A 121896-nucleotide genomic window follows, 5' to 3' on the forward strand; every position below is an offset into this window, starting at 1 on the left:
CATATATACAGAGAAAATTCTAATTTGAAAAGATACAGACACCCCAATGTTCATAGCAGCACTGTTTATAATAATCAAGCCACAGAAACACCCTAACTGTCCATCCAGGTGAATAGGTAAAGCTGACGTGGTATATATATCAATATATATCCATGGATAATGGAGCACTACTTGGTCATAAGAAAGAATAAAACAATGCCATTTGCCAGCAACGTGGATGGAACTAGAGAAGATTATAATACTCAGTGAAGTAAGTCAGATGAAGAGAAATATCATAAGATATCACTTACATGTGGAATCTAAAATACGGCACAAACGAACATATCTATGAAGCAGAAACAGACTCACAGACATAGAGAACAGACTTGTGGTTGCCAAAGAGAGAAGCATTGGGAGAGGGATGGCTTGGGATTCAGGTGTTAGCAAGCACAAACCAATACATATAGGATGGATAAACAACAAAGTCGTATTGCATAACAGGCAACTATATCTAATCGCCTGTAATGAACCATAATGGAAAAGAATATGAAAAAGGATAAATACATGTATATACACACATATATAACCTAATCACTGCTGTACACCAGAAACTAATGCAACATTGTAAATCAACTATAATTCAATGAAATGCATTTTTTTGAAAAAGTCAGCCTCTGGTTATTCCACCTGTGAACATCCGCCTGTGACTCTGTATCCCCTGTGACTCTTAAATGAGCTCCTAGAGTAGTTTGCTGGAACACAGGAAATCCCCAATAACATCAGTTGGTGATGTTGTTATCACTATGGTTGTGAATGTGCTAGAACCACATAATTCTAAACTTGCAGTCGTGTTACTGTTGATGGTTCCCCCCACCTCCCCAACACCTCCACAATTTATTTTCTACCTTGACAAAAGCCCAGACTGTGTTTCATCTCACAGCCACACGGTGTCACCAGCACTTCACAAAAGTTCATCTGAAGTGGCTGGTTGCTAATTTCAGAAGAATTACAATCACGTATCTGCTGATACACAGTTGCTCAGTCGCTCAGACAGGTCCGATTCTGCAACTCCATGGATTGCAGCATGCCAGACTTCCCTGTCCTTCACCTTCTCCAAGAGCTTGCTGAAACTCATGTCCGTTGAGTCGGCGATACCACCCAACCATCTCATCCTCTGTCAACCCTTTCTCCTGCCTTCAGTCTTTCCCAGCATCAGGGTCTTTCCTAACGAGTCAGATCTTCACATCAGGTGACCAAAGTATTAGAGTTTCAGCTTCATCATCAGTCCTTCCAATGATTATTCAGGATCGATTTCCTTTAGGATGGACTGGTTTCTCAAAAGTCTTCTCCAACACCACAGTTCAAAAGCATCAATTCTTAGGTGCTCAGCTTTCTTTATCGTTCAACTCTCACATCTGTACATGACTACTGGAAAAGTCATAACTTTGACTATATGGACCTTTGTTGGCAAAGTAATGTCTCTACTTTTTAATATTCTGTCTAGATTTAGCATAGCTTTTCTTCCAAGAAGCAAGCGTCTTTTAATTTCATGGCTGCAGTCACCATCTGCAGTGATTTTGAAGCCCAAGAAAAAGTCTGTCAGTGTTTCCATTGTTTCCCCATCTATTTGCTATGAAGTGATGGGACTGGATGCCATGGTCTTAGTTTTCTGAATGTTGAGTTTTAAGCCAACTTTTTCACTCTTCTCTTTCACGTCCATCAAAAGGCTCTTTAGTTCTTCTTCGCTTTCTGCCATAAGGGTGATGTCATCAGCATATCTGAAATTATTGGTGTTTCTCCCAGCAATCTTGATTCCAGCTTGTGCTTCATCCAGCCTGGCATTTCACATGATGTACTCTGCCTATATGATTATACATAGAGTCAACCCTAATCAGATGGATCTTTCTATGCATTGCAGAAATATTTCCTGTTAGTGTTTGTTTCTGTGGAGATTTATTTAGCCCTGAATTTTATGCAGAGCCTCCATATTTCTTGCTAATGATGCTAGGAAGATATAAGCACACAAGGAGCAGATTGAACATAATAATGGTAATTTATCGAGTGCCTGTCAGGTTCAAGCATGGCTCTGGGAAAGACAAAGTCCCTGCCCTCCTGGAGCTTAGAGAGCAAGCTGAGCCAATGATGAAGATGACGCTAGAGGAAGGAAGAAGCCACCATTCAGATCACCTTGTGTAGTTCAGGATCTTGTAAGTGTGGCCAGCTCCAATCTGGGTCTGAACCAATGGCGCCTCCAAACACGCAGTCCGCGTCATGATGCTGGGTCAAGCTGCTAGGAGGAGCTAAGTTTTCTAAGGTTTATGTGGCTGGTTTCAGGTGTGAGGTAAAATTTTTGCAAAGGAGATGATGTGTTTGTATGCGTGTTTTGCTTGGCCATCCATGCATCTATCCAGTCAAGTAGAGATGAATTAAAATCCCAACTCTACCTTTTCTTTGCTCTATGATCTTAGCTAAGTCACTTATCCTCTCTAAGCCTCCAGTGCTCTTCTTTAAGTGGAGGAGAGCAAAGTTTTCTTTACAGACAGACATGAGAATTACCTGAGATAACATACATAAAGCACTTAGGACTGGGCCAGACAGATCATGCAACATGGTAATTGGTAGTTATTAGTTTCACTATTATAATAATTAAGTTAGCACAAACTACTAGGTGCCTAGCATAGCTAGATACCATGCTTGGCTCTGCACAGAACAGAGAAATCAATTTAGTATAATCTTTGCACTGAACGAGTTTCTAATCCAGTGGAGGAGCAAATTATAGACCAAACAATAATCACACAAGACTGACTGGAATCATGTCCTAGGAGAGGAACCACAAGGCATAAGTTGCTATGCGTGTAGGAAAGGAGAATTAGCCTAGACCTTTGGATCTGAACACAAGTAGGGGAAGGGGGGGCAAAGATCAGGCCTACGGTGAAGGCCCAAGATGGTGCAGAGGGAGCCAATCCCATCACCCAGGGTTGCTTTTACTAGGAAAAGCAGAACACAGCTGGCAGCCAAGTAGGAGCACCCAGGCAATATCCTTGAGAAAGCTTCCTTCTTATCCAAGGCTTGCAGTAGCTGACAAACTAAGTCATATAGGTGCCCCCTTGAGGTCTCATGGATTCCTCAAGAATTCCTCATGGAGAGAGGAAACATGGATCTGCTCAGAGAAGTTTCCAAAGTGCCAGAGAAAGACTAAGCCCCTCTCTAAGCTCTCTCTAGAGCCTCCCGCATTCCATGATCGCCTGAGGACACATTCAGCCACCCCCATCTGTAACACTGTCTTTACGGCTAGGCCAGGCCTCATAAATCAAGCTCTAGCAAAGTTACATTCCTTCTGGGAGCATGGATGAAATTTTCAAGAAGGAGATGGCTTCGATCTCCGAAGAGGCTCTAGAAAGGGAGAAGAGAGAAGTTAAGACAGAGGCGGAGGCTGGAATGCATAGACTATGTGCAGTGTACATCTAGTAAATGATCAAACTCTGGTGGAACAGATGACACCAGTATTATTGACAAAAAGTCCTATTTCAAAGTGCTCCAAAGACTGCTTATATTGTACTGGGTTTTAGGCTAAGGTCTGTCATGCATTATCTCATCACATTTTCAACACTAGATTCTGTTATCTTTGTTTTTCTTTAAGCAAGGCTGAGTGAGATAAGTGACTCTAAGACTACAGTTGTTGCTCAATTGCTAAGTCCTATCTAACTCTTTTATAACTCCATGGACTGTAGCCCACAGGTTCCTTTATCCATGGGATTTTTCAGGCAAAAACAGTGCAGTGGGTTGCCATTTCCTTCTCCAGGGGAGCTTCTTGACCCAGGGTTTGAACCAGCATCTTCTGCATTGGCAGGTAGATTCTTTACCACTGAGCCACCTGGGAAGCAAGGCTACAGAAATAAAGCCTATTAAATCAGAATTTAATCCTGACCCTAAGTTTAAGCTTGTCACTATGCAATGATAGCTTCCAATGATGTTGTTGTTCAGTCACTAGGTCGTATCTGACTTTGCAATCCCATGGACTGCAGAACACAAGGCTTCTCTGTCCTTCACTATCTCCCAGAGCTTGCTCAAACTCATGTCCATTGAGATGGTGATGCTATCTAACTATCTTATCCTCTGTCACCCCCTTCTCCACCAGACTTCAATCTTTCCCAGCATCAGGGTCTTTTCCAATGAGTGGGCTCTTTGGATCAGGTGGTCAAAGTATTGGAGCTTCAGCTTCAGCAACAGTCCTTCCAATGAATATTCAGGGTTGATTTCCTTTAGGATTGACTGCTTTGATCTCCTTGCTGTCCAAGGGACTCCCAAAAGTCTTCTCCAGCACCACAATTCAAAAGCATCAATTCTTTAGTGCTCAGCCTTCTGTTTGATCCAACTCTCACATCCATACATGACCACTGGAAAAACCATAGCTTCAACTATACAGACCTTTTTGACAAAGTGATGTCTTGGCTTTTTAATATGCTGTCTAGGTTGGTCATAACTTTCCTTCCAAGGAGCAAGTGTCTTTTAATTTCATGACTGCAGTCACCATCCACAGTGATTCTGGAATCCAAGGAAATAAAATCTGTCACTTCTTCCATTTTTTCCCCTTCTATCTGCCATGAGGTGATGGGACCAGATGCCATGATCTTCGTTTTGGGGATGAAAAGCCAACCTTTTCATTCTCCTCTTTCACCCTTATCAATAGGCTCTTTAGTTCCTCGTCACTTACTGCGATTAGAGTGGTATGACCTGCATACGTGAGGTTGTTGATATTTCTCCTGGCAGTCTTGATTCCTGTTTATGATTCATCCAGCCCAGCATTTTGCATGATGTGCTCTGCATGGAAGTTAAATAAACACGGTGACAATACAACTTTGTCAAACTCCTCTCCCAGTTTTGAACCAGTCAGTTGTTCCATGTAAGGTTCTAACTGTTGCTACCTGACCCACATACAGGTTTCTCAGGAGACAGGTAAGGGGGTCTGGTATTCCCATCTCTTTGAGAATTCTCCAAAGTTTGTTGTGAGCCACACAGTCAAAGATTTTCATGTAGTCAATGAAGCAGATGTTTTTCTGGAATTCCCTTGCTTTCTCTATGATCCAGCAGATGTTGGCAATTTGATCTCTGGTTCCTCTGCCTTTTTTAAACCCAGCTTAAGCTCAACATTCAGAAAACAAAGATCATGGCATCTGGTCCCATCACTTCATGGGAAATAGATGGAAAAACAGTGGAAACAGTGTCAGACTTTATTTTTTTGGGCTCCAAAATCACTGCGGATGCTGACTGCAGCCATGAAATTAAAAGACGCTTACTCCTTAGAAGGAAAGTTATGACCAACCTAGATAGTATATTAAAAAGCAGAGACATTACTTTGCCAACAAATGTCCATCTAGTCAAGGCTATGGTTTTTCCCGTGGTCAAGTATGGATGTGAGAGTTGGACTGTGAAGAAAGCTGATCGCCGAAGAATTGATGCTTTTGAACTGTGGTGTTGGAGAAGACTCTTGAGAGTCCCTTGTACCGCAAGGAGATCCAACCAGTCCATTCTAAGGGAGATCAATCCTGGGTGTTCATTGGAGGGACTGATGCTGAAGCTGAAACTGCAATACTTTGGCCACCTCATGCGACGAGCTGACTCACTGGAAAAGACACTGATGCTGGGGAAGGTTGGGGGAGGGAGAAGAAGGGGACGACCGAGAATGAGATGGCTGGATGGCATCACCGACTCTGTGGACATGAGTTTGAGTGAGCTCCGGGAGTTGGTGATGGACAGGGAGGCCTGGCGTGCTGTGATTCATGGGGTCGCGGAGAGTCGGACACGACTGAGCGACTGAACTGAACTGAACTGAGCTGTACATCTGGAAGTTCTGCAAGTTCTCAGTTCACTCACTGCTGAAGTCTAGCATGAAGGATTTTGAGCATAACCTTACTAGCATGTGAAATGAGTGCAATTGTCCCATAGTTTGAACATTCTTTGGCACTCCCCTTTGGAATTGGAATGAAAACTGACCTCTTCCAGTCCTCTGGCCGCTGCTGAGCTTTCCAAATTTGCTGACACATTGAGAATTCCACTTTAACAGCATCGTCTTTTAGGATTTTAAATAATTCAGTTGGAATTCCATTATATGTACTAGTTTTGTTTGTAGTAATGCTTCCTAAGCCCACTTGACTTCACACTCCAGGATGTCTGGCTCTAAGTGAGTGACCACACCATTGTGGTCATCCTGGTCATTAAGACCATTTTTGTATAGTTCTATGTTTCTTCCCACTTCTTCTTGCTTCTGAATACCAGACAACCTGACCTGCCTCCTGAGAAACCTACATGCAGGTCAAGAAGCAACAGTTAGAACTGAACATGGAACAACAGACTGGTTCAAAATTGGGAAAGGAGTACGTCAAGTCTGTATATTGTCACCGTTTATTTAACTTTTATGCAGAGCACATTATGCAAAATGCCAGGCTGGATGTATCACAAACTTGAATCAAGATTGTTGGGAAAAATATTGATAACCTCAGATATGCAGAAGACACCATCTTTATGGCAGAAAGTGAAGAGGAACTAAGAAGTCTCTTGATGAAGGTGAAAGAGAAGAGTGAAAAAGCTGGCTTAAAACTCAACATTTAAAAAACGAAGATCATGGAATCTGGTCCCATCACTTCTTGGCAAATAGATGGAGAGACAATGGAAACAGTGACAGACTTTATGTTTTGGGGCTCCAAAATCACTGCAGATGGTGACTGCAGCCATGAAATTAAAAGACGCTTACTCCTTGGAAGAAAAGCTATGACCAACCTAGACAGTATTAAAAGACAGAGACGTTATTTTGCCAACAAAGGTCTGTCTAGTCAAAGCTGTGGTTTTTCCAGTAGTCATGTACAGATGTGAGAGATGGACCATAAAAAAGGCTGAGTGCCAAAGAATTGATGCTTTTGAACTGTGGTGCTGGAGAAAACTTTTGAGAGTCCCTTGGACAGCAAGGAGATCAAACCAGTCAATCTTAAAGGAAATCAACCGTGAATATTCATTGGAAGGACTGATGCTGAAGCTGAAGCTCTAGTACTTTGGCCACCTGATGCAAAGAGCCAACTCATTAGAAAAGACCCTGATGCTGAGAAAGATAGAAGGCAGGAGGAGAAGGGGATGACAGACGATGAGATGGTTGGATGGCATCACCAACTCAATTGGACATGAATTTGAGCAAGCTCCAGGAGATAGTGAAGGACATGGGAGCCTGGCATGCTGCAGTCCATGGGGTTGCAAAGAGTCAGACATGACTGAGAGGTTGAACAACAACAACAAGAAGATAGGGCCTTGAATACCTAACGAAGAATATTGCATTTAGGGAAGGTCAAGTTCTGGAGTGAGAACACTTTGGAAATATCCAGGGTTGTAGTGGAATCTCTTTAAGCCTGAGCAGAGAGGTATATGCAGACCCAAGTCAACACTCAACCCAACCTGGGAAGCAGAAGAACTCTGATTTGAGATAAGGTAGTGTCTGCTGGGAGTGTTACTCCAGATCCAGGGCAAAGGGAACATCTTCCAGGTATAGTGCCATTCCTTAGGAACAGTCTAGGCTTCTGTTATCTTTAGAAGCCAAAGACCACTCAACTTGTTTCCATGGGTATACATATTGGTGCCCAGTAAAAATGAGCTACCCAGGAGACTGATGAAGAGAAGAGAGTGGAACCGATGAGAATTTAATGTGTTGAAGGGCCTCTCCTCCTGCCCTGACTCTGCTTGGGACCACCACTGACTTGGGCTCCTCCTTTCCCCAATGAAGGAGGAGGGGAAACTCACTAGAGCTGATAGAGAGGCAGGTTGCTCGAATAAGAAAAGCATCCCGCTGTGAGTCAGGTCACCCCGAATGTGGATGATGACCTTAGGCAAATTTTTGGGCCATTTGTAAAATAGAAGGAAGAACCCAGTGATCCTGAAGAACCTTTGCTTTTCTTTATTGTTATTGTTGCTTTGTGGTTTAAAAAAATGGGCAACATAAAGTTTACTGACTTCATAATTTTCAAGTACATGTTTCAGTAGTATAAAGTATATTTACACTGTTGTACAACTGATCTCCAGATCTGTTAACTCCATTAAACCACCAAGCCACTTTGTCTTTCTGTGAATTAGACAACTCTAGATACATCACATAAGTGGAATCATACAAAATTTGTCTTGTGGCTGGCTTACTTCATTTAGTATGATGTCCTCAGGGTTCATTCATGTTGTAGCATGTGACAAGATTTCCTGCCTTTTAAGGCTGAAGAATATTCCATTGCATATATATGCCACATTTTGTTTATCCAGTCACCAGCTGATAGATATTTGGTTGCATCCACCTCTTGGCTATTGTAAATAATGCTGTTATGAACATAGGTATGCAAATATCTTTTCAAGATGATGTGGAAAGCTTATGTTCTCTGTATACAGGTGCTGAATCAAACCTTGGAGACAGTTTTGAGTGAAGTAGAAAAGGATAACTTTATTACTTTGCCAGACAAAGGGGGACACAGTGGGATTCTGCCTCAAAAAACTATGTGTCCCAACTTGGAGAGGATAGTAAGAAGTTTTATGATTTAAAGAGGGTGTGATCAATTTGTAGACATTCTTCTGATGGGTTGGTGGTGAGGTATGTAGGAGTCAGCATCATCAACCTTCAGGTTCCAACTGGTCTGGAGTTAGGGTTAGGGTTAAAGTATGCTTGTGGGGCAGCATGCCATCATTGATCTTAACTTCTCCTACCTGGAGGGGGCTTCTGTATTTACAAAATAGTTCAAACATATTATCGAGGGTATCCCTTGATGGGCTTCCCTGGTGGCTCAGACAGTAAAGAATCCTCCTGCAATCCAGAAGACCTGGGTTTCATCCCTGAGTTGGGAAGATACCCTGGAGGAGGGCATGGCAACCCACTCCGGTATTCTTGCCTGGAGAATCCCCGTGGACAGAGGAGCCTGGGGGGCCACAGTCCATGGGGTTGCAAAGCGTTGGACTGAGTGACTAAGCACAGCACATTTCTTGATATAGAACCAGGACCTGGCCTTAAGACGGTACTATTGTTTCTCTTGCTTGAATCTGCCTGTTGGACCTCAGGGAAGGTCATGGAGGCTGAATGAAGGCTATTTCTTGTAATCAAAGAAATGGGGGAACATAGAAAGTCTTTGTGCCCAGGAACCACACAGGACCCTGCTTCGTATCAAAGATGCGGCTTGACTCTTGGGTTTAATATACAATCAGTTTGGTTGCATGTTTTATTAGTACTTTCTTTAAACGAACAAATAAATAAGCATGGAGCCTTTTGAGGAGAGAACTTACTGAAATTAACATTTCAGAGACTGCTGGGTGACATTAATTTGGGAAGTTTGGACACTCAAAGCTAAGATTTTGGTATTCAATAGAGTCCCAAAGCTGCACCCTCAGAAGGTACAGAACAGCCTTAAATTGTACTGAATAGCCTTAAATTGTACCCCTAGAACAGTTCTAAATTCGGGCCTTGCAGAGAAAGTCCTGGAATCATTATGAACTTTAGTCACAATATTATCTAGGAAACCCTTTCAGCAAAGATGAGTATCTATTAACATAAATCATTTGCTAGATGAAGCTATGCATTTACTTGTTGGAAAATATGGGAGACTACATTCCAGGTGTTCAGAAAAAAACATTCTTCAAATTCAGTCATGTATACTTACACCCCCAGGGAAAAACATTTAGGAGCCACACAGCATCCTTTGGAAGAAAGGTTTGCTTTTTCTCTCCTGAGTAGCATGGTTGAAAGGTCTGGCCAGTGATCAAGCTGGCAGGCATGTTACTAAATATTGGAACTTCTGACTTCAGCACAATGACTCAGTGGGGTGGTGGGTGTTTGTTAGATGATTAACATTTCAGTATAGGTGTGCCTGCTGGTTGGTGTGCAGAAATAACTTAAATCACTAATCACAGAATCCGCTTTGGAGAAAACTGTAATGAAACCTGGCTGATCCATTGAAACTTTCTTCTCTGGGTTCGTTTCCACAATGAGAATGCCTATCTCAGGATAGTAGGGGGAGAGCCAGGCCATTCTTCTTAATAACAGTTGCCAAGTCCTTGTCTGGGAGTGTGGCTGGGATGAGCACAGTCTCTACCCTCGAGGTTCTATTCCAGTGGGGGAGGTAGAGAGAGGTAGGCAGTGTGGGAACAGAAATAAGAACAATCCTCAGGAGCCCAGAAGAGAGGAGTTAACTCAGAGTGCGAGGAAAGCACTGCGCAGATCACCACTGACCTGGGTGTTGAAGAACAAGCAGGAGTTTCACAGGCAGAAAAGCATAAGGAAGGGCAGTTTAGACTGGGCGAAACGGCGCACATGTAAAGATATCTTGATGTTCGAAATGCATACGAATGGCAGCATGGCTGAATACCAGAGGGTTGAGGCTGAGACTTGAGAAGCCTTCTTGATGAAGTGTGAGAACCCCGGAAGAGTGCCGCTGGACCCCTGTTGGATGGATCCAGTCCTATTCCTGGTCTTCCTGGCTGCCCACAGTGTCTGACCAGGGAGAAGGCACAGCTTACACTGTGCAGCTGTGTGCCCAGAACCTAAGATGGAGAAGGCACTGATTCATGGGTGGCACAAGCATTGCTTTAATGGCCATTTGCAGGGAGGAAGCATTCAATCAGCAAAGAGGAGACCTTGCCTGTTTAGAGGGGAGCCTTCCTGTGGTGAGGCTGAGGAGCGTGTGAGGAATATTCACCTCTTGGCTCTTTCCTGCAGCAGCCCTGGCCATCCTAGTCACTGACCTGATGCTCATTAACATTCCTGGGAGGCAGAAACAGCATGCACTGGCTCCAGCCAGGTCCCTGGGTGTCTTGGCAGCGTGCCAATGAGGGGAAGCTGGTGTTACTTTGAGATATCAGCAAGAGAACATAAGGCAAAGTGACTGCAGGCGGGGAGGAAGCCTTCATCTTCTCGCAGAAGGATTGGCTGGTGGCAGCCTGCTATTATCCAAAACTGATTATCTGCGGTTTGGGAGACAATGCTTTTTATCATCTCACCAGGATTCTTCTTTCTGGGACAGAGGCTATACTGAAGGAGACACTAAGAAAAGAGACAACAATTAGACAGCGATAAGCCAACCTAGACTCTTTCTGGGATGCTCTTCCTTCTAAATGCTTTTAGGAAGAAATTGAGTCTCCCCAGAGAAACTCTAATGAATATGGAGCAGCCTGTCTTGCTACACAGGATTCTTTTTGCCTGGGAGTTCTGAGTGTCTTCTCTAGCCTCCAGAAAGTGTAGATGATTTTTTAAAATAATAATTAATAACTCAATGAGACAAAGGCAGAGCTAGGAAGAACTATAGAAAGCTCCTAGAGCAGAAGGATGCCCAAAATGTGGAATATGAGGAAACTTTTTTTTTTAAGCAGTGTAGCTATTTTCCTTTTAATTATATTGCTTTAAAAATACCAACATGAGCCTACATGTTGAAAAGTAAATCTTTCTCCTTCCCAGAATGGAACCATTGTTATGAGTTTGTGGGGTTTCCTTCTAGAACTTGTGCTATGCACATACAGCATCAGAGTGTATCAAAGCAGACCTACGTGTAGCCTGATGAAGAGTTAGAGAGACAGGACCAGACTGGGATTCAGATAGGGACAAACACACAGCTGACGTCCGCTGCTCCTTCCTGTTCATCAGTAACAGGGAATGAGAAGAGCTTAACTCTTGGGAGCAGAGTGAGGAATAGAAGTTTTCCATTTCTAGTCAGTTAAGCAGAGTCGCATCTGGAGAAACGTGCCAATACTTGGGAGGCAGGAGAGGCCAGAGAAGCCAGATCCAGATTTCTAAGACTAATGGAAGAGATGGAATTGGGGTTACCCAACACGACGGAGGGCCTGAGCCCTCTCTGCCCCCGGATTGCTGCAGGATCTTTGTAGAGACTGGACTGTGTGCCCTAAAGTGGTGGCTTCAAGGGTCTAATGGCAAGTGTGCTGTCAGTGGAGAAAACTATAGGGGTTGATTGAAAATACCAAACTTGGTGAGGATGTGGAGCAGCTGGAACTCTTACACACTGCTGGTGGGAATGAAAATCATACAAGCAGTTTAGAAAACATTTTGAGACTGACTTATAAAGTTAAACATACACTGACCATATGACCACTCCTAGACATTGATCCAAGAGAAATGATAACAGATGTCCAGACGTTGCAGACAAATGTTCCCAGCAGCTTTATTCATACCTGACAAAAAGCCAGAAACAACCCAAATATATCCATCAACTGGTGAATGGAAAAACAAAGTCTGGAATACATATACAATGGAATACTTCTTAGCAACAAGAAGGAATGAAGTACTGGTGTGTGTGTGTTAGTTGCTCAGTCATGTCCAACTCTTTGTGGCCCATAGACTGTAGTCTGGCAGGCTTCTCTGTCCATGGAATTCTCCAGGCAAGAATACTGGTGTGGATTGCCTTTCCCTTCTTCAGGGGATCTTTCCAACCCAGGGTTCAAACCCAGGTCTCCCGCATCGAGGGCAGATTCTTTACCATCTGAGCCACCAGGGAAGCCACAAAGTACTGGTGTACACAGCAACAAAAGCTCAAAAGCATTATCCTAAGAGAAAGAAGCCAAATAAAATAATATGTATTATATGATTCCATTTATATAAGATTCTACAAAAAACAAAACTATAGTGATAGAAAGCAGGTCAGTGACCTCCTGAGGCTAGCAGTCTGGGGAAGGGATTGCCCACAAAGGGCCATGAAAGAACTACTGATCGTGGGTAACAGAAGTGTTCCACAGATGATTATGCGGGTGGTTGTAGACGACTGTATATGCGGGTTTCAACAGTTAAAACGGGTGAATTTTATCTCAATTCTTTAATAAAAAATTGTACTTTACTAAAGCTGATAAAACTTTTTAAAGAAAATGTTTGCGGTTTTATTGTATCACGAGGCATTGAAACATCTGAACAAATCAGTATGTGAGCAGTGAGGCAGCTGCTTTCGCCTTCATTTCTTTGGGTTACTAGAACTTGTCAGTAGATTAGAAAAAAAAGACAATCTTTTGTATTACTTAAGTCTTTCCAAGACATGTGCTGGTACAGCACAAATCTCTCCTGTCAGATGAAACTTATTATTTTTTTTAATTCAAGCAAAAATAAGGAAGGAAATTGATAACTGGATTGAGAAATGGGATCTAACTAGAGGAAAAGCAGAGTTCTTTTAGAATATCATCAGGAACTGAAGTGAAGTGAAAGTCACTCAGTTGTGTCTGACTCTTTGTGATCCCACAGACTGGGGTCAACTTTATATACATATATCTTAAAATTTAGTTGAAATGGACAAATGATTCAGAAAAATATAACTTAATAAAGTGAATCAATAGAAAAGTTCTTAGCTGGTTTTACTATGCTAGCATAACCCAGATGCCCCTGAAACTATCAAGGACAGTGAGGAGTTTGAGGGAGCAAGACTTCTTTTTGTTAAATATATAATTTTTGTTAAAAAAGTTTTTTTATATTGGAGTATAGCTGATTAACAATGTTGTGATAGTTTAAGGTGGACAGTAAGGGACTCAGCCAAACATATATATGTGTCCATTTGAGGGAGAAAGACTTTTGACACCAACTTCAAGTTCAGGGTTCTTGAACCCACATTTAGGTTTGATAATTCACTTGGGGAACCTGTAGAACTCACTGAATGCTGTTATGCTCACAGTTATACTTTATTATAGGGAAAAGATATAGATTAAAATTAGCCAAGGGAAGAAGTACATAGGGCCAAGTCTAAGAAAGTGCCAAACTCAGAGCTTCTGGTCATCCTCTAACTGTGGAGTCATGAAAAGTGTTACTTTTCCAGCAGTGATGTGTGACAATATTCAGAGTACTGGTGACCAGGGAAGCTCACCTGGACCTTCAGTTCAGTTCAGTTCAGTTCAGTCGCTCAGTCGTGTCCGACTCTTTGCTACCCCATGAATCACAGCATGCCGCCAGGCCTCCCTGTCCATCACCAACTCCTGGAGTTCACTCAAACTCATGTCCATCGAGTCGGTGATGCCATCAGCCATCTCATTCTCTGTCATCCCCGTCTCCTCCCACCCCCTTGCTGCTGCTACTGCTACTAAGTCACTTCAGTCATGTCCGACTCTGTGTGACCCCATAGACGGAAGCCCACCAGGCTCCCCCGTCCCCGGGATTCTCCAGGCAAGAACACTGGAGTGGGTTGCCATTTCCTTCTCCAATGTGTGAAAGTGAAAAGTGAAAGTGAAGTCGCTCAGTCGTGTCCGACCCTTAGTGACCCCACGGACTGCAGCCCACCAGGCTCCTCCATCCATGGGATTTTCCAGGCAAGAGTACTGGAGTGGCTTGCCATTGCCTTCTCCGCCCACCCACTTAGTGTCCAGCAAAAAAAAAAAAAAGTGAGAAAGAAATTAATAGCAGGATGGAAAACTGGTATATAATTATAGATAAAGCAAAGGTTTTAGAAAACACTGTATTCACCTGAATAGCTTTATGGTGTATTTTGATACTTAGGGGGCGGGAGGAGAAGGGGACGACCGAGAATGAGAAGGCTGGATGGCATCACCGACTCTGTGGACATGAGTTTGAGTGAACTCCGGGAGTTGGTGATGAACAGGGAGACCTGGCGTGCTGTGATTCATGGGGTCGCGGAGAGTTGGACACAACTGAGCGACTGAACTGAACTGAACTGAACTGAAGATAAATTTTGTCTCAAACTGAACTGACTGAAAGAATCTGACTACAATGCAGGAGACCCTTGCTCGATCCCTGGGTTGGGGAGATTTCCTGGAGAAGGTAAAGGTTACCCACTCCAGTATTCCGGCCTGGAGAATTCCATGGACTGTATAGTCCATGAGGTTGCAAAGAGTCGGACATGACTGAGTGACTTTCACTTCACTTCAGACATTTATGTTTCCTTATAAAACTTGGATGTTATATTAGTTAAGCTGCATTGAGTTACAAGTGCACACTGTTTATACTCCATACCTTGAGTTTAATTGCTGTATAAAAATCTTCTAAGAGATTACATCGTGACCTGGCACTAAAGTGAAAAAGTCATTGTGAACACAGAAATTCATGGACATAGCAAGTGAAACATAAATTTATATTAGTAAAGGAAATTTTGTTATCAAAGGAATGACTTCATTTTTCTGTTTTACTGCAAAGCAACAATCAAAATAAAAGAGGTTTATAGAGCCAAGAAATAAAATTATCCCTCAATCACCCCTCACACACATATGAGGTCTATTATATTTCACAAGATCCATGCCAAAGGATTATAAAGCAAAGGAAAATTCCCCAAATATCTTGATATAGATAAAAGAAATTCCAAAGCAATAAGAGATTGCTATCACAATTCATGTGTTTTGAAGGACTGTCATTAAGATGTAAAACATCTATTTATCAAAACTTCCTGTTGATTTTGAGCAGAAGACAATAGTGGAACTGTTTTTAAGAAATGCTGCATCATCGGAATTTCTAACAGCCCAAGGATAATCAGTTTACTTCAGTCACTCAGTTGTGTCCAACTCTTTGCCACCCCATGACCACAGCACGCCAGGCCTCCCTGTCCATCACCAACTCCCAGAGTCCACCCAAACCCATGTCCATTGAGTCGGTGATGCCATCATACCACCTCATCCTCTGTCACCCCCTTCTCCTCCTGCCCCCAATCCTTCCCAGCATCAGGGTCTTTTCCAATGAGTCAGTTCTTCCCATCAGGTGGACAAAGTATTGGAGTTTCAGCTTCAACATCAGTCCTTCCAATGAACACCCAGGACTGATCTCCTTTAGGATGGACTGGTTGGAACTCCTTGCAGTCCAAGGGACTCTCAAGAGTCTTCTCCAACACCACAGTTCAAAAGCATCAATTCTTTGGCGCTCAGCTTTCTTTATAGTCTAACTCCCAGATCCATACATGACCACTGGAAAAACCATAGCTTTGACTAGGCGGACCTTTGCTGACAAAGTAATGACTTTGCTTTTAAATATGCTGTCTAGATTGGTCATAACTTTCCTTCCAAGGAGTAAGCATCTTTTAATTTCATGGCTGCAATCACCATCTGCAGTGATTTTGAGCCCCCCAAAATAAAGTCTGACGCTGTTTCCACTGTTTCCCCATCTATTTCCCATGAAGTGATGGGACCGAATGCCATGATCTTAGTTTTCTGAATGTTGAGCTTTAAGCCAACTTTTTCACTTTCCTCTTTCACTTTCATCAAGAGGCTCTTTAGTTCTTCTTCACTTTCTGCCATAAGGGTGGTGTCATCTGCCTATCTAATGTTATTGATATTTCTCCCAGCAATCCTGATTCTAGCTTATGCTTCCTCTAGCCCATGATGTACTCTGCATATAAGTTAAATAAGCAGGTTGACAATATACAGCCTTGACGTACTCCTTTTCCTATATGGAACCAGTCTGTTTTTCTATGTCCAGTTCTAACTGTTGCTTCCTTACCTGCATACAGGTTTCTCAAGAGGCAGGTCAGGTGGTCTGGTATGCCCATCTCTTTCAGAATTTTCCACAGTTTATTGTGATCCACACAGTCAAAGGCTTTGGATAGTCAATAAAGCAGAAGTAGATGTTTTATGGAGCTCTCTTGGTTTTTCCATGATCCAGCAGATGTTGGCAATTTGATCTCTGGTTCCTCTGCCTTTTCTAAAACCTGCTTGAACATCTGGAAGTTCACGGTTCATGTATTGCTGAAGCCTGGCTTGAAGAATTTTGAGCTTGACTTTACTAGTGTGTGAGATGAGTGCAATTGCCCGGTAGTTTGAGCATTCTTTGGCATTGCCTTTCTTTGGGATTGGAATGAAGACTGACCTTTTCCAGTCAGTCTTGTGGCCACTGCTGAGTTTTCCAAATTTGCCTGCATATTGAGTGCAGCACTTTCACAGCATCATCTTTCAAGATTTGAAATAGCTCAACTGGAATTCCATCACCTCCACTAGCTTTGTTCGTAGTGATGCTTTCTAAGGTCCACTTGACTTAACATTCCAGGACGTCTGGCTCTAGGTGAGCGATCACACCATCATGATTATCTAGGTTGTGAAGTTCTTTTTTGTATAGTTCTTCTGTGTATTCTTGCCACCTCTACTTAATATCCTCTGCTTCTATTAGGTCCATACCATTTCTGTCCTTTATTGAGCCCATCTTTGCATGAAATGTTCCCGTGGTATCTCTAATTTTCTTGAAGAGATCTCTTGTTTTTCCCATTCTGTTGTTTCCCTCTATTTCTTTGCATTGATCGCTGAGGAAGGCTTTCTTATCTCTCTTTGCTATTCTTCGGAACTCTGCATTCAAATGGATATATCTTTCCTTTTCTCCTTAGCTTTTCACTTCTCTTCTTTCACAGCTATTTATTTGTAAGGCCTCCTCAGACAGTCACTTCGCTTTTTTGCATTTCTTTTTCTTGGGGATGGTCTTGATTCCTGTCTCCTGTACAATGTCATGAACCTCCGTCCATAGTTCATCAGGCACTCTGTCTATCAGATCTAGTCCCTTACATCTATTTCTCACTTCCACTGTATAGTCATATGGATTTGATTTAGGTCATACCTGAATGGTTTATGGTTTTTCCCACTTTCTTCAATTTAAGTCTGAATTTGGCAATAACGAGTTCATGATCTGAGCCACAGTCAACTCCCAGTCTTGTTTTTCCTAACTGTATAGAGCTTCTCCATCTTTGTCTGCAAAGAATATGATCTGATTTCGGTGTTGACCATCGGATGATGTCCATGTGTAGAGTCTTCTCTTGTGTTGTTGGAAGATGGTGTTTGCTATGACCAGTGTGTTCTCTTGGGAGAACTCTATTAGCCTTTGCCCTGCTTCATTCTGTACTTCAAGGCCAAATTTACCTGTTACTCCAGGTAACATCCTACTTCTTGACATCCTACTTTTGCATTCCAGTCCCCTATAATGAAAAGGACATCTTTTTTGGGTGTTAGTTCTAAAAGGTCTTGTAGGTCTTCATAGAACTGTTCAACTTCAGCTTCTTTAGCATTACTGGTTGGGGCATAGGCTTGGATTACCGTGATATTGAATGGTTTGCCTTGGAAACAAACAGAGATCATTCTGTTGTTTTTGAGATTGCATCCAAGTACTGCATTTTGGACTCTTTTGTTGACTATGAAGGCTACTCCATTTCTTCTAAGGAATTCCTGTCCACAGTAGTAGATATAATGGTCATCTGAGTTAAATTCACCCATTCCAGTCCATCTTAGTTTGCTGATTCCTAGAATGTTGTTGTTCACTCTTGCCATCTCCTGTTTGACCATTTCCAATTTGCCTTGATTCATTGACCTAACATTGCAGGTTCCTATGCAATATTGCTCTTTATAGCATCAAAACTTGCTTCTATCACCAGTCCCATCCACAACTGGGTGTTGTTTTTTGCTTTAACTCCATCCTTTCATTCTTTCTGGAGTTATTTCTCCACTGATCTCCAGTAGCATATTGGGCACCTACCGACCTGAGGAGTTCATCTTTCAGTGTCCTATCTTTTTGCCTTTTCATACTGTTCATAGGGTTCTCAAGGCAAGAATACTGAAGTGGTTTGCCGTTCCCTTCTCTGTGACAAATGCAGACATCAATGATTCTGAGTCTAAAAATGTAGAAGAGTTAAACTTTTCATGTGAAGATGTTTTCAGTTCAGTTCAGTTCAGTTCAGTCGCTCAGTCGTGTCCGACTTTCCGCGACCCCATGAATCACAGTACGCCAGGCCTCCCTGTCCGTCACCAACTCCCGGAGTTCACTCAAACTCATGTCCACAGAGTCGGTGATGCCATCCAGCCATCTCATTCTCTGTCGTCCCCTTCTCCTCCCGCCCCCAACCTTTCCCAGCGTCAGAGTCTTTTCCAGTGAGTCAACTCGTCGCATGAGGTGGCCAAAGTATTGCAGTTTCATCTTTAGCATCAGTCCTTCCAATGAACACCCAGGATTGATCTCCTTTAGAATGGACTGGTTGGATCTCCTTGCAGTCCAAGGGACTCTCAAGAGTCTTCTCCAACACCACTGTGGTGTTGGAGATGTTTTAGGAATATGTTAACTCATTAATTTCACTTCTATTTATCCTTTAAAGTGTACATGCAGTGATGTATGAGATAGGCACTAATCCAGACTTAGACCAATCAGAGCACAGAAATACCCTGTCTACCGTGACTGGCCAATCAGAGTGAGGCTCTCAATTTTGTTCCCTTCTTAGTCTAACTGGCCCCTCTCCATGCTGGGTCTTGGAAAGCATCCTTTGACCATAAGAGGAAACAGACTTAACATGAACCGACACATGGCTAACAGAGCAAAGAAGCAAGCAAAAGGACCTGGATACTTGATGACTATACTGAACCACAGGAGCACCTCAGGGCAGCATGAGTTCAGTTTCTGTTACTTGCTTTAGAACAAGCTTTAGAACTAAAGCTTTCTAATTGAAAAAATGTGGATGGAGCAAATATAATTAGTGAGAACACTCAAGGCAGCCCTGCTTCGTCAACCTAGGGACAGAATGATCGAGCATACTATCCACCTCTGGGTTAGTCATTGATCCATCTGGTGAACCTGGTATTGTGTACTGAGGGCTCCAGCGAGGTTTCACTGTGAGGCACACTGTGGAGGAAAAGCATCTTTATAATACTTTTTAAAAAATAAGAAAGAATGGAATTTGGAGATATTGGCAAGTAGAAAGATAGCTGGAGCTGATCCACACACATCTGTTTCTGTGGTTCATACATGTTTCCATATCTTGATTTGACTTTTATGCATCCACAGAACAAGAACCTGACCTGAGAAGATGAAATCAAGCACCCATTTTTACTTTACTTTCATGTTGATGCTAACTGCTCCTAGAACTGTCCCCAGTGAGCCAGACACTCAGCAGGACCACCAACTTAAAGAATCATGTTATGCTGTTGGCCTGGGTTACTGTTGAGTGAACAGATGAAGGTAGGTCGGTCTACAGACGGCTGTGACACTGAAAGAATCACAGATTTTTACTTACAAATCTCTGCCTCCTGTTAGGCCTGCCCCAGGGGATTTGTGAAGGACGGAACAGTTTCCCTGCCCCTATCAAGAGGGTAACACAGCTAAGTTGTCACAAAGCTCCTAGTAAACCTTCAGTTCTATTTCCCTAAATTCAAAATCTAGGTTATTTCATGGTCTTTGGGACACCAGAACTACTTTTCTCTTTAAATCTTGGTAGATTGGTATTGCTGTTTTTGTTTTTAATCCTTGAGTTTTATGAGTTTTCCTGTGCCTGCTTGCCCATAACTTATTCTTTTGGTGTGATGACCACTTTTTAATGAGTTCAGCCTGTGCCTTCTTGGACCATTTCGGAGTGTGAGGAGTGTGTTAATTAGCTATCAGATCTAGCTTGGCTTTTGAAATCCAGAGCTTTAGAATGCTACAAAACTGTAAATATAATCCTGGCTTTTTGCATTTGGTAATTATCCAGAGCTGTAGCCTCAAGGAGCCTTCCACCTCAGGATTCTGCTACCCACAACCCCTGGATGGTTCTGTCATTAATGGTCAGTCTCCAGGGAACCATACCCAAGGGAAATGGTTTCCTGTTTTGTTCTAAGTGGCTCCTCTTCCCTGCAACCTTTCTCCCTGTTGACCAAATATCCTATTTCAGGATGGCCAGAATAAGCCTTTTCCCCCTCCCCTTCATGGGGTAAGAAGCTATTTATTAACAGGAGTGAGAAAGCCCCTCTGGGGGTAAACTGTCTTCTTATGACTACACTTACATTGTACCAAATTATATAAAGTATTTTCAGGCCTTCAAATACCTATTCCTGCAAGAAATCTGCAAGATCACTCAAACTGATCGCTCTCACCTCCAACCTAGAAACACCCTCTCTTTTACAACACTTCCCATCTATACCTTCCTGCTGGCCTTGGGCCAAGCTGTGGGTTCCTAAAGATGAAGAAAAGGAATTCACCATCTGCTGAAGGACAGGTCTCTTAAAGCAAGGATCTCCATCCTCCAGGATCTGATGATCTGAGGTGGGACTAATATAATAATAATAGAAATAAGTGAAGTTGCTCAGTCCTGTCCGACTCTTTGCAACCTCATGGACTATAGCCTGCCAGGCTCCTCTGTCTATGGGATTTTCCAGACAAGAATACTGGAGTGGGTTGCTATTTCCTTCAATAATAGAAATAAAGTGCACAATAAAAGTAATGTGCTTGAATCATCCTGAAGCCACCACCACCCCATCCCCACATCTGTGGAAAAACTGTCTTCCATGAAACTGGTCCCTGGTGCCAAAATGGTTGGGGACCGTAGACTTAAATGGCCCACAAATTTACAAGATACTTAGAGTCTGAACTGGGAAGGTTGGGAAGGTGAACCAGGCCTCTGGACTTTGCACACCAGTAGGCAGTGCCAGGTGAACTCGGGGGGCAAAATGCAGTGGGTGTGTCAGCCCTGCTATGCTGTTTCATTGCACGCTACCTTGTGACTGATCAGTTGTCCTAATGATATTTTAAGTGTTGTCCTGTGAATCAGTTTTTCCTATCTCTGAAAAGGTGTTCTCTCAATCGCAGACTTTTATAAAATAGTGTGGACATTTAACACATAACAAGTAAAGGAATATGTGGAAGAACCATTTGTGTCAGACTAGACCCTGACTTCCGGAGAAGGCGATGGCAACCCACTCCAGTACTCTTGCCTGGAAAATGCCATGAACGGAGGAGCCTGGTAGGCTGCAATCCATGGGGTTGCTAAGAGTAAGACATGACTGAGCGACTTCCCTTTCACTTTTCACTTTCGTGCACTGGCGAAGGAAATGGCAACCCGCTCCAGTGTTCTTGCCTGGAGAATCCCAGGGATAAGGGAGCCTGGTGGGCTTCTGTCTATGGGGTCGCACAGAGTCGGACACGACTGAAGTGATTTAGCAGCAGCAGCAGCAGCCCCTGACTTCAGAATCTGTGAAGTCTGGCAACATCCCAGGAGCCAGTGCTCCAGGCCACCACTCACCACCCTCCACCCAACAGACAGCCCTCTGAGGGTGAGTGAGGTTGTGGGATGGGGGTCAGAGGCTGGCAATTGTGAATTTGTTCGTAAAGCTTGAAGGGACGCTCACCACAATGCACCCGACCTGAAGCTTCTCTCTCCCTATGCAAAACAAAATCCCCCTAAAGACAGAAAAGCCTTGAAAAATTAACTGCTCAAAAACGGTGAGGACTGAAACTCCAATACTTTGGCCACCTGATGCAAAGAACTGACTCATTGGAAAAGACCCTGATGCTGGGAAAGATTGAAGGCAGGAGGAGAAGGAGATGACAGAGGATGAGATGGTTGGATAGCATCACAGACTGTGTGAACATAAGTTTGAGTAAACTCCGGGAGCTGGCGATGGACAGGGAAGCCTGGCGTGCTGCAGCCCATGGGGTCGCAAAAAGTCGGCCACGACTGAGGGACTGAACTGACTTGAAAGGGGCTGTCCTCGGGCTACAGGACATCCAGATCCAAATAGGTCAGTCGAGAGCCTCCTTTTGCTCCAGAAGGCGCTCCTGACAAATGAGTCAGGAGTCTAGGGTCACCGCTAGCGAAGGACTGAGCCAAGCTGGAGCTGTAGGAACGAGGGGCCGTGGGAGAGCGGGTCTCGAGAACCTCAGAGCGTTGGACGCGCGCTCGGAGCGCGACACAGCGCCCCGGCGCGGCAGGCTCCGAGCCGCGGTGGGCGGGGCGGGCCACGTGGGCGTGGCAGGCTCCCAGCCGCGGTGGGCGGGGCGCGCGCGGCGGCGCAGGCGCGAACCTGCGCAGGCGCGGGGCCCCCCGGGACCCCTCGGGCCCGGGAGGGTTCAGTCGGTCAGCCCACCCGGCAGCGTTTGCTAGAGGAGGCGCGAGGCTGGGGAGCGGGAGTCGTACGTGCGGCGCGCTGGGGGTCTGCGAGACTCGTGAAGTCCGCGAAGGCAAGTGAGGAAACTGAGGTAGGCCGGGGCGAGCCAGGTTAGCTGGATGCGGGACTCGTTAGGTCCGCCCGGCGATCAGTTTCGGGGCCCGCGGGAAGCTGCTTCCAAGCCGGCCGGGTGCGGCCGCACCTGCCGAGCCCGAGGCGGCGCCCGCTCCCGCGGAGGACGACGCCCCTCCCACCCCAGTGCCCCGCGCTCCGCGAAAAAAGCCCAGCGTTTGCGGTCAGAAACCCAGGTTTCGGACCGGCGCTGATCCGTTCGGCCTAAAATCACCCTTTTCCCCGCCCCCAGGCTTTGAGAGAGGCTGAAGGCAGCGGCCTGCCTAGATGATTGCGACAAAGAACTGAGAGACGGACTCTGTCCTGGCGCGTCTGTCCTGGGGCCGAGCCAGGATGGGCCTGGGGTTATTTCCCAAGGGGTGGCCGCGCGGACCAGCTGGCAGTGTGCAGGTGGAGGCCGAGAACCTGGTCATGTGGGGCTCTGTGTTTTATGGGGCGGCGATTTCTCGCTTTTTTTATTATCTCAGAGGCACCTGTTTTGCCTCCCTCCCACAAAGGCAACTTTGAAAAGAGCCCAACCGAACGGATTTTAAAGCACTGTGCTGAAGACTGGGAATGAAAAATCAAGGCACTGATGATGCGACAGTCGCACCTCGAAGTTGTTGCAGGGATCAGAGCTCAAGCAGTTGGAGAAGGTGGTTAAGGCCCCGCCTGGCCAGGGTCGTGGGGAGACAGCACCCCCAGAGAGGCCAGCAGCCAGCTTGGGGTTCATATCCAGCTGACTCTGGGCTTCTTTTCCTTTACACTCGAGGCAGTTGCCACAACCCAGCTCCCTACCCCTCCATTTAGTTTCTGTTTTATTTTAATGTATTTTCCTTTGAACTTGATAGATGATTAAAAACGGAAAATAATTACTTAGGATTTATTTAGCTAAGCCTTGTCTGGGAGCCAGCTTGGGAAGTCTCGGATGCTCCTGTTTCGGCTCAGTCAGGCAGATGAGAAACCCTGTCTCCTTGGAAGGTATCCAGCCATTAGGAACCCTCCATCTCATGTACAAACAACATTTTAGGGGCAATCACTGACTAAACTAGAAATGAGTAAGAATTACACCTCACATTTTGTCACTCTTTGTAAGGTAGCTTACAAAGCACCACTCATACATTTAATCCTTCACTTCTACATCTCTGCAGGTTACCTTTTGTAATTTGGGAATCGTTCCTGTTTTACTAATACAGAGTCTTGTCTAGGTTCTTAACAGTTTGCAGCAATTTGAATTAGGTTTGAGTTATTCTTGGTGTGAACCTTCCTATATTGCCCTTCTTTATAAAGGCATGCCATTTATTTGAGATCTTAGTGTTTCTGAGGTGAACGAAGACATTTCTTTATCTGCTTCTGTCACTTAAAGAGTGCTTGGAAAGTCTGGTGAGGACTGGAATTCTAGGGCTTGAAGCCCCAGGATCTGTTAGTATCCCAGAAATAAGGCAGCTATCCTGCCAGCTGGGTACTTGCCTTCTTGTGAAATGTTGAGCAGAGACACTCCAAATGTCCCTCTGCTGAGGCGTGTGTGGCAAGAACTGTCTGAAGGGAACCAGCCTCACCCCTGAGCTCAGTAGGCTCTGGCCCAGGGAGATTACAGCTGGGCAGGGCCCTTTGCCTTTTCTGGTGCTGGCAGGCTATAGAAGGGCAGCCTGGAGTACGCATTGTAGAGTGGGCAGAGGGGCCAGAGAAAAGCCAGGGTTCCCTCCAGACCCAGAACTTATGCCCAGGAGGCAGGCCTACAGTGACACAGCTGGAGCAGCTGTTCAGTGTTTGGTGTCTGTTCTGCTTCACATCTCCTGCCCTTATAGGAGAATGAGTGAATCTGAGCCCTGCAAAGAAGAGAATAGTGCTGCCTTGCAATTCATTCCTCATTGCTCTTCTCATATTTTCTTCCTGAAAGTACCCTTATTTTAAAGAAGCACTGAGGTTCAGAGGGACGAGGTGAACTCTCAGAATTAAAGAGTAAGAAGTAGGATTTTTGTCCTGAAGCCGAGTGTCTTTCATGGTATTGCTCTTGCCTTCCCATCCACACTCATATAACTGAGCCCAGACTGGAGGCTATGCAAGCAGAGGGCAGAATGGCCAGGGGTTTTGCAGGACAGGGGATGGGAGGAGCCTCAGGATAATGATGAGGGAAAGATGTCTCCCAGTCCTCACATTCCTCACAGTGGCAAGTTTCCCAGTAGCTGAGATGTCCTCTTGTTCTGCATTCAGCATCGGATCAGAACTTTTTGAATCTGGCATCTGGGAGACAGTCATCCCAAGGAGCAGAGCAGGAAGTTGGAGACTGAGGCAAGTAGGTGAGAGCTCCTTTCACCTGGCTAGTTCCCTGGCTTGATGACAAGGGTGGGTGGGAGTGCATCCCCTATTGCTCCTGGGGCCTTAGGTGCCATGACACCAGGCTGCTAATTGTCATTTTCAAGGCTATGTTTTTATCATCCAGAATTGAGAGGACCTTGTGCCTGTGGGGAGGAGAGGTACAGAATGGCTTCTCAGCCAAGAATGGGCAGTGTGACCCTCAAGAAAACATTTGACTTTGAATTATAAACTGCTTGCAAAGCACTGGACTTGGGAGAGATTAGTGCTGTCTCTAGCCGCATGATTTCCCAGGCTCTGTTCAGGAGCAGTTTTACTTTCAGCCTTCTTCAGACCAGTGAGCCGACTTGAGGATCTGTGGGCCCCTTTCCTGAGCCCCACACTGTTCCAGCCTCTGCAGGTGTGTCCAATGCAAGCTAAATAGCCATGAACTTGGAGTTGGGAGCCCTGAGACCCAGCACAGTCACTAACCAGTGTGCCCCAGAAGTGACCTGGGACTAGCTGGTTCCATCTCTGGGCCTTAATTTCTTCTTTTACTTAGTGAAAGAGGGGCTGAACTAGAACTCTGAAGGAACGTGCATTAGCGAGAGCAAAGAAAAGAAGATGAAGCATACTTTCCAGCCTCCTAGTTTCTTCTGTCTTCCTGAGAACCCCTTTCTTCCTCCTGCCCTGTCTCTGCCTCAAGCCAGCTCATTCTGAGTAGGGAAGATTCCCTGGGTGGGGCTTGGCTGGGCAGGTGTACCTTTAATGTTTGGAATATGATGCTGTCTCTACTTGTTTCGGGCATGAATTAACCCACCCAGTGCTGATACCTTGTTTTAGTAAGACTTTTATCAGTTCCTGCCCAGAGGCAGCTCCTTGAACAGGCAGAATGAGGCCTGGATGAGACTACACACCCAGCAGGAGAGCAGTAGTGGCATGTGTCCCTATAACTTTCTGGATGTCAGAACCCTGGAGGTGCAGTCATGCAGTACTTCAGAGTCTTCGGATGTCAGAACTGAGATAACCTCATAAATTTTCTAGTTCCCTCCTCTGTATGGATGAGGAGACCCAGGCCCAGAGCATGTTCAGAGCATGCGTCAGATCACCCTACCAATGAGCAGAGGAGCTAGGAACCAACCTAAGGTCACCTAAGCCCCAGGCTCAAGTATTTTCTTTAAGGTCAAACGAGCTACAGAGTAGTTCCAACTCTGCCTCACTATGGAGTTCAAAGGGTAAAATTGAGATCATTGCATCCAGACATTTAATGCCTAGTAATTGACAGGATTTATGCTAAATGCTGACTTTGCAGGAATCGATAAAGATGGCAGCTCCTACCCTTAGACTGATCCACCATATTGTGTAGATAGACATATAAATAACTAAATCTGTTATGTCCACTATGTCCATCTGCTTGTGCAACGTGCAAAAGTTATGTGTGTATTTGCACGCATGTATGCAGTCTAATCAGAGGTGAGGGAGCAGTCAGTTGTCAAGACTTTCAGGAAAGGCTCTGGAGAGAAAGTGTTAACATGTGGGTGGGGAGGGCATTCTGGATAACGGAAACAACACGAACTGCAGTGCGGAGGCCTAACAAGACATGTTACAGTCCTTGCACATTGAGTGACCAAGGAGGGTGCTGAAATGGCTGGGAGTGAGGCAAGAATGTGGCCTGAAGCTGAACTGTGAAGGGCCCTGGTGGTGGGTTGCAGAGTTTGTTTACAGTGATGATCTGAAAGCAAGGGAAGATGTGTCAGGCTGGGGAGTGAAACAGTTGATCTGCCTACTGCACGGAGAATAAGCTGAAGAGGCATGGAGCCAGCTAACCTCAGATCTGTAGTTACTAAGGCTGGGTGCAAAGTAAGAGGGGCTTCACCCTGGACAGCAGCAGTGAAGCTGAGAAGAGGATGGTGGTGAACCCAGTGCACAGGATGGACAGAACTTCCTGACTGACGTTGTGTGGGTGACGAGGGAGAATGAAGAGGAAGATGCAGTTCTCAGTTTCTGGCTTGCACAGCTGGCTCCATGCCTGTATCATTCACTGAGCTAGGGAAAAGGAACTCTGGGAGAGAAACTGACTTTAGTGGATGTCAGCTTTTGGTCACAGAGATAAACTATAGAACTCTCAAGTGGAAACTTCGAGTCCAGAGCAGCACTTGAAACATGGAAGTCAATCCCACGGTGGTGGGTGAAGCTCTGGCCATAGGTGAGGTCACTGAGACACGGAGTGTGGGTTTCGAGGTGTCTCGAAGTGGCAGGAAAAGCAGGGAGGCCAGAGGTAAGTGAAGAAGAGACAGTAGGTGAGTGGCCTCAGTGGTGTGGGGTGGAGGATGGGGCAAGGGAGCTGTCTGTCTGACTTGTACTGCTCACCGCACAACAGGCCAGTAAATCGAGAGACAAGGTTTCAGGGGAAAGAATAGCGATTTTATTCAGAAAGCCACTAGGCCAAGAAGACAGTGGACTGGTGTCCCAAAGAATCATGGTACCTGAGTTAGAATTCAGGCTTCTTTTATATGGAAAGGGGAGGGGACATGGCTGATTGTTGCAAATTTCTTGATGCAGGTATTCTTTGTTCTTGCAGCTGTCACAGTAAGTCTGGTCACAGTGTTCCTATAAACCATCAACAGGATAATTGTTATTTTCTGTTCTGCAACTTTTTAAAGATCAAAGCCTTGAGAACATGCTCTCATGTATATTTCAGGCTAGGCAATATTCTTTCACAAAGGTGCAGTAAGTACCAGCTGACTAAGCGCAGAGTCAGAGTACAAGGGTTAGAGCTAAAGGAATAGATCCAGCATGGAGTCAGGCTTGTTTGTCTGTTACACAGGCAGCCATGGAGAAAGGGGCATCTCCTTTTATTTCAGTTCCTGTGACCCCAGGGCTGCGCTAAGGACTTTGCTTCATTAGCCTGCTCCAGAAAGCAGAGAGGGAGTCTGCTGGCACTTGATAAATGTTATAATCTGCATGACTGCAAATGACTCAACATTTGCTCAGCGTTTTGAAGGACTAGGGGGTCTTGGCAGCTGTCCATATTGATGTTTTCTGGAGATTGACTATTGGCAGCTGAAGGTGCCCCAGGGTTTCTGTGTGGCCTGGTCCTGCCTATGGAGTGAGTGAGCTTAGGGCCATAGGCAGGACTCCAGAGCCCCGCCTCCAGCCTTCCCCTGCCGCCTGCTCCCTGCCTACTCCTAGTGGGTCAGCAGAAGCTGGGGTGTGCACATATCGGATGGTGGATGGTGAGTGCCTGGTTCCCAGGTTTGAAAGGTTGGGTATACGGGACCATATGTGGTCAAGGGGAGGTTCCTTGTGAAGCTCTGGGCATCAGGGAAGAAATACTCTGAACTTGAGACGGGAGAGGGAGTGGAGGTAGGGTTATGATCAGGAACCTAGAATGCACAGGCTCCAAAGTGAGCTGTTCCTGACAGAATCTTGCGATGTCACTGGGTGCTTTAGAAGCTTTACCATTCACCTTGTCCAACCCCCTCATTTTGGAGTTGAGGAAAAGGAGACTGAGGGAGGGATCAAGCCAGCAGGGCCTCAGGAGCCTGGCTGTGTCTCCTGCCCCCACGCTCATCCCAGCCCAGCGCTGCCACTCTGAGCTGCCCCAGCTGTTGTTTGTGGTCTTATCAGGCTTCACCTTCTTCTGTGGGAGAGCCCAGATCAGATAAGTCCCACAGTGGGGAACCGAATACTGTGGTGGTGTCAGGTGGGGGCCGGCTCTTCTGTAAACAGCCTCGCTATTATCTTTCAGAGAAGCACTGACCCTTTCCTTAATAGAAGGGGGATAGAGAGGGGAGGAAAGAGAAGAGATCTCTGTCACATGGTGAATTTCCTTTCAACATGTGGTTTGACTGTATGTGATGAATGAAAAAATAAGTTGATCTCTTAAAATTCTAAGACAAAAGACACCAGGCCCCTTGACCTCCAGAAACCCCACCAGTGAACAGTTTGAGAGGCCTGGGTAGTACAAAGATTTGGGGTCTTAGTGGTCTGGATCCAGGAGACAGTACTGCTGCCTGCTAGTTCTGTGACTGGAAGAAGGTACTGAACTTCTCTAAACTTGAGTGTTGTGAGCTGCATAACGGGAGACCATGTACATCATAAGACTGTGGAGAGAGTGAAATGAAGGCAGTCATTTTGGATGGTACTAAGTACGTGCTGCTTTACCGGCCACCCTCTCTCCCCAGTTAGTAGCATAGAGGTTCATGTGATTAGGCTTTGTTCCATGCAGATATTAAGCTTCCCTCTACCTCCAGGCTTTTTTTTGTGAGTGGAAGTAGCGTGATTCAGGTTTCATGGCACATGCTCCAAGGCCTGTTGGGTTGGGAATTGTTTTGCAACTTAGGGGGGCTTGGCTGGGAGGTGGATCTACACACTCTAGGTAGAAGTCAATTTTCACTACCTTCCTCTGGCAGAAGGGCCAGCTGCTAGAGGCCCACTGGGAGTGTATGTTCCTGGAGAGGCCCGCCTCTCCCCTCTGGTGCTGATAACACTCTCACATCTTAGTGCTTTGGGGCCTGACGCTGAGGGCGGAGCTCCCCAAAGGGGTCACTCTGTGCTCACACCTTCTGGATCACAGCTAGAGGTGCGGATGGGGTGCTGAACAAAGCTCCTGGGAGTTTTGAAGCCCATATCTTGTGTTCCAGCTCATGAACTTGAGGTGGAGAGTCAGAGGCCTGTAAGACATTCACACCCAGCCAGTCTGCTGTTTCCCAGGCTTATTGAGCCCCAGCCTGGCCTCGCTCTTCCATCCTGCTCTCGCTCTTCCATCCTGCTCTCGCTCTTCCATCCTGCTCTCTGAGTCTCTCCAAAGCCACTTCCTTCCAGGTGCTTCTGTGGCTGCCCAGAGCAGACAGAAGCATTTTCATCCCTGCACTGCCCTAGCCCAGTGTTGATACCTTGCCTGAGGTGTTGGCTCTCACCTTTCCACTGTTACTGGAGTACTCGGCCTGTAGCTCCTAGAGGACTGTTTATCATTTAGTTAAAACTCCCAAATTGCCACTTATTAAACAGATCAGTGCTGAATAAATGTTTGGAAATAAATGTTGAGTCTGTTTGAGCCTGATTCCCTTGTACTCAGGAGCAAATAGGCTTAGTGATGATTGATGGGCAGTAGAGAGATGGAGCCTGTTTGTCTCCAGGAACAGCAGTGGTGGTAGAAGGATGCAGAGCTGACTGTGAGGGTCCCCGGACTTCCTAAAATGCAATGATGTGTCCCAGGAATTGAAGCGAGTCCTTTGGAAGGGTAGGTGTAAGCTGGCCTTTGTGAGCTGTCGCCGAAATGGTATCAAATCTGTGATCAGAGACCGTACCATGTGGATCTGAATCATACACACTTACCAGGACGCTAGGGAGGCTTTGGAAATGCGTCAAGGTACAGAAATTGTACCATGCTCTGGAGAATCTACTGTTTATAGCAGGCAGGTGAGTGCTGTGGTTTTCCTCCTAATTGTTCTATGAACCATAATCCAGTAATGTATAACTTTGCCACGTAAAAAAAAAATTGGAAGTCGGCCTGTGGAATGTTCTTTCCTGCTTGGCCCAAGTGATTTGGTCGTCCATAAATCACCATTTCCATCACTCAATCTTGGCAAATTCATTTCAGCACACGTTTATGAAAAACCCACTGTGGACCACAAACAGGCCCTGTGCTGGCCACTGGGAATTCAGAGATAAATTGAGGAACAGAGTCAAAAGAGAGATGACTTGAAAACAGGTCCAAAAGAGTGTGTTGAATACATCAGAAGGACCATGGTGCAATGTGGACGCAGGCTGGGGAGAATAATCCCCTCTAGAGGGAAAGCGGGGATAAGCGGAGCAACCAGGAAGACCTCTGGAAGAGGTGTTTGAGTCTTAAAAGAACAGAATGAATGAGGCAGGACATTCTGGGCAGAGGCGTGGAGACATGTCCTGGCTTTTGACTCTCATTGTCACTGTGGCTGCCCTCCCACAGTGAGCGAGGGAACAGAAGCTGGCCCCAGCTCTCAAAGGCCAGCCTCCTTCATAGCTGCACTTTGTTCTGTGTCTTACGTCCAGCCAAGCACAAACCTGAATTCTTTGTTCTAAGACAATGCGTCTCACACTCCAGTGTGCCTGTGAATTGCCTGCCATATCTGATGAAGATGCAGGTTATGATTCCTTAGTTCTGAGGTAAGACTGGAAATTCTGCAGTTCTCCCTGATGCCAGTGCTACCAGCCCACGAGAGCACATTTTGAGGTTATACGATATGCTTCTCTCCCAGCTCACTCAGTCCCTCCCCCAGCACACACACAAATACACACTTACAGCCTCCCCTTCTTTTTCCTCTTCCCTCTGGTACAGGTGCCAGATTCCTCTTTCTTAAGGCTATTTTCATTGGTTATTCCCAGTTCACACCCCACACCCACTGCCTGGAAGTCCCCTTTTATGTCTGAACTCAAGTCTGAACTTCGCAGGCTGGCCTAAACACTAGTCTGGCCTACCCTTTTCTGCCCAAAGCCATCACCACCAAGTTATTATCAACCTCACCTCTTGGCAGTGGATCCCTCCCAGCCCCCTCCTTTGGCTGTGACACTTGAATTTCTGGGCCTTTGCTTAAACCTTTGGAGAAATCCTCTCCTGAGTAGTCTTGCAACGGGGAGTCAAGTCTTTGGTTAGGTGGGATGAGATCAGGTGGGCCACAGTGACACAGACACATAGATACACACCTCAGGACGGTACCCAGTGATCCTAGCAAACAGAGTCATGCTGGTACTTAGGGAGGAAGGCTCCAGATAAGTCAGATCCTAGGATGGCTAGTGCGCCAAATGGAAAGACATACTGTAAGTGGCTGTCAGGAAAAGAAGGCTGGATAGGGTGTCTGCCACTCTTACAGAGGTGGGTTGCTTCGAGGAGCTTGCACCCAGAAGCACAAGGCTTCCCAAATAGAGGAAGTCCTAGTGCAGGCCCTGAGCATGAGGTGGGGATGAGGCTAGATTCTATAGGACCTGCCTGCGCCTCTATTTCAACCGCCGAGCCCCCTGCCTGTTGCCCAGCCCTCTGAGACAGACCCCCAGCACCATGCTCTTTTCTTCCATGATGGCCTACTCTCTCAGACTCTGACCCTTTTCCTTCAGCAGTCATCTGTGTAGTTCTGTTCACAGGGGAAATGTCAGATTAATAGTAGCCATCTCTATTAAACTATATAGTAAGAGGTAGATATTTAGAGGACATTTGCTTTGTTGTCAACTATGGTTTTATGTAATGCTCCTTTTTTGTTATTTGCTTGTTTTCACTTTGAGCCTGTTTTATTTGTATAATGAGCAGAAAATAAAGGTCTTCTCAATTGGGAGAAATGTACTCAGTTGCCTGTCTGCCTCGAGTGAGGCCCTGCTGGGCACTGTTGGGGACTGGATCAAGTAGGAGGACTGGTCTCTCTGTGTCTGAGGGGTTCACAGCAAGGAGGAAGTATAGGGTAACAGCAAGGGGATTGGCATTCTAAGTAATCTAATTACACGAGAAGCTGCTCCCTCCCCAGGGAGGTGGATGCTGACTCCTGGACTGAAGGCATTGACAGGCATTGATGAGGAGGGAGGGAAGTGCTGGGGGATGCAGCCTGGAGGAACACCGTCAGACCAGGAGGTGACAGCTTTGGGCATGGGAGAGGGAGCAGCAAGACAGGCTATCACTTTCTTGTCTGGCTCCTATCCTGGAAGTGAGCTCCCTGGGGCAGGACCCTCCATATGTCCGTCATAATCGCCAGGCTCCCATGGTGGCAGATCCTTGATAGCAGCCCTTGTCCAGTCCCATCTCGGATGCTGCAGCTCCCCCTCCTTTGGCCTCTGGCACCCTGATTAGCTGTCCAGCCGGAACCCTGTCCCAGAGATCAGATTACAGCTGTCCTGTGGGAGCAGTAACATCTTCTTCCTTCCTCTCAACCCCCAGAAATGTCTTTCCTCCAGGATCCCAGTTTCTTCAGCATGGGAATGTGGTCCATTGGTGCGGGGGCCATAGGAGCCGCTGCCTTGGCACTGTTCCTGGCCAACACGGACATTTTCCTGGCCAAGCCCCAGAAAGCAGCACTGGAGTATCTGGAGGACATAGAGCTGAAAACACTGGAGAAGGGTGAGTGGCGACCCCACCGGCGTCAGTACTTTTCCAGGGCACTGGGATGCAGGCCTACTTATCTTTTTTCTCTCTAAAGTAGTTCCTTCTTTTTATTTTCACTGAGAAGGCAGTGTAACATTAGGAAAAATTTAATAACACTTTTAAAATTACTGATAATTTAAATTTTAAATTATCTTTACCCTAACACAATAATCTTTTTAATGTTTGCACATTCTTTTCCAGGTGTACACGTTGTAATATGTAGTTGTGATCTTAGTGTACATGATTTCTTTTACAATTTAGCTTTTCCTTATGAAAAGCATTGTTCACTTTCTTATGTTGTCTCTCTAAATGTAATGATAATTGTTCCGTAATATTTAGTAACATTGCACCACGGTCAACTCAGCCAAACCTTCCAGAGTGTGTTCTGAGGAATTCAAGGCACCTGGGGCTTCCCAGGTGGTGCTAGTGGTAAAGAATCCGCCTGCTAATACAGGAGACATGAGACATGGGTTTGATCCCTGGGTTGGGAAGATCCCCTGGAGGAAGGCATGACTGCCCACTCCAGCATTCTTGCCTGGAGAATCCCATGGAGCCTGGTGGGTTACAGTCCATAGGGTTGCAAAGAGTCAGACATGACTGAAGTGACTTAGCATGCTCACAGGCATGGATCTTCAAAAACAGGAGTTCCTGAGTCCAATAAGTTTGAGAAATATCGTGTGTCCAATTCCATGTTCCTGATGCGAGCACAGGGCTTTGCTTACTAAAATGAGGTGTCTGGATTGTCACTGGTACAGACGTGGGCAGCCTCGCCTGTGGTGAAGCCACAGTACCCGGGGAAGCACAGTCACATTTTTAGACTAGACCCGCCTGTCTCCGACTTCCTGGGGAGCCCACTGGAGTCTCTGCTGGATGGCCGAGAGCCACATGTGATGACTCCGCTGCTTTCCTGTACCCTGGGCCTTGGAACTGAAGCTCAGGGGGTTTCAGTCATGCCCATACGTGTGGGTTCAGTGGGCATGAGAGTTAGGAGCAAGTCGGGGCTCACTGACTGGGTGGTCTCCAGGGAGACCATCAATTCTGTTCAGTAAGTGAGGAAGCTTGTGAAGGGAAGGCCGGAACTGTGATGGGAGATTTATGATGTAGGTTCCCTTGGTAAGGGACTAAGAAGCCGTGCAGACGGAGAGCTCTGTTTCACTATGTTCAACCCAGAATTTCCCCATATGATTTTATTTCAGTCCTCTCCCACCTTTATTTTCCTATGTAACATTTCACAGGCACATGGATTCCTGACTGAAATAATAAGGGATAGTGCTTACACAGCCCTCACTGACTCTATTACGAGATGCTGCAGTGAGCTCTTTTATATCCATGTTTTAATGCTCCCTGTGGCCCAAAGTGGAGCTGCTATTTACAGTGGATCTGAATGTACAGACCGGGAAAGGAAGGTTCCAGGAGGAGACATAGCCGGCCTGGGCTCACGCCTGGATGCAACTCAGTTTGACCAGAGCCGGGCTTGAGCTACACCGCTCTGCTACCCAAACCATCTCCTTGTTGGGCATTTCCTACCCGCTCCTGTGGATAACGCCGGAGTTAACATATTGAGGTTAAAAAAAAATCAGTTTATTTAATTTCTTTAAATACTTCCTTCAGAGTTGGGATTTTCTTGGCCAAGTGCAAGATCTTGTTCAAGTTTTGGCCATGTATTAGTCCTAAAGCACTGTTACAAGGTCCACTGAGGCCAGCAAAGGAATGCACTACTTTTCCAGAAATATTCCAGTTTGGGATATTCAAGTTCACAACTAGATTTTTATGGGGGAGGGGGCTTCTGGTTAGGGAGTAGGACTCCTACACTACATTCATTTTCCTCCGAAAGATGAATATTGCCTGTCTGTGTTTCTTGTTTGATTTTTTTCCTCAACGCGTGAAGTACTTTTCCAGGTCCTCTGTTAGGCCTGGTGCTGTTTATGAGATGCTCAGAGGTTGGGGGCTGGTGAAAGGAAATAATACTGAATTCTCTTTTCTTCTCCTCAGATGCAGTAACTTTTAAAGCGAAGGCGCTCTGGGAGAAGAATGGAGCTGTGATTATGGCTGTGCGGAGGCCAGGCTGCTTCCTCTGTCGGGAGGTGAGTGCATTTGAAGACCTGTTCGTAGGAAGGGATCCTAGCAAGTGGGGACCGGGGCATTTCCAGCGAGGACCAACACTGGCGCAGGCTGTTTTTTATTCCAGGGTTTTTTTTTGTCTAATCCTCTGTTTCTCTTCATGCAAGAGCTCGCCTTATCCTAGGGTTAGCACCATATTTGACTCTCCTCTGGTAATCCCAAGGCCGGTCAGTCTTGTACTCTGTTCTGTACCAGCTCCAATTCCCATGTTCCTGATGTTCAGCACGGGGCTTTGCTGACTGAAATGAGGTGTCTGGACTGTTACTGGTACAGATGTGGGCAGTCTCACCTATTGTGCAGGCTTGGCACTTGGGGAAGCATGGCCACACTTTTAGACTAGACCCACCTGTCTCCTTCTTGGGGAGCCGCTGGCATTCCTGTTGGATGGCTGAGGGCTGGAGGTGGTGACTCCACTGCCTCCCTCAGCCTTGGATCCAAAACTCGGGGATTTCAGCCTTGTTGATCATGTGAGTACAGTGGGCATGAGAATCTGTTCTCGTGCATTTGGTGCATTTATCTTTCCTACACTCTGGGCCTGTAGGAGACGGTGTTGGCTGGCCACCGAGTCCCAGGAATTCGTGCCCCTGACCTTTCCATTTTTCTGCAGGAGGCTGCAGATTTATCCTCCCTGAAGCCCAAGTTGGACGAGCTGGGCGTCCCCCTCTATGCAGTGGTAAAGGAGCACGTCAAGAATGAAGTTAAGGACTTCCAGCCTTATTTCAAAGGAGAAATCTTCCTGGATGAAAAGGTATGTGTAGTGTGAGCCAGTCAGACACAGACTGCTGGGGATGGTGCTTGTGCATGAAGAGTTTGGTGGCTCCAAGCCTGTCTGGCCAGGAGCCGAAGTTGGCCTCCCTTTCAGCTGCCCCCAGCCCTCTGAGCAGAGCATAAGTGAAAAAAAAAAACTTAAAAACTGTCTTTCAGATTTACTTGAGCCCTTCCTGACTTGTGACCTGGGAATGTGAGCCTTGAAAATAGCTAAAAGCTCCATTGGTCCCCCACCCTGTAGGGGAGTGCCCAGCACCAACCCCTGTCCCGTAATTAACTGTTTCCTTATTCTTTCCCCTACACTCCCCTCTGCAGAGTGTAGGACTGTTATCACTTGGTCGGGCCCAAGAAGCCTGTACGTCTGTAGCAAGAGATTAGAGTCAGAGTTGCAAGCTGCAGGGTTCTGTTTGGTCCCGGGCAGTTTAGAGCACTCTTGGGTGGGAGCTGTGTGTGTGTCAGGTGGTGGAGGATGTGAACCAGTAGACGGCAGGAAGGCAGGCATACCGGCTACTCACATGGGGTCTGTCCTCCTCAATCCTGCAGAAAATGTTCTATGGCCCACAAAGACGGAAGATGATGTTCATGGGATTTGTCCGTCTGGGCGTCTGGCAAAACTTCTTCCGGGCCTGGAATGGAGGCTTTTCTGGAAATCTGGAAGGCGAGGGCTTCATCCTTGGGGGAGTCTTTGTGATGGGACCAGGAAAGCAGGTAAATTCCTAGTGTTCACTTGGGCGTCTGTGAGCACAAGACACCGATCGGTTGGTGGGAGGGTGATTTTCCCTAATCAGAGTCTCCCAGCCTTCCTTCCAGAAAGCCAGGGAGCATGATAGGGAAGGGGGGAAATAGTCCTGTACCGCCCTCCTGCTTTCTCAGCACCTCAGACGGGAGCCCCCTCCCCCGTCACAGTAACATCACAACATAGTGTGAACCTTGCAGGTGAGTAACTTGTGAGGGGGTGAGTGAGCGCACCAGCCTCAGTGGCACTATGGGGGCCTGGACCAGGTTTTCTGATGTCGAGTTCTGTTTTCCACGTTAACAAAAGCAGAGTCTTTATTCTGTGAAAAATTCACTCCCGGGCAGTGTTTCCTGTCATTGAGGACGGATGATAAAGTGACGAGGAGAGAAGGCATGCAAACAGACCTCGCTGGGGGACCAGCCGGGAGCTGTGGTGGGAGAGGTGCTTTCCGCATGGGGGTCCTGGTGGCAGGGCACAATTCTCTGTAAACTCTGGCTTGGGTCCCAGCCATGGGATCCAAAACAGGGGCCTAGGAGGGGAAGGTGTAGAGAGATAAGGACTCTGTGGGCCAAGGAGGTGGTGGGTAGGTGTTCCATGTCAGACTCAGGGCAGTGCCAGCAGAGGCCGAGTAGGTGCACAGCTAGGACAGGGTTCAGTAGGTGCTGGCTCGAGGGCCTGGCGGGAGGACCCAGAGACTCCAGATCTGACTTCTAAACTTCTGGGCCTGTCTCGCCAACTTTAGGCATGACATTAATACTTGGGCTCATCTGTAAAAAAGACAGGGTTGGGAATTCCCTGGCAGTCCAGTGGTTAGGAGTCAGCATTTCCACTACAGGGGGAACAGGTTCAATCTCTAGTTGGGGAGCTTCAGATCCCACAAGCCTCGTGGCACAGCCAGTAAGACAGGGTTTGTCTTCATAGTGGAGATCCCTACTGACATTGCTAACTGCATACTTTTACCAGGTGGGGAGGAATAAGCTAGTGGGAACAGAAAGCCTTCAATTTAAAAAAAACAAAAACTTTTTATTTTGTATTGGGGTGTAGCCAATTAACAGGTAGTTGTTGTTCAATCGCTCAATCATGTCTGACTCTTTGTGACCACATGGACTCCAGCACGCCAGGCCTCTCTGTCCTTCACCATTTCCCAGAGCTTGCTTAAATCCATATCCATTGAGTCGGTGATGCCATCTAACCATCTCATCCTCTGTTGTACCGTCCTCCTCCTGCCTTCTATCTTTCCCAGCATCAGGGTCTTTTCCAATGAGTGGGCTCTTTGGATCAGGTGTCCAAAGTATTGGAGCTTCAGCATTAGTCCTTCCAATGAATATTCAGGGTTGATTTCCTTTAGGATTGACTGGTTTGATCTCCTTGCATTCCAAGGGACTCTCAAGAGTCTTCTTCAGCACCACAGTTTGAAAGCATGAACAGTGTTGTGATATTAATAGTTTCAGGTGAACAGCAAAAGGATTCAGCTATACATACACGTATATACATTCTCCATCTATTTCCATGATATACATTCTCCCCCAAAGTCCCCTTCCATCCAGGCTACCACATAACATTGAACAGAGTTCCATATGCTATAGAGTAGGTCCTTGTTGGTTATCCATTTTAAATATATCAGTATGTACACGTTGATCCAAAATTCCCTAAATATCCCTTCCACCCATCCCCCAACCTGCACAACCATAAGTTCATTCTCTAAATCTGTGAGTCTCTTTCTGTTTGGTAAGTAAGTTCCTTTGTATCGTTTCTTTTTAGATTCCACATAAGGGATGTCAGACGATATTTCTCCAGAAAGCATTCAATTTTAAGCTGTATTTCAAGTCTTTTTCTTTGAAACCTTGGTATCTGCAATTGCTTGTCTGAGAATCTAGCATGATCTGGTGTCTGGTATAACGTAAACCTGTTTGCTAACTTTCTGGTAAACATATCAGTGTGTCTTAGTGACAGGGACTGCCAGTGAGTACCTGCCTTGTGCCAGGTGCTCATCTACATGATCTCATGTCTTCTCTGCAGTCGGTCTGGGGTAGTCAGTATTTTTATTCCCATCTGCATGTAAGAGAATGGGCCTATGAAATAACTCAGCCAAAGATACTCAGCTAGTACGTGGTACAGAGGAAATGAGTCTCTCCTGCTGCAGAGACGCCACCCTTCCCTTGCCCATAGCTCCCTCTTGCAGAGAGTTCCCAAAGATCCCTTCTGGGTACCCTTGCCCTTGGGCAGGCCACTTCCTTCGGATCCTTCAGCCTCTCCCCACTCGACTCCTGGGCTTCCTTCCCTTCCTATCTCTGCCTCTCTCAGCCCCCAGGGCAGGGCCCGGCTCCCCTGCCAGCCTCCTCTTGCCTGGCAGTGACTCACCTGGTGCTCACAGGCTCCCTAAGCCTGGCTGGCTCACTCTGATGTTACTAGGTGTGTTGTTTGACTTTGTTGGTGCCCCTGGAGCTCCTGCCTTCTTCCTGGTGGAAGGTTGACCAGGCTGGCCCAGCTTCAGGACTCACCTCCGTGTTTCTTGAGAGCAGAGTTTTTGCAGTTCCACTGTGCCAAGTGGCACTCAGGAGGGATTTTCTTTGTAATAATCTTTAAAGCATACTTACTTTTAAAATAATGCGTTTTCAATGTAGGAAATCTGAAAATGGAGAAGGTGGGGAGAGCTCAGTTACCAGGGTCAACTTGTTAGAACAGAGCTGAGCTGAGGGGCCTTTTATTTTTTTTTTTTTTTTAGAAAATGATATCTTACTAAATTAGATGTTCTTTTTTAACTTAACAGTATATTGCGAACATTTCCTCATGTCATCATATGTTCTTCCTCAGTGTTTCTAATGTCTGCAAACTGCTCTGATGAGCAAGTAAATATAATTTAATTTCCTGATCTCCTTCCCGGTAGTGGAAGATCACCCTTCCCACATGGTGGTGGTATTTTTTTTTTTTTTAAGTCTTTATGAATAATGGTGCAAAGAACATGTTTACAGTGTTTACTTTTCAAATTCGAGTTTAATTTATTATGTGTCGGAGAACTTCTACCAAGGATTCCTTGATGCTGATCTCAAGCATATTATCTTTTTTACCACTTTAGGGTACTTTGGGGTATACTGTGTCTTAGTGTGTTATGCTTCACTAAATGCACTGAGACTTGCAGGTGAACTGAAGAGAGGGTCACCCTTTTCAGGTTGTTGTCGAGTGCCCATCAAGGTCTGACCTCGGAGTTCCACTTCCATACCGTGAGGCTTTTCTGCGCAAGCTCATTCTGTTCTCTTCTGCCTGGAATGTCCTTTTACCTGTACCTCTCCCTTCACCATCCATGTTGTATGGTCTGTGAAGCCTTCCTTGATCACCCTGTTACATTAATCACTCCTGACATCCTGCTCCCAAAGTGCTGCATGTACAGTCCAGATTATTTCGAGGGAGCCTTCCTGATCCACCTTCCCCAAAAGACTGCACTTCTCAAGGTCAGAGCCCAGCCTGATTTGGATCTCTGTTCCTTGCTGCCCCAAGCATAGGGCTTAATGGACAGCTGGCACTCAGAGTCTGTCTCATGAATTTCTCAGAGTAAGGACTGATGTACCCTCTTGTTTCCTTTTAGGGCATTCTTCTCGAGCACCGAGAAAAAGAATTTGGAGACAAAGTAAACCTGACTTCTGTTCTGGAAGCTGCTAGGAAGATCAAACCACAGACTTCAGCCTCAGAGAAAAAATGATTGTGTGAAACTGCCCAGCTCAGGGATATCTAGGGCTCTCACCTGTGTTTGCAGGATGTGTTGTGGTTCCACTGCTGTCCCTAAGGAGTTATAAACCCATTTACGCCATATTCTCAGTATAGACCATTAACATATTTTAAAATTGTACTCTATGTAGGTCTAATAAGGCAAAATAAGGTCTAATAAGCCCCCAAACAAGACTGATAAAAATCTAAGACACTAATAAGGCTTATTTCAGCTAAAACCTGGAAAATCTGAGGCTTAAAGTTGACTGTTACACCTCATCACAAATGTACATGGTGTTTGAGTTCTATTATTTGAAATGATTTTTATCTTCATGTGTTTAAAAATCTTAGAACTAAGTTGATTAACTTGAAGATTAAAAATAGAAGGTTTTTTCTCATGTTTTCACAGTAATAATGAATGATTTATTTTATAATGTTAAAGTAATACATAAAAGAATTTATGTGCTTTGGATGACTTGATAAAGGTAAATAATAAAGTGAAATCTAGTTTCTCATTGTCTTCCATTCTAATCTTGGAGATTTGATTTTCTAGAGGGAATGATCTTCTAGAAAGCATGGTTCTGGTTCTAATAAAATTAAGCATCAAAAATTGTCCATATATACACATTTCTGATAAAACTAACAATAAAAATATTTACCATAATAATGGCTGAATTTATTACATCCTTGGTGTCAAAGACACTGAATGTGAAAAGTCGGTACTCTGCATGTGTGTGGGGTATGGTTGGTGAAGGAGTTCCTCTCGTTCTAATGATCTAGGAGATTTCCAGAGGACCAGAAAAGTTCATCCTGTCATTCACGTGACTGATTTTGCTGTCTTTTCTAGAGAAATGACTTGGCATTTAAAATTGGTCGTTGCTTTCTTATTGATGGTCTTTTAGCCTAATTTGGTAACTGAAAGGGAAAAAGGACAGAGAAGATGAAATGTAACTTAATTCATTAGTTTATTATGTTTGAAATTTTGTCATGTGAGTAAGTATGATGTCCACAAGAGCCTGAAGGGGACTCTGCCCTAGGGAGTCTGCTCAGGGCACCAAACCAGCCCAGGAGTAGGAAGGCACGGACGGGAGTCCAGAGAAGAGGAGTACAGTGATCCCCCTCTACATGTATATGTTCCAAGAACCCCTCTGGATGCCTGAAAACATGGAAGACACTGAACCCTATGTATACTGTGTTTTTTCTTATACATGCATATCTATTATATAGATGAGATTAAAAATAATAATAAAATAGAAAAATTATACTGTGATAAAAGCTATAAGACTGTGGTCTCTCTCAAAATATCTTAATGTACTATACTTATCCTCCTTGTGATGCTGTGAGATGGTATGTGCTGAGATGAAGTGAGGTGAATGACGTAGGCATTATAGGGTTAGGTGACTGCTGACCTGACAGTAAGTAAGGAGATCATCTATCTGCTTCAGGTGATCCTGGATCACTGAGCCATGACAGTGTTGGTGTTTGGATGTCAGAAGCAGATGATGTTGATGATTGTGGATCCCACGCAGGACAGCGGGGCAGCACAAGATTTCATCATACTACTCAGAATGGTGTGCAATTTAAAACTTCAGAATTTTTTTTTTCTGGAATTTTCCATTTAATATTTTCAGAGGGCGGCTGACTTCAGGCAGCTGAAAGGGTGGAAAGCAAAACCATGGATAAGGGGAACTACTGAATTTACCCAAGGGGCCAAACCGGCCAGGAGAAAGGGAGTCAGTGTTTCTCCGGGAAAGCAAGAAATGAGGATGGAGGGTGGACACAAAGCTGGGAAGGTAGGCATGTCGGCCCGAGCGTGCAGGGAGAAGGGCTGGCTAGTTCAGGGCTAAGACCAGGACTGGCCCTGACCTCGTGTGGCTGGCTGGTGTGTGCTCTAGCCCGCGAGGTGCTGGGTTTCCTGGAGGCAGCGCTCCTCCGTACTTACAAAGGGCCAACACGGTGACTCATCCCCTACCAGCTGTGATCCCTGGGATCCAGCTAATGATAGGATTTTCCAGATAAGAATTCTTTGGTGCCTAAAAGACACTTGATTCTGAAACAGTTCTCCTACAACCAAAGAAGAGCAGAGCCTGCAAGATGTCGCTGAAATGGATGCCTGGAGAGGAAACTTACTGTGATCTTCTTCATCAGCTGTTTCACTCCTAGGTCCTCACATGCATTGTATCTTCTCTCCCCAATCAGCATGGCATTATGGAAAGAGCACTGGACTGAGTTATGAGGTGAGCTCAAGTTAAAGTTTAACCGTGTGACTTTAAGCAAAGCTCTGACCTTCATCTCTCAATCGTAGAATGGGAATAATAATTCCTATCTGTCATTGAGGGCTGTTTATTAGAAGTCATTGAGGGAACGATAAATACGAAATGGTACTTCTCCAACTTTCATATATATGCAAATCACCTAAAGATCTTGTTAAATGAATATGGTTAGAGAAAAGCCAAACACTAGTTAAAGGCAGTGTAGACGGAGTTTACTTGGTAACCCCTACAGTTAGGGTACAGGCTTCAGTATAGCACTGAATTCAGCCAGGCTGTGCACAAAGGTGACTGGAATTTTAAAGCGAAGATGAAGGAGTGGGAGGGGAGATGAGCTGGGATTTCAACAAAGTGGTGGAAAATTACAAACGGCAGGTGGGGGTACTGATCACTGTGATCAGGCTGTCTCTGCTAACTGGCTCGTTCAGCAGGTTAGGTTTCCATCCTTCCACAGAGACTGGAAGATGAAGCCCTATCTGTCTTGCTGAGGACATTTCAGAGGGATGCTCCCAGGTCCTTAAGGAAGATACTCCTGGGTTTCAGGAGATAACATACACATCTTAAAGGGACAGAGAGAGCATTTACAGTTGTGAGGGTTTTTTTTTTTTTTTCTCTCTCTTTTTTTTTTTTTAAAGTAAATGCTCTAAGAAAAGGGAGATCAAAAAAAGCAAAAGGAAGAAAATGGAGTCCATTTGCTGTCCACCTGAAAATATCACAATGTTGTTAATCAGCTATACTCCAATATAAAATTAAAAGTTTTAAAAAAGTAAAATATACATCAACTACAAAAAAAGAAAATGTAGGTCAGAGGCCTATAGTCAGATGTTTGGCTGGAGCAATGGGTAAATTCTTTTGACAGCCTTGAGCTTCCCCAGGCAAGGACTCAGGGGGCTGGGTGTCCCGAAGAAACGACCTTGAGTGCTAAAAACTATGCTAGGGAGCATAGTTTTGTTCGGGTCTTCTAATATGGGGGCTGGACAAAATCATTTGTACTGAAAGTTCCACAGTTCTCAAGATTGGAGGGGGTGGGGGACTTGAGTTTTTACACCTCTAACAGGCTCCTGGTAATGATGTTCTACTGATCCATGGACCACATTCTGAGAAGCAAGAATCTAAAGGACCCTACAGAACAAACCTGTTAATATCTGTGCATTTCGGGCTTGAAGCTTCAGCAGCCTTTGACAAGCAGTAGCATGTTCCCTTTTCTTTATTTTATAAACTAATCAAGAATCCATAATAATTTAAAATACCTGCAGAGAGAGAGTCCTTGCAGGAAAGCTGATGGTTCTTAAAATGTTTGCACGATAGAATTACCTGAGGAGGTTGGAAAGATTCTGATGCCCTGGACACACACCCAGGCCCATTAAATCAGAATCTCAGGGGTGGGACATAAAACATTTCTGAAAGTTCCTGGGTGACTCCAGTATGCAACCAAGGTTGAGAATCATCTTCAAAGAATTTAGCATCAAGTCTAGAAGACCAGCGCTCACACCTTAAAAGAGAATTTACCCAGAACCAGACTGCCTCTAGTAGTCTCTGATGATTTTTGTAAAATAGTCTTTGGATGGCAAGGGTCAGGGATGGCATGGACATGGATGTAGGGGAAGCCTGGGCTGGAACTGAAACTTCAGGGTGGAGAAGATTTGGGTAGAAGGACAGGGTAGTAAGGAGCTCATTTCAGATAGGATCAAGTCTCTGAAACTCAGAGGGAAAGTACATAGGCATGGGAAAACGGGAGAGCCTGCTTTATTTACCTGGTTCTTCGCTCTCTTTCTCAATACACTGATTTCTCAAAAGCCATGAGGAAACAGCAAATCCAAAGGCCCAAAGGTGGGGATGGGATTGTTATAGTCAAGGAATAAAAGGAAAGCAAGTGTGGCTATAACAACATAAGTGAGGGGGCAGAGGTAGATGAGACTGTCTAAGAGAAAAACCACCCTGACGCGTTACTGGATCTACTGCTTTAGCTCCAACTCCTGTGCTCTTTGCCTGTGCTTAGTCACGCTGGTGCTGCACCTTTGTGAACGAGTGTTGCCCGTAGCCTGAAAAACACAGAACAGTCCAATCTCAAGGCTCTGACTTTTAAAAAGTTGAAGAATAGAAAATAGCCACTGTCTTCTTGGAAGTTTACAGGAACACTGTAACCACACCTATGTGGACAGTGGCAATCATAAAGGATCCCTGCACCAAGAAGTATGCAACAACCAGCCACCTGCCTCTTCTTTTAGAAGCCCCAAATTGTAACTCAGGTAATATGGTTTTCGGAACACTAGTCCACCATTTTCTCGGTCTGCTGGCTTTCTAAATAAAGTCGCTATTCTTTGCCCCACAATCCCTCTCTTGATTTATTGGCCTGGCATGAGGCAAGCAGTATGATCTTGGCCTTGGTAACAAGATGAAAAGGTGGTAAGATAGATGGTGGAAATGTACACCATGTTCTGGCTGACCATGGTAAAACTTCTGAATTTTACCGAGAAATGGGAATCCATTGGAGGGTTTTGAAAAGAGGAATGATCTAACTTACATTATTCTGATTGCTTTGCGATGATCAGTTATAGATCAGCCATGGAGACCACTTAGGACACTACTGCAATAATCCAAGCAAAAGATAACGATCGCTGGAAGCTGGCGGTAGCAGCAGAGGTGGTGAGAAATTATCAGATATATTTGAAGATTGAAGATGGAGCTAAGGGGATTTCCAAATGAATAAATTTGGGACATAAAGAAAAAAAAGAGGAGTCAAGGATGACTCCAAGATCTTTGACCTGAACAACTAACTGCTCGTGAATTTTGCAGTAAAACAGAGCAGAAAATGATGGTGTAGAAGTAAGGTTTAAATAAGCTGTTAATATAATAGTCGGGATGAATGAACCAGGGGTCTAAGCATCAACTGGGATGCATAAAAACAATCTTAGGTAAAAATCAAGCTTCCCAAGGCTATACTCAGTAGCACACAATTTATATAAAATTTTAAGACTGACCAACAGTAATGTTTAAAGCTTCATTAATATGAAGTAAAGTGTAAAAACACATATGGAATGATAAACAGTGCAGCCAGGGTTGTGCACCATCCGGTTGCTTCACACTTTTAAAACTAATGCCTAGGCCAGATCTCTGGGTGTGCCTCCAGGGTGGATCCAGTATTTTTAAAAGGCTTCCTAGGGGGTTATAGTATGCAGTCAAGGGGGAAAACCGCTGCCTTGAATTGGGAAACAGCTGTGACATGTCAGAGAAGTATAGGGGATTCTCCTCATCCACATCTCAAGCCTTGAATGGACTATCTGTTTAAGAGTGAGACAAGAGGCACCCATACCCTAATTAGTATGCTAATCATCTGGAAACAGGGAAAAACTCTTCTAAGAGGCAGATAAGTCCACACTGCCATCTTCCAACATCGGAGAAATGGCTGATTACAAGCTTAGGGCAGAGAATGTATACAAGATGACCTGGAATATCCTGTCATTCCAGTTATCAAGCAAGTGCCCCCAAACCACTGAAGGCTTGGAGAAAGAAAGGACTCAAGATCTACTGTGAAGGATTCTTTCTTGCAAAAGATGGGACAACATGAACATCTTTAGTTAAGGTGGATTAAAACATATATGTTTATATTCGTAAGGTCGCAACAATCCTTTAAAATTTTTTAAAGGCTAAAAAAATAAAAATTAAAAAGTCTTTGGATGATACCAGAAAATTAATTCGTTTTAAAACCTGGGAAAAGAAAAAAAGAAATGAGCACTTATCCTATCTTTCTTGCCTCAAAGGAACCAAAGAGTTGATGTGAGAAGTTTCTCAATACACAAGTACATGCTCAGGGCTGGTCCAGCCATACTTAGAATGGGAGACGTCATGGAGTAGCCAGAGGCAGAGGCCAGGTCCCTGGAAATTCCTCTCCTGGCAGAGCTTCTTTCCAACAAATAATGCCTGAAACTACTGTCTACATCCAGCAAGACATGCTGGTTCCATTTCCTACTTGAAATACTCCCAGCATAGACTCAATGAGTTAAAATCTTGATTCTACCCCTCACTTTATGGTGTAAAACAGAGTACAGAAATATGATGTTACAGGATCCCAAACAGGTCAGTAGCAATATTTTGATGGAGACAAAAGAGCTCTGAATTAAGCCCCCAGAGCTGGGGCTACAAAACCTTTTGCGATGGCCACAGGACTGGAAAAGGTGAGTTTTTATTCTGATCCCAAAGAAGGGCAGTGCCAAAGAATGTTCAAACTATTGTACAACTGCACTCATTTTATGCTCAAAATCCTTCAAGCTAGGCTTCAGCAATATGTAAACTGAGGACTTCCAGATGTACAAGCTAGGTTTAGAAATGGCAGAGGAACTAGAGATCAAATTGCCAACATCCACTGGATCATAGAGAAAGGAAGGGAATTCCAGAAAAACATCTATTTCCTTTTCATTGACTATGCGAAAGCCTTTGTGTGGATCACAAACAAACATTCAGTCTGTCAGTTCAGTGGCTCAGTCATGTCTGATTCTTTGGGACCCAATGGACTGTGGCACGCCAGGCTTCCCTGTCCATCACCAAATTCTGTTGCTTACTCTAACTCATGTCCATCGAGTTGGTGATGACATCCAACCATGTCATCCTCTGTCGTCCCCTTCTCCTCCCGCCTTCAATCTTTCCCAGCATCAGGGTCTTTTACAATGAGTCATTCTTCACATCAGGTATTGGAGTTTCAGCTTCAACATCAGTTCTTCCAATGAATATTTAGGACTGATTTCCCTTAGGATGGACTGTTTGGATCTCCCTGCTGTCCAAGGGACTCTAAAGAGTCTTCTCCAACACCACAGTTCAAAAGCATCAATTCTTTGGCATTCAACTTTCTTTATAATTCAACTCTCGCATCCATACATGACTACTGGAAAAACCAAAGCTTTCACTAGACTGACCTTTGTTGGCAAAGTAATGTCTCTGATTTTAGTATGCTATCTAGGTTGGTCATAGCTTTTCTTCCAAGGAGCAAGCGTCTTTTAATTTCATGGCTGCAGTCTCCATCTGCAGTGACTTTGGAGCCCCCCAAAATAAAGTCTCTCACTGTTTCCATTAGGGAAATCCTCATCTATTTGCCAAGAAGTGATGGAACCAGATGCCATGATCTTAGTTTTCTGAATGTTGAGGTTTAAGCCAACTTTTTCACTCTTCTCTTTCACCTTCATCACGAGGCTCTTTAGTTCCTCTACGCTTTCTGCCATAAGGGTGGTGTCACCTACATATCTGAGGTCATTGATATTTCTCCTGGCAATCTTGTTTCCAGCTGTACTTCATCTAGCTTGGCATTTCACATGATGTACTCTGCATATAAGTTAAATAACCAGGGTGACAATATATAGCCTTGACATACTCCTTTCCCGATCTGGATCCAGTCTGTTGTTCCAAGTCCAGATCTAACTGTTGCTTTTTGACCCTCATATAGATTTCTCAGGAGGTAGGTCAGATGGTCTGGTATTTCCATCATTTGAAGAATTTTTCACAGTTTGTTGTGATCCACAGAGCCAAAGGCTTTGGCATAATCAATAAAGCAGATGTTTTTCTGGAACTCTCTCACTTTTTTGATGATCCAATGGATGTTGGCAATTCAATCTCTGGTTCCTCTGCCTTTTCTAAATCCAGCTGGAACATCTGGAAGTTCACATACTGTTGAAGCCTGACTTGGAGAATTTTGAGCATTACTTTGCTAGCATGTGAGATGACTGCAACTGTGCGGTAGTGTGAGCATTTTTTGGCATTATCTTTCTTTGGGACTGGAATGAAAATTGACCTTTACCAGTCCTGTGACCACTGCTGAGTTTTCCAAATTTGCTGGCATATTGAGTGCAGCACATTTTCAGCATCATCTTTTAGGATTTGAAATAGTTCAACTGGAATTCCATCACCTCCACTAGCTTTGTTCGTAGTAATGCTTCCTAAGGCCCACTTGACTTCGCACTCCAGGATGTCTGGCTCTAGGTGAGTGATCATACCATCATGATTATCTGGGTCATGAAGATCTTTTTTGTATAGTTCTTCTGTGTATTCTTGCCATGTCTTCTTAATATCTCTGCTTCTGTTAGGTCCATACCATTTCTGTCCTGAATTGTGCCCATCTTTGCGTGAAATGTTCCCTATAGTGCAAAATCAGGAAGTGTGATGCCTCTAGATTTGTTCTTTTTTAGGTTTTCTTTGGATATTTAGGGTTTTAGGATAGGTTTCCCTAAAAGGTATCCTAAAAATGCCATTAGAAATTTGATAGGGACTACACTCGGACACGACTGAAGTGACTTAGCAGCAGCAGCACACTGAGTCTGTAAATTCCTTTGGGTAGAATGGACATTTTCACAATATTAATTCTTCCAATCCAGGAACATGGAATATCCTTCCATTTATTTGTGTCTTCTTCTTTTCCTTCCCTTTTTATTTCTTGTATCTTCTCTAGGCTCTTTCATCAATGTCTTATACTTCTCAGTGTACAGGTCTTTTACCTCCTTGGTTCAGTTTACTCCTAAATATTTTATTTATTTAATTATTTGGATGGTATTGTAAATGAGATTGCTTTCTTTTTTGCTATAATCTTTTTTATTTCTTAAAATAAAATAATGGCCCTTTTAATTAATGATTTTAATAAACTGAGTCTTTTATTTCTTTACTAGTCTAGCTAAAGATTTGTCAATTTTGTTGCTCCTTTTAAAGAACCAGCTTCTGGTTTTGTTGATTTTCTCTTTACATTTTTTCTACATTTTTATTTAATTTATTTTGGCACTAATCTCTATTATTTCCTTCCTTCTGTTTGTGCTGGGTTTAGTTTGCTTTTCTTTTTTAGTATCTTGAGGTACAAGGTTAGGTTATTGATTTGTGATCTTCCTTTTTTAAAAATATAGATGTTTACAGCTATAATTTTCCATCTAAGCACTGTGTTGGTTGCATAAACTTTGGTATGCGGTGTTTTTGTTTTCATTCATCTCAGAATATTTCCTAATATCCTTTTTGATTTCATCTTTGACCTTTTGGTTATTTAGGAGTATGTTGTTTGTGTGCTAGTCGCTCAGTCATGTCTGAGTCTTTGAGACTCCATGGACCCATGAGACCCACCAGGCTCCTCTGTTTATGGGATTTTCCAGGCAAGAACTCGGGAGTGGGTTGCCATTCCCCTCCAGAGGATCTTCCCAACCCAGGGATTGAACCCAGGTCTCCTGCATTGCAGGCAAATTCTTTATTGTCTGAGCTACCAGGGAAGCGTAATATCCACATAATTGTGAATTCTTCAAATTTCCTTCTGTTAATGATTTCTAATTTCATTTCATTGTGATCAGAGAATAAGCTTTTGTATGATTTCAATTATTTTAATTTTTAAAGATTTATGAGATTGCCTAACATATGGTCTATACTTAAGAATGTTTTTTAGGGAGACTTCCCTGGTCCGATGGTTAAGAATCCACCTTGCAGTGCAGGGGATGTGAGTTTGATTCCTGGTTGGGGAACTAAGAGCCCACATGCCACGCAGAAACTAAGCCTGCATGCCAGGTGCTGCAACTAAGATGTGATGCAGCCAAGTAAGAGCCCAGAGTGTCTCCTAGGCACTTGAGAAGAATGCATTCTGTAGCTGTCGTGTGGAGTGTGCTTACAGATGTCTACTGTGCTCTCAGTCACTCATTGTGTCTGATTCTTTGTGACCCCATGACCTGCCAAGCACCCCTGTCCGTGGGATTTTCCAGGTAAGAATAGTGGATTGGGTTGCCATGTCCTTCTCCAGCGATAGGCGTCTATTAGCTTAGTTGTCTATTAACTTAGAAAGCTTAGATTGCTTTCTTGCTCTTTCAGATAGATTGTTGTTAGTGTATAGAAATGCAATTGATTTTTATATATTGATTTTATATCTTCAACTTTACTAAATTCATTTATGAGTTGTAGCAGTTTTGGGTGGCCTTCAGAGTTCTCTATGTCATGTGATCTGTAAACAGATTTCATTCTGATGAAATTCTGATTGGATGCCTTTTATTTATTTACTTTTTCTTGACTAATTGATATGACTAAGACCTCCAGTCCTGTGTTGAGTAGAAATGGTGGTAGTGGGCATTCTTGTCTTATGGAGGAAAGGCTTTTAACCTTACACCACTGGGTATGATGTTAGCTGTGGGTTTATCACATATGGCCTTTATTATGTTGAGGAATGATGCTTCCATACTTAATCTGTTGGTATGGAACAGATCCCTTCCATACTTAATCATACTTAATCCTATCATGAAAGGATGTTGAATTTTGTCAAAGGCTAAATGTACTTCTTCCCCTTAAGGTATGACCTAGAAGAAGCCCATATCACTTTTGCTCACATCCCACTGGCCAGGATTAAGGGCTGCACATGCATTCCTTGGAGATATCATGGGTTCAGTTTCAGATTACTGCAATAAAGTAAATATAGCAAAAAAAAAAAAAGCCACATTAATTTTTTTGGTTTCCCAGTACATATTACATTATACTGTAATTTGTTAAGTGTGCAGTAGTTATTATGTCTAAGAAAATAATGTACATACCTTAATTTAAAAAGTTTGTTGCTGAAAATGCTATCATCTGAGCCTTCTGCAAGTCATAATCTTTATGCAACAGTAGTAGCATCAGCGGAGAAGGCAATGGCAAGCCACTCCAGTACTCTTGCCTACAAAATCCCATGGATGGAGGAGCCTGGTGGGCTGCAGTCCGTGGGGTCGCTAAGGGTCGGACACGACTGAGCGACTTCACTTTCACTTTTCACTTGCACACATTGGAGAAGGAAATGGCAACCCACTCCAGTGTTCTTGCCTGGAGAATCCCAGGGACGGGGGAGCCTGGTGGGCTGCCATCTATGGGGTCACACAGGGTCGGACACGACTGAAGTGACTTAGCAGCAGCAGCATCAGAGATAACTGATCACAGATCACCATAGCAAAAATAAGAATGATGAAAGTTTAAAATATGAGAATTAGCAAAATGTGACACAGAGACACAAAGTGAACAAATACTGTTGAAAAAAAAATGGCGCCTATAAACTTGCGTGATGCAGATTTGCTGCAAAGCTTTAAACACACGCACACACAGATAAACAAAGCAAAGCTCAATAAAATGAGGTATGCTTGTACTTAACTGTAAGAGTGGCTGGGAGAATGTAGTCTTTCTCATGAATGGGTTTATACCTTGCCAAACTTTGGTGGCTCTATCCCTAGAAAAAGAAAACAGAATGGATTTGAGGATTCAATCAACAGTGTCTTCTATAGCATACTGATAGGAAAATACATGAACAACCAGTAACAGTATTTGCCTCAAGGAATAGGGTACTGGGGACACAGGTGAGAAGAAAATATCCATTTCAAAGCCCTTTTGAACGTTAATACATGTGAATGTATTAACTAATTAAATATTTTTAATGAAGTAATAAAAATAACATTATCCTATCTGCTTAGTAAACCTCCGTATCTGATTTACTGACCAAAAGTTTTTTGCACCCTCACCCTCAGCCCCTCAGAGAGGGTTATAGATGTGGCATGAAGCTCAGGGTACATTAAATTGTTTAGAATCAGTATGGCTGGGGAAGCCCAATGGGCCTGCAAGGGTAGAGGAGGCCTGGAGAGGAATGCAAACTCAGACAAGCACTTGGGAGAGCTGCTCTGCCTGTCAGTGGATCCAGTTGGCACTGGGCCTTCCCTGTGCCCTTTCTGACTGTGCCTGTTTAGGGGGAGAGAAGACTAGCCTGCTGCCAGGCCCTTATCCCGGCACTGCCCATACTCAAGAGGAGGCGGCGGCCAGGGCCCTGAGGGCCGGAGGGGCTGGGGAGCTGGGCCTAGAGACACAACCAGCTCCCGGGGTGGGCTGTGCGGCTTGCCTGTTCAAGCAGAAAGCCTCTGACATGTCTGCCAGACAGGGGCCTCAGCTGCCCTTATCTGGCACTCGTCTCTTCCCCAACATTCATGATTCAAAAGAACCTTGAATCAACTTCAGGCCTGTGTGGGGTGAGGCACCTTCTCAACCCCAGGGACAGAGATGGCGAGAGAGTCCTGCTCCCTGGACTGACTCTCAGCACCCCTTGGGCTCCCCACAGCTTACTCTTGAATGTCCAAGGAACCCTGTGTACACAGAGAAACACAGCCAGCATGCAGTCTCACCTGCAACATGGGACAACAGAAACAGTTAGCATTTCTTTAAACGTTCACATACTATGTCTGACTCTGTGCAACCACAAGGACTGTCGCATGCCAGGCTTCCCTGTCCTTCACTACCTCCGGGATTTTGCTCAAAACTTAGCAAAATCCCGGAGGCAGTGAAGGACTTTTCTGAGCAAAATACGGGGGGCAGTGAAGGACAGGGAAACCTAGCATGCTGCAGTCCATGGGGTCGCAAAGAATTGGACACGACTTAGTAACTAAACAACAACAAATTCCCACAGTTAACAAATTGACCTTTTATAATTTTAACAAAGTAGATTGCCCTGAATATTTGAAGTTAAGTGTAATCAATGACACTCTTCCCAATTCTGATGATTCAGTCTCATAAATGTTTAAACACCTTTAAAAATCGACCAATAAGACTTTAATCATCACAAAACCGGATCTCCATACTCATACTCAAACTGGTTACAAATGCTAATGTGTAGATCTAACTTTATTATCTCGAGTCAGCAGCCCTAGCAGCAGAAGAGGGAGACACTATGCACTCATTTGCCACCCATCACTGCCCTCTCCTGGGGCTCTCATGCAGCAGCTCCACTGGAGTCCCCTCACCAGAGCTCTGTACCCCAAACTGTCCTGGACAGAGTGGCTGGACCAGAGGTGGGTCCTGGACTCTGAGTTAGGACCCCATGGACTGGTCAGGTATGCAAGGCAGACCAACCTGCAAAGCTAGCACAAAAGTTTTGTCCAAGAAGTAATGTAGAGGCTGACAGTCAACCAAGGTAATCAGCTTCTCACTCTTGGGGTACACAAATGTGCCTCTCTGAAAGAGGAAGAGGGCAAGGGCTGAAGACTCACAGAGGATAGCAGGCAGAGCCCCCCCAGGGAAACTGGGGACCAGCTGGCCAGAAGTAGCTGGAACAGGAGAAAGAAAGGGAGACACTAGGGCCGGAGTGCGAGTGACGCTCTGGAAGTGGGTGACATGGGCACGTCCAGGCCCGTTCTTCTGAAGGGCCTGGCTGAGCGGCGGGGCTGGCTGGTTTCTCCCTTCTGTATTCTCACACGAAGGGGATGGTCAGGAGATGTTCTGAGTTGATGTGATAACATGTTCTGTGGCCAAGTGCACTGGAAACAGAAGCTGATCCAGAGACCTGTGTGCAGGAAGTAAGGGAAGCAGGACAGGGTGGAGGGAGAGATTGAACTGAAACTGAACTCTGGCTTCATCTGACCCCATGGGGAGGCCAGAGCCAGGATCACTCATCACTTGTCCAGAAGTGAGGTAAGAGGGTTTGGCAAGCTCTGGGTCTAAGAACTCTGGGTGAGGCAGCTTCCTTTGGCCAGAAGCGATTCGACAGATTTCAACACTGGGTCCTGAAGGGCAGATTCCAATACTGGGTCCTGAAGGGAAGGCTGTGCAGTCACCCCTGAACTAGAGGTGACAGACTGGATCACCGAGTGTGAAGAAGGCCTGTGGTCAAAGCCGTGGTTACAGGGACCTGCTCAGATGTGGTTCTGGGGACCAGGCTTGTTGAGCCTCTGCACAGTGTTCAGTGACATGAAATTCTCAAGGCCTGGGGGAAGGGGAGCATGGAATCAAATTCTCCTTCTAGATTGGGGCTCATGAGAGAGGGCAAGTCTGGTGATAAACATGAAATGTGGCCAGTGCGTGGAAGGTATCTAAAGTCACATGAGCAACAGAGACCTCAGAGAGCCTGTGGAGACGGTGGAAGCAGGGAAGAGAAGAAACATTTACAGGGAAGGAAGATCTGGATACTCTGAGGAGGTGCATAGTCCTGTCTGAGTAGGTAACTGGGAGAGGGGAGCCAGGAAAACTAGTGCTCCAGGAAGGAAGCAGCATCAGACCAGACCAAAAGCTCTTTTCTCCTGCCCCAACACACAGAGCAGTGGTTCCATAAAGTCAGTTCAGCTGGCTGCCCCTAGATGGCAGTGTGTGCACGTGGCAGCAGCTATCACGCACTGCTCCCCAGGGACAGCCAGTTTCTCCCATGGAACCAGGGAAAAGTCCCCAGAGCTGTGAGGCGGCCAGGCAGAAGCGCTTGTGATGGGCACAGCATCCACCTCTGCTCTGCTCTGCTTCAGGCAGGTGGGACAGGTGCCTCTTTGTCCCCTTCCCTGGGGTTCCTATCAAGGGTCCCTCCTGGCAGAGCCTGAGCACAGGGGTCTCAGGGGCTCAGTGACTCCCCAAATCCATGTGATCATGACTCTCGTCTGGCGTGGAAGATTGAGACACAAAGGTCCGGACATAAAGCTAACAGTTCTGGTTCTACGTCTTATGGGGTGAGTGACTCACTCTCAGCCTACCTTTCTATGTTGTTTAACAAATGCACAGCTTGGTGAAAGTCAGTTCACATGAGATTATTTCAGAAGGAATAATTCTTCACTGTCAAGTGATTTTCACATTTGCACACAGTCCACATTTTCCCTGGTGGACAGCTTTCAGGGGCAAAGCTGGGGCTGACCTTGCTCTCAATCTCGCTGATTGGCATGCTCCCTCTGATGTCTTACTGGCAACATCTGGACCTTCCTGCTTTGGCAAAACTGTCTTCTCCCATTTGGAGAAATTACAGTAGGGTTGACTCACAGGCAGTCTGGAAGGGCCCTGGGAGTTGACCTACTAAACAGCTGTCCCTTCTCGCCCACCCTCAGTTTATAGGTTGGACAACTAAGGTGAGATAGGTAGGACTCCTCGCCACCATCATCTATGACAATCCTGGCCTCCATCATTAAAGTATGCTCCACTGGGTCCTGTGCTTACACATGGGTTCCTATAACAAGTCTCTATGGTCTGGCAGGGATACTGTCTGAGGACAGAAGACCCACAGCCGAGGTGGCAGTTGCATATAGGAGCAAGAAGCCCTTGGAAATTTACAAATTCTTTAAAACAGATATTTGGGTAGGCATTGGGTGACAGGCTAAGAAATTACTTTCTTTTCTGTCTACCTTTCTCCACGGCTCCCTGATCTTTTCAAGAAAGGCAACCTTAATTCAAGACAGCTCAGAGTGAAAGATGTTAATCCTGAATCCTGCCATACTTGACCCTGACTTCCTCACTCCAAGGGTCACTGATTCCTTCATTCCAGCTCAATCATTCCCTCCGTGGATACATCCCTCTGTCTGACCTAGCCTCGTGCAACCACTCGTGTCTTCTGTGGTCAATGAGGGCCCTCCAGCTGCACTCCCATCTTCTCCTTTCTCTCAATCTACTGGCCCTTCCAGCCATCACTTCTCTCCCCCAACACCCGCAATTCATGATACAACACTTCAGTGCTTTCTCTTCAATTGTCTTCAACACTCTGTCCCATTGTTTTCTATTATGCCTATCCAGCAACCCCCTCCAAACTTTGATCAATTCTCCTGTCTGTGATCTTGACACCGGGACATACCCGTCGCTGAGGATTGATGAAGGCTGTCTCATTTGAGCTGTGACTCTGACTCTGGTTCACCATCCTCAAACCTTCCTGCCTGCCTTTCTCAGAAGCTTCTCTCATTTTCAACTAAGTTTCTCTAAAAATTCCTGGATCCCACCAAACAGCCACTTTCTTTTAACAGGTGACCTATTTCTCCTGTTTTCAGAAGAAAAAAAAGGCTGCTTTCACTCAGGGACCCCCATTAAACCCACAAACATCTGCATCCAAGTCAGCTCTTCCCCCATCCTCTTGTCTCCATGGGGCCCCATCTGTCCTCCAGTTTTTGGTTGCCCACTTTTCCTGAATCCCAGTCCCTCCCACCTTCTCCAGCAAGCATCATCTCTTTTCCTTCAGACTCTTCAACCTCTCCTCTTCTACTGTCTTTCCTGCATCATTTAAATATCTTCAAGTCTCTCTCTTCTTAAAAAAATCCAAACAAACCTCTCCCTCAGCCTCTTACCCTCATCATCTTCCAGCTAACGATCTCACTCTGAACCTCATTTAGTCTCCAGCCCACTTTTGACTCAACTATTCCACTAACCCAGCTCTCTGAAGCTGACGACCCCCGTGGTTACTCCTCAGCTTTATCTTGCAGTCCTCCTTGCATCACTGGAAACTGGGGACACTCCTTTCTTCCTGAAACCATTTCCCTTGACTTGTATACATATCACCCTTCTGGCTTTGCACCTGCCTTGCCAACTGCTCTTTCTCAGGTTAATAATCCCTCTTCTTTTTCTATTCCTGGTTGACACCACATTCATCGGGATTCAGCCTCGGTTATTCTCCCTTCTCAACTCCCAGTCCCAGGATAATTTCCTCTACTTTCATAGTTATTAATCACCATCTCTGTGCAGCTCTCTCAAGAATCATTCTCCTTTTCTTTCTGTCAAATAGGCTCAGGACCTATGTTTTTTTTTAATTACATTTCCCAGCCTCTCATGGAGCTAAGGACTACCATGTGACCAGACGTGGCCAATAAGGCATAAGCAGCAGGCAGTGGGGATTTCTGGGAAAGATTTGCTTTCCTTAACACCGGTGCTGCTCCTTCATCCTTTCTGCTCTTTCTCCTGCATATGTGGAATGCAGTTGGGAAGCTGGAGTTGCAGCAGCCATTGTATGACCACAGCTGACTCTGAGGATGCAAGCTTCCCAGTAAGGAGAGCCAGAGCAGACTGACAGGGCAGACCTGGGCTCTGAATGACCAGTCTTGCTCTGCTTACCTTCAAACTTGGCGTTATGTCAGTTTTCAATAAACAGAGCAGCAAAGAGCAACAAATACCATTTATTTAAAGCAGTGTGGTTGGGTTGATGTTACAGGAACCAAACAAAAGTTCTGATTAATACAGCTCTCAAATATATAATGTTGCTGAGATGTCTCTCCTGAACTTCAAACAGCAGTTTGTACCTCTTTTCTCTATCCAGAGATCTCTCAAATGGAAGAGGTCCAAGTTGTGACCCCCTCTCCAAATATACACAGAGTCACTTGGATTCCTGGTCTCAATAAACAGCATCACTGTCCATGCAGCCAGAATCCTATTAGTCACCATCCTATTAGTCACCCCTCAGTTCTACCTCCTAAATATATTTTGAATCTGTTCACCTCTTACCATTTCCTCATTATCAATTTTCTGAACCACTGTACAAGTTCCTTCTTAACTATTTTAAAATTTTGCTCCCTCCAATCCTACTGAAGCCTTCCGTTCCGTTCGTTCCATTCCGTCACTCAGTCGTGTCCGACTCTTTGCGACCCCATGGACTGTAGCCTGCCAGGCTTCTCCGTCCATGGGATTCTCCAGGCAAGAATACCGGAGTGGGTTACCGTTTCCTTCTCCAGGGGATCTTCCCGACCCAGGGATCGAACCCGGGTCTCCCGCATTGGAGGCAGACGCTTTAACCTCTGAGCCACCAGGGAAGCCCTTTAGGGATCTTCTAAAAGCACAGGTGTAATAATGTTACTACTTTGCCTAAAACCTCTCAACGACTGCTTAGGGCCTAAGGAATACCAGGCATATATATACTGTAAAACTCTGCCAGGAATTACGTTGGTCCTGCACCCACCACCTCTTCTTTGGCAAAGAAGTTGTTCTACTGACCACGAGGATGGACACGTTGACCTATACCTGGTGGAACTAGGAAATCTCTCTCCCTTGCCAGAGTGATTGGTTCAAGAGTGGGCACATGACCAGAGTTTGGCCAATTAGAGGCCTTCCTTGGGATTCCTAGAATGTAGAGTTTTTAGCAGTCACATCTCCAACATGGGGCAAGCTCTGAGCACTAGGAGAGACAGAAAGAAAAGGGCTCCTGGTCTGTGTAGCCCGCAGGATCAGCCCCTAGTATCCAGAATCAATCTGGTTTCAAGTTCTTTTTTTGATTTTGTGAATGACTTGAGTAGCCTTCTAATAATTTTCCCTCCTTTGGCCTAAGCTAGTTTGGGTAGGGTTTTGTCACTTCCAACCAAAACATCCTGACTAAAGTGAGGACCCTTGGTTGTCTGGTCCTACAGAGTTTCTTCTAGCTTAAAGGATGTTTTACAAATGTTATTTCATTTGATTCTTACTATAAGCTTGTGAGGTGGGTTCTACTATCTTGACTTCACAAATAAGAAAAGTAGGGCTCAGAGACGTGAAATATTTTGCTCAAGATCAAGAGGCTGAGAATTAGGAACACTTGGACACCAAGTCCCTCTTTTATTCAAGTTGTTTCCCTTTATCCCCCACTTCTTATCTTGTACCCCCACACACAGAAGTGCTCGAGTGGAGCCCAGGGTGAGCAAACGCAGCACTGGGACAAGGACCAGACTGGGACCGGGGGTGGAGGGGCGGGATGGGAAGGTTAGAGGAGGAAGTCAGAGGATGGTAAAGCCAAGTCCCTCCATTTAAACTTCATAGCCACTCCAGGGCCAGGAGAAGAAAGTACTCTCAGCTTCTTTCTTTTACCCCTCCTTGTGCTATTTTCTATTCCCATAATCTATCCCTCAGGCTTGCAGTAGGTGCAATAATTCAGTTATATTCTTGGCAATTACAGTTCTAGGGGCTAGCCCGGAAACGAATCACTGTTAAAACACAGCCCTTTTATGAGTTGGGACTGTCCATATCTCCATTCTTCCGCTTTAGGTTACATGGTACTTTTTTTCCTTCTTTCAGTTCTATTGAGATGTAACTGACATGGCACTGTATAAGTTCAAAGTATATGGTAAAATGATTTGATCTACAAATATTATAAAATGATTACCACAATAAGTTTAGTGAACAACCATTAACTCATACATTAAGAGATACAAAATAAAATTTTGTTCCTTGTGATGAGAACTCAGGATTTACTCTCTGAATGACTTTCATACGTAACATACAGTAGTGTTAATTACATTCCTAGTACTTTATCTCACAACTAGAAGTTTGTACCTTTTGACAATCTTCATCCAATTCCTCCTCCTCCCCAGGCCCCACCTCCGGTAACCACAAATTTGATGTCCTTTTCCTGTGAGTTTGCTTTTGAAGTATATAATTGACCTGCAACACTGTCAGTTCTTGGTGCACAACATAGTGATTTGATACGTCTGTACATTTCAAAACGATAACCACTGTGATTCCTTTTAGTTTTTAAAAAAGGAAAAGAAAATGGGCCTGCTCTGTTTTGAGTGTCCCTGATGCTCTCTGAAAGCCACAACAAATTATTATAAAAATGGGTCAGGTAAAGCTTGGTGGGTCTCAAAGGGCAGCTGGGAATGGCAGGTGAGTGTCACAGTAACTGTCAGTGAGGCCTGGTGGGGGTGGGGTGGCGGCCCTGCTGGCTTTGTGGGCATTTCCCTCACCCTCTTCATGCCCTGCAGCAATCTGGCCAACTGCACCAGGAAGCAGCTGTCTCTCTGAGGCTGCTCAGGCTGGCAGGACCACTAACATCATCGGGTCCATGATTCACAAAGTTGGCTTTACTCTCTCCTCCTTGTTCTAGGTTCACGACCTTCTTCACTATCCAAGGTTAAGCAGAAATCATCAGGTGTGGATGATCATCTTTCCAATACCAACCTTCCCTGGAAATATCTTCTCTGCCTCCACATCCCCCTTAATAATGGTGGGGGCACCCCTCTACCAGAGGGAACAGCACCATTCCTGCCCACATCCCATCTCCTCCTACTTCTTCTTCCGAATCATCACTCCTGCCATCTCTTCTGCATCATTCCTATCAATCTGCAAGCTTGTTCTAGTCCCTTCCACATTTGAACAAAACCCAAATATCCTAACAAAAATTAAAGTTAGATATGACTATAAGCACTGGAAAACAAAGGAGGAAATAGGTAGCCCAGAGTAGATACTGCTACTGCTAAGTCACTTCAGTCGTGTCCGACTCTGTGTGACCCCATAGACGGAAGCCCACCAGGCTCCCCCTTCCCTGGGATTCTCCAGGCAAGAACACTGGAGTGGGTTGCCATTTCCTTCTCCAATGTGTGAAAGTGAAAAGTGAAAGTGAAGTCACTCAGCCGTGTCTGACCCCCAGCGACCCCACGGACTGCAGCCCACCAGGCTCCTCCATCCATGGGATTTTCCAGGCAAGAGTAATGGAGTGGCTTGCCATTGCCTTTTCTACATTGCCATTGTAGATACAGCAAATCCCTAAACATCAGGAACCCAAAAACTTGTTGCCCTAACATCCTCAACACATGGCTTCCACTTCAGCGTTGAATAAGCCTGCTTGAGCCGCAGCTACATCTTTACATATTCCATTGGACAGGAGAAAACAATGGCTGAGGACAGCACACCACTGACCTTTACAGCTACTTATCCCGTGTTGCACATGGTCACCTCCATTTACTTCCTGTTGGCTAGAACTGAGTCATGTGTTCATGCGGAGCCCTGAGGGAGTCCTAGAAACTTGCTTTTATTCAAGGAAGCTATGTGGCCAGCTATTGGAAAGTCTATAATAAAGGAAATAGGGGAGAATGGCTGTTAGGGTCATCCAGTATTCTCTGCCAAAGCCTCCTACGATTCCACACCCCTTTGAGACCTCTCCCAGTTCTGCGTTCCCTGTTGGATAAGCTGTCCAAACACAACCACTCTACCATGGTCTGGCAGCCACCCCACTACTCCAGGAACACTGCCCTTATCATGTGCACCAGTGACCTCCATGTTGCCAGAATCAGAGGCTCTTTGATTCCCTTTCTTTATCTTATCTGGTCTGCGAGCAGCATCTAACACAGTTGACCACTCTTTTCTGGAAACACTGCTTTGTCAGTCTCTGGGATATAGCATTCTCTGGTTCTCCTTTCGCTTCCTCAGCCTTTTGAAAATGAAGCCTTTTTCAGTCTTCTTTCTTGCTCTGCCTCTTCTGACTCCTCTGGGTCTCTCTTGAACCTCCACCTCTTCCACATCTACCTCTTTGGCCTGGGTGACTCCCTCAGATCCCAAGGCATTTACCATCTTTAGAATGATGCCTCTCAAAGCCCCACCTCCAGTCCACGCCTCTCTTCTGGACAATTGAACTGGATCTCTGATGGGCGTCTCGAACTCAACATGAGCACAGAATTCTTGATGTGCCTGCCTGAGCTGTAGTCTCTTTCCTCCAGGCTACCCTATCCAATAAATGAGGCACTGTTCACCCACTTACTCCAGCCAGAAACTTGAAAGTTATCTTTGGTTTTTCCATTGCCTCCCCCACATCCATCCTATTGATGTCCATGTCCAAAACAGCATCTTTCAACTACTGATCTTAGTGTGGCCATCAATTTGGTCCAAACCACCAAGAGTCTAACTGTCTCCTTGATTTCATTTTTGCCTGTCACCCACCCAATTTATTCTTCACACAGTAGAAAATCAGAATACATTAGTCTTTTGCATAATACCCTTCAATGGTTTAATAAAAGGTCTCCAATCCAGACACAGTCTTACATGTCTTGGTCCCCACCCACCTCCCCATATCATCCTGGTTCTCTTTCCCAGGCTCCATACTCTGGCCATATTATTTTTGTTTTTTTTCCTCCCTAGCTCCTTGACACATTCACAGCTTACCTTTCTCAGGACCTTGGCACAAGCTGTTCTTGATTCAGAATGTCTCTGCCTGGCTTTTCCCAGCACTATCTCCTCATTCTCTTGACTTCAATTCCAACATCAACTCCTCAAAGACATTTTTCCTGCTGGCTCCACCTGAATTAATGGCTCCTATTGGTGGCTCAGAGGTTAAAGCGTCTGCCTCCAATGCGGGAGACCCGGGTTCGATCCGTGGGTCGGGAAGATCCCCCGGAGAAGGAAACGGTAACCCACTCCGGTATTCTTGCCTGGAGAATCCCATGGACGGAGAAGCCTGGTAGGCTACAGTCCACGAGGTCGCAGAGTCGGACACGACTGAGCGACGGAACGAACGGAATTTTCTAACCCAGGCCCTTGTTCTTCTCCCAGCATTTACTTCAACTTGCAATTATGTCTCCATCACCAAAAATCAGCTTTATGGAGTAAGAGGCTTCCGCTGTCTTGTTTATGGCTGTATCCTCAGCATCAAATCAGGGCCCAGCACTCCAATCAAACACCACTATCTGCTCTAGATGAACGGATGGGCAGTTCTCCAAGGAGGTCTCTGAGCTGTCTGGGTGTCAGAGGCTGGCTGCATCCCCCTTAATAAGAAAAAACTGGTAATGGACCCAACAGTTCCTTTACAAGATCTCCTCCTTACATTGCACTTAACCTGTTGGTTGCTTTTACTATAATGTGGTGCAGCCAGTCTCTCGGCCCAGTTGTAACAGATTCGAATTTCCTGCTGCCCAGCAGAACAAATAGCCTAGTCCTTCCCCACTGAATGAATTCTAGGCTCAGTGGCGGTGCCTGGGTCTCATTTTTCAGATAGGTGGGTTAAGACCCCAGAGGTCAGCCTTTTAACATCAGAGCCCAGTCGGCACTGTGAATACCTGTCTACCACAGGCTGCACCTCTAGCCCCCCTTTCCCCTCAAGAACCCTCTCAGCCATCTTCTCAGGATGAAGGTGAGGGACAAACCTGGGCAGGTGGTCCAACGACAGCATGGCAATTTTTAACACCAAGGCTACCAGGCGCCCTGCCGGTTGGTGTGTAAAGGAATAAACGTTAATTTACTATTCAGGGTTGGAATCCTACCCCCAATCCCCGCCTCAGAGGCCCGGCAGGAACGCCTTTCAGTAACTTCAATTCAGCCATTTTTCTAACCCTGCGCTCACCTCTCTACCCGGTCACCCTCGTCGTGGAGACATGGCCCCCACAACGCGCGCTTCTCAAGGCTGGGTTCCGGTCGGGTCAGTGACAACGCCGACTTGGCGTCCGCATATTGAGGAGGCCCCAAACGTGGGGTGCGGGTCCCGCCTAGGCCTGCTCACGAACCCACCCGGCAAGCGCCGACCAGGGCCGCCTTGGCCTCCTGCCCCGCCCAGAGTGGTTCGAAGCGGCCCGCGGCCCCAAGGGCTCAGCCCAGGCGCGGACTGGAAGGCCGGGGGGCGGGGCTGCCGGCGGGGCGGGGCGGGGCTGCCGGCGGGGCGGGGCTGCCGGCGGGGGCGGGACGCGGAGGGCGGCGCCGCGCCGGGCGGCCCAGGGAAGCGGCGCCCCTTTCTCAGCAGCCACCCGGCGCCGCGCCCCCGGCCCCGCCCTCCGCGCCCCGCCCCCGCGCTCGGACGGCCTGAGTCGCGCCCTACCGCCCCGCGCCGCCGAACTTGCTCTAACTTCCTTGGCCGAGCCCGGCCGCGTCGCTGCTGTCGCCGCCGCCGCCGCCGCACCGCGCCCGGGTGAGTAGAGCGCGGAGCCCCCGCTGGAGCGTCGGGCCCTGCCCCCCTCATTGTCTGAAGCCGATCCCCCCCCACTCCCCCCAGCGCCCTCTGGGGACAAGGGCTGATCCCCTGGTCCAGGGTCGGTCCCTCCAGCGCCCTCGCTCCTGCCCCGGGGCGGCCCGGCGGCCAGCGCTGGCTTTGTCTGCTCAGATCGCCCGCGAGGGGCTGAGGCCTTGGCCCGGACCCCGCTGAGTCGAACTCGGGCGCCGACCGGAGTGAGAGCCGCAGCGGTCAACCCGGCTGGCGCTCGGGGTTCTGTCGCCCTCGGCCTGTCCGCGTTCCCGGACGGGTGCCTGCTGGGGCCGGGTGTGGGTGGGAGCCCTCGGGGAGGGAGGGATCAGATTGCCGGTGTCCTGGGCTCTGCACCCCTCCCCAGCCGCGAGCCTTGGGATGGGCACTCCTTTCGGTTCCGTCACCGACCCTCGGCCGCCCAGAGCTCAGGCTAGAGGGTGGAGGGTGGCGCCGACCGGGGAGGGCGGTCCCCTCCCCTGCCCCGCCGCAAGTGTGCTCCCAGTCGCCCACCCTGGCCCTTAGTCCCGTTCTGCCCTTCACGGATTTGGGGCGGCCGGAGTTTGAGTAGGTGGTGATCCTGCTTCTCCGTGTTGGTAGTTTGGGGTTGTGATTGGGAGCAAACCCAACTCCTAGTATAACTAGAACTTCGGTCGAGTTGGGTCTGTGGCTGCGGAGTTCGTAAGTCCCGGGTCGCTGCTCCTGCCCGGTAGGGGTGGTGGTATTGGTAGGTAGGGTGTGTGTGTGTATTTGTGTAGAGACTTGTGCATCGGGACCGCTGGGACACGAATCCTGGGGATCACGAAGTTGGTCTCTCGCTGGAAGCAGTCCGTGCTGTTGGGAAGCGTCTGGCCCCCGGTGCTGGCCTGGCAGCTGGTTCCGGCAGCAGTGTACCAGTTCACAGGCTGTCTGTCCCTGGTGGTGGGGTCTAGGGGCATCAAGTCAACCTGGGCCCTGAATGCAGGGCATTGGACTGGAGCCTGTGCAGGTGTGCTCTCTGAACCACAGTCAGCTCCATAGGATTCCTCCCCTCTTCTGAGATGGGGGTTGCCCTCCGGTTGATAAAAGTGGGTGGAGCTGCTTGCCAAATCCTTCAGGGTAACCTTTCCCCTTCCCCTTGACCTCAAGGTACAGGAAGTTAGTGCCTGCAGAGTGCTTGGGTCACCGTTCCCTGTTGGTGAAGCGAAAGCTGGTGCCTCGGTCATCAGAGCACCCCAGCACCCCTACATCACCTCTGTCGTTCAGTAAGCCCTGTGGAAGGCTGAGCACCCTTGTTTCCAGGGGTCCTCCAAGCACCCTCAGAATGAAACGCATACTCCTCCGTGATGGCCCCACATATCCTTCCAGCTCCTCTCTCTGCTATCTCCAAACTTTGTCTTATCTTGAGGATCCTTGATGTCTGGGGGTCAGGCCTTGGAAGCCCAGGCTACTAGATGGATTTCCCCTCCTGTCTTCCTGCGTCCTCACATCTCTGAACTCCACGGCTTGAACATGATCTTCAGTTCATTCAACAAAGCTTGGTTGAGAATCTGTGGGGTGCCAGGCATTGTTGCAAGCACTGTTCTAGGCTCACAGCTCCCTGATTGGCTGTCAGTTCTATGCGGTCTTAGAACCTAGGCTGGACATGTAGTAGATGCTCTGTAGTGTTTATTAATCTGAACTCAATCTCAGCTTAGCAGCACTGTTCAGGCACACGAGTTCAAGCCCACTGGTGTGCATCCTGAGGTTTGTAGGTGCCTCTAGCAAGAAAGGGCAGGGAAAGGAAGAAACTGCAGAAGGTTTGACTGCTTAGGAAAGTTCCATCCTTTACCAGCTGGGTAGCTGTGCAAATCTCTGAGGCTGGGTGAGGGTGCCTCCCATCCCGCATTTGGGAGTGGGAGGACAGAACACATTCTCCATGGGGGAGGGGAGGGAGCTCTGCCCCGTAGGTCCTGGTGGTAGTGAAGTTTCCAGAGAGGCCGGGAAACTGGGAGTTCTAGAAGCTCTGGGTTGTGGAAGCATTTCCTGAGGCCTCACGCTGGGGTTACCTTGCGCTCAGGGATTTCACTTCAACTTTTACTGAGACAGAATTCAGCTTGGCAATGCTTACAAAGTGTACTTGTGCCAGTCCTGGGAAATCTTTGCTGGATTTAAAAACTGGAGGAGTTACGGACAAGCTTATAGCAATTACATGGAATGTTTAAATGTGTAGTAATCGTGTTTATTAACACTTAGTGTTTATTGAAACATATCACAAACTATCCAAGAAGCTTTATTTGTATTCATTCATTTAATCCTTGAAACAACACCGTACAGTGGGTAATGCTAATGTCCCACTTTACAGATGGTGAAACCATGGCCCAGAGAGGTCACCAAGTGAGTAACTTGCTTAAGGTCTGAATGTGAACTGGGTTTTCTCATATCTAATTAGATAAATTAGATAAAGCCTCCTCTCAGAAGTGATTCAAGTTGATTAGTACACTGAAGAGCCTGGCCCACAGAGGAGCTAGTAAATTCTTCAGTGCGGTTTCCCTTATATTCTCTGCTTCTGAAAGCATTTCATCTGTCTGGGCACAAAGCAGGTGTCTCTGAACCCCTGCTGGTTGACTGTCAGTGTAGCTTTTATCTCCCTAAGGCCAGGGAATGGGAAGACCAGCTCTACCATGCACAGAAGACTGGGGAGTGAGTCATTGCCTATAGCTGTCTAGATAGATCAGGGTTTGCGTGGTAACAATCCTCAAATCTCAGAGGCCTAAAGCAATGAAGGATTATTTCTTACTCACACCAGATTCATCGCATATCTGCTTTATGTTATTCTCATCATGGGACCGATGCTGATTAATTGGAACATTCCTGGTCACTTGGACCTGGAGACAGGGAGCACGGTGAATCTCCCCCTGGCTCTTAAAGCTTCCACCTAGAAGTGACGTTTCAGTAGCCAAAGCAGTCACATGGCCATACTTCCCTGCAGGGTGGGGAGTAAAAGAGGACTGTAAACATTTGGGGGAACAGCACTGATGTCTGCCACCTGCCCAACACTGTGCTGTCTCTGTAACTTATTCCCAAAGTCTAGATCTGAGTGTTATATGTTTCTGTGTCACCAGGAACATCAATCATAAATTAGTCAAAGAAATGTCATTTAGGTTAGAGATGAATTGAGGTGTCACGTTTGAAGGGCAGAGGTATGGTGAACAAAAATGCTTATTAGCATAGTAAGAGGTGGTCTGCAGAAGTGTCCTCTGACACTGGACAAGTTATTTTGAGTTCCTTGGGGTCTTCTTTTGCTCATTCATTTGTTCAGTCATCAGTTCGTGGGCCCAAGGACTGGTGCAGAGACCCTAGCCAGGGATTCTCTTTAAGCACTTATTTAGCTCCTTGCCTGGCCCTTGGGACTTTGAACTGGGTTCTAGGATCTCTGTTTCCTGCTGCTGGGTCCTGTGGCTTTAAGGAGGGATGTTATTACCCATGGGACGGGAAGCAGGCTCCTGCTCCCTGTCTCTGCCCTGACACATCAATCCTTGGATTTCTTGTCTTCCTCATATTCTGCATGTGGTGAGTAGGGGCAGCCAACTTTCTTGGAAGCAGGAGCAAGCAGAAATATCCCTATAGGCTTTGCCCTTCCCCTTCCACCAATGAGATTCCGAGGCTGAGCTTGCAGGCCTCGGGGTGTGGAAAGGTAAAGTGGTGATGTTACCTAAAGGATGGAGTCAAATGGAGATCAGGCTTGGATGTGGGGTTGGGGTGGTTCTCTGGCCTGTGATGCGGGTGGAACCCCTTTGTTAGTTGCATTTTCCCACCTGGGCCACCCTTGCAGGGTGTCCAAGAGCAGGCTACACTTTGGACCCTGCTTTTGTGCTTCGTTCCCTGCTTTGTCCCTGGTGACTTCCAGCAAGGCCAGGAAACACTGGTGGAGGTGGTGAGACCTCAGGTTCTTCTGCTTGTGGTTAACTCACTATCTTTAGGCATGTTTCCTCCTTTTTCAGGGCTTCTGTTTTCCTATCAGGAATACAGGCAGAGGTATTGGTCTACAGCAATGGTCTCGCTTTTGGCTGGTCATCAGAGTGCTCAGGGGACTCCATACACCAGTTTTTTGAAAGTCTTTGGTCTTAGTGAATGCCAGCATTCCTGGTTTGTCTTATCTTCATTATAGCAATGGGGGTAATTCATAATGTGTCAACATCTATTTTCTCCTTTAACAGCATGTTTTTTTGGTTCAGACAGAAAAGCGGTGTGTTGGACTAGCAAAGGGTCTGGCCTGGCCAGTGGGAAACAGTCAGTGCCTTTGCCGGTTACATGTACCAGTGAAGAATGTTGTCCATCACAGAGTGGACAGTGATGAGGCCAGCTTTCGAGTTGTACCTACTTTGTAGCTGAGTGACCTAGACAAGACTTTGAATTTTTTTTCTCCCTTTCTTGGACCTGGTTTTTTCATCTGTAAAGTGAGAAGAATCTGCCCTCCCTGTTCCTGGTGAAGTTACTGTGAAGCATATACACTTCAGGTTTGAGATGCAGTATGTGCAGCTCTTGAGTTAGGCTGATATACTCTGGTTTGGGACTGCTGCCGTGACTGACGGCTCTCAGCAAAGTGCTCACCAGCTGCGGATTCTGGGAACTGCACTTCCTCCGTTCTTGGGCCTGATGGGGGTCCAGTGGGGCTGGGTGGGGCTGGGCAGGGCTGGGCAGGGCTGGGCAGGGCTGTGGTTTTCTCTTAGGAGGCAGCAGGCCTGGTAATCTGAGATACGGTGGGCCTGGGCAGGCTTCTGGAGGTCTCTTCTGTCTCCCTCACTCAGCAGCCAGAGAGAAGTTCCTGGAGCCCTGATGTCCATCAGCTGGACAGCTGGAGGGACCAGCCTCTCCCTTCTTGGGCTCTGTCCACCTGTGCCTAGTGGCTGTGAGCTCTGGTAGTGGGGCCTTTGGGATCCTAGTCAGAGGTGCATTCCTAGTGCTGCCTCTCTGTGTCCCCCTGGAATTTGGGAGAGCTGAGGCCAGGCTTTCCTGCATGGGTAAGCTTTGGGGAGAAGTCACGCTGTGGGGCTGAGCAAAGGTTGACTCTGAGAAAAGGGTTGATGAACCGCCCCCTCTCTGGGTTTTCCCTTTCTACCTGTACTAACTACTGGGGCCTATGCCAGTCTGTTTTGCAGGGCCCAAAAAGCTTAAAAAAAAAAAAAAAAAGGCTTTGAGGAATGTGTTGTCCTGATACTCAGGAGAGGGGCCCTCAAACAGCAGTTGGAATTACATGAGTGTTTCCTGAATCTCTTCAGTCCATACCCTGAGGTCTGAGTGGTGAGTCTGGGAGGGCTGAGGGCAGCAGCATATCCCTGGACACGGTCCTAAGGCAGGGTCTGCAATTATGCATCAGAAGCTCCCCAGGGCACTGTGGGAAACTCGGGCTTATTGGAAATTGGCAGGTGGGAATAAGGAATATGATCGCCCCAGCTTCAGATTTGGTCTCCCATGGAGGGGCAACTGGGCCCCACACACCCTGCTCAAGTTCAGGCCATGGTGTGACTTTCAGCTTTTGGTCTGTTTTGATCCCCAGTCTGGGGTGCCCATTCAAGCTGTGCTCAGGACCTAGCTCTTTCCAGGCCCCCCAGCTGCAGCCACCAGCTGCTCCAAGGAAAGGCTCCTATTGCCCACCAGTGACCATTGCTGCAAAGAGACTGTTTCCTCTCCAGGTGACCTCCCTGATGTCTGGCTACTCTAGCTGGTTTCAGCCCTTTACTTCTGGGCCAGGCAGACAGGATCTGTCCCTGGGGCTTCTTGGGGGAGGCCCGCGTCCTGCCCCAAATGCCAGCCCCAGTTGTTCTCACACTCCAGGTCCAGGAAGACTTAGAGCTCCATATTGTTAAAGGAAAAAAAAATATCCTGACACTTGTGAACACAGTAAGGTAGACTTTCTTCAGGACTGTCATGATAGGTGTAAAGACTATAATGGTGGGGTTTTGCAGTAAGGGAGACAGATTGGGCTCAACCCCAAATATTACAGGGAAAAGTGGGAATTTACAGTCAGGGAGCAGAGTAGGGGGAGGGGCGGATAGATGGAGAATTTATGAGAGGGTAGGGTAGTTCTTTGTTAACAGATCTAACAGAATTCTTGCTGAAGTCAGGCTAGGGTGATCAGATAACAAGTGGGGGATGCTGCACCAGGAGGATGAGGATTTGGTCAGATGTGCAAGGTGACCAGCAAAGGAGGGTGGGGGAATCCTGGCTAAACTGCCTTAGCGGGATTCTTGCTAAAACTGGAATCTACCAGGACAGAGACAGAAGAAGGGGCAGAGGGCTCAGAGGAGCCTGACTAGCTTGGTCAAAGCCTTTGTTTGGTCTTGCCCACACTTCTTGCATTGGCCTGAGCTCATCACTACTTGTCGCTCAAGAGTGGTACCCTCTTTGTGGGCATCACCCTCTTGTTTCCAGAAACACTAGTCCTTTTCTTTTCAGCACTTACTGGCTCCTTGGCCCCTGCTTCCTCACAATTGGCCCCTTGACCACCTTCTGCACCCAGGAAACAGCCTTGGGTGAACCCTCGGCCTTGGTTCCCTGTGGCCCGCCAGTGCCGACTGCCCTTGTTGCCAGATCTGGTGGGAGCCGGATAACAGCCTTTTGACTCTGGACACCCCTCCCTACTTGACCCTCTTTCCTTGGCCTCTGTACCTTGTATTTCCTGTTCTCTGCATTCTGGGTAAACCAGTCCGACAACTTTATGTATCTGTTTCTCTCCCACTGGCTTTGGATACAACTATCTAAACTGCCTGACCTGGGCCAAGGGAGGTGCAGTGGGAGACTCTCTCCTCCCCACCCTCCTCCACTGCTGCAGATCCAGGGCCTTCTGGCCGGATCCCTGCCTACCCACAACAGCTTCCTTCCTCTGTGGTCTTCCCATACTCCTGGTTCTCTCTGCCCTTCTTGTCTGTTTGCTTACACCTGCGCAGATGACCCTGTTGGGTGTGTCTGCTACTCTCGGAGGTGTTCACGTCTCAGGAGCCAGCTTTTTAGGAACGAGGCCACTCGCTGTTGTGAGAAAAAAAAGGGAATGTGGAGAAAACCTGCTGGCTGCGGGGCTTGGAGCCTTCTCCACTTCCTGAAGGCTGGCTTCTACCCCAGCAGGGGAACAGTGGCTCTGTGCACCCATCCTGCCTCTGCTGTCATCGTCTCCTTTGTCCTAGTTGCTTCCTGTGAAGTACAAGTAATGATATAAACAAGGGGCCTGTCAACAACAAAAGAGCCAACAACAAAAAAGGGAGTAGGGAGGAGCCAGCGGCGAGCACCCTGGTTCAGGGGTGCAGTGCGCTGATCTCTCTGGAGCTCCTCTGGGCTGGGGAGTCCCGATGCTCTCTCTGTGGGAAGACAGATGTTGGGGGGAGGTGGTGCAAGGGGGGAGGTGCCAGCTGGGATGCTGTAGGATTCAGTGTGTTGAGCATCAGTGCCTACCTGGGTGTGGGAGCCCTGCCCACTCATGCAGAAAGACTGTGGGAGAGGCCAGCCTTGGTCTGATGAAGGGTGGGTGGTCTGATGGACCACAGCTCCTGAGGGCCCACTGAAGGGCCAGGAACTTGTTTCCAGTGGCTGAGGTCCGAGGTCTCCGGCTGCCTGTGTGATTCTGCTTGTCATGAAGTCTCATTTGTACTCCTTTATTTCCAGCCTCCTTGTTGAACATTGAACACTCATCAGAAAGCCTCTTACAGAGTAGGGGAGCCAAATTTACACCTCCCCCATTTCTAGCCACCTTTCTCTGTGGCCTGGGCACTCTGCAAGTCCTTAGGGGATCTTTGTGGTGGGCTCGGGGTGGGGCAGGGGACCTCTGCTAGGTAGACAGCTCCATCCAGGAAGCACTCCCTGCCTTCTAAGTGGCCTCACTCCAATGGTCTGGCCCATCCTGGTTCTAATAGGCATTGTGTCATACCCCTCAGAAGCTGGAAAGAGACTGAGATAGTTATTCTGTTGTCCCTTAGGGGGAAAATCACTCGGAGGAAATACATCAGTGCTTCTGAGTGCAGAGTATTTATTGATGTGTCAGTTAAAGTAGGCTTTTAAATAACATGTATGTATCCCTTTAGTAAGGAGCAAGCATGCACACCCATCTCATAGCTCCATTTTGCAGCTTGCATTTCCTGAAAGGTACAGGGAGTTTAGTGGTTAAGGGATTGGAGTTCATAGCTGGGATTTTGGAAAAACTGTTTTTAGCCTGTCCTTGGAGTTGGGCCAGGCCTAGAAATCTGTTGAAATAGCTTTCTTCAGCTGCTAAAATTGGGATGGGTTCGTAACACGAGGACCTTGAGCCTCACTGATGATTGGGGAGGGCCCTGAGAAGGGTCCCTGCCTAGGCCTGGGATGCCTGTGACTCAGCGCCCCCTGATCCTGGGGGTCTTACAGTCTCATCACAGACGGAGTGGACCTGGCTACAGGTGGTCCTCTATAGGTTTCCTTTCTGCCTTGGTCAGAATCCGCTCTTGGTCTTCCTAGGAAGACTTTCTATTTTGGGACCTGGGGAGAACTTGTGAGCGGGGAGCTCTATGAGTTGGTATGTCTGTCTTTATTTCAAAGAATGGCACCCCCCCCACCCCCACTCCGCTTCTTGTTCTAGGGAACCGCCTGCAGAGAGCTGCAAGCCAAATTTTTTGTGCTATAAACGAGGGGTTTTAAATGTCAATTCAGTTTTAACTTTTTTTATTTTCTAAAAATTCATGTTTATTTAAAAAAAATACATATTTATTTCAAAGATATGATATGTAGTAAAAATCAATATTTCCACCCCTGACTGCTTCACTTCTGCTCCCCTGAGGCCACATAACCATCACCAGACGTTGGGTGCCTAGTGAAGCGTGTCTGCCCTCCTCTTGTTTGTCCCCATGCCGTGCACACCTAATGGTGTTCTGATTTCTACCCTCAAGTTTATCTTGGGATTGTTCGATTTCAGCACACGTCATTCTAACAGTGGCATGGTATTCCTCTGTGTGGTCAGTCGTGATTCCCTTTATCAGCCCCCTATGGATGGACATTGAGGTTGCTCTCAGTGTTTGGCTGCTTCAAGCCAAGCTGCAGGAATGTCTTGCATGTACACGCTCAGAAGTCTGTTGTAGAGATGGCTAGATGGGGGAATCCAAGCGTGGGATGCTTGACCAGAAAAGAAACATGCTGTTTTGATCCAAGAGGGAGAATGAACTTTTCTGAGTTTTCCTTGTGGAAGGATCTTGTGTTTATGCCGTCAGACCCTAGAGCTGGAGGGGCCGTGGTGCTGGCTCGTTCCCATGTGGTCTGAGCGTTTCAGCTCAGGTCTGCCTGCCTTTGGAGCACCTGGTGTTTGTAGCCTTTGGCTGTGCCCCGTGGACCATGCAGCCTGTGCACCCAAAAGTGTGATTATAAGAGTGTGAAGAGGCAGTCAGAGCCAGGGAGGGTCTGGGGAGGCCGGGAGTGGGGAACTTCTCATATGTGGGCTTGAGTGACCCCAGGAGTTTGCAATAATTGAGCTGGGTATGAAGCCTGGAGTCTTGGAGAAACAAACAAGGAACTGGGAATCAGTTTGTAGAAGAAAAGATCCTTCTTGGGTTTCAGGGGTTGGTGTGAGGCCTCTGGTCGAGGTCTCACTAGACCATCCGCCGCCCTGAGATCCCCCATCTCCTACCTGCCCAGCAGCCCTGCCTGGCTTTGTGCAGTTTCAGGCTGCTCTGGAGAGGACTGCCACCTTGTGATTTTAAAAGCCGGTCTAGAAGGCACCTGGTGTAAATAATAGATGAATTTTTCTGTTTTGAGCAGGCAGCTTCCTTGAAGAGCAGATGCGGGAGTGAGGGCAGGTGAGGTTTTCTTCCTGGGGTGCGTTTGAGGGTTCATGTCTACTGGGAATCCTTCTGGGGGTCCTGGGAGTGCTCTGGCAGTTTCTCCACCCCTGTGGCCACCGTGTGCCCCTGAAATGACCATAATATTCCCCTGTCTGGCTCTGGCGACCTCATACCTAGACAGGGCAGGGCAAGAAGGGAGGAGATTTTAGGACTGGCTGGCGGAGAACTCCCCTAAAAAGCAATGTGCTCGGTATGACCCTGCCCTGGTGAGTCTGAGACCCGCGTCTCTACCCTGTCTCTCCCACCATTGCCCTTACTTGCCGCCCCGTGAGAAGTCCACAGCTTCCCATGCCCACAGCTCTATTGTATGGGGCCTGGAGCTTGGCGGCATACAAGTTTCTATTGTGGCCGGGTGGCAGCTCGGGCTGACCTGTGGGGCTGAGGAGGTGGGGCCTAGGGACAGACAGTGGAGCTATTCATGGGCTCTGCCCCGTTTCCTGCTGCCTCCCATTGTGGACAATTTTGGGGGGAGGGGAGGGGAGCAGGAGAGGGGGTGGCCAGTGCAGCTATTGTTCCTGGCAGTGGGAGCCCATTATGCTTAATAGAAGTCCTTTGGTGAACAGATCTTAGCCAATCCAGGGCCCCGCTCCTGTTCTCTGATGTTGGGTGAGCTGCCTAGCCCAGCTGTGCCCTCTCTCAGCAGTCCCCATCGCTGCAAATCTGGAAGGATCCTGCCCTTTGGGTACCTCTGTCAAGACTCCCCTTCCTCCCTCTCAAGTCCCCAGGTTCTGCCTGGAACCTCCCTGGGTAAGAGCGCTGAGCAGCTCAGCCACCTGCCCACTGCCTCTGGGAGTGGGTTTCTGCCTGAGCTCTCTCAGCCCAGCTGCATCCTTGGGTGGGGGCCAGGCGTGTGCCTGGGTGGCTGTCAGTCTTGAGGCCCCCACTTTCCTTTATACCTCAGCGCCCAGTGTCCCTGTGCCTCGCTGAAGTACTCAGCTGCAGAAAAGCCTGCTTGCTGGCCGGCCAGCCTGCAGCCTCCTCGCTGCCTGAGCCACAGCCATTTTTCTTTGTTCTGCCATCTCCGGGCTCTTGAATCTCAGGCAGGCGGTGGCAGGCTGGGCAGGCAGCAGGCAGCAGGCACACAGTACCAGCGGAAGCCCTTGTGACATGAATCTTCCCACTGAGCCGATGCTGTGCGGTCTGCTTGCTGTACCGTTACTTCCCCCAGCTGTACCCCCGGCTCCCCAGTGGTGCTGAGATTTCTCTTTGTTTAAAGAGGGTCTTGCCATCTTATTGGATCACAGTGCTGCTGGCTTGTACAGTGGGAAGAGAGAAAGGGCTTGCCTGTTTGTGCCACTGAAGATGTGTAAGAGAGGGAGAAGGACTGAATTCACGGACGCCTTTGGGAGCACCATCCTTCTGGTCTTTGGCAGAAAAAGCCACTCCCAAGTGCAGAATGTGATCTTCCTTTACCTCCTCGTCCTTCTCCATGAAAGAGTCATGTCAGGACAAACTCTTAGCATTTAGTGGCAGGGGTAGTTGGAAAAACAGTGATTTTTGTTTTTTGGGTTTTTTTTTTTTTCTTTTGAAGGGTCTCTATGATTATGGTATTCAGTATTCTTGCCTGGAAAATTCCACGGACAGAGGAGCCTGGCGGGGGCCCCAAGAGTTGGACACGACATAGCGAGCACGTGCCACCCACACCCCGCCCCCACACCCATCATCCTCTGAATGTCTCTTTTGCATCTGAATGTCTCTCATCCTCAGTTTTTGCATCTGAATGTCTCTCATCCTCAGTTTTTGCATCTGAATGTCTCTCATCCTCAGTTTTTGGTGAGCAAATTGAGCTTCCTCCTGGGGGGTCTGATTTTACTCAGTGTGAGGTCACAGCCCAAGCTGAGGGTTACTCTTTCTGAAAGTGTGCCCGTCCCATATCACAAATCAACTTTCTTTACTGCAGTCTGTAATTGTCCCCCTGCCTTTGACATTGAGTTGTTTGATGGAGAAATCTTGAGCTCTCACTACTTTCTGTGTTTGTCTTTTTATTTTATCTTTCCAAAACCCATCCATCTTGAGATCAGCCTGGCTGTCTTATCTGACTTTTATCAGCCAACCTCCTAAATTAGGAAGCAGGTCCCAGGCCTGGACAGGGTTGCCCCCTTGGAGTGCCCTTATTGCAGCAAATGTTGAACCAGACTCAGTTAAAAGAGCTAGGTTCACTGTCATATATGTTGAAACATAGATGCACCTTTTAGAGTTTTTTGTTTATTGTCATTCTGTTGCTAAGTTATGTCCTACTCTTTTGTGACCCTATGGACTGTAGCCCACAAGGCTCTTCTGACCATGGAAGTCTCCAGGAAAGAATACTGGAGTGGGTTGCCTTTTGCTTCTCCACTGGATCTTCCCAAACCAGGAATCAACCCCTTGTCTCCTGCATCGGCAGGCGGATTCTCTACCTCTGAGCCATCAGGGAAGCCCAGTTTTTAGGGTAGTTGGGCCCAAACGAGGGTGAGAAAGGTCATGATTGAGGCAGTATACTGCTCCGGAAAAGCACAGGGCGGTAAGGTGAAGCATTGGGTCCCAGCTGTGCCGCTGGCCTTCTGGGTGACCTTGGTCACTCATTTCCATGGGCATAGGTCTTTGGAAAGTGGAAAGGTTGCTCAGATGAACTTTGGTTGTTTTTGAGCTGTGGCTTTTTGAATTCTATGAAACTAAGTCCAAAATGCTTGTTCACTACACTGAACCCCTCTCGCCAACTCTGGGTACTTTTTTGGGAGAAATATCATTGGACGTGGTTAACGGAGGGCATCTCTTCCCGTGTTTTTTTTTTTTTTCATCACGTTCTTGAGGGGCTGGTAGTGGTGATGATGACCTCCCCAGATGTCTGTGGTTTTCACAGGGAAACCCACCCACCGTGAGCCCAAAAGCACACAACCGTCCTCAGGGGCTGAGTGTGGCATTGGGAAATAGATAATAGCATTGACCCGTTTCTTGGACATACCACACTCCCTCTCTGGTAAACCTGGGAGGAGGCAATAAAGGCTGTTTATTTTGTGTTCTGCTAAAATGAGGCCAGGCTGTTAAAAATAGAAATAAAACTTATAAGATAGAGATACCCTCTGTATTTAAATATCCTCTTTGGTTCTGGGAGGTGGGGATGGGAGTTAGGGGAATGGGGGTAGGAGGCTGAGGTTACATTTTGTCTCTATTTTGTTAAAAATTCGAGGAGGCAAAATGGGTTTCTGGCCTTTTATCTGCCTTTCCCCACCCAACCTCTACCCCCTGGGGGGCCTCCTGTGTCCCCTGGCTTTCCTGCCTTTGTCTGCTGGGCTGGGATCGCCCTCCTTGTCACAGCTCTGGGCTTTGTGATTCTGCTCTGCCCTGCCTCACAGGAGGCCTGTGCTCTTGGAAGACATCCAAGGGGCAGGGAGCCCAGCTTTGATAAACATTTGGTTAGAGTAGCTTCCACAGCTGTGAAATGGGAATAAAAATAACCTGTGAGGATGCACTAAAATACCGAACAAATTCCACAGTTAAAGCATCCCTCCAAGAACACTGATGACATCCCTAGTTAAGATGGGTGAGCTTTTCCCTGTCACTTGCCCTAAAGGTCCTTTCGCTCCGTCAGCACTGTTGCTTTTCACTCAAGGCCTCTTACACGCTCACTGTTCAGAGTATTGGCTGCAGGCCTGTCAGTGGGCCGGGCTGGCAACACCTGGGAGCCTGTTGCCCTGCAGACTCACCCCACAGCAGCTGAAGCAAAATCTGCATTTAACAAGATTCCCGGGTGATTTGCATGCACTTTCAAGTTTGAGAGACTCTGTCTCAGACACCTCCGTCCTGCCCTGCCCCACCTTCAAGACTAGAAACTTTTCTCTCTTTTGTGGTTTAGCTGTCTTCACCCTCCTGCCCTGCTTAAAGTTGCCGACTTTAAAGGGGTCTGGCAGCTCCGTCTCTGGGTCACGAAGATTGTAGCAGGTAGCCCTGGGCACTGGGGGGGTCTGGGAACTGGAAGCCGCCTGAGCTGGCAGCTGCGGGTGCCTCCTCCAAGCCTGTCGGCGAGGTCAGCTCTGGGGCACCGGGCCGAGGAGGTAATTGGAGCCCTCCTTTGTGAAAGGGGGCTAAGAGCCTCCCTCGGCCATCTGGTGCCACTTACCCCACCCCATCCGTCCCAGCTGGGCGACAAGGAGATCAGAATCAGGTTGTAAATGTTGTTTGCTTTTTGTAGACACACGAAGCATTCTATAAAAAGATTTTTGGTATATTTTGAAGTTCAAATAAATAGTCCAGAAAATGGACTGTAAATTTTTTTTTGTAGTTTTTTTTTAGTGGGAAAAATGTTTGAAATGACTTTCCTGATTTTGCTAAGATGGCCTGCCTTCCCCCTGCCTTCAGGTAGAGGTGGGTGGAGGGCCTGTGGGGGTGACTGTGGGGTCCCAAGCCTGGGGATGCCCCTGGCTGTCTGGAACTGTTTTAGGTACTAAGCTTCTAATCTCTTTGCAGATTTTTATCAGTTTTTTTCATTAGAGTCCCATCATTGATTTGTGTTTTTTAAAAAAAATCTGCTTCTCCCTTCCCCTCCCTGCTTATTCCTCTTCTCTTCTACATTTTCAACGCATTTCATTTTACTTATTTTTCTCCAGCAGGCTTCACCTTTTATAGCTTGTTGGGAAAGTTTGCTTTCTTCCCTCTGTGAGACTGACCCCAGGCTGTTTGCCTTGCTAAGAGGCCAGGAGCCAGGCTCTGCCCTGGCTTGGTGAGCCCTGTCAGCCCTGGGCAGGATTAGGGGGTGCCCCTCCAGTGCTGACTTCAGGAGTCAAGCGGGTTGGTTATCTTAAAAAGTATATTGCAGTGAACTGTGCAATTTTGGATACAAGGATTTGAACATCTTAGAGTTATAGTCTTTATTTTATGTCTTTCAGTCATGGAGAAATGGAAGAAAAGGTGTTTAATTCTAAGTTTTATATAGTTTGTGATGAGGGGGAGGAGAGTGTGATATCTGCAAAGAGAACATTTCCCACCCACATTAGACACTCAGGTCACATCCTCGCACTGAGTTAGAGCAGCTCCCCTAAGGGCTGCCCACGACTGTTCAGTCAGTTCAGTTCAGTCGCTCAACGTGTCCGACTCTCCGCGACCCCATGAATCACAGCACGCCAGGCCTCCCTGTCCATCACCAACTCCCGGGGTTCACTCAAACTCATGTCCACAGAGTCGGTGATGCCATCCAGCCATCTCATTCTTGGTCGTCCCCTTCTCCTCCCGCCCCCAACCTTTCCCAGCATCAGAGTCTTTTCCAGTGAGTCAACTTGTCGCATGAGGTGGCCAAAGTATTGGAGTTTCAGCTTTAGCATCAGTCCCTCCAATGAACACCCAGGATTGATCTCCTTTAGAATGGACTGGTTGGATCTCCTTGCAGTCCAAGGGACTCTCAAGAGTCTTCTCCAACACCACAGTTCAAAAGCATCAATTCTTTGGCGATCAGCTTTCTTCACAGTCCAACTCTCACATCCATACATGACCACGGGAAAAACCATAGCCTTGACTAGACGGACCTTTGTTGGCAAAGTAATGTCTCTGCTTTTTAATATATTATCAAGGTTGGTCATAACTTTCTGTTACTGGAGCAGAATTTATTTCTGCCCGAGAGCAGGCCCACTCGTCACTCATTACGTTGGTGGCTGTTAGGAGCGTCCCATTCCCCAGCTGTGTTGGCCCTGCCAGGGCAGCCGGCCTGGTGGGGCCTTGGTGCCTCCACATGGCCTGACCCAGAGCTCTGTTGAAACTCCTGGCTGCCACCATGCTGGCTTGTAGTGGTTAAAGCTGCTGCTCTAGGGAACATTTCCTGACCAGCTTCCCGCCTCCTCCTTCCTTCCTGGGCCTCATCCTGCCCTCCTGCACCTGCCTGACAGCATTTAGCGGAGGGAAGCGTGTCCTGAGCCCCTTGCGTCAGGTGCAGGTCTCACTCGAGTTCTTGGTCTCCAAGTCTCCACTCTAGGTGCCTGGCAACAGCAGCAGCAGTCAGGACATGTAGAAACAGGTCCCGAGGTGTTCATCTCCCACAGTAAAAGCCTATCCCCCCAGGGACTCGCAGAGCGAGTTAGTGCACTGATGGGTTGCTGGACACTTGGTTTCATTCATTCGTGCTGTGACCTTTCCTCAAGCCCTTTGTGGAGAACCTCAGGGTGGACAGAAGGCCCAGTCCTCTGGGTCCTGAGGTCCAGAGATCACAGCATGTCGGGTTCATGGCTTCTTGTCCATGTTGGAGATGTCGCTGTAAACTGGGCCCAGGTGGCCACATCTTGTGTGCATCTGCTTCTGCATGCAGACGTTTCATGTACACACAGGGTTTTCAGAAACAGGCCTGCTGTGATTATCTGGGCTCAGGGCTCCCCATCCTCATTTAAACAGGTGGTTTCACATTCAACAGCAGAGGGAAGGCCACTGGGAGGCCGGTACGGTGCCAGGCCTCCTTCCCCACAGTCTTTTGAGAGGTGGAACAGCCACCACTGCAGGTGACCCGGCCCTCTCTCACCGTGTGGGCAGGCAGGTGAGGCATGACTTGCCTGATGGATCATTTTCAAGATCTCTCTTTGGGCCCCAGGATTGTTTGTTGCCCAGATGTTTTCTTTTCTTTTAAAGAAAAATGGCCACAACTTCTACATTTTACTTGAGGTGAATTATTTTTGTAAACTCTTCCTCATTTGTTTTGTTTGTTTTTTGATCATTCCTCAAGATAAGACTCAGGTTATGCATTTACGCCAGGAACACCGCAGAAATGACACGTGCTCAGTGCATCCCATCAGGAGGGACAGCGGTTGGCTTGACTCATTGCTGGTGCTGACAGCGGTGCTCACTCGGTTAAAGGTGGTATCTGCAGGGTTTCTCCACTGCTGAGTTACTATCATGCTCTTTGTAATTAATAAGTGTTCTATGGGGAGATACTTTGAGACCATGTAAACATGTTTCTAATCAAACTTTCATTGACTAGTTTTAGAGCCTACTGTTACGGTCTAAATGTCTTTGTGTGTTCCCCCACCCCGCCCATTCACATACTGAAATTCTGTCTGGTGCCTGGCTTGATGATGTTAGGACGGGGAACCTTTGGGAGGAGCTTAGGTTATGGGGGTGGAGTCCTCAAGAATAGGATTAGTGCCTTTGCAAGAGACCCCTCAGAGCTCCCTTGCTGCTCCACCATGTGAGAACGCAGTGAAGAGGTGCCCACTTTGAACCAGAATGAGGCTTTCACCCCTCCTTGTCAGTGCCTTAATCTTAGACTTCCTAGCCTTCCGAACTATGAGGAATAAACTTCTGTACTTTAGAAACTGCCTGGTCTGTCAGTTTGGTCCAGTCTGGTATTTTGTTATAATAGCCAGAACAGACTTAAGAACCCATTATCAGTTATTTCTGTCATTCTAGAATTCCCCAACCTAGAATTCTATGGTTACTGATTATTTAATTGCATGAATTTTTACATTTATCCTTCTGCTATAAAGAGCTTTCCCTTCTCCTCCATTTATATATTATTTATCCATTTATATGTATTAGAATGGAGTCATGGGTTCTTACTTTATTCAGTGAGTTAAAATGCATTAATGTTATTTATTTTGATGCACACATAATTCCAGATTGGGCCAATGGGGTGTCCCTTCAAACTGTCTGCTGTGAAGGACAGCTCTTAAAAATGTGGCTTTCTAGGTCTGTCACATTCACTACTGAACGAGTCTCCATGTGCAGTTGGGAAAAAGCTCCTTGAGTGATTCCCCTGTTCTGTGGAATTTGGGATCCGCTGGGTCAGACCCATCATTTTCAAGCGTGTATGTCAGAGCCTCCCCTTCCCCCTAGCCACTTGAAGAGAACTGCTCTGCACACCTCATGCTGGGTTTCTGGGTCAGAGTCTCTTTGTACAAAAGCTTCTGTAGCTTAAAAAGTAATAAAAATAGTAAGTTTGAAAATCGCTGGATTAGGTGACCTCCATTCGAGGCCCAGCATGTCTCCCACTGAGCCCGTGCCTCACTGCTTCCTCCTCTGTCCCACATCCTTCCCTCCCTTGGCTTCTTTCCTGGTGACAGCACTGAGGGAGGCAGATATCTCCTCCCCAGATTAGCGAGGGGCCCCTCGGTGCTCCTCAAACTCAGCAGGTCTGGGGGTTATGGGGTTTTGGTGGTGGAAGCTCACAATGCTGTGTTGGTTAAAAACAGAGTTTCAGACAGGAAGCCAAGCTCTTTGAATCCCAGGCCCATTGGAGAGCCCGGTGGGGCTCAGCTGGCAGCCCAGGTGTTCCTGGACTTCCACCTGGAGGCCTTCCCACGTCCGGCAGTCAAGGGCCTGAGAGTCTCTGAACTCTGGGAACCTCCCTTCCCCCACAACTGTGTGGCAGGGCTTGTCACCCGGCGACAGGGGACGGTGGGGGTGGGAGGTAGGGGCTGAGGGGCCCAACCTAACTCCTGGCTGACTGTTCTCTTTTCCCATGGTGAAGAGTCAAACTTCCGGACCCCTGTGGCAGTTGCTGCCACCATGTCCATTTTTGCAGCGTTTGTGGCAGACCCTGAGTATGGAGAGTTGGTCCTAAGGGCTATGGGTTAGAGTAGGATTAGACTCTTCTGACTCTGAGGGTGAGTCGGAACCAAGTGGGGAGCCTGTGGACTTGAGGCCCTCTTTCCCCTCTAAGAGTGATAGTGCCCCCAGGCTGAGGCATGATATGACATCCTTCCTGTGTGTGAGATTCCCTTGGGCAGTGAGGCAGCCTACTGGCCTGCCTTTATGACCATCTCATTTACCCATTTCCCTTGAAAGTCACCTGTCTCGTCCTAGACTTCTCCCCTTGGGCCTCCCTGTTCCTTTGGCCTGTGAATGTTCCCCAGTACACAGTGGGCTCTGAGGACCCGGAAAGTCAAAGGCCTATGGTGCGCTTGTTTGGAGGTGCAGCAGGGCCCCCAACTCTGTTGGGAATATGGCTGCCCTTCCCGGGGATTGGCCTGTGGGCAGATACAAGTACTGGGAGCCTCAAAGTTCAGGTGGAAAGGTTGAATCTTAGTCAATGGCCAAGTCTGGAGAATGAAGTAGGGAGGAGCCAGTAGAATAACTTGGTAGAGTTTTAGCTTGGGATATGGGTGGATGGTGTTGTCAGGTCAGTACAGTTCAACTGGGCTCTTTGCTTGGGGCTCTCACATGGCCCAAATCAAGGAGTTGCTGCTGCTGCTGCTAAGTCACTTCAGTCGTGTCCGACTCTGTGTGACCCCATAGATGGAAGCCCACCAGGCTCCCCCATCCCTGGGAGTTAGCAGGGCTATATTCATTTCTGGAGGATTTGGGGCAGAATTTAGTTCCTTGTTGTTTGTTTTAGAACTGAGGCCTTGTTTTCTTGCTAACCATCAGCCAGGGCTCCCCTGAACTGCTGGAACTTCTTTCTGCTCTTTGCAGGTAGCTCCTCTGTCTTAGATCCAGCAACAATGCATTGCATCCTTCTCATACTTGGCATATGACTACTTCTGCCCTCAGCTGGGAGAAAACTCTGCTTTTAAGGGTTCATCTAATTACATTGGACTCACTCAGATAGTTTCCCTATTTTAAGTAAATTGATTATTCATCTTGATTACATCCGCAAAATCTCATTTGTCCTTTTATATGGTTATAAATTATACTTCCTGTTTTTCCTTTTTTTTTTTACTTTGCTCAGTAAAAAGATGGCAACTAAAATATTTTTGAAGTCTTCCCAGAGATCTGTGGATTTAGTGAACACACCTAATTTTACTTTATCCTAAAACCCCACAAAAGTTAAGATAAAGGGAATTTTAAAAAAGGAATCACTCTACAAGGACATGAAGAGTGGCAAAGAGGGCAGAAGCAAGAAAAAAAAGTTCAGATCAGGAATTAGATGGGTGAGTGACCCACTCTGAAATGTAAGGAGTTGGTGCCACCATATTATTTTAGGGGGGCTTGGAGGGGAGGCGCCTCAGAGGTGGCTGAATATAAGAACTGTTTGAGGGCAGTTCTTGTGGTTAAACCCCTTTCTTGTCTCCATGGTGCTTGGTGACTGCCTTTTCCCTTTAGCGGGACATTGGAGATTCCTTCTGCTGAAGGAAAAACCAAGTCCTGGGAGATTCCAGTTGTTCTTAGTAGTTCATATGAAGAATATCTCCATTCCCCAGCCTTCTATCCCACTTGGCTTCTAGAACTCTGACAGCCAGCCCCTTACCTTCCAAGCAGGAGATTAAGAGACTTCACCGAGGAACCTGACTGACCTAAGAGGAAAGAACTAAAGATGCTGACAACAGGGACTTTATAGCAGATGGGCCAGCCAGATCACCCTGCGCAGAAGCTCACCTGCCCAAGGACTCAGTGCTTCTAGTCAGTTCTTAGGCATTTACTTTTAGTCATGAGGATTACTAATGATTGCTAATACCTGAAGAAAGTACCTAACGTGAAAGGAAGCAAAACAAATGGGGCAGGGGGAGCAACTTGAAATAAATATTCTACTTGGAGAATACTTTGAAAAAAATTAGACATTTTCTCAGAGAGATAAGAGAAGTACCTATGAAATACGAATAGGATACTATACAAAAGGAACATTTAGGAAACAAAAAAAAAATTAAAATTTTCAAAGAATAAGAGCAGAGCAAAAATATCAGATCATTAGAATAATTATAAATTTGAAAGAGTTTTCTGGAAAATAGACAAGAAAGATGAAGAAGAGATGGATAATAGAGCAGAAGAGGTAAGATGTTTAAAGAATTGGCTCAGGTTCCCATATCTGTTAATAGGAGTTGCAGAGAAAAATGCAAGTAGGAAAATCACCCAGAAAAAAGTTTCCTAGAAGGATACAGGTTTCCATATCAGATGGACTCATCAAATGTTGAGCTGAGTGGATGAAGATAGGCCAGTGCCCTGACCAGTTAGACGAGTACCTTGAAATATCAGTGTGCTGGGAAGAAAGGGATGATCCTACAAGCTTACAGAGAGAAAGAAATAGGTTAAGTTCAAAATCAGGAATCTGAGTAGTTTCAGACTTCCCAATACCCTGGAATGTAGAAGATGGTAGGGCATTGCCTTTAGTGTTCTCAGTGGAAATGACTCCCAACCTAGAATTCTATACACAGCCAAACTTTTATTCACAAATGAAGGTAAAATAAAGATGTTTTCAGAAATACAGGGTCTGAAAAAATTTCCTCTTGCCCTGAAGATTTCTTCCACAAAGGTGAGCAAAGACTGGCTCTTTCATAGACTGTACCCCAAATGAGGCCATGGGAGTTCTGGGCACCAGTCCAGATTAAAGTAGCTCAAAATGTTCCAGGAGAAATTTCTTCCGGAAGAAGAACTAGAAATAGAACATCTGATGTGAGTGAACTTATTGAGAGGAGATTTGGACAACTGACATCGAATTTGGGGTTGAATATTAATAAATTCATAGAAAATTAAACAGCAAACGTGAGAATTATTAACTCTAGATAATAAAAAGTTGTCTAGGAAAAGTAATCATGGCTTACATGGCTCGCTGTGATGACTCACGTGGTCCTAATAAGGTAGCCTCTGAAAATTGGTGTCGCCGTGGGTATGATTGGAGTGGAGATTTGGGAAAGGAGTGTGAGGGGAGTGGTTTGGGACAGGTGACTTGTACAGAAGTAGAGTTACATTTTCGTCTTGCAGGGCAGGAAGCGGTGAGGTAACACCTAACAATGAAAAACCAGGGAATAGTAATACAAGCATAGCATGTACTGAATTTTCTAAGACATCTGGAACGTTAACATCAAGACCAGCTAGAAGTTAAGGGAGCCCCCGGAAAGGGACTGGGGCCTTGGGGCCTAGGATCTGTTTTTGTGTTTTTTTTTCCCTCAACACAGCATTTACAATCATTGATTCTTGCAGGGATATGTTCAGGAATAATTTTGAAAAAAATGAAAATAGCAAATCTAGAACACGTGGCCTGTGATAAGGGCAAGTATCATTTCACAGAGCTCAGATGTGCATGGGAGTGTGTGTGCACTGAATTGATGGTTCAGTGTGCTTCTTGTGTGTGCCAGGTTGCTTCAGCTGTGTTTGACTCTTTGCGACCCTATGGACTGTAGCCCGCCAGGCTCCTTTGTCCAAGGGACTCTCCAGGCAAGAATACTGAAGAGCTTCTTACTGTGGGCTATCGTAAAAAATTTGAAAGCCGTTGTTAGTGGCTTCTCACTGCCAGTTCTCTTTGTACACTTCTGAATTGTCTTAAGTATTTTACAGTTCAGCATGTGCTACCTTTTTAATTAAATGAAGTGGAGAGACGGAGGAGGAAACAATCTTACAAGTTAATATAATCCCAAAGTAGATGAGCCCTGTTTACAGTGATTGCAGAGGTCATCATCCTCCACCAGCAGTGGCCTCAGTTTATTTACATTTTAGTACAAAGGTGGTCATGGTAAGTGCCACAGTAGAAGCCTTTTTAGAAAATCACTTGTAAGCCTACCAACCCACGAAGCCATTTTCATGGTTTTAGCTTCCATTTTGACCTTTGACCACATGCCTACAAATTGTTTCAAAATTGCAAGCTAGGATATTTAGAGTTTGAATGCTTAACTCATATTCTCTTTCTTCTTTTGGTTTCTTTCCTTGAGGCGAACTCTTGAGTCATGAGTTTATTGGATTCAGGGTAGGACTTCTTTTTTTGAATGTCTGTAACTCTATTGCTTACCAAAGGGTAGTAACAGTTCATTCCACTCCCAGCAAGGTATGAATGCAACAGCCTCACCATGGGATTGCCAGCAATAGTGGTGGTGATTTTGTTAAAATAAAAAGTGTAAAAGAATATCTGTGAGTTGCTTTAATTTCATTTCCAGAGACTTTGAATAGTTTTCCATCTAGGAATTATTTTGTTCTTCAGTTTTAGTATAATGCCCAAATCCTTTGTCCATTGGTCTAAAATCAGAGCCTTCTATTAAGTATGAAATTCTTGTTGGAGATAGTATTTACCCTTTGTCATAATCACTACAGCTGCAGGTAATTTATCATTTGTTTCCTTTTTAATTTAATGTTACTTTTAATTGTTATATGGAAATTTAAAAGCATATGTTTTATATTGATAATTTTGTACTTCAATTAGCTTAAATGTGAAGGATCCTTGAGTGTGTGTGTTTACTATTTAGATTGACTTTAGTGTATTATTCAATTCCTCTCAGGTTGCTAACCAGCTATCTTAACACTTAAATAATTCTGACTTTCTCCCTTATTTTAAGAAATTGATGGTTGGACAAATACAGTGACTCCTACTTGCCACATAAATGCTTTATTCTGTTATAATAACTTTTGGAGTTGAGACAGTTTGAGGACTCGGAATTAAATAATTGTTTTCTCTACAGAAAACGCAACATAGCTTTTGGAGAGTTTTCAGTTGTGGTGGTCATTAGTAGCTGTGAAAATTAATCTTCTGTTAAGAAGCAGAATTTTTAATCTGTGTATGTATTTTTGGAGTAAACGCTTTTGGTGTTGATTGAAGTCATTAGCTGGTAGAGAGCTGAGTTTTGCCTTCCTCTGATGTGACTCTATTCGAGTTAGCAGCTATGGTGAGAAGTGAGGGACCATAGTCGCTGTGGAGTCATTTTGGCTGACTTCTGGGTCGGATCTGGCTCTAGTTACAGCACCACCATCCTCGTCACCTTCTGGGGTTCTTTGAAATGTGGGTAACACCTCAGGCTGGTGGGGGAGCACTCATCAGTCTTTTCTCCTTCCTTGAAGTTCAGAAGCTGCCAAGCCAGACCTCAGATGCTCATTGCCTTCATTCCACCCCAAACCCAAGGCTCTGTATTGGAGGATGTGGCTTAGGCTGGGGTCCAAACAAATCTCACTGTTACCTCCTTCCATTTAAATTCAGAACTTGCCTATGTGGGTACCTGGATCTTCTGGTTGAAGCTCAGGACCTGCTTCTCTACTCACCCTAGTCCCAGGACAGAGCTGGTGGGTCAAGAGCAAGAGGCAGCTTTTCCCTGCTGCTCCTTTGATGACGTGTGGTGTGGGACCCCTCTCCCCACCTCCTGGTCAGTTGAGTGCCTTCTCTCCCCATGGGGAGGAATAAACAAGTGGGTGAAGAAAGACTAAACTGCACTGGTTCCCTTCAACAGTTTCCTCTTCTGTGGGTTGGAATGGGGAAATAAGTGTCATTGAAATACCCTACCCCAAGACCTCATAAGGTTATTTCAGTCCAACAAAAATGGTGCAATGTTCAAGCAAGTGTTCTGGGGGTGAGTGGCAGGCATGTAAGGGGACATATCTGAGGGTGATATAACATCTCATGGATGATTAGGGTGTTTCTTTCTGATCATTCCCTAGCATGGACCTGGCTAGTATAGTTTTGAGTGTTTAAGTTACCATGGAGTGAAGGCTTGGGGTTTATATCATGGTAGTTGAGATTCTCTATGTGTGGGTTTGAACCCTGACATTTACAAAGGCAGAGTTATTTCCTGGCTGAGTCTTTGTGGAGTGAGACCCTGGGAGCCCAGTGGAAGAGCGGGGAACAGGTGGTGAGAAAACCAGCCCCCTGCAGAGAACCCGCACTCCAGAGCACTGCTCCCTGCAGCCTGCCTGACAAGGAGCTCCCTGTGGCCATTCCATGTTCTTCCCATGTACGTGGCTGAAGCCAAAGGAGATCAGGGATCTCCACATGGAGAGTCCCTGTGTCACCTCAGGGTCATCATTTTTCAGAGGCCCTGGGCTACGGGGCAGGGATGAGGTCTGCCCTGCTATGGAAAGCATACAGGCCAGTGTTAATTAGCTGGTGTCTTTGTGGAGCCAAGATCCAGGAGAAAGAAGGGAGCCTGGCTTTGTTTACTGCTTCAGAGCTTTGAGGAGAGTTCTTTACTACGGTTAGGTTAAATGACTCCAAGGAGCACCCCTTAGGATTCCTGAACTTTGGGGAATTGTGCCTGAGCAGCCCTCCCCGGTCTCTGGGGCCCTTAGGGATCGGCCCCATTTTAGTTGAGGCCCTGAGAGCCAGACGCTTGCTCAGGGTCAGGTCGTGTGGCCGAAGGAAGGACTGTGTCTGAGAGTTCCTGTTCATCTCCTTGCGTCATCCTGTGTGGCCCAGGCTGTGTTCAGGCCTTCTGTGTCCTCGTGTTCAGTGTGTTCACATGCATTCTGGGAGGGGAGTGTTGTAGAAATGCTGCTCTGCTGGTGGGATGGGGAGTTGGGGGTGGGCTGCTGGGTCATTGCCCACTCCCTGGCTGGTTTCAGGCCAGGCAGGTTGGGTACTCCCAGCTGGGCCTTGACCATACTCCCGCCCCTCTGGGAGGGAGGGGGCCAGTCGGCAGTGGTATCCAGTCTCTTGCCTGTTGGTTGGTTCTGCTCTGTGGGAAGGATGGTGGAGCAGTCATAGTACCCATTTCCAGAGGGATGTGGTTTCATGTGCCTGCCTGGCAGCACTTTCTCAGAACATTACAGACCAGGGGCCAGGCCGCCAAGGCTGCCTCGGCAGGAAGGGATTCTGTGGTGGCTGCTCCGCGGCAAGGCGCAGAAGCTGGCCTCTTACTGGCAGCTGTGGGTGGGTTGTCTCCCCACTGCCAGAGTCCCCTTGTTTGTTTTTGTCCTAGGCCTTGGGTTACCTCTTGTTCCTCTCCTCACCCTGGGAAGTAGGGTGAGTTCTGGGGCTAGGGGTGGGCATTTCCAGGGAGCCTCACATCCCACCCCAGGGTCAGCTTGAGGCACCTTCACCACCCTTCAGCCACTGTTGAGCAGCAGGGATAGTGGAGGAGTTAAGAGTCCATCTGGGTTGCCATTGTGTTTCAAAAATTAACATAGAGAAGGTGGACCAGGCCCTCGGAGTTCACTCCTTTTGAGGGCACCCTCCTTTGAACGCTTTGGACACAGATAAAGGAGAGTGGCCCCACCCTTCACCCTGTGCAGTTCAGTGTTCTATAATCTAAGCTTTACTGTAGCCCAAGGAGGCCAAAACAGTGGCCCTAGAGGGTGGGAGGTTAGTCAGGGGAAGGGGGAGTTGGGTAAAGACTGGCTGCTGTGAGTTCATGGGGTCTCTCCACCCAGGCCAGGGTGCTCTACCTTCCTTACCTCTTGAGGGCTGAGCTTGAGAGGTTGTCTCAGAAAATATTAGATGAACAAATGTGGCTTCTCCTGACTGGCCACTGTTAGGTCATGCCCAAACTTGCTCTTTCATCTTTTCTTCCCAAACTCGACTCTGACTAGTCGAGCCCTCATTTCTTCGTTTGGTTCCCTCAACTCTTGGTTGCTTAGCCCCAGGTAGTGGTGGGTGGGAAGAACGTGGATTGTGGGGACCACTGTCTCCACCCCCATGTTGCCTTGGTTTGGGTCCTGAGCCCTGTGGTTTTTGTCTTGCTGTTGGGCAAGTCACATGACCTTTCTGAACTCCTGTTTCCCTGTTGTGAAGTGGGGGAATAAATACCCAATGAAGAGATGATGACCTAAATGTTTGGGAAGGTTCCCAGCAGAAGTCTACAAGACACTTTTTAGAAATTGCTATTCTCCATTCTTTCAAAAATTTTCTTCGTATTCTTTTGGCTGTTTATGGAAAGTTGACTTCGCTGATTTTTGTCTCACCTATAGCTGGCATTGATATTAAACCTATGTCTGTACTACTGAAAGAACACAGGGGACAGTTTGGGAATTTCTGGAGTCTGAATCTGTATCTTGCCTTTGCTCCTTCCTTGGGGAACAGATTTTGGGGAGATGGTCTGAAAAATTGAACCTGCCATCTCATCACTCTTCCTCTCTCCACAGATCCTGCTTCTCAGAAGATGCACTATTATAGATATTCTAACGCCGAGGTCAGCTGCTGGTACAAGTACCTCCTTTTCAGCTACAACATCGTCTTCTGGGTGAGTGACTGAGAGCAGCATGTTCTCTGTCCTTAATTAGTAAACCATGCTTCTTCATGTATTTTGGGTTTACCTGGCCCCCATGAAGTGGCAGTCAGGGCCCTACCCTCATGAAGCTAGTAACAAGTAAATTATAAAATAGACCATAAAGTGCTGTGATAGGGAAGGCCAAGGTAATTAAAGACCAGATTAAGGTGCCCTTCTTCAGCCTCGGGGGTTCAGGAAGGCTTGGGGCTCTGACCCAGTTTCCCTCCCCCCACGCTCCAGGAATGCCCCAATGAGACATCAACTGTAAGGGCCTTTGTGCACACTGGACTGTGGGCCAGACCCTGTCCTGGTTTCTAGGAGGTAAGGGTGGACAAGGGTAGTAAAGCCCTGCCCTTGTAATGCTGGTATTCAACTGGAAGAGGTATTAGCTTAAGAGCCTCGGAGCAGGGAAGGAGAAGCCTCTTGGCCAGGGTGCTTGGGAAGGACAGTCAGAAGAGAAGGCTTGTGGGCAGAGACCTGACTACTAATGAATACACAGCCATGTGGGGTCTTGGGAAGTAAGCACTGGGTAGGGAGAGCAGCATGTGCAAAGGTCCTGAGGCAGGAATGAGCTTGGCATGTGCAAGAAACAAAAGGAATGCCATGTGGCTGGATCTGAGTACAGGGCATAGGGGACACAGGTTAGGACACGGGCACAAAGAAGCCAGGTCATTTCGTACTCAATGGTTCCCAGTAAGTAGCTGGAATTACTTTCTGCTCCTTTTAATAATGCTTGGTAGGTTATAAGTTGGATGGTGTCATCTGATTTTGGAAAGATTCTGAAGAGTGAAGGGATGGGTGGTGGTCCCAAGTTCTCAGATGAAATTTAGGGCAGAAGAGTTAGAATGATCTCTTAGCCAGACACATGGAGTTGTCAGTTTCCTGGAAATGAAAGTCTTGGCCACCATCGGAGGAAAGGGTGACCAGATTATTGAAGGAGAGTGTATTGACTGAGGAGAGGAGGAGTCTGAATATGGAGGTGGGGATGCCTGAGGTGGGATTGATGAGGAGAGTCCATTCCAAAGTTGGTTGTGAGTGAGTGGCCTGAGGTCAAAGGAAGACCAGGAGATTTTTGTGTCATGGAAGTCTCAAGAGGAAGCCCTTCATGTAGAGAGGAGTAGGGTGAGAACAGAATATTGACATTGGCTTTGACAAGGTGGAAGTTGTGACCTTGACCAGAACTGCTGGGGAGTGGAAACCCACCTAGAGTTGGCCCAGGAGCTAATGGGACGTGAGAGTGGAGACCAGTGACTCATGACAGTTCTTTCAAGGACTCTTGCCTTAATGAAAAGCAGAGAAATTGCGTATTAGCTGGAGATGGTCAAGGGATTAAGAGAGATATCAGAGCATGTTGGTGGGATTGGTTCAGAGAGAGGCAGACATTGATTCTGTGCAGGAGAACAAGACAACATGACCATACACAGAGACTTTTTAAAACCTCCCTTTAATATAAGCACTGTCCTGGTGTCTGGGTCTACAGCTAGTGTCTGGGGGGGACCAGATGGAGAAAGAGGCACAGGATGAGAGGTCATGACGCCACATTTGCCTCTCCTGAGGATTTTGACATTTCCTATCTGGACTGGAACACTTGACAATAAGGCAGACTAACCACGACTTCTCATCCTTTCACCCTTGCTTTTCCACCATCATCACCTGATGATTTATTCCAAATTTTGAAGGGGTGGGAGGGTGAGTTCCTTTCCTGGAGAAACAGGGTGGGATTCAGTGGCTTGGCTGTTTACTCCAGGACTTTTCTGATTCCAGACAACCTCTCGTTAGCAACCACCTCATTGCCCTTGTAGCAGAGCGGTGCTGAACATTTGAGGCGGTTCCTGTGGGCCCCTCCTAATGGGAGGGCTGTGGCTGCCCCTCCCTGAGATGTGTGACGTCCAGACCTGCATTGCTACAAGTCTGGAGGAGAGCCTTCTGGCCCCACCTGGAGCCCCCACCCACCAGCCGGATGCACTGTTCAGGGCCACCTGGTTTAGACAGGAGGTTTGACTTTTTCGGCCTTGTCCACCCAGCTGTTGTACCCCTTAGCCAGCTGACCAGCTGTGTGCTTGTTGGCCTTACATCTCGACCTCTGACTCTCATCCTGATTTTTGCATCTGGAGTGAAACTCTCCTGCAGCCGCTGTGGCTGAGGGTCTGGGAACCTCCATTTCTTCAGAGCCTCTTCAGAACAGATTCTTTGCTCTTGGGAAGTTTTACTAACCTACCCAGTATAATACATTGGCAGCAGCAAATTCAAATTGCAGAGTTCATGAATCCAGAATTGTCACAGGTCACTGTGGTTATTGAAGGGGGCTGCAGTGTGATCAGGGTTTTGCAGAATTGGCCACGTCATGGTCGAGGGCTAATCATTTTTCAGTTGGTGTCCACTGGGGCAGAACGGGATGGAACAAAAAGGAACAGTCAGGAAAGCAAGGACTGAGAGCTTGGTTGGGAAAATGAGAGAGGGAGGCTGCCTGGCCCCTCCCTGCTGAGTTCTAGGCAAAGATTTGCTGTTTTCTGTGCAGGGGCTGGAAATATGGAGTGCGGTCTGGGAACTGGAGTATAGAGCCCTTCGAGAAGTACATGGGGCATGGGGGTCTCCTGGGTGCCAGTCTGGACTCCCACCTGAGCTAATTTCTTTATGAATTGCTCTGAACTGCCTGCTGCCTGCTTCACAAGGTTGCTGAAAATGTGTAATACGGTATGCCTTCTCAGAGGAGTTTTCTTTTATAAATGGAGAAAATACAGAAATAAAACAATATAATGAAACATCCCTCAACCCCATCCCACCACCACCACCACCATGCTCCCATCAACTGGCTTCAAAAGTTACCAACTCAGCCGATCTTGTTTAATTTATATCTTCTTCCACCTTGGATTACTTTGCCGGACCGTTTTGCAGAGAGTTTTTGTTTGATTTTGATGAATTAACAGCAGTGGTGCAGGATGACAACCTTAATGGTGGACTTGGGCTCAGTAGGCAGGTTTGAATATGAAGAAGCAACTTGTTGATTCTTTGACCAGTTCTAGGTGCTGGAACAAGCAGAGGTTTTATTTAGCAGGTTGCCCCGTCCAGAATTATTTTCACAGTAACATTCTTTATAGCAAATACCTTTAGTACTCATCTTTAAGCTGTCTCTTTCCAACTTCAGGACCAAGATTTTTCCATGGGACATTTAGTACTTACTGGAGGCAAGAAACATGAATGCCCCAGTATTTGTGTCTGTTCTGAAGTGCGTGTTTTACTAGGTGAGCACGGAGCTGGGCTTCATGGGGTTTTCATCACAGGGATATCATGGAAATGCTGCCAACACAGCATTTTGAGGACACTAACATTTTTTACCCTTCTTTCGGTTTTTTAAAATTATAATCATTCCTTGGTTATGTTAGACCTGTTTCTAGGGTGGACTCTCACTTTGACATAGGGAAATGCAAATCAAAACCACAATGAGATACCACTTCTCACCCCTTAGAATGCGTATTATTAAAAACAAGAACATAACAGATGTTGGCGAGGATGCAGTGATTGGAATCCCTATGCACCACCATTGGTGAGAATGGTGCAGCTGCTGTGGAAAAAAAGTATGATGGTTCCTCTAGAAGTGAAAAAAATTACCATATGATGCAGCCATTCTCCTTCTGGCATATATCAAGAAGAATTGAAAGCAGGATTTTGAAGAGGTATTTGCGCACCCTTGTTTATAGCAGCATTGTTCACAGTAGCTGAGAGGTAGAAGCCACCCTGGTGTCTATTTAAGGATGAATGGATAAACAAAATGCAGTCTATATGTGCCATGGAACATTCAGTTCAGTCTCTCAGTCGTGTCTGACTCTTTGCGACCCCATGAACTGCAGCACACCAGGCCTCCCTGTCCATCGCCAGCTCCTGGAGTTTACGCAAATTCATGTCCATTGAATCGGCGATGCTACCCAACCATCTCATCCATGGAATATTACTCAGCCTTAAAAAATAAGGGAGATTCCTACATTACTCCCACATGGGTGAACCTTGAGGACATTATGCCAAGTGAAATGAGCCAGACACGAAAGGACGAGCGCTCTATGATTCCACTTATATGAGGTACGTAGAGTAGTCAGAGACAGAAAGTCGAATGGTGGGAACTAGGGACTGGGGGAAGGGAAAGTGGGAAGTTACTGTTGAATGGGGACAAAGTCTCAGCTTTTCAAGATGAAAAGATATCTGTGGATGGAGGTGATGGTCTGACAATTCTGTGAATGTACTTAATGCCACTGAGTAGTCTTACTTAAAAATAGTTAAAAGGTTAGTTTTATATTATGTGTACTTTACTATAATTAAGTTTCCTTTTTAAACAATTATTTGTTTTTGTCCGTGCTGGGTCTTCACTGCTGCACGGGCTTTTCTTTAGTTGCAACAAGCAGGGGCTACCCTCAGTTGCGGTGTGCAGACCCCTCGTTGCAGTGGCTTCTCTCGTTGAGGAGCACAGTCTCTAGGGCTTCAGTAGTTGCGGCATGTGGGCTCAGTGGTTGCTGCTCACAGGCTCTAGAGCACAGGCTCAGTATTTGTGGCACATGGGCTTAGTTGCTCTGTGGCATGTGGGATCCTCGCGGACCAGAGATCAAACCCGTGTCTCCTGCATTGGCAAGCAGGTTCTTTACCACTGAGCCACCCGGGAAGCCTCACTATGATTAAACTTCTTGAAATATCTCACTTTGACTTGCAGAGGAAGGGAAGCTGAGAGAGGCATACAGCTTTCATTCTCACCCCACCTGGTTCCGTAGAGGATTTGGGCTCCCCTGGTTTTACTGAGTGTGTCCTCAATGAGGGATGATTCCGATGATGCTGGCAACTCCAGGATTGCTTACCACCACAAACGCTGAGTTTAATGTGCAAAGGTTCTGATGAAGCCCTTGCCTGGATCTATTTCAGAGATGGATTAAAAGTGTAGAACCGAGGCCCCTTGTAGGCACAGACGATCAGCCTGTGTTTCACAGAGAGCCCCTGCCCTGGGCCTTCTCAGTGACATGAGCCACAGCTTCCTTGCTTGTAAAATGCAGGAATTCGCTTCTGAGCCTCATGTGCAGCCTGTTTTTGGGTGAGAAACATGGACATTTGTGTTCTGTGACCAGCATGGCTTGAGGCCCCTTCCTTCAAAGTAACAGATGCCTCCCACGAGTAGGGTAAGCATGTAATTTGTGGTCCAAGTCGGGAAACTTTAAAGAATGAAAGAGAGGTTATTAAGAATTTTGCCGGAACAACAGATGTGTCCCAGGACTGCCCCAGGCAAAACAGGACAGTTCCTAATCCTAACCCTACCCAAGAGAGGCAAAGCCAGTCTAACGTGGAAGGACCTAACAGCAGCTCCCTGCCCTCGCTCCTGATTTTGGCATCTCTGTGGGTGGACGGTCTCTTTGTCTGACCCTACAATGGGCTGTTGACTCTGGATCATTCTAACCACTAGAGAATTGCCCTTATTTGAGCTGAACTCTGTCCATGTGATATGGGACCCCAAGGCCTGATTCCCATGCAGATGGTTTCTCTGCTTCCATTTCTTGGTTGTTTAATGCAATCAGAATGGAAAAGTCTAGTGTTTTAATAATGTTTGTAGAGTATTTCACTTTCACTGCTGAGAAGTAGTACCTTTTCCCGTTCCAGTTTTATATACTGAACTTTTGTATTTGCTTGGAAAATCTAGAGAACTACACAAGGCATCCAGCTTTACTGTGCTCCCTCCTACCGGCTCCGTTTTCCAGGCTGTGGTCACTCAGTTTCACTTGGAGAAAGTATCCTCGTCATCTTGCAGTCTGTGTTTTCGTATTAGCATCACTTAGGATAGAACATTCCAGGTTGCCACATAGACTTCCTGATCGTATTTTTGAAAATTTCCTTATCGGACATTTAGGTTGTTTCCAATTTTTCTACTATCCTAGATAAGGATGCAGTGATCAGCTTTTGTAACACAGATTCTTGCCTTTGGGGAAAGGACGAGAAATTATTTGCTGGGATAGGTTCCCAGGAGTGAGATTAAATGGGTCAGAAGGTGTGTCCATTGTTTTGACTGGCCTGACACATTTATATAGTCATATTCACCCGAAGGGCTGCCCCAGTTCATAGGAAACAGATCGCCTTATCGTTTGGCGCACACGGGTATGTGTTTGTGTGTATATTTTTCCATATTTTGGCTTGCCAAGACAGAGGGCAAGGATTGCTTAATTATAGACTCCACTTGAACTGGGAGGGGCTGATCCTTGCAGGCCCTCAGCTCCTGATCTCACTGGTTCGGGTGCATCTGAGGCCGGGACCCCCAGGAGGAATCTGCAAGGATGGGCAGGCAGTATGTGTGCTGTGATTATTGCCTGGGACATGTGATCATTACACACTCACTGGGTGGTGTCAGGTCTGAGTAACTGGTGGTGTGTGTAACTCAGCTTCTAGCAAATAGCACGGCCCAGTCTGACGAGTGATTTGTCATCTGTGGGGGAGTATCCTCCCACCTTGTTTATACCTTTCCCCTCCCAGAAATGTGTTTAAAAGAAATCACGTCTATTGAGGTGTAAATTAAATAGAATAACACATACCCATTTCAGATGTTCAGTTCACTGAGTTGGCAGCTGTATACTCCTTATAATCACCATCACCACAATAAAGATATCAAAGATTTCCATCACTCTTGAAACGGTCCTTCTGCTTTTGTGTAGTCATTCTCTCCCCACCCCTCCTCCAGCAACCGTCACTATAAATTAAATTTCACTCTCGGATCTGGCTTCCTTTAATTTAGGGGATGTTTCTCTGAGTTGTTTTTTTTTTTTTTTTAATTTCATGAATTTCTTTAAAAAGTTTTAAATTTTTTTTATATTTAAAAATTGTGGTAAAACCTATGTAACAAAACTTAGAATTGTAACCATTTTTAAGTGCCCAGTTCAGTGGCATTAAAGTGCATTCATCTTGCTCTTCATCCATCACCACCATCCGTCTCCAGCCTGTTGCATGGATCTCTGCTTTTTATTATTTTCTCTCTTCTATGTGTTTTGGGGTCATGCTGTTCTTTTTCTGTCTTCTTGAGGTAGAAGATTAGGTCATTGACTTTAGATCTTCTTTCCTATAGTGTTTAAATACCTCATTTTATTGTGTTTCCCAAACACAGCAGTTTTAACAAATTGAAGGTTTTCTGGCAACCCCGAGTCGAGCAAGTCTATCAGCACCATTTTCCCAAGTAGCAATGGCTCAGTTCATGTCTCTCACATTTTGGTGATCTTTGGAATATTTCAGACTTTTTCATTGTTGTATTTGTTATGGGGATCTGTGATTAATCACTATTGTAAAAAAGATTATGAGTTGCTGAAGGCTCAGATGATGGTTAGCATGTTTTAGCAGTGAAGTATTTTTAAATTAAGATATGTACATTTTTTTTCTTAGTCATAATGCTATTGCATACTTATTAGACTACAGTATAGTATAATCTTTATATGCACTGCTGCTGCTAAGTCACTTCAGTCGTGTCCGACTCTGTGTGACCCCATAGACGGAAGCCCACCAGGCTCCCCCGTCCCTGGGATTCTCCAGGCAAGAACACTGGAGTGGGTTGCCATTTCCTTCTCCAATGTGTGAAAGTGAAAAGTGAAAGGGAAGTTGCTCAGTCGTGTCCGACCTTTAGCGACCCCACGGACTGCAGCCTACCAGGCTCCTCCATCCATGGGATTTTCTAGGCAAGAGTACTGGAGTGGCTAGGAAACCAAACAATTTAGTGTGACTTGTCTTATAGTGGTGGTCTGGAACCACATCCAAATATGTCCAAGGTATGCCTGTGTTTGATGATACTCCATGTTTTTTTGTATCTCACACATTTTGAGATGTTTTCATTTCATTTGGTTAAATGTCTTGTAACTTTATACTGTTTATACAACGTGTCTTTTCTTTCCCTTCCTGGCTTACTGTCTTTTCTCTTTTTTACTGCGTTCCAGCAATTTTATCATGATGTGCGCTGGTGTGTTTTCCTGTGTTCTGTTTGAAGTTCATTGTGAATTTTGGATTTGTGGGTTTATATTTTTCATCAAATTTGGGATGACTTCAGATATTATTTCTTTAAATATATATACCCCATCCCCCCTTGAATTCCTTGTTGTCCACAGGTCACTGGGATGCTGCTCAGGTTTGTTTTGTTTTTTTCCCTCCATCATTGAATTTAGACGGTTCCTATTGCTTCCTCTTTGAGTTCACTCATCTGTAGTGTCTAACTGGCAGTTAAACCCATTTAGTGAATTTTTCATTTCTAATGTTGGTTTTTCTGTTTCTAATAGTTCCATTTGAATCTTTTTTATATTATCTATTTCTCTCTTTGCTTATTTTTCTGTAAATTTCTGAGTATATTAAAGTCTTTGCTGATTCCATCTTCTCTCTCATTCCTGTCTTTTTTCCAGTTACTGATTTTTTTTTTCCTTTTTATAGGTCATGTTTTTGTTTTACCTCTTGCTTATCCGGTAGCTTTTGTTTGGATGCTAGATACAGTTTTTCTGCCTGAGTATTCTTCCTGTCTTGGTCAGCTTGGGCTGCCATTACCACATGCCATCACTTTTGTTGCCTAAACAATCAAAATGTATTTTCTCCCATTTCTGGAGGCTGGAAGTTTGAAATCAGGGTGCCAGCATGGTCAGGTTCTGGTGAGTGCTGTCTTCCTGGCTTGCACGTGGCTGCCTTTCTGCTGTGTTCTCACATGGCAGAGAGAGAGAGAAAAAAAACACAAGCTCTGGTCTCTCTTCCTCTAATCATGGAGGCTCCACCCTCGTGACCTCATGTTACCGCATTTAACCTCCCCTTCTCCAAATACCATCACACTGGGGCTGTGACTTCCAGATGTGAATTTTGGAGCGACATAACTTTCAATCCATATCAAGTCTTTTGAGTTTGCATCTTTTGTCTGAGATTCATTCTTGCTGTGGTACATAGCTGTAGATTGTTGATTCTCATTGTTGTGGGATATTCCATTGTGGAAACATATTATTTGAATTACTTGTAGTTTTAGGCTATTAAGACCTGTTGAAGTAATATAGAAACATACCAGAGTTGGAGACCCGAATTATAGGATGTCCTGGGGTTCACGTGGCTGAGCTGAAGGAAATCCTGTCTAGGTTCAGATGGTTTCAGTATGATAGTTGAGTGCAGGACGTGGCTGACTATGGCTTGCACGGCAAACCTGGCTCTCTGCCCGTTTTTGCACATACGACTTTTTTGGAACAAGCCTTGCCCATTTGTTTGGGTATTATCTGTGGTTGCTTTCCTGCTAAAACAGCAAAATTGAGTAACTGAAACAGAGACCTTCCACCCGGCAAAGCTGAAAATACTATTTGGCTTATGGAACTGCCGACCCTCAGCTTAGTATCTTGTCTTCCACTCACTGTTAATCATCCAACTGTGCCAGCAATGGCAGGGACTGGGGTGGGGGTGAGGCGGGTTTGGGGGTTCCTTCTCGCTATCGCCTGGGGCCACTGCCTGTAACCGTCCTCCGCCTTCCTTTCTTTCAAAGGCTGACCAGAGTCAGATTCTGGGCCGGGCATTGTGTGCGTGGGCCCCCTGTTATCTGGGAGCACAGTCTCCGTGGAAGCTGCCCCAGAGCGCTGTGGGGTGCCCTTCCCCATCCTGGTGGGGCCCCTTGCGGGGGTTCACAGGCTCTGCGGGAAGGGCACACGTGCTTCCGGTTTTCAGAACCGCCCTTCCGGCAGGAGGAAAGGCTGGTGTGTGATAACCGTGTGACCCAGGGCCAGGCACTGACCCGCCCCAGCCTGTTTCCCTCTGAGATGAGGAAGCTGGGCTCCAGAATCTCTTCCGGCCCCCAGAACTTCCAAACTCCCACCCAGAAGTGGCTGGGTTTTTTTGAAAGAAGCAGTGCTTTTATGCTCTCTCTATGCTCCAGAGTGGCTGCATTCTGGAAGGGCAAGGCCTCCTCATCTTGACCTCAGCACACTGGGCTGGGTCACAGGTTGGGTCTAGGATCTGTGCCATCGCTGGCATCCTTTCATGTGACCACAAGCATCTCGGGTGTTCCCTGGACTTGCCAGGCCAGGATTTCCAGTTCTGGAGAGTGAGTGCCAGGACCATTGGGTTTCCACCTGGCATGATTTATGGTGGCAGAGCTTAGGCGGCGGGGAGAAGCCAGAGGTCTTTGGAGATCATTGGTCTCCACTAAAGTTGAAGAGAGTGATGGTTTTCTTAAAGCCACAAGGTGAGCTAGGAACAAAGCTGAAACAGTTTTATTATAGCTTTTTCTACTCCCTGTCCTGTTTGTTTTCTTTCCATCATCCTTTCCCCACTTCACTTGAAAAGTGCCTCCAGGAGGCACCTATTTCCTTAAACTCTCCTCTTGTCTCCAGAAGCCTGGTAAAACAGATGCTTCTGACCTTGTGTCAGGACACAGCTGTGAGTCATTGGAGGGTGGGGCACAGTGTCTTCAGTCCAGCAAATGCTGATAAGGTACTGAAGGTCCCCCAGGACTCTGCTCTGCCTCCAAGGCAAGGCAGGGCTCACTCAGTGCCCCAGGGGAAGCACATCATTCGGGATGCTTGCTGAATCCTTATGACCCTCCTTTGACCCAGGAGGGTCACCTTCATTTTGCAAAGGAAAACAGGTTCAGAGAATTTCTGGACTCACATAAGTCCTGTCACAAGGAACTTGTGGGGTGGAGCCGGACTCAGGACCAGCTGACCCATGCTGTTTGTTCAGTGCTGCCCAGGGCTCCTTTGGGTTTCAGTGCTTCCTCCTGGGTTTCCTGCTGGTTCTTTTCGGAGGCTCCCTCAGGTGGCCCAGGGGAGCCTGCCTCAGCTAAAGGAATCTACGAGAGTCAGGGGCCGGCAGGCCAACAGCCTGAAAGCATTTCACGGCTGCTGGTGGTTTGTCTTGATCTTGTGGAGGAAAGGCACTGGGGCCTGCAGGAATTGCCTGAGCACTTTCACACTGAAATGAAATCTTGCAAGAGACCAGGGCCACTAAATTGTGGGTGATGAGGGGCTGCTTTCAACCTGCTTGGTGTTGGAGTCCTCCTCCAGTCCAGCGGGACCTAGCCAGGTGTCTGCACTTCCATCGTGTCTGGAACCTGCTGGGTAAAGGCTTGCCCACTTAGCGAGTTGACTCCATGTGGGCTTCCAGAACAAAGCAGGGCTGGACCAGCCCAGAATGCCCCGGAGGAAACCTCTTACCTTCTTACACGGGGGCCTTTGCCTCAGGTCACTCCTGAATCTTCACAGTGACCCCCGCAGGGACCCTGACTAGACACGGAGTGACCCTCCACTGGCTTTACTGTTGCACAGCCTAGAAGCCCCTTCTGCAGCTTCCCACACCACTAGGCACTGTGACTGCCCCTTGCGGTGGAGGGCGTATGCTGGTGCCCACTATTCGCGGCTGCCCTGTGCAGTGAGATAATGTGATGTCAGGACAGTCAGAGACACGCAGGTTTGTTTCTTGACTTCTCCACCAGCTCTCTGTGTGAGTTAAGGCAATAACCAAATCACCCTACATCTGAACTTTCCCATTTGAAAAACGGGGGTAACAGTACCAGTGTTATGGGGTGTGGAGGGCCTCTTTAGGTGTATTGTGTTTAATGTAGCACCAGTTACCCAGGAGAGGGTGGTGCTGCTTGCCCTGGTGACCACCATGGTGTACGAACCTGATAGTCCAAGGCTGGCCTCTTTGGGCTTGGTGGGAGTTGGACTCTGTTTAATCAGGTCATAGATGAGAAACAAAGGAGGTTACTCTGAGGCTGGAAGGCACTCCCAGATGGTTGGCAGCCAAGAGGACAGCCCAACTACACAGGCCATCTGTCCCGGTGGGGGGGCGGTGGCGGGAAGGGGCTCCACAGGGAGCCATGCCAAGCTGGCCAGAGGCCTGGCTCATTCAAGAGGTTGCTGTGTGAGCTCCCAGACGGGTCACTTCCCCTGTCTGGTCTTCCTTCAGTCTCCTTGTCTCTAAAACAACTGTTGGTCCTTGAAGTTCCTGCCTTGGGCCAGTGTTCATTGAACCCATGATCTGGCATGTGACACACACCCCCCACCCCCCAATCCGTTCCTGTCTTTCTGCTGCAAGTTAACTTCAGTTCTTCCTTTGAAACAGAATGGAAAAAAAACATGAGCTCTTATTCTTGGAGCCTCGTCATTTTGAGAGAAGGAGAACTGGGCTGTGGTGGTGCAGAGCTGGTGTCTCAAGCTGACTGTGTTCAGCGACCTCCCTGAACCATCCGGTGTGGTACCTGGTGGTGGGTGGGCTGTCCTGGAAAGTGGTCAGGCAACCCTAAACAAAACAGAAAACATCTCTGCCCTCAGAGGGCTTAAGTTGTGGAGGAGACGCAGTAGACAACTCACATGGTCTACGGTGAGTACCATGAAGAAGCTGTAGCAGGGAAGGAGGTCCTGGGGAGACAGTCTGCACAGGATGGCAAAGGGAGGTGTGTTTGAGGAGGTGAAATTTGGAGAGACCTGAATGGAGTGAGGGAGGAAGCCAGGAGGGGATGTGGAGGAGGAGCATTCTAGGCTAAGGGGTTGAGTCAAAGTTCTGAGGCAGGGATGAGGTAGGTGGGTTCCAGAGACAGTCACAGTGGTGGGGAGGGATGTCTGTAGGATTCAGCAGAGATGGCCGGGATCAGGGGCAGGCGGGTGGGACTGGGGCCGGGGAGCTGGCTTGGAGATAATGTTGGAGATGAGGGCTACAGCCTGGCTACCCAGGCCCTTGTGAGCCACAGCAAGGAGTTTGAATTTTATGCTAAGTGTAAAAGGAAGTCATTGGAGCATTTTGAGGAGGAGGGTGATCTGATATATATTATTAAAGGATTGTTCTAGTTGCTTAGGACCTGTGGGGAGACAGTGGGGAGGTCCCTGCAGGGGTGATGGCATGGACAGGTGGGAGCAGAGAGGGTTCTTTACGTATTTTGAAGGTAGGACCAATAGCAGGTCCTGGTAGGTTGAATGTGGAGTTGGAGGGACAGAGTGGTCAAGCCTGAGGTCTAAGTTTTCTGTCTTAAGAGTAGATGGTCAATGGTGCCATTTAGTGAGAGCAGAGGAGTTGGGAGGAGCCGCTGGGGAGTTGGGAGACCACAGCTCCCTTTGGGGGCGTGTGAAGATTGAAATGTTGCTGGTCGTATTCAGAGGACAGGTCAAGTAGACACTGGGGCGTTTGACTTGGGATCAGCTACGGCTGGAGGTTGGGGTATGTGCGTCAGCTGTGTGAGTTATGAGATCATCCAGGGGGGTTAGGGGAGGGCAGGGGTCAGGACTGAGCAGTGAGGTTCTCCAGCATTTAGAGGGCTCTGAAAGAGGAGGGTAAGCCCTCAAAAGAGACTGAGGCGGAGTGACAGGGAGAGTGGAAGACAGCCTTGTGTGTATCCTTCATGTCCCCAAAGCTGAGTGCCTCAGTGGGGGAGGGAATGACTGCTGTGGCCGATGAGGGTGGATAAGGTAAGGCAAAAGACTTGACCTCCCAGCTTGGAAAGAGGGAAGTGAGTCATCAGACTGTGAGGAATGGTGGGGAGGGATGTCTATAGGATTCAGCGGAGAGCAACTAGTCACCTTCGAGCTTGCTTACCACCCAGTGTCAGACACTCAGGAATGGAAGGTCATGCACTCCATCAAGGAAAATGAAGCCCTTTATCAGTTGGCTAATCCAATGGGAGGACTGAAAAATGGGGGAACGGTGTGATGTTTTGGAAAGAACCTCATGTCGGCTCCATGGCACCCAAGTGTCAGCAGCAGAGGGGTCTTTGACCGCGTGGTGCAGTGCTGTCTCCAGCGCTTGAGAGGGTGCCTAGCATTTGCTCAATGCCCGTTGAATGAATGAGTGAGTAAATGAGTGAACTAAACTGAGACTTAGGATCTGGGTCTTCTCCCTCACTGCTTGCTGAATTGTTACTGACCTGGACTTGGGTTCACTCGCCCAACTTGCAGCAAAGCCAGTTAACTGACACAAGGTTGTGGGGAAGGGAAGTAGAAGAAGGTTTATTGCAGAATGCCCAGCAAGGAGAATGGGCAACTCGTGCTCAAAAGACCCCCAGCTCCCCGAAGGCTTTCAGATGAGTGTTTTTAAAGGCAGATGTTAGTAGTGAGGGCCACAGGGTATGTGGTTAGCTTGTGGACCTTCTCCTGATTGGTTAGTGTTGAGGTAACAGGTAATGTTTCAGAAATCTGAATCATCAGCCTTCCGGTTCCAACCAGCCTGGGGTCTACACTTCTTGTGGTCAGTGTGTGATCGCCCTCCTCCACAGGGTGGGAGTCTTATTTCTGCAGAACAGCTTAAAGATAATGGCAGATTGTTATCTAAATCCCTCTTGGAATCAAGAGTCCTGTGACTCCTGTGTGATTATTCTAACTGCTTGAGTCTGCTCTTTGGAATAGGTAGGGGGAGGGGAGACCAACAAGAAGCAGGGGACATGGAGGGGCTTGTACCCGGCAAGGTCCCTCAGGGTTCCGCTCCGTTTCAGTCTCCTCTGTTCTTTGATACTCCTTAATCTCAAGGAGAACAGGGGTGGGACAAGAAAGGGAATGAAGTTGTGGATAGAAAGATTAATCATCAACTTGTCAGGGAACTTGGTTTCAGGGGGACTTGGGTTCAGAGTTCTCATCCTGGCCCTCTCGGCCCCTGTGTTACTTAGTCAAGTTGGGGCGGGCAGTGGTGGGCGGATCAGGTCTTGGCAGGACTTTTTCACTTGAAGTCCACAGACTGCTGTGGGAAGCTGCAATACGGAGTCTGTGAACCCTCTGATTCCCTCCAAAATGTGGGGCATGTGCGCATTTTCTGAAAGTGGCCTGTGAGCCAGAGGAGGTTGGGAACTCCCGGGCTTTCTCCGAAGGCCTTTCTCCCGAGTCCAGCCTCCTAGGGCTTGCAGTGGGCAGGAAGGTCCTGAAGCTGGAGAACACACTTGGGAAACTTGCAGTCACAGAGAACCTTGCCCTGTTGTTTATCACCAGGTCCTGATAAATGGCAGCGAAATGCCAGCAGAATATAAGGCAGTTAAGCAGAACAGCAGGGGGCTGCTTAATTTCTGAGGCCATGAGGTGTTTGCTCTGGAAAAACCCTCTCTGGTGTAGGAAGCTGTGGGGGGTATATGGAGGGTCTCTTTTTATCATGGGGCAGGTGGGGCACCTTGGCGTCAGTGGGCTCCTGTGGATGAGGTCAGGGTTGGGGGACACAGTTCTGGGGTTAGCACATGGCTCAGTGCAGGCCTCTTAATTCAGTAACATAACCCAGCGTTCCCTGAGCACAGGTGTGTCCCACCATGCGGAGTGTACGTACCGTAGGGGAGGAAGCGCAGCCTGGCAGCTCCTTTTCTGTGCTTGGAGTCTGTCTCCAGGGCTGGAGACCCAAAGAGGGTGGCAGTCCTGTGCAGATCCGTACCTGCACTGGGAGCCCTCGAGGCATCACAAGGGATGATGTCCTCTTACACGTCAGACAGTGCATTGCAGTGAGTAGGGGATTTGTGGAATAGGAAAGAAGCAGGGTGCAGCTCAGTGTCTCTGACCCCAGAGTCTCTCCTGGTCAGAGACTGTTCCGAGATCTTTGTCTCTGCTCTCCCAAGCATGGGGCCAGCCAGGGTTGAAGGACTTTGTCCCAGCAGTCAGGGAAGACAGGTGTGAGTTACCTGAAGAGCTTCACTGTCCCACCGTTCTGCTGGAGTCCCTGTCATCTGCAGGGACCAAGGGGCCGCCTTGCTCTGCCCAGTGTGGACATGAGCCAGGAACCCCCTCTGACACCAGCAGTCTGGTCCCTCCTTTGAGAAGCATGTTCGTGGAGCGGTTTCTGACCTAACTTTCTCTCTCTTTCCCCTGCCCCTGCTCAGTTGGCTGGAGTTGTCTTCCTCGGAGTTGGACTATGGGCGTGGAGCGAGAAGGTAGGTGTGACTGTCACTGGAACTCTGAGCAGTAGCACACCAGGTTCATTCAGCTTTCATTGTCCCTTCCTCCAAACTCCTCCCCGAAGAGCCCCTCCTGTGCAGGGCAATGATTTGTGGTCATTAACCTTTACAGAGCCAGTTCTTGGAAATTACTTAACTTGTGATGAAAACTCCTGGGGTCCTGTAGCTAGCCTGGCTTCCCTGTGGCAGGGTCGCTGCTAGAGGCCAAGGCTGGGCCAGTTGGGATTTTGAGCCCCATGAGCCTGGAGAGCCCTCTCTTCTGTCTCCAGAAGCCCCGAGTCATCCCGGGGCATGTCCAAAACTGTGTCCAGGGCAGGCCTGGGGCTCCCTTCTGGAATGGACTCTAACTGTGCCTCTGGAGCCAGCAGGTCTCTGAACACTGATGTGATTCCTGAAGCTCTCATTCTCGCCCACGGATAGGACCCCTGAGTCAGGGAGTTAGGCTCTGGGTTGTGCCCCCTGGGTGCCCTGCGGTGCAGGGGCACATCTTTAGCACCCTTGAACCTCATTGCCCAGCCTGTTGAGGACAGGGGAGGAGAGGAAAACAGGCTGTTACTGTCCGGATGGACGAGGGGCATTTGGAATTCCAGGGAGGGGACTAGACCTAATGTGAGCAGAGTGGACCTCTGGTGGGTAGTGGGGAGGTGGAGAGGCCAGGCAGGAAACAGTGAGAGCTAAAGCTTTCTCTAAAGCCTGAGGCCCAGGCCCTCTGTTCCTTCAGCGGAGAGTCTCTTTGCTTCCAGGAGAAGGAGGCAGGAGCACTTAGGTCTGTGGGCTTTGTTGCCACGGCCTTGGGAACTGGATAAGGTCTGCCTTTAGGTTTGGGTCCCTTTAAGTGCTTGCAGTGCAATGTCCGTTTGCCCTAGTGACCGAGAAGCTGGTGCAAACCGTGACTCATAGCGCCACCGTGTGACCAGAACAGAACAGCAGCATCTCAGCCAATCAGACCCAGAGCCTAGGCCTGGCTACCCTGGCTGCCCGGTTCCCACTGGGTGTCTGGCCTGGCTGGTGTTCGCTTCTTCCTCCGTTGAATCCTGTAGAGCTGCTCTGTCCATTCCGGTTGCCATTAGCCAGATGCGACTGATTATATCTAAGTTAATTAAAATGAAATACAAATTAAAATTCACTTCAGTTCCACTAGGCCTCATTTAAGGTGCTCAATAATAGTACGTGTGACCAGTGGCTGCCATTTTGAACAGCGCAGATATATGTAGGACATCTGCATCATCACGAAAAGTCAGTGGACAGTGCTGTCTTCATCTGTCCTTGGTGCATGTGCTGTTCACAAGCCTGTTCGTGCTGAAGCCGTTTTCATCTCAAGATAATGGCGTTCTCCATGAATTGAATGCAGAGTCAGCTGCCAGATGACCAAAGGCCAGGGCCTTTGGGTGCCTTGACCACAGGGTCCCCCAGGGCCCCCCTTACACCCCATCAATATCCTACAGGCTACAAAAGAAGCATGGGGTCTGCCTGTGAGGAACTGACAGCTTAGATGGAGTCTGGGAGCAGGAGGGCAACTGGGAGCTGAGGGAGGCTAAGGTCTGCTGGGCCTCTAAGAGGGCAGCTGGGCAGGGGCCATGCGCTGGCCTGGCACTTAATGAGAAGCCTGAGCCCCGGAAGGCGGTCCCTCTCTTCATTTAGTTGCAGATCAGTCCCCCCAGGGCACCCTCGACTCTTCAAGGCTGACGTTATCCTGCTTTCTCTGCCTCTTTCAGGGGGTGCTATCCGACCTCACCAAAGTGACCCGGATGCATGGAATTGACCCGGTGGTGCTGGTGCTGATGGTGGGCGTGGTGATGTTCACCCTGGGCTTCGCCGGCTGCGTGGGGGCCCTGCGGGAGAACATCTGCCTGCTCAACTTTGTGAGTGGCCTGGACGCGGAGGTGGAAGGCAGTGTGGTGGGGGAGGAGGGGTGCGGGCTCTGTAGGACAGGCTTAGCCCTTACCTGCTGGAGTGGGTGGGGCGAGGCAGCCACTCTTACAAGCCTGCCCCAGGGTCCGGCAGTGAGGGGAGGAGGCAGCCCTCTGTACCCTGCTGCCCACTAAAGAAGGTAAGGTTTCAGCAGGCAGCCAGATGAAATAGCGGGGGAGAAGTGGAGCCCCTCTGGTTTTCAGCTCCTAGTGGGCAGAGTCACCTGCGGCTCCCTCACCTTTTATCTCCCTTCTGCAGGTCCAGTTGTTTGTTTGCTAATCCCCTTTGCCCTTCCTGGCTAAGATCAGAAGATGTCAATAATGTTAGGGAATCTTTTGCCTCCTCCAGGGGGTGTGAATCTGTTGGATGTACAGTGCAGAATCCTTGATTTCCTGGCAGAACTTTGAGCTACTAAGAGTTAGTGTTATATTTAGATACACATTCATTTTGAAATGCATTCAGCTAAAATTAAATAGCACCTGGTGGGGGAAACACGTAACCATGTTTTGTAATATATTATTTGTTGAATTTATTAGACCAATCCTTTTTTTCTGGGCTTAATTTAAAAAGCAAAACACATGGCTTTTGTTTTTTTTTTCCCCTGTTTTTCATTTTTGTTTGGTTATCTTGCTTCTCTGTGAATGGAGATTACATTCTGGGGGGGCCGTTTGTGTGTGTGTGTGTGTGTGTGTGTTATTTTAAGATATTGCTGGCTTAGTGTGCGGTGTGGCCAGTACTAGTGGCTGTGATAACATGAGCTCCGCAGGCTGGAACCCCGCCTTGATGGAGGGGTGTGGACCTGTGGCTGCAGTGGCCTTTACAGAACTCCACCCCTGCGGTGCCTGTGCTCTGCAGACATTTTAACACAGTTAACTATCATATGCACACAGAGTAGGTACTGATAACATTAGCAACTCCAGAGTTGTCAAGAGTCCTTCCAGGGAACTCAGATGTCCTGCGTCTCAGGTATGTGACCTGAGTGAACCTCAATTTCCTTATCCCTAAAGTAGGAATGACAGGTTTCTAGCAAGTGTGATGGTTGTAGGTGCGAGGAGAGAGGTCAGATAGGGTATCTGGGGCACAGTCTAAAGGAGCTGACAGCCTGGTGGGCCAGGACAGCCATTCATTCCTGTGGGGGGTTTCCTTGTTGAAGGGGGTGCTCCTTCATAGGAGATGGCTGGCCCATTGTCTTGGAGCTTGCTCGTCCTTTCACTCATCTGCCTCTTATCAACAATGCAGCGATGTGAGCAGGGATGAGGTGCCCAGGGTACCCAGCCCATCACGTGGGATTCCCCAGCTCCAGCACGGGTCTCTTGGCTGCCAAGCCCATGCTTTTAGTGGGAGGCAGAGGTTCTGGGTCAGGTGGGGGTGTGGTCTGGCTGGGAGGCTGAGGTGCAGTGACACCCACTCCCTGTGTGTCCCCCTTGCAGTTCTGCAGCACCATCGTGCTCATCTTTTTCCTGGAGCTGGCCGTGGCCGTGCTGGCCTTCCTCTTCCAGGACTGGGTGAGAGACCGGTTCCGGGAGTTCTTCGAGAGCAACATCAGATCCTACCGGGATGACATTGACCTGCAGAACCTCATTGACTCCCTTCAGAAAGCCGTAAGTACCACGCCCGCCTTCTCCCTGATAGAGCTTGGCCATCCTGGCTTCAGTCTGTGTGCGCGGCTGGGGGCCCAGGCTGGTGGGGAACATGGGACCCTCCGTCCTCAGCTCTGCCCTCAGCAGGGAGGCCGGGGCGGTGCCACCCCTGCCTCTGGACAGGTTAGCTTTGTCCGATCCTGTGTGCCGACAGGCCAGGCTTGCTCTCAGGGTGCTGTCCCCCAAGTGCTTCAGGTAGGCAGTCTAGCTTCACTCGTGACCACCCCCACTCCCTCGGGCCTGGACCTCTCCAGCCCTGACCACGCAGACAGCCACGGTCCCCTGGGCCCTGTGGGCACTGAGGGGCAGAGCTCGGCACATGACTCCCTGTCTGAGCCTATTCCTGTCCCTTTCCTTCCCGGGACCTTTTCCTCTTCCTGTTTGAGAGGACAGAGCGCCTGGAGCAAACTTCTTCAGACTAAGAGGAATGTAACCTCCCTGGAATATGTCCCCGGAGGTTAGTCTAAGCAGTCCCAGGCTGTGACCTTTTCTCTGTCTGATCTCCATCCCTGTTCTGTGTGGCTGCAGCTAGAGGCTGGGACCTCAGCTGTCCCCCATCCCTTGCCCCGCTTCCCCCGGGAGAAACCCACTCCCTACTGTGCCAGCCTGTGCAAGGCTGTTGTTTGATCTCTGCTCTATCAGAAAGCCTAGCTTCCTCAAAAACTTTTTATAGGGAACCTTTTGGTTCTGAGAAGAAAATAGAGAGCATTAAAAATAACTGTGATTTGTTCTCCTTATTAACCAGAACTTGTTTGCCCTGTGTTTCACGTATCCTGGGATCAATCCAGCAAAACCCATTTCTGTGATCAGAGATCCTTCCTGTGTTGTTGGTAGAGACCCGCATCCATCTGTGAAAGCCGTCTCCTGACACCACTGCCTGCTGCGCCTTTTCCTTTTCTGTTCAAGGCTCTTCAATTCCACGTAGCCTGGGGCTTGCTGGTATCAAGGATGCCGGATCTCTGCACTGGCCTCAAAGACACTATAGTTTTCTCCACTACCTTCCTCTCCTTTAAAAAAAAATACCTTTCTTCAGAGGTAGTCAGTAAATGATGGAGCTTTCTCATGGTGAAATATTGGGTATTCATTAGAGCACCTGGAACCATGGAGGGTGGTTGGGGGAGAGAGATGGACTTTTACCTCAGAAAAGAAAATGAAGCAGAAATCCTGGTTGTGGGCTTGTAATTAGGGCTGTAACTATGTCAGCTCTGAGGACAAGTGCAAAAACAACATCTGGTTGGGACACTGCTGATGTCACAAAGCTGCTCTCAGTGCATTTGATTTTATGAGTTTTTAGACAAAGGGAGGTTTTCTTTGCTGCTTCACCGGATAGGGAGGGGTTGTGGGAAGGGAGAACGAAGGCCCTGGGGCAGGGGCAAAGCTTCGATTGCGTTACCATTCACCCCAGTTGTAACTCCTTCCTTGAGAGTAGGCGTTCAGCAGCTGTTTTCTGTAAAGAGACACAAAAGGTGACTAGGGTCAGCTTGGCCTTTTCTTGGGGAGGAAGGCACACTGACCATGGAGGTGTTCTCTTGCTGGGTAATAGAGGATCATATAGGAAGGAGAATGAGAAGCCTGCTCTGGGCTGGTTGGGGGCAGTTGGGGAAGAAGGGCAAGTTCCAGGGTGAGGAGGAGGCAGTAGAGCTCAGGCCAGGGCACTGCTGAGCCAGCCCGGGGTGTTGGGCCCAGACAGGGCCTGGACGCAGTTCTTCTTTAGGAACACCAGGGTCACCTCGGTCACGTCTCTGTGATGGCAGTTCCATTGGGTGGGCCTTAATTTCTCTGTGTGGTGCATGGAGGCACACCGAATCCCACGTCCCTAAGACAGATACCCACCCTGTGCTTGGAGCTCTGATGGTTCCTGGCGTTATAATTGCAGAACCAGTGCTGTGGGGCGTATGGCCCTGAAGACTGGGACCTCAATGTCTACTTCAACTGCAGTGGCGCCAGCTATAGCCGCGAGAAATGTGGGGTGCCCTTCTCCTGCTGCGTGCCAGACCCCGCGGTAAGTCGGCCCACCTGTGGACAGTCACTCGGAGTGGAGTGAGCAGTTCCTGCTTCCCTGAGGGCTGTGGCCACTTCTCTCTCTCCTGCAGACTCAATGAGCGCCTGACTCCCCTTCCACTTGCCTGGGGTTCGTGCAGCTTTGAAATCCTATATGTAGAAATTCCAGCAACATTTTCCCATGGCTCACCCTGGCTCTAGTGGGCTGGGTAAAGCAGGAGAGAAACAGTGTTTCCCTCTGCCAGGAGCGGCTGTTACTCAGAGAGCCTGAACAAGATGCTATGAATGTAATGAACCCAGGTGTCCCTTTCTCTGGAAAAAATGCCCAGTCCTCAGAAGCCTGGGACTGTGGGGTACATCGCCATCTGGGGTGACGCAGAATTCTTTTACTGTTCTTTCTTCTTTACTGGTTTTCCTGTCCTGTCTGCAGACTAACAGGAGAAACTGAACTCTTGGGTAACCTTTTTTTTTTTCTTTCTTTTGGTTATAGTACGTGGCTTATGGGATCAATTCCCCAACCAGGAATTGAACCTGGTACCTGGCAGTGAAAGCTCCAAATCCTAGCCACTGGACTGCCGAGGGAGGTTCCTCAGGTTCCCTTGAAGGAGCACTGAATGTTTGCCTGAAGAGGGTCTGAGCCGAGGGGACAGTCACAGTGTACTATCAGTGCAGTCACCCTGTTTGGTGCTGGGCCATAGGCTCTGGGCAGGTTCCTCAGCCCGGGAAGGGCTCAGATCAACAGAGGCTGCAGAGCCAGCATCTTACAACTCCACAGTGACTGTGAATTCTTTAGCAAGTGTAGGTTTTCCCTTCAAGCGCAGTGATTGGCAAACTGCAACCTTCATGCCAGAGCCGGCCTGCTGTTGGTTTTTGCATTACCTGTGAGCCAAGTATGGTTTCAGTCATTTTTAAGTGGTTGAACATAAAAGAATAATAATATTTTGTGATATGTGAAAATCATGCAAAATTAAAATTTCATTGTCTATAGATAGAGTTTTATTGAAATACAGCCATGCCCATTCATTTACTTATTGTCAATGGCTGTGTTCAAGCTACAACAGCAGAGTTACAAAGCAGCTACATAGACGGGTCATAAATGTTTACCATCTAGTCCTTCTCGCAAAAAGTTTTCTGACCTTGTCCTAGCATGAAAGGTTAGCTGGCAGTATGTGGAAGGGCATGTGCTGTAGTAGAGTTGGTGCTGGTGTTTGGTTGTGACTTTTGCTAGAGCTTTCTACCACCAACTTCTTAAGAGTACAAACATGATTAAATTTTTCTGTTTTTTTAACAGCAAAAAGTTGTGAACACACAGTGTGGCTATGATGTCAGGACTCAGGTAAGAGCCCCCACGCATGTGAATTTTTAATTCTTCAGGTCTGTTCCCCAGGGTCTGACTCCCTGATTTAGCACAAGTGCAAATTGGATGGAAAAGCCAGGGGAGACTTAAGGAGCCAGAGGTACCTCCTAAGCTGGAAACCAGGCAAGCGAGGGCACACACGTGGTCACACACACTCCCTCCCGAGAACAGTGATGGCTGTAATTTCACGCTATGTGAACCACAATCCTAAAATCTAGCAGTTGCTACATGAGTGGAAGGAGGTCAGATGGAAGTTTGAGGAAACAAAGGCTGTATGTTTGAGAAGAGGCTCCTTGGAATCCTAGGAGGCGTCTGTTATCTAGGGGTCCAGGATGGAGCTGCAGGAGCGTATGGCTTGGTCCAGCTGCCGAGTGGAGACAGTGGTAACAGGGCAGGAGTGGGGCTCAGTCCTCTAAGGGCTTCTTAAGGCTGCAGGGAGTGTCCTCTTGGATGTGAAGAGGTGAGGCCTCACCCAGCCCTTGCTCTGATGGCCTCTGCTGCTGTGAATGACAGCTGGTCTGAAAGAGAGGGATCTCGGGGAACCTGCAGACACCCCTCCTATTGGCCGTGGACACTGGGGATGTGACCCTCCTGTTCAGGAAACCTCAGCTCCCTCTGCAGTGAGCTCCACTTGACAGGGATGGGCCTGTGTCAGCATCAGCTTCTCCAGTTAATGAATTTTGTCACCATTTGTATTAGTCGCTAGGACTGCAGTAACAAAGCGCTCGGGCTGAGTGGGAAGAGAGGTTTATTTTCTCACAGTTCTGGGATCAAGGTGCCAGCGGGGTCGGTCCCTTCTGTAGCCTGTCTCCTTGGCTCGGCTGATGTCTTCTCCCTGTGTCCTCAAATGGGCTTCCTTCTCTCTCTGTGTCTTGACCTCTTCTTAGGGGGCCCCAGTCATACTGGATTAGGGCCCACTCCCCGGACCTTATTTTAATGTATTTACTTCTTTTTCACAAGCCTGTCTCCAAGTACAGATACACTCTGAGGTCTTGGGGGTTAGGACTCCAACATACAAATTTCAGGGGGACATAATTCAGCCCCTAACACCGCTAACAAATGAATGTTCTGTCAGTGTTTCATGAGTGATGCTGATGGGGAGGGGGCCGGAGCTGGTTGCTGTGTGGGGAGGTGGGCGGGGACATAGGGAGCGGCTGTGGCCCATCCCTGTGTGCTTCCTGAGCCTCCGCCTGGGGTCAGGATTAGAAAGAGCCGGCCGGCTTGTGACCGCTTATGCAGGCTCTGCTTCCTGGATCCGGTCTCCCATGGGCTAGGGGACACGATCTGAGAAGCCCCTTCCCTTCCCTCTGCTGACTCAGAAGACGCTGAACCCTCTTCTCCCAGTTCCTCTCTTTGAGGCACATCTTCCTTCCCCAACACCTCCCAGCCTGCTCCCCTTTCTCCAGATACAGGCTGTGGAGTGTGTTGATCTTGAAATCTGTGGTGACCCTCACAGAAAAGGTTAAAGATCACAGTGAGGGAGCCTTTACTTAGGCAGGTTGTAAAGTGCAAACTGTCCAGGGAGGGGCAGAGGCCAAGGCCAGTTGATGTACTTCTCCTGGAGAGTTCTGTCTGTCCGTCTGTCCTTGGTGTCTTCCTCCCAGATCCCTCCTTCCCCCACCGAGCTTTGCTTTGCCCTTGGCGGGAGCCCTCTAGGAACCCAGGGTGGGGACAGCCTGCATGTCACAGGCTCAGCACGCTGTTGTGTTTCCCTGCAGCTGAAGAGCAAATGGGATGAGTCCATCTTCACGAAAGGCTGCATCCAGGCACTGGAGGGCTGGCTGCCGCGGAACATCTACATTGTGGCTGGCGTCTTCATCGCCATCTCGCTTCTGCAGGTCTGTTCCCACCACCTGTGTGGCTTCCTCTCCCCTTGTAACCACACCTGTCCCCTTGAGCCAGATTTCACACGGGGAAAGACGCTGGTGGCTGGGGGTGCCTGAGGCCTGGGGTGAGTAGGCTGGCTAGTGTCTGCTGGGAGAAGAACTAGCCAGAAAAAGTCGAGAATTTAGTTTATCAGAGAAACCAGGCGTTTTCCAGTACTACCCAGGGCTTGGAGGAGAAGCTGGCAGCCTTGTGAGCAACCTCTGAAGCCACTGAGGCTGCTGCTGTGTGGAAAAACACACCGTTTAGAAAATGTACAGCTCTGACCTTTCCTGGAAGGAGGGTCACTGATGTGGACTCAGGGTCACCAGCTGTCCATGCACTTTTCCCTCCTTTGCTCAGTGGCTGGTTGATCTCAGAGGAAGGCCGAGAGACAGAAGCATCGGGAAAAGGAAAGAAAAAAAACTTACTTGCAAAGCAGGCAAGAACTCAGACTTAAGAAGGAGTGGCTCATCAAATACCAACCACAACAAGAACTTAAAACTGGGGAAAAAGCCAATTTCCTCAGGTCACCGAGTTCACATTAGTCTGTTCTTGGTGGAAAAACATCATTCTTCCCACACGGTTATCCCGGTCACTGAGGTCAGAGTGTAGCTTCAGACATAAGCACAGCCCAGGCCGGGGACACCCTCGTATTTATTGTAGAACCCAGGTTTACGGGAAATGTTCAAGGTTTGTTATTTTGGGAATCAGAACCAGTCAGTGACCCTGTCATTTCCGGTTTCACCCAGGGCACAAAGTGTGTCATGGTTTGCGGTCTGGGACGTGCAGGGTCACGTTGCGGGCAGGCCAGAGCGTCCCTTGTGCTTCTGCGCTGCTGCCGTTTGCCCCTTCCAGGCTCCTGGGACATGGCCAAGCAGACCCCGGGCTCCTCTGTCCTAACTGTGGGTTGGTCTCCTTTGGCATGTGCCCAGTTGCTGCTCTCTGTCCTGTGTCTGCGGGCAGGTGTGGGGGTGATGGGCAGTGTGGGCTACCCTCTCCACCATACCCTCTGGGCCCCGATGCTGACGGCCGCTGCCTCTGCTGCCCTTTGTTTCCAGATATTTGGCATCTTCCTGGCGAGGACCCTGATCTCGGACATTGAGGCGGTGAAGGCAGGCCACCACTTTTGAGGAGCCGGAGGCAGGCAAGCGGAGCTGAGCCACACCGTGGAGGCGGCAGCCCTCCACCACCATTAGCGTCATATCCACAGGGAGAGAAGCAGAAGCACCTGGCCAGAGCCGGCACCCCGCCTTCAGCATCCGCGTGATATGACCTCTTTCTGCTTGCCGGTGCTGAAGACCGAGGGGCCCCTGTCACCCACACAGACTTGTGACTGACACCCCCACCGGGGTCCGCCCAGAGTCAGAGGCTCTGTCTTTAAGTGGGGGAGGTGACTTGAGGGACCGATGGCTCTGGTGGCTGCACCCTGGCCTCCATCGCACATGTGGTTGTGCTGGCCTCGGGGGCAGCCCCATCTTCTGTGGACCTCCGAGTGCCAGCGGGGCCTGCGGTGTCTGCGCACGTCGGGGGTGTGGGCAGGATCCTTAGCCACATCCAAGTGAAGTAAGCCTGAGCCAGCACGTGGCTGGTGCCACAGGAGTGCCTCATCCCCTGTCCACCCCAGCCCCCCAGGATGGGAACTGCTCCAGCCTAACAGCATTATGCCCTGATGGCACGGGGGGTGGGTGGGGCGCGGTGGGCATGGCTTTCCTCTTGAGCATCAGCTCTCCTTTTCCTAAAGTGTGTAAATAGTTTATTTATAGGGGTAAGAATGTTCTCACACCACGTCTTCATTTCCTCTGGCATTCTCCTCTCAGCAGCCTTACGTGGTGTCTGGGACTGACGCCATCCCTTTCCGTTCCCTCGAATGTCTCATGAACCAACTCCATCAGCAGCTCCTTATCACTCGTCATCCCCTAGCTGCACTCGCATACTCCCCCTCCGTCTGCGTGCCCCCAACACGCACGCCATCACCCCCTCCCCACCTGGCCTCACTGCCTTCTGGTCTCGGTGCTACTGAAACTGTTACCCGGAACGTGGATCCTGACCCTCCTCTACTGCAAGGCCAGGGAACCCTAGCCAGAGACAGCCAGCCGGAGACCTTTGGCCAGGGCTTCTCTTTAAGGGCCGGCTGGCCGGCCTGGCATTTTTTTGCCTCTCCTTGGACAGAGAAGCCCTGTAGCCAGCCCCTGGGCTGAGCCATGGACCCCAGCCTGCAGCTGGATAGAGGCTCATATATTTCGTTGAAGACTTTCGTGGTGACCCTCCAACCCCTGAAGGGGACATCTGTGGTCACTGTGTCCACCCTTCGTGTCAGGGTTTATTGGGGGCTTGCCTTTGGAAATGAAGTCTGTCTGATGTCCTGAATAACCTCCCGGGGGAAGCTGGGACGTCTGTGCATCTTTGGCTGGGCTGCACTCTAACGCCTCTCTGGATCTTATTCTACCAGTTCTGTCTCCTCGTTCAGGGATGGAGCGCTACCTTCACTTACTTGCCGAAGTATACCTGCTAGCGTGGTGTATACTGGTGGGTGTTTGTTGATGACGTTGGTTTTGTTGTTTTTTTACCATTTTCTCTGTAGACTAGGGGAAGAAGAATGCTTGTGTTTTTAGGAAGTGTGACGCTTTTCTTTGACTGCCAAACTCTTTTATGGAATATATCTTTATATTAATACTGTTGCTTTGATTGTTTTTGTTTGGGGTCATATCAAGATGGCATTAAGCACCTCGGTGGTAAACTTGGTTGCCAAGGGAACCAGTGGGATTGGGTGTGGGTAGGTACCACAGGAAGGTAGCCAGTTGACACAATCTGAAATAAATTTCATCAGGTGATTTTTTTTTTTTAGATTCCATGTGCCACTTTCAGTGATTGCTTGGAGGTTACGATAGAGCACGCTGGCTTGCTCAGCTGTAAGCACAGGGACTTTGACTCTGTAGGTCCAGAGTAAATGTTATTTTAGGTCATAAGCATACAGCTCCAGGTGGTAAGGTCCAAGCAAAAGAGCCTGGGAACGCTGGGCTGGAATCTGTGTCTGCGTGAGCGGTGTGTCCTAGACCAGCTGGCCCATCTGTGGAGAGTTAGCGCTGTGCCCACCTCGCCAGGTCCGTCTGATCCAGCCCACCCGGGGGGGGTCAGTGTCCGCAGGCTCGCACTGCTGGTGTGTGCGCACCCCAGCTGCTCCTGGGCAGCTCTGCCGTTCCATCTACTCAGGTGGACCTGGTGACCCCTTGCAGATATCTTCACAGGTCCCAGCCCGGTTCAGGGTGAAGTCTACCCACCTGTGACTTTTTTAGAGTTGGGTTGGTTTCTTGATTATTTTACAGAACTTGCTGACCATTTTCAGCCATCTCCTCTGACTCTGAGTTGTATTGAGGACAGAAAAGAAACGCAGGCTAAGGAGTGCTGACATGGCACCTCCAACGCTCTGGACTTTCCACAGAGCCACAGTGCAGCCCTCCCGGTCACGCCCTGCCCAGCCTCCCCTGAGTCCCCAGCCACTCCCTGTCCTCTCAGACTGAGACAAAGGCCAGCCTGTGCCTCTGCATGTCCCCTCCCCCCATACACGCTTGCTTGAAAGTTTCGGGGTCTTTGCTTATCCTTCCTGTGACTCTCCTGTCTGCCACCTCCTCCTGGAACTGCCACGTTATTATCTTTCCCAATTGCTCTCCTTTTGTCCTATCCCACATATCCACCTCCCAGAAAGCTTGCCTGCCCACCTCTGTGCTGCCCCGCTCCAGCTTTCCTTCCCAGGAGGCTGCTGGTCAGGCTCTGTCCACCCCCCTCCACTACCCATTACACTTTTCGCACTTGCCTGAAAACCGCTCAGCCCAGTCACCAGACTCAGTGCCTCTCTCTTGCCCCTGTGGCTCCTGATGCCCTGGACCACCCCATCCTCAAAGTCCTCTGCTTCTGCCGCCCAAGCCCCCACGTGCCTGACCCTCTCCTACCCATCCTTGTCCCGCCTCCAGCTGCACCTGCTGGCACTCACCAGTCTCCTTGGGCTCCCTTGACACCAGGGCGGGGCAGGAAAGCCATCTGTGCTGGTGCACTAGGCTTCCCCACATGAATAATAATAAAAATGAATGGATCCAGAACTTCCTGGAACAAAGGAAGTACTTGGAGTACTTAATAGTTAAAAACTGATTCAGTCACCAGGACAGCTCTGGAGGAGCCATTTTTGTGTCCAAAACATGAGAAAGGTAAGTTACTGGTTGAGATTTGGAAGAGGTGGGTTGAAACTCTGGGAGCCTTGCCCCTGAACTTGCAGCTGCAATTAAAATAGGAAATTTGGTGCCTGTCAGCCTTGCTTCTGAACCACTGATTGGTGCCTGCTGAGCACCAAGGGCAAGGCTGTGAGAAGTATCAGTTTCCTGACGATGATCCGGTTTCTGAGCTCTGGTAGGTTGACAACCATCTGGAGAAAGTCAGTGAGGATCCCCAGCTCTGTACCTGGATCTGGGTGCCTGGTTGGCTTTGGTGGGCCTTTGGGAGAGCATAATGTCATCCTGAAGGACCTCAGTCCCACCCTGGGTTAGAGGCCCTGGTTTTGAGCAGGAGGCTCACTCCCATTCATGACCAGAACTGACTTAGCTTCATCAGCAGCGTCCTCACTCCCCTCCATGACCAGAGCAAGCCTGCTGGGCAGTTAGGAATCGGGCATAGCTTTCTCTCCCAGAGATACTACTTGGGGCTGCTATTAGAGCAGCAATGGGCATGTCTGGTCGTGTAGGCCACTGCAATCTCAGGGACCCAGGGAGAGAGAGCTCCTCAGAACAGGAGGCTGGGTCAGAGCCAGTGGAGGAGGGAGAGTCTCAGCAGTGGGGACCACCCAATTGCCTCTTGGCCGGCAAGCTCAGAGTGTGGACTGCAAAAAAGGGGGAGGAGATATTGCAGTGGTCCCAGGACATCCTTCTGCCCAGGTGTCCGGAGCTCAGCCAGGTCATCTCAGGGTCCAGTGCCCTCAGCTGTCCTGGGTGAGTGGAGTGGCTGTATGACCTTGGGTGGGTGTTTTCTAGCTCTAGGGTCATCCACAGGGTTTGTAGGCTGTCTGCCCCCAAACTGTGGTAACCCATCCCCAGGGACCCACCATGATACAGGTCCTTGTATGTGCTCGTCTGCCATCCAAGAGGATGCTGCCCAGCCTTCCAGGGCAGACTGGGCCTCCTGCAGCACCGTTCTTCATCTGGGCACTCTCTCCAAAGATGCAGAGAACTGTAAACTCAGAGAGCTCCTGTAAACTCAGCAAGACCTGGTTTATCCTCCTCAGATCACATCCAGGTCTCCTGCATTACAGGCAGATTCTTTACAATCTGAGCCACCGGGGAAACCCAAGTGTTAGTTGGTCAATTCTGTCTGACTCTTTATGACCCTATGGACTGTAGCCCACCAGGATCCTCTGTCTGTGGGATTCTCCAGGCAAGAATACTGGAGTGGGTAGCCATTCTCTTCTCCAGGGGATCTTCCCAACCCAGGGATCAAACCCAGGTCTCCTGCATTACAGGTGGACTCTAACATTTGAGCCACCAGGGAAGCCCTCAAAGACTACAGTAAAGATATATTCATTCTCAGAGTGCTTTTAGCGTCTCCAGGGCACCTCAGGACAACCTGACATGGGCACTATAAAATGGCTATTGTGATATTGGGATTCAAATGGATACTGTTCTGGTGAACTTGCCAGTTTTAGAGATTCCAGCTTTGGAGAAGGAGGAAGTCTGCCTCACAAAGGTCTGGGAGAGTTCTCTCTTCCTCTGTTTTCTTGCCATGCTCTGCATTTTGTATGTCAGCAGGGGTTTCAAAAGCATGGTTTAATAACTACCAAATTAAATTATCACCTAACACTCTAATTCTATCACCTCAAATGACTTTTAAACTAATCTTTCTCTCTTTTTTCAGTATAAGTCGAGACAGTCCCAATCATAGCGTGTAAAGTAACAAGTATGTGTTCTGTTCCCCAGTGACATCCACCATGAAGCACCCTCCTTGGAAATGTGCATGCATATTCAAGTATCTTTTCCACACAAATGAGGATTATGTTTTGCAATTAATTCTACTTACTGCATCTCAGAAATATTGCTCCGTGGCTGAATACCCATCTACAATGTGTTATCACAGTCCACTGCAGGACTGCCATGAGTGAATGAACCTAGTTTTAGAATGGGGATTGTGTTTACAGTCACAGGTAACAGAAAACCCAATCCAAACTGACTGAACTAAAGGGAGGTTTTTGGCTCTTGAACCTGGAAAGTCCGGAGGAGGGGTGAGTTTCAGGGTTTGATCTGAGTGACTCAGTGATGCCAGCACTGAGGATCTGGTTTCCTTTCCTGTCTTCTCCTGGCGCCGTGTTCCCATCACCCAAGGCAGAGGGAGGCAAGGCCCCACCACGAACCACTTGGAGCCTCTGAAGAGGATGGCATGGAGGTAAAGCCATTGAGGGGATC

At 47.7% G+C, this 121896-nt stretch overlaps 2 protein-coding genes and 1 long non-coding RNA gene across 11 annotated transcripts; 2 read left to right on the forward strand and 1 right to left on the reverse strand.

Moving 5' to 3' along the window:
- The first annotated feature begins 22669 nt into the window (after nucleotides 1-22669).
- PRXL2A (peroxiredoxin like 2A) lies at nucleotides 22670-41134 on the forward strand. 7 transcript variants are annotated; one of them, XM_055425330.2, is made up of 6 exons: nucleotides 22670-22873; nucleotides 33109-33271; nucleotides 35288-35379; nucleotides 36024-36164; nucleotides 36728-36892; nucleotides 40504-41134. In XM_055425330.2, exons 2-6 carry the CDS (start codon nucleotides 33127-33129, stop codon nucleotides 40615-40617), a joined length of 657 nt encoding a protein of 218 aa, XP_055281305.2. In that variant the 5' UTR covers nucleotides 22670-22873; nucleotides 33109-33126; the 3' UTR covers nucleotides 40618-41134. The 7 variants fall into 7 exon arrangements, with proteins under 7 accessions (XP_055281305.2, XP_055281304.2, XP_055281303.2 ...); XM_055425329.2 differs by having other exon boundaries at nucleotides 22723-22855; XM_055425328.2 differs by having other exon boundaries at nucleotides 22724-22855; nucleotides 33092-33271.
- On the reverse strand, nucleotides 37833-63871 carry LOC129555662 (uncharacterized). Of its 2 annotated transcripts, XR_016038750.1 has the most exons (5): nucleotides 62453-62757; nucleotides 61214-61362; nucleotides 52961-53019; nucleotides 52005-52079; nucleotides 37833-39549 (listed from the first exon to the last, which is right to left on the reverse strand). It is a non-coding gene; the product is annotated as an uncharacterized LOC129555662 (long non-coding RNA). The 2 variants fall into 2 exon arrangements; XR_008685794.2 differs by lacking the exons at nucleotides 61214-61362; nucleotides 62453-62757 and adding an exon at nucleotides 63627-63871.
- Nucleotides 63872-64031: 160 nt separating this feature from the next.
- On the forward strand, nucleotides 64032-118137 carry TSPAN14 (tetraspanin 14). 2 transcript variants are annotated; one of them, XM_055425325.2, is made up of 9 exons: nucleotides 64032-64184; nucleotides 90704-90801; nucleotides 106610-106660; nucleotides 108400-108546; nucleotides 110026-110196; nucleotides 112112-112237; nucleotides 113528-113572; nucleotides 115312-115431; nucleotides 116518-118137. In XM_055425325.2, exons 2-9 carry the CDS (start codon nucleotides 90721-90723, stop codon nucleotides 116587-116589), a joined length of 813 nt encoding a protein of 270 aa, XP_055281300.1. In that variant the 5' UTR covers nucleotides 64032-64184; nucleotides 90704-90720; the 3' UTR covers nucleotides 116590-118137. The 2 variants fall into 2 exon arrangements, with proteins under 2 accessions (XP_055281300.1, XP_088698193.1); XM_088842067.1 differs by lacking the exon at nucleotides 113528-113572 and having other exon boundaries at nucleotides 64057-64184.
- The last annotated feature ends 3759 nt before the right edge of the window (nucleotides 118138-121896 follow it).

Source organism: Moschus berezovskii, chromosome 12 (genome assembly GCF_049115385.1).
Source record: "Moschus berezovskii isolate FMDL1 chromosome 12, NW_MosBer_1.0, whole genome shotgun sequence".
NCBI lineage: Eukaryota > Metazoa > Chordata > Mammalia > Artiodactyla > Moschidae > Moschus > Moschus berezovskii.

What these genes read in the sequence shown, in the direction of transcription:
- PRXL2A (XM_088842064.1), top strand. Translation starts at nt 27,352, where the DNA reads ATGGAAGTCAATCCCACGGTGGTGGGTGAAGCTCTGGCCATAGGTGAG. An exon ending in AAATCTTCCTGGATGAAAAG is followed by an intron (nt 36,165 to 36,727) that starts GTATGTGTAGTG and finishes TCAATCCTGCAG; the next exon opens with AAAATGTTCTATGGCCCACA. An exon ending in TGATGGGACCAGGAAAGCAG is followed by an intron (nt 36,893 to 40,503) that starts GTAAATTCCTAG and finishes GTTTCCTTTTAG; the next exon opens with GGCATTCTTCTCGAGCACCG.
- TSPAN14 (XM_055425325.2), top strand. Translation starts at nt 90,721, where the DNA reads ATGCACTATTATAGATATTCTAACGCCGAGGTCAGCTGCTGGTACAAG. An exon ending in GCTACAACATCGTCTTCTGG is followed by an intron (nt 90,802 to 106,609) that starts GTGAGTGACTGA and finishes GCCCCTGCTCAG; the next exon opens with TTGGCTGGAGTTGTCTTCCT. An exon ending in TCGCCATCTCGCTTCTGCAG is followed by an intron (nt 115,432 to 116,517) that starts GTCTGTTCCCAC and finishes CTTTGTTTCCAG; the next exon opens with ATATTTGGCATCTTCCTGGC.